At 45.0% G+C, this 107,374-nt stretch overlaps 35 non-coding genes and 4 pseudogenes across 35 annotated transcripts; all 39 read right to left on the bottom strand.

Moving 5' to 3' along the window:
* Window positions 1–1,487: 1,487 nt before the first annotated feature.
* On the bottom strand, window positions 1,488–1,678 carry LOC130304025 (U2 spliceosomal RNA). Its single transcript, XR_008853855.1, has one exon. It is a non-coding gene; the product is annotated as a U2 spliceosomal RNA (small nuclear RNA).
* A 2,084-nt stretch (window positions 1,679–3,762) lies between these two features.
* On the bottom strand, window positions 3,763–3,953 carry LOC130304024 (U2 spliceosomal RNA). The gene has a single exon (XR_008853854.1). It is a non-coding gene; the product is annotated as a U2 spliceosomal RNA (small nuclear RNA).
* Window positions 3,954–6,044: 2,091 nt separating this feature from the next.
* On the bottom strand, window positions 6,045–6,235 carry LOC130304023 (U2 spliceosomal RNA). The gene has a single exon (XR_008853853.1). It is a non-coding gene; the product is annotated as a U2 spliceosomal RNA (small nuclear RNA).
* Window positions 6,236–8,323: 2,088 nt separating this feature from the next.
* Window positions 8,324–8,514, bottom strand: LOC130304022 (U2 spliceosomal RNA). The gene has a single exon (XR_008853852.1). It is a non-coding gene; the product is annotated as a U2 spliceosomal RNA (small nuclear RNA).
* Window positions 8,515–10,600: 2,086 nt separating this feature from the next.
* On the bottom strand, window positions 10,601–10,791 carry LOC130304021 (U2 spliceosomal RNA). Its single transcript, XR_008853851.1, has one exon. It is a non-coding gene; the product is annotated as a U2 spliceosomal RNA (small nuclear RNA).
* A 2,090-nt stretch (window positions 10,792–12,881) lies between these two features.
* On the bottom strand, window positions 12,882–13,072 carry LOC130304019 (U2 spliceosomal RNA). The gene has a single exon (XR_008853850.1). It is a non-coding gene; the product is annotated as a U2 spliceosomal RNA (small nuclear RNA).
* A 2,089-nt stretch (window positions 13,073–15,161) lies between these two features.
* On the bottom strand, window positions 15,162–15,352 carry LOC130304017 (U2 spliceosomal RNA). The gene has a single exon (XR_008853848.1). It is a non-coding gene; the product is annotated as a U2 spliceosomal RNA (small nuclear RNA).
* A 2,081-nt stretch (window positions 15,353–17,433) lies between these two features.
* Window positions 17,434–17,624, bottom strand: LOC130304016 (U2 spliceosomal RNA). The gene has a single exon (XR_008853847.1). It is a non-coding gene; the product is annotated as a U2 spliceosomal RNA (small nuclear RNA).
* Window positions 17,625–19,714: 2,090 nt separating this feature from the next.
* LOC130304015 (U2 spliceosomal RNA) lies at window positions 19,715–19,905 on the bottom strand. The gene has a single exon (XR_008853846.1). It is a non-coding gene; the product is annotated as a U2 spliceosomal RNA (small nuclear RNA).
* Window positions 19,906–21,992: 2,087 nt separating this feature from the next.
* Window positions 21,993–22,183, bottom strand: LOC130304014 (U2 spliceosomal RNA). Its single transcript, XR_008853845.1, has one exon. It is a non-coding gene; the product is annotated as a U2 spliceosomal RNA (small nuclear RNA).
* A 2,090-nt stretch (window positions 22,184–24,273) lies between these two features.
* Window positions 24,274–24,464, bottom strand: LOC130304013 (U2 spliceosomal RNA). Its single transcript, XR_008853844.1, has one exon. It is a non-coding gene; the product is annotated as a U2 spliceosomal RNA (small nuclear RNA).
* Window positions 24,465–26,562: 2,098 nt separating this feature from the next.
* On the bottom strand, window positions 26,563–26,753 carry LOC130304026 (U2 spliceosomal RNA). The gene has a single exon (XR_008853856.1). It is a non-coding gene; the product is annotated as a U2 spliceosomal RNA (small nuclear RNA).
* Window positions 26,754–28,816: 2,063 nt separating this feature from the next.
* Window positions 28,817–29,007, bottom strand: LOC130304012 (U2 spliceosomal RNA). The gene has a single exon (XR_008853843.1). It is a non-coding gene; the product is annotated as a U2 spliceosomal RNA (small nuclear RNA).
* Window positions 29,008–31,098: 2,091 nt separating this feature from the next.
* LOC130304011 (U2 spliceosomal RNA) lies at window positions 31,099–31,289 on the bottom strand. Its single transcript, XR_008853842.1, has one exon. It is a non-coding gene; the product is annotated as a U2 spliceosomal RNA (small nuclear RNA).
* A 3,368-nt stretch (window positions 31,290–34,657) lies between these two features.
* Window positions 34,658–34,854, bottom strand: LOC130304029 (U2 spliceosomal RNA). The gene has a single exon (XR_008853857.1). It is a non-coding gene; the product is annotated as a U2 spliceosomal RNA (small nuclear RNA).
* Window positions 34,855–41,896: 7,042 nt separating this feature from the next.
* Window positions 41,897–42,091, bottom strand: LOC130304032 (U2 spliceosomal RNA). The gene has a single exon (XR_008853859.1). It is a non-coding gene; the product is annotated as a U2 spliceosomal RNA (small nuclear RNA).
* Window positions 42,092–48,966: 6,875 nt separating this feature from the next.
* On the bottom strand, window positions 48,967–49,157 carry LOC130304010 (U2 spliceosomal RNA). Its single transcript, XR_008853841.1, has one exon. It is a non-coding gene; the product is annotated as a U2 spliceosomal RNA (small nuclear RNA).
* A 2,094-nt stretch (window positions 49,158–51,251) lies between these two features.
* On the bottom strand, window positions 51,252–51,442 carry LOC130304009 (U2 spliceosomal RNA). The gene has a single exon (XR_008853840.1). It is a non-coding gene; the product is annotated as a U2 spliceosomal RNA (small nuclear RNA).
* A 2,095-nt stretch (window positions 51,443–53,537) lies between these two features.
* Window positions 53,538–53,728, bottom strand: LOC130304008 (U2 spliceosomal RNA). Its single transcript, XR_008853839.1, has one exon. It is a non-coding gene; the product is annotated as a U2 spliceosomal RNA (small nuclear RNA).
* A 2,094-nt stretch (window positions 53,729–55,822) lies between these two features.
* On the bottom strand, window positions 55,823–56,013 carry LOC130304006 (U2 spliceosomal RNA). The gene has a single exon (XR_008853837.1). It is a non-coding gene; the product is annotated as a U2 spliceosomal RNA (small nuclear RNA).
* Window positions 56,014–58,106: 2,093 nt separating this feature from the next.
* On the bottom strand, window positions 58,107–58,297 carry LOC130304005 (U2 spliceosomal RNA). Its single transcript, XR_008853836.1, has one exon. It is a non-coding gene; the product is annotated as a U2 spliceosomal RNA (small nuclear RNA).
* A 2,094-nt stretch (window positions 58,298–60,391) lies between these two features.
* On the bottom strand, window positions 60,392–60,601 carry LOC130304027 (U2 spliceosomal RNA; annotated as a pseudogene).
* A 655-nt stretch (window positions 60,602–61,256) lies between these two features.
* LOC130304033 (U2 spliceosomal RNA) lies at window positions 61,257–61,444 on the bottom strand. The gene has a single exon (XR_008853860.1). It is a non-coding gene; the product is annotated as a U2 spliceosomal RNA (small nuclear RNA).
* Window positions 61,445–63,534: 2,090 nt separating this feature from the next.
* On the bottom strand, window positions 63,535–63,725 carry LOC130304004 (U2 spliceosomal RNA). The gene has a single exon (XR_008853835.1). It is a non-coding gene; the product is annotated as a U2 spliceosomal RNA (small nuclear RNA).
* A 2,097-nt stretch (window positions 63,726–65,822) lies between these two features.
* On the bottom strand, window positions 65,823–66,013 carry LOC130304003 (U2 spliceosomal RNA). Its single transcript, XR_008853834.1, has one exon. It is a non-coding gene; the product is annotated as a U2 spliceosomal RNA (small nuclear RNA).
* A 2,076-nt stretch (window positions 66,014–68,089) lies between these two features.
* On the bottom strand, window positions 68,090–68,280 carry LOC130304002 (U2 spliceosomal RNA). The gene has a single exon (XR_008853833.1). It is a non-coding gene; the product is annotated as a U2 spliceosomal RNA (small nuclear RNA).
* A 2,090-nt stretch (window positions 68,281–70,370) lies between these two features.
* Window positions 70,371–70,561, bottom strand: LOC130304001 (U2 spliceosomal RNA). Its single transcript, XR_008853832.1, has one exon. It is a non-coding gene; the product is annotated as a U2 spliceosomal RNA (small nuclear RNA).
* Window positions 70,562–72,652: 2,091 nt separating this feature from the next.
* Window positions 72,653–72,843, bottom strand: LOC130304000 (U2 spliceosomal RNA). Its single transcript, XR_008853831.1, has one exon. It is a non-coding gene; the product is annotated as a U2 spliceosomal RNA (small nuclear RNA).
* A 2,086-nt stretch (window positions 72,844–74,929) lies between these two features.
* LOC130303999 (U2 spliceosomal RNA) lies at window positions 74,930–75,120 on the bottom strand. The gene has a single exon (XR_008853830.1). It is a non-coding gene; the product is annotated as a U2 spliceosomal RNA (small nuclear RNA).
* A 2,108-nt stretch (window positions 75,121–77,228) lies between these two features.
* On the bottom strand, window positions 77,229–77,419 carry LOC130303998 (U2 spliceosomal RNA). Its single transcript, XR_008853829.1, has one exon. It is a non-coding gene; the product is annotated as a U2 spliceosomal RNA (small nuclear RNA).
* Window positions 77,420–79,513: 2,094 nt separating this feature from the next.
* LOC130304031 (U2 spliceosomal RNA) lies at window positions 79,514–79,717 on the bottom strand (annotated as a pseudogene).
* A 5,026-nt stretch (window positions 79,718–84,743) lies between these two features.
* LOC130304034 (U2 spliceosomal RNA) lies at window positions 84,744–84,876 on the bottom strand (annotated as a pseudogene).
* Window positions 84,877–86,965: 2,089 nt separating this feature from the next.
* Window positions 86,966–87,156, bottom strand: LOC130303997 (U2 spliceosomal RNA). The gene has a single exon (XR_008853828.1). It is a non-coding gene; the product is annotated as a U2 spliceosomal RNA (small nuclear RNA).
* A 2,093-nt stretch (window positions 87,157–89,249) lies between these two features.
* LOC130303996 (U2 spliceosomal RNA) lies at window positions 89,250–89,440 on the bottom strand. The gene has a single exon (XR_008853827.1). It is a non-coding gene; the product is annotated as a U2 spliceosomal RNA (small nuclear RNA).
* A 2,099-nt stretch (window positions 89,441–91,539) lies between these two features.
* LOC130304035 (U2 spliceosomal RNA) lies at window positions 91,540–91,730 on the bottom strand. The gene has a single exon (XR_008853861.1). It is a non-coding gene; the product is annotated as a U2 spliceosomal RNA (small nuclear RNA).
* Window positions 91,731–93,822: 2,092 nt separating this feature from the next.
* LOC130304028 (U2 spliceosomal RNA) lies at window positions 93,823–93,998 on the bottom strand (annotated as a pseudogene).
* A 6,806-nt stretch (window positions 93,999–100,804) lies between these two features.
* Window positions 100,805–100,995, bottom strand: LOC130304030 (U2 spliceosomal RNA). Its single transcript, XR_008853858.1, has one exon. It is a non-coding gene; the product is annotated as a U2 spliceosomal RNA (small nuclear RNA).
* A 2,072-nt stretch (window positions 100,996–103,067) lies between these two features.
* Window positions 103,068–103,258, bottom strand: LOC130304018 (U2 spliceosomal RNA). Its single transcript, XR_008853849.1, has one exon. It is a non-coding gene; the product is annotated as a U2 spliceosomal RNA (small nuclear RNA).
* A 2,093-nt stretch (window positions 103,259–105,351) lies between these two features.
* Window positions 105,352–105,542, bottom strand: LOC130304007 (U2 spliceosomal RNA). The gene has a single exon (XR_008853838.1). It is a non-coding gene; the product is annotated as a U2 spliceosomal RNA (small nuclear RNA).
* Between the last annotated feature and the right edge of the window lie 1,832 nt (window positions 105,543–107,374).

The raw sequence follows: 107,374 nt of genomic DNA, 5'->3' as shown, positions 1-107,374 counted from the left end.
CGCCAACGGAAGAATTACCCTGGACCAGGTTCAGCAAGGCAGTCTCAGCAGAAGAGGCTCGGGCAGGTTCCTCAAAGACACTTCGGACTTCAGCAAAGAAGGACTGGACTGTGGCTGTGGCAGGATCATTGCGGTCCCAGAGCGGTGTGGCCCAAGACAAGGCCTTTCCTGAAAGAAGACTTACTACGAACGCCACCTTAGACCGTTCTGTAGGAAACAAGTCTGACAACATCTCCATATGCAGGGAACACTGAGACAAAAATCCACGGCAGAGTCTGGAGTCCCCATCAAATTTGTCCGGCAGGGACAAGCGGAGGTTAGGAGCGGCCACTCGCTGCGGAGGAGGTGCAGGAGCTGGCGGAGGAGATGGTTGTTGCTGTAGCAGAGGCAGAATTTGCTGTAACATGGCGGTCAACTGCGACAGCTGCTGTCCTTGTTGGGCAATCTGCTGCGATTGCTGAGCGACCACCGTGGGAAGATCAGCGAGACTTGGCAGCGGCACCTCAGCGGGATCCATGGCCGGATCTACTGTCACGATTCGGCTTCCAGGTAGTGGATCCTCTGTGCCAGAGAGGGATTGGCGTGGACCGTGCTAGTGGACCGGTTCTAAGCCACTACTGGTTTTCACCAGAGCCCGCCGCAAAGCGGGATGGTCTTGCTGCGGCGGTAGTGACCAGGTCGTATCCACTAGCAACGGCTCACCTCTCTGGCTGCTGAAGATAGGCGCGGTACAAGGGAGTAGGCAGAAGCAAGGTCAGACGTAGCAGAAGGTCGGGGGCAGGCGGCAAGGTTCGTAGTCAGGATGGGTAGCAGAAGTTCAGGTACACAGGCTTTGGACACACTAAACGCTTTCACTGGCACAAGGCAACAAGATCCGGCAAGGGAGTGCAAGGGAGGAGACTAGATAAAGGCAGGGAGCAGGTGGGAGCCAATTAAGCTAATTGGGCCAGGCACCAATCATTGGTGCACTGGCCCTTTAAGTCTCAGAGAGCTGGCGCGCGCGCGCCCTAGAGAGCGGAGCCGCGCGCGCCAGCACATGACAGCAGGGGACCGGGACGGGTAAGTGACCTGGGATGCGACTCGCGAGCGGGCGCGTCCCGCTGTGCGAATCGCATCCCCAACGGCCAACACAGTGCAGCGCTCCTGGTCAGCGGGACTGACCGGGGCGCTGCAGGGAGAAAGACGCCGTGAGCGCTCCGGGGAGGAGCGGGGACCCGGAGCGCTAGGCGTAACAATGCCCTACCTGCACAGGTGTGCTGGCTACTCAAATGATCCAATTAAGGAGGCCATTTAGTCAGCAGCAGCAGAAGTCCTGTGCCTGGACGCTCCAACAGCGGCCAGACACAAGCAGAAGCAGCAGAAGCAGCAGCAGCAGCACCACCTTTTGTTTTTTGGCTGCAGCAGCAAGGCCCACAGGGCTGGCTAGCTGGCTAGCCAGCAAGCAGGTAGCAATGAAAGTAGGAATCTTTCTTTTTAACCCTGTAAGGGGGTGGTGCACTGTACCCGAAGATACTGCCATATCGGGTCAATGCATAGGGCGACGGAAGCAAGCTTCGAAATCGGCCCCCGTTCTCAAAAATCCATTTAATATATGGTCCCCAGATAGGGGACGTATCAGATATTAAACTGATAAGAACAGATACTACACTTGATCTTAGCCAAAAGGCCGAGAAGCGATAACCGTGAAAGGGGCGGGCCCAACAAGGTCCCCTTCATGGGCACTATCACTGCTTGCTGTCAGGGAGGCTGCCAGACAATTTTCCATGCACACTCTGGGCTGGGGGGCAGTCAACCACCAGTACACACAGCAGAACCTAAACCCATACCATTATTGCTAAGCAGCAAGACAGGGGCCCATTGCACTCCCACGGGGCCTTTTTAAATGCAATCCATAACCCGGATTTGCCAGGAACCCTTCTTACTCCTCCTACTTGCATGTGACACTGGGCTTAGGATCTGCATAGGAAACACACACAAAAGCACACACCTACCTTTGTTGCCTGCAGATGCCTCCTTGGCTGTCCCCAAACGGTATCAAACCAACACCCACGGGAAGCTGTAAGCATAGAGGACATGCCTGCACCCCATTGGACTTACCTGTGTGGGTTAAATCCGGGTTATTTGACAACCTATGGCGGTGATGGTTCTGCTCAGGCAGAGCAGTGCTGATGCTCCTCATAAAGCTGTCGCTGCTGTGAAGGTTCTAGGTGACATCACAAATCCCTATGGTTACATACACAACAAAGCTGGGTTGTTGTTGTTTACACTCTGCAAGGCCTGTGGAAGTGAGTGACATCATAGCACTGTAGTTCTGAGGGTTCTAGATGGATGCAACAATCTCCTGTTGCTTCTATGAAGGCCATAATAGACGACATCACCAAACAGCTCCATAGTCACATACACAGCAAAGGAGAGATGTTGTTTACACCTAGTGATGTCAGTGGTATTGAGTGACATCACAGCACAGTGCTAAGGCTCCTGGGCCTGGACACAGCAGCGGCTGCAATATCTCAACGGAGAATACGTTTATATATATGTGTGTGTGTGCGCGTATATATATATATATATATATATATATATATATATATATATTCTCCGCCGAAATCACTTTTAAACCCATTTCCACCTTTTTTTCCCTTCTCTTCCTCTTACTTTTTTTTCACGTTTTTTTACGTTTTTCTCCTTTTCGCCTCTTTTCTGGGCGTATTATTCTTCTTTTTCTTCTTTTTTTTCGTCTAATGCATACCCCATCAGTGCAGCAATGCTTATTCAATACCGCCAGCAGATGGAGACACTGGGGGATAATTTTCTAAGGATTTATACTGATTTTTCCTGTCTGAATTTGTCGCACAGAAAGTTGCAGGCCAAATATGTGTGACATTTCTGCGACTTTAGCTTCTAGAGCATTTTTACAACATTATACATAGGTGCTGAATACATAAAAAGCGACTGTTCAGCGACAGACAAGTCGCATCGGCTGAAAGTAGGCCAGAATGTCAGTCCATGTTGGAGCAGGTTTAGATACAGTCTAAAGTATAGATCTCAAAGTCTGTGCACAGAATTTAGCAAGGGCCTCGCACCTTCTGATGCATCAGGTAGGTGCACAATAGCATAGCCTAACCCTCTGTACTTTGGTCTATATTGATGCGGGACATAGACAGCCAGCTGATGACCAATCCATTAGTGCAATGGATGGCTGGAAGCATTTGTCTTTGCCTTTGCAATACCACAGAAGCAATGCATGGTCAATGTACAGCAATGACACACCTGTGTGAACAGCCAGGAGACCCCCCCCCCCCCCCCCCATGTTATGTTACATAGTTACATAGTTAGTACGGTCGAAAAAAGACATATGTCCATCAAGTTCAACCAGGGAATTAAGGGGTAGGGGTGTGGCGCGATATTGGGGAAGGGATGAGATTTTATATTTCTTCATAAGCATTAATCTTATTTTGTCAATTAGGAACATTCAGCACCCACCCGCTATCAAGGCAGCTGCCTATCATGTCATGCCCTACCTGCACAGGTGTGCTGGCTACTCAAATGATCCAATTAAGGAGGCCATTTAGTCAGCAGCAGCAGAAGTCCTGTGCCTGGACGCTCCAACAGCGGCCAGACACAAGCAGAAGCAGCAGAAGCAGCAGCAGCAGCACCACCTTTTGTTTTTTGGCTGCAGCAGCAAGGCCCACAGGGCTGGCTAGCTGGCTAGCCAGCAAGCAGGTAGCAATGAAAGTAGGAATCTTTCTTTTTAACCCTGTAAGGGGGTGGTGCACTGTACCCGAAGATACTGCCATATCGGGTCAATGCATAGGGCGACGGAAGCAAGCTTCGAAATCGGCCCCCGTTCTCAAAAATCCATTTAATATATGGTCCCCAGATAGGGGACGTATCAGATATTAAACTGATAAGAACAGATACTACACTTGATCTTAGCCAAAAGGCCGAGAAGCGATAACCGTGAAAGGGGCGGGCCCAACAAGGTCCCCTTCATGGGCACTATCACTGCTTGCTGTCAGGGAGGCTGCCAGACAATTTTCCATGCACACTCTGGGCTGGGGGGCAGTCAACCACCAGTACACACAGCAGAACCTAAACCCATACCATTATTGCTAAGCAGCAAGACAGGGGCCCATTGCACTCCCACGGGGCCTTTTTAAATGCAATCCATAACCCGGATTTGCCAGGAACCCTTCTTACTCCTCCTACTTGCATGTGACACTGGGCTTAGGATCTGCATAGGAAACACACACACAAGCACACACCTACCTTTGTTGCCTGCAGATGCCTCCTTGGCTGTCCCCAAACGGTATCAAACCAACACCCACGGGAAGCTGTAAGCATAGAGGACATGCCTGCACCCCATTGGACTTACCTGTGTGGGTTAAATCCGGGTTATTTGACAACCTATGGCGGTGATGGTTCTGCTCAGGCAGAGCAGTGCTGATGCTCCTCATAAAGCTGTCGCTGCTGTGAAGGTTCTAGGTGACATCACAAATCCCTATGGTTACATACACAACAAAGCTGGGTTGTTGTTGTTTACACTCTGCAAGGCCTGTGGAAGTGAGTGACATCATAGCACTGTAGTTCTGAGGGTTCTAGATGGATGCAACAATCTCCTGTTGCTTCTATGAAGGCCATAATAGACGACATCACCAAACAGCTCCATAGTCACATACACAGCAAAGGAGAGATGTTGTTTACACCTAGTGATGTCAGTGGTATTGAGTGACATCACAGCACAGTGCTAAGGCTCCTGGGCCTGGACACAGCAGCGGCTGCAATATCTCAACGGAGAATACGTTTATATATATGTGTGTGTGTGCGCGTATATATATATATATATATATATATATATATATATATATATATATTTCTCCGCCGAAATCACTTTTAAACCCATTTCCACCTTTTTTTCCCTTCTCTTCCTCTTACTTTTTTTTCACGTTTTTTTACGTTTTTCTCCTTTTCGCCTCTTTTCTGGGCGTATTATTCTTCTTTTTCTTCTTTTTTTTCGTCTAATGCATACCCCATCAGTGCAGCAATGCTTATTCAATACCGCCAGCAGATGGAGACACTGGGGGATAATTTTCTAAGGATTTATACTGATTTTTCCTGTCTGAATTTGTCGCACAGAAAGTTGCAGGCCAAATATGTGTGACATTTCTGCGACTTTAGCTTCTAGAGCATTTTTACAACATTATACATAGGTGCTGAATACATAAAAAGCGACTGTTCAGCGACAGACAAGTCGCATCGGCTGAAAGTAGGCCAGAATGTCAGTCCATGTTGGAGCAGGTTTAGATACAGTCTAAAGTATAGATCTCAAAGTCTGTGCACAGAATTTAGCAAGGGCCTCGCACCTTCTGATGCATCAGGTAGGTGCACAATAGCATAGCCTAACCCTCTGTACTTTGGTCTATATTGATGCGGGACATAGACAGCCAGCTGATGACCAATCCATTAGTGCAATGGATGGCTGGAAGCATTTGTCTTTGCCTTTGCAATACCACAGAAGCAATGCATGGTCAATGTACAGCAATGACACACCTGTGTGAACAGCCAGGAGACCCCCCCCCCCCCCCCCCCCATGTTATGTTACATAGTTACATAGTTAGTACGGTCGAAAAAAGACATATGTCCATCAAGTTCAACCAGGGAATTAAGGGGTAGGGGTGTGGCGCGATATTGGGGAAGGGATGAGATTTTATATTTCTTCATAAGCATTAATCTTATTTTGTCAATTAGGAACATTCAGCACCCACCCGCTATCAAGGCAGCTGCCTATCATGTCATGCCCTACCTGCACAGGTGTGCTGGCTACTCAAATGATCCAATTAAGGAGGCCATTTAGTCAGCAGCAGCAGAAGTCCTGTGCCTGGACGCTCCAACAGCGGCCAGACACAAGCAGAAGCAGCAGAAGCAGCAGCAGCAGCACCACCTTTTGTTTTTTGGCTGCAGCAGCAAGGCCCACAGGGCTGGCTAGCTGGCTAGCCAGCAAGCAGGTAGCAATGAAAGTAGGAATCTTTCTTTTTAACCCTGTAAGGGGGTGGTGCACTGTACCCGAAGATACTGCCATATCGGGTCAATGCATAGGGCGACGGAAGCAAGCTTCGAAATCGGCCCCCGTTCTCAAAAATCCATTTAATATATGGTCCCCAGATAGGGGACGTATCAGATATTAAACTGATAAGAACAGATACTACACTTGATCTTAGCCAAAAGGCCGAGAAGCGATAACCGTGAAAGGGGCGGGCCCAACAAGGTCCCCTTCATGGGCACTATCACTGCTTGCTGTCAGGGAGGCTGCCAGACAATTTTCCATGCACACTCTGGGCTGGGGGGCAGTCAACCACCAGTACACACAGCAGAACCTAAACCCATACCATTATTGCTAAGCAGCAAGACAGGGGCCCATTGCACTCCCACGGGGCCTTTTTAAATGCAATCCATAACCCGGATTTGCCAGGAACCCTTCTTACTCCTCCTACTTGCATGTGACACTGGGCTTAGGATCTGCATAGGAAACACACACACAAGCACACACCTACCTTTGTTGCCTGCAGATGCCTCCTTGGCTGTCCCCAAACGGTATCAAACCAACACCCACGGGAAGCTGTAAGCATAGAGGACATGCCTGCACCCCATTGGACTTACCTGTGTGGGTTAAATCCGGGTTATTTGACAACCTATGGCGGTGATGGTTCTGCTCAGGCAGAGCAGTGCTGATGCTCCTCATAAAGCTGTCGCTGCTGTGAAGGTTCTAGGTGACATCACAAATCCCTATGGTTACATACACAACAAAGCTGGGTTGTTGTTGTTTACACTCTGCAAGGCCTGTGGAAGTGAGTGACATCATAGCACTGTAGTTCTGAGGGTTCTAGATGGATGCAACAATCTCCTGTTGCTTCTATGAAGGCCATAATAGACGACATCACCAAACAGCTCCATAGTCACATACACAGCAAAGGAGAGATGTTGTTTACACCTAGTGATGTCAGTGGTATTGAGTGACATCACAGCACAGTGCTAAGGCTCCTGGGCCTGGACACAGCAGCGGCTGCAATATCTCAACGGAGAATACGTTTATATATATGTGTGTGTGTGCGCGTATATATATATATATATATATATATATATATATATATATATATATTTCTCCGCCGAAATCACTTTTAAACCCATTTCCACCTTTTTTTCCCTTCTCTTCCTCTTACTTTTTTTTCACGTTTTTTTACGTTTTTCTCCTTTTCGCCTCTTTTCTGGGCGTATTATTCTTCTTTTTCTTCTTTTTTTTCGTCTAATGCATACCCCATCAGTGCAGCAATGCTTATTCAATACCGCCAGCAGATGGAGACACTGGGGGATAATTTTCTAAGGATTTATACTGATTTTTCCTGTCTGAATTTGTCGCACAGAAAGTTGCAGGCCAAATATGTGTGACATTTCTGCGACTTTAGCTTCTAGAGCATTTTTACAACATTATACATAGGTGCTGAATACATAAAAAGCGACTGTTCAGCGACAGACAAGTCGCATCGGCTGAAAGTAGGCCAGAATGTCAGTCCATGTTGGAGCAGGTTTAGATACAGTCTAAAGTATAGATCTCAAAGTCTGTGCACAGAATTTAGCAAGGGCCTCGCACCTTCTGATGCATCAGGTAGGTGCACAATAGCATAGCCTAACCCTCTGTACTTTGGTCTATATTGATGCGGGACATAGACAGCCAGCTGATGACCAATCCATTAGTGCAATGGATGGCTGGAAGCATTTGTCTTTGCCTTTGCAATACCACAGAAGCAATGCATGGTCAATGTACAGCAATGACACACCTGTGTGAACAGCCAGGAGACCCCCCCCCCCCCCCCCATGTTATGTTACATAGTTACATAGTTAGTACGGTCGAAAAAAGACATATGTCCATCAAGTTCAACCAGGGAATTAAGGGGTAGGGGTGTGGCGCGATATTGGGGAAGGGATGAGATTTTATATTTCTTCATAAGCATTAATCTTATTTTGTCAATTAGGAACATTCAGCACCCACCCGCTATCAAGGCAGCTGCCTATCATGTCATGCCCTACCTGCACAGGTGTGCTGGCTACTCAAATGATCCAATTAAGGAGGCCATTTAGTCAGCAGCAGCAGAAGTCCTGTGCCTGGACGCTCCAACAGCGGCCAGACACAAGCAGAAGCAGCAGAAGCAGCAGCAGCAGCACCACCTTTTGTTTTTTGGCTGCAGCAGCAAGGCCCACAGGGCTGGCTAGCTGGCTAGCCAGCAAGCAGGTAGCAATGAAAGTAGGAATCTTTCTTTTTAACCCTGTAAGGGGGTGGTGCACTGTACCCGAAGATACTGCCATATCGGGTCAATGCATAGGGCGACGGAAGCAAGCTTCGAAATCGGCCCCCGTTCTCAAAAATCCATTTAATATATGGTCCCCAGATAGGGGACGTATCAGATATTAAACTGATAAGAACAGATACTACACTTGATCTTAGCCAAAAGGCCGAGAAGCGATAACCGTGAAAGGGGCGGGCCCAACAAGGTCCCCTTCATGGGCACTATCACTGCTTGCTGTCAGGGAGGCTGCCAGACAATTTTCCATGCACACTCTGGGCTGGGGGGCAGTCAACCACCAGTACACACAGCAGAACCTAAACCCATACCATTATTGCTAAGCAGCAAGACAGGGGCCCATTGCACTCCCACGGGGCCTTTTTAAATGCAATCCATAACCCGGATTTGCCAGGAACCCTTCTTACTCCTCCTACTTGCATGTGACACTGGGCTTAGGATCTGCATAGGAAACACACACACAAGCACACACCTACCTTTGTTGCCTGCAGATGCCTCCTTGGCTGTCCCCAAACGGTATCAAACCAACACCCACGGGAAGCTGTAAGCATAGAGGACATGCCTGCACCCCATTGGACTTACCTGTGTGGGTTAAATCCGGGTTATTTGACAACCTATGGCGGTGATGGTTCTGCTCAGGCAGAGCAGTGCTGATGCTCCTCATAAAGCTGTCGCTGCTGTGAAGGTTCTAGGTGACATCACAAATCCCTATGGTTACATACACAACAAAGCTGGGTTGTTGTTGTTTACACTCTGCAAGGCCTGTGGAAGTGAGTGACATCATAGCACTGTAGTTCTGAGGGTTCTAGATGGATGCAACAATCTCCTGTTGCTTCTATGAAGGCCATAATAGACGACATCACCAAACAGCTCCATAGTCACATACACAGCAAAGGAGAGATGTTGTTTACACCTAGTGATGTCAGTGGTATTGAGTGACATCACAGCACAGTGCTAAGGCTCCTGGGCCTGGACACAGCAGCGGCTGCAATATCTCAACAGAGAATACGTTTATATATATGTGTGTGTGTGCGCGTATATATATATATATATATATATATATATATATATATATATATATTCTCCGCCGAAATCACTTTTAAACCCATTTCCACCTTTTTTTCCCTTCTCTTCCTCTTACTTTTTTTTCACGTTTTTTTACGTTTTTCTCCTTTTCGCCTCTTTTCTGGGCGTATTATTCTTCTTTTTCTTCTTTTTTTTCGTCTAATGCATACCCCATCAGTGCAGCAATGCTTATTCAATACCGCCAGCAGATGGAGACACTGGGGGATAATTTTCTAAGGATTTATACTGATTTTTCCTGTCTGAATTTGTCGCACAGAAAGTTGCAGGCCAAATATGTGTGACATTTCTGCGACTTTAGCTTCTAGAGCATTTTTACAACATTATACATAGGTGCTGAATACATAAAAAGCGACTGTTCAGCGACAGACAAGTCGCATCGGCTGAAAGTAGGCCAGAATGTCAGTCCATGTTGGAGCAGGTTTAGATACAGTCTAAAGTATAGATCTCAAAGTCTGTGCACAGAATTTAGCAAGGGCCTCACACCTTCTGATGCATCAGGTAGGTGCACAATAGCATAGCCTAACCCTCTGTACTTTGGTCTATATTGATGCGGGACATAGACAGCCAGCTGATGACCAATCCATTAGTGCAAGGGATGGCTGGAAGCATTTGTCTTTGCCTTTGCAATACCACAGAAGCAATGCATGGTCAATGTACAGCAATGACACACCTGTGTGAACAGCCAGGAGACCCCCCCCCCCCCCCCATGTTATGTTACATAGTTACATAGTTAGTACGGTCGAAAAAAGACATATGTCCATCAAGTTCAACCAGGGAATTAAGGGGTAGGGGTGTGGCGCGATATTGGGGAAGGGATGAGATTTTATATTTCTTCATAAGCATTAATCTTATTTTGTCAATTAGGAACATTCAGCACCCACCCGCTATCAAGGCAGCTGCCTATCATGTCATGCCCTACCTGCACAGGTGTGCTGGCTACTCAAATGATCCAATTAAGGAGGCCATTTAGTCAGCAGCAGCAGAAGTCCTGTGCCTGGACGCTCCAACAGCGGCCAGACACAAGCAGAAGCAGCAGAAGCAGCAGCAGCAGCACCACCTTTTGTTTTTTGGCTGCAGCAGCAAGGCCCACAGGGCTGGCTAGCTGGCTAGCCAGCAAGCAGGTAGCAATGAAAGTAGGAATCTTTCTTTTTAACCCTGTAAGGGGGTGGTGCACTGTACCCGAAGATACTGCCATATCGGGTCAATGCATAGGGCGACGGAAGCAAGCTTCGAAATCGGCCCCCGTTCTCAAAAATCCATTTAATATATGGTCCCCAGATAGGGGACGTATCAGATATTAAACTGATAAGAACAGATACTACACTTGATCTTAGCCAAAAGGCCGAGAAGCGATAACCGTGAAAGGGGCGGGCCCAACAAGGTCCCCTTCATGGGCACTATCACTGCTTGCTGTCAGGGAGGCTGCCAGACAATTTTCCATGCACACTCTGGGCTGGGGGGCAGTCAACCACCAGTACACACAGCAGAACCTAAACCCATACCATTATTGCTAAGCAGCAAGACAGGGGCCCATTGCACTCCCACGGGGCCTTTTTATAAATGCAATCCATAACCCGGATTTGCCAGGAACCCTTCTTACTCCTCCTACTTGCATGTGACACTGGGCTTAGGATCTGCATAGGAAACACACACACAAGCACACACCTACCTTTGTTGCCTGCAGATGCCTCCTTGGCTGTCCCCAAACGGTATCAAACCAACACCCACGGGAAGCTGTAAGCATAGAGGACATGCCTGCACCCCATTGGACTTACCTGTGTGGGTTAAATCCGGGTTATTTGACAACCTATGGCGGTGATGGTTCTGCTCAGGCAGAGCAGTGCTGATGCTCCTCATAAAGCTGTCGCTGCTGTGAAGGTTCTAGGTGACATCACAAATCCCTATGGTTACATACACAACAAAGCTGGGTTGTTGTTGTTTACACTCTGCAAGGCCTGTGGAAGTGAGTGACATCATAGCACTGTAGTTCTGAGGGTTCTAGATGGATGCAACAATCTCCTGTTGCTTCTATGAAGGCCATAATAGACGACATCACCAAACAGCTCCATAGTCACATACACAGCAAAGGAGAGATGTTGTTTACACCTAGTGATGTCAGTGGTATTGAGTGACATCACAGCACAGTGCTAAGGCTCCTGGGCCTGGACACAGCAGCGGCTGCAATATCTCAACGGAGAATACGTTTATATATATGTGTGTGTGTGCGCGTATATATATATATATATATATATATATATATATATATATATATATATATCTCAGCCGAAATCACTTTTAAACCCATTTCCACCTTTTTTTCCCTTCTCTTCCTCTTACTTTTTTTTCACGTTTTTTTACGTTTTTCTCCTTTTCGCCTCTTTTCTGGGCGTATTATTCTTCTTTTTCTTCTTTTTTTTCGTCTAATGCATACCCCATCAGTGCAGCAATGCTTATTCAATACCGCCAGCAGATGGAGACACTGGGGGATAATTTTCTAAGGATTTATACTGATTTTTCCTGTCTGAATTTGTCGCACAGAAAGTTGCAGGCCAAATATGTGTGACATTTCTGCGACTTTAGCTTCTAGAGCATTTTTACAACATTATACATAGGTGCTGAATACATAAAAAGCGACTGTTCAGCGACAGACAAGTCGCATCGGCTGAAAGTAGGCCAGAATGTCAGTCCATGTTGGAGCAGGTTTAGATACAGTCTAAAGTATAGATCTCAAAGTCTGTGCACAGAATTTAGCAAGGGCCTCGCACCTTCTGATGCATCAGGTAGGTGCACAATAGCATAGCCTAACCCTCTGTACTTTGGTCTATATTGATGCGGGACATAGACAGCCAGCTGATGACCAATCCATTAGTGCAATGGATGGCTGGAAGCATTTGTCTTTGCCTTTGCAATACCACAGAAGCAATGCATGGTCAATGTACAGCAATGACACACCTGTGTGAACAGCCAGGAGACCCCCCCCCCCCCCCATGTTATGTTACATAGTTACATAGTTAGTACGGTCGAAAAAAGACATATGTCCATCAAGTTCAACCAGGGAATTAAGGGGTAGGGGTGTGGCGCGATATTGGGGAAGGGATGAGATTTTATATTTCTTCATAAGCATTAATCTTATTTTGTCAATTAGGAACATTCAGCACCCACCCGCTATCAAGGCAGCTGCCTATCATGTCATGCCCTACCTGCACAGGTGTGCTGGCTACTCAAATGATCCAATTAAGGAGGCCATTTAGTCAGCAGCAGCAGAAGTCCTGTGCCTGGACGCTCCAACAGCGGCCAGACACAAGCAGAAGCAGCAGAAGCAGCAGCAGCAGCACCACCTTTTGTTTTTTGGCTGCAGCAGCAAGGCCCACAGGGCTGGCTAGCTGGCTAGCCAGCAAGCAGGTAGCAATGAAAGTAGGAATCTTTCTTTTTAACCCTGTAAGGGGGTGGTGCACTGTACCCGAAGATACTGCCATATCGGGTCAATGCATAGGGCGACGGAAGCAAGCTTCGAAATCGGCCCCCGTTCTCAAAAATCCATTTAATATATGGTCCCCAGATAGGGGACGTATCAGATATTAAACTGATAAGAACAGATACTACACTTGATCTTAGCCAAAAGGCCGAGAAGCGATAACCGTGAAAGGGGCGGGCCCAACAAGGTCCCCTTCATGGGCACTATCACTGCTTGCTGTCAGGGAGGCTGCCAGACAATTTTCCATGCACACTCTGGGCTGGGGGGCAGTCAACCACCAGTACACACAGCAGAACCTAAACCCATACCATTATTGCTAAGCAGCAAGACAGGGGCCCATTGCACTCCCACGGGGCCTTTTTAAATGCAATCCATAACCCGGATTTGCCAGGAACCCTTCTTACTCCTCCTACTTGCATGTGACACTGGGCTTAGGATCTGCATAGGAAACACACACACAAGCACACACCTACCTTTGTTGCCTGCAGATGCCTCCTTGGCTGTCCCCAAACGGTATCAAACCAACACCCACGGGAAGCTGTAAGCATAGAGGACATGCCTGCACCCCATTGGACTTACCTGTGTGGGTTAAATCCGGGTTATTTGACAACCTATGGCGGTGATGGTTCTGCTCAGGCAGAGCAGTGCTGATGCTCCTCATAAAGCTGTCGCTGCTGTGAAGGTTCTAGGTGACATCACAAATCCCTATGGTTACATACACAACAAAGCTGGGTTGTTGTTGTTTACACTCTGCAAGGCCTGTGGAAGTGAGTGACATCATAGCACTGTAGTTCTGAGGGTTCTAGATGGATGCAACAATCTCCTGTTGCTTCTATGAAGGCCGTAATAGACGACATCACCAAACAGCTCCATAGTCACATACACAGCAAAGGAGAGATGTTGTTTACACCTAGTGATGTCAGTGGTATTGAGTGACATCACAGCACAGTGCTAAGGCTCCTGGGCCTGGACACAGCAGCGGCTGCAATATCTCAACGGAGAATACGTTTATATATATGTGTGTGTGTGCGCGTATATATATATATATATATATATATATATATATATATATATATATATTTCTCCGCCGAAATCACTTTTAAACCCATTTCCACCTTTTTTTCCCTTCTCTTCCTCTTACTTTTTTTTCACGTTTTTTTACGTTTTTCTCCTTTTCGCCTCTTTTCTGGGCGTATTATTCTTCTTTTTCTTCTTTTTTTTCGTCTAATGCATACCCCATCAGTGCAGCAATGCTTATTCAATACCGCCAGCAGATGGAGACATTGGGGGATAATTTTCTAAGGATTTATACTGATTTTTCCTGTCTGAATTTGTCGCACAGAAAGTTGCAGGCCAAATATGTGTGACATTTCTGCGACTTTAGCTTCTAGAGCATTTTTACAACATTATACATAGGTGCTGAATACATAAAAAGCGACTGTTCAGCGACAGACAAGTCGCATCGGCTGAAAGTAGGCCAGAATGTCAGTCCATGTTGGAGCAGGTTTAGATACAGTCTAAAGTATAGATCTCAAAGTCTGTGCACAGAATTTAGCAAGGGCCTCGCACCTTCTGATGCATCAGGTAGGTGCACAATAGCATAGCCTAACCCTCTGTACTTTGGTCTATATTGATGCGGGACATAGACAGCCAGCTGATGACCAATCCATTAGTGCAATGGATGGCTGGAAGCATTTGTCTTTGCCTTTGCAATACCACAGAAGCAATGCATGGTCAATGTACAGCAATGACACACCTGTGTGAACAGCCAGGAGACCCCCCCCCCCCCCCCATGTTATGTTACATAGTTACATAGTTAGTACGGTCGAAAAAAGACATATGTCCATCAAGTTCAACCAGGGAATTAAGGGGTAGGGGTGTGGCGCGATATTGGGGAAGGGATGAGATTTTATATTTCTTCATAAGCATTAATCTTATTTTGTCAATTAGGAACATTCAGCACCCACCCGCTATCAAGGCAGCTGCCTATCATGTCATGCCCTACCTGCACAGGTGTGCTGGCTACTCAAATGATCCAATTAAGGAGGCCATTTAGTCAGCAGCAGCAGAAGTCCTGTGCCTGGACGCTCCAACAGCGGCCAGACACAAGCAGAAGCAGCAGAAGCAGCAGCAGCAGCACCACCTTTTGTTTTTTGGCTGCAGCAGCAAGGCCCACAGGGCTGGCTAGCTGGCTAGCCAGCAAGCAGGTAGCAATGAAAGTAGGAATCTTTCTTTTTAACCCTGTAAGGGGGTGGTGCACTGTACCCGAAGATACTGCCATATCGGGTCAATGCATAGGGCGACGGAAGCAAGCTTCGAAATCGGCCCCCGTTCTCAAAAATCCATTTAATATATGGTCCCCAGATAGGGGACGTATCAGATATTAAACTGATAAGAACAGATACTACACTTGATCTTAGCCAAAAGGCCGAGAAGCGATAACCGTGAAAGGGGCGGGCCCAACAAGGTCCCCTTCATGGGCACTATCACTGCTTGCTGTCAGGGAGGCTGCCAGACAATTTTCCATGCACACTCTGGGCTGGGGGGCAGTCAACCACCAGTACACACAGCAGAACCTAAACCCATACCATTATTGCTAAGCAGCAAGACAGGGGCCCATTGCACTCCCACGGGGCCTTTTTAAATGCAATCCATAACCCGGATTTGCCAGGAACCCTTCTTACTCCTCCTACTTGCATGTGACACTGGGCTTAGGATCTGCATAGGAAACACACACACAAGCACACACCTACCTTTGTTGCCTGCAGATGCCTCCTTGGCTGTCCCCAAACGGTATCAAACCAACACCCACGGGAAGCTGTAAGCATAGAGGACATGCCTGCACCCCATTGGACTTACCTGTGTGGGTTAAATCCGGGTTATTTGACAACCTATGGCGGTGATGGTTCTGCTCAGGCAGAGCAGTGCTGATGCTCCTCATAAAGCTGTCGCTGCTGTGAAGGTTCTAGGTGACATCACAAATCCCTATGGTTACATACACAACAAAGCTGGGTTGTTGTTGTTTACACTCTGCAAGGCCTGTGGAAGTGAGTGACATCATAGCACTGTAGTTCTGAGGGTTCTAGATGGATGCAACAATCTCCTGTTGCTTCTATGAAGGCCATAATAGACGACATCACCAAACAGCTCCATAGTCACATACACAGCAAAGGAGAGATGTTGTTTACACCTAGTGATGTCAGTGGTATTGAGTGACATCACAGCACAGTGCTAAGGCTCCTGGGCCTGGACACAGCAGCGGCTGCAATATCTCAACGGAGAATACGTTTATATATATGTGTGTGTGTGCGCGTATATATATATATATATATATATATATATATATATATATATATATTTCTCCGCCGAAATCACTTTTAAACCCATTTCCACCTTTTTTTCCCTTCTCTTCCTCTTACTTTTTTTTCACGTTTTTTTACGTTTTTCTCCTTTTCGCCTCTTTTCTGGGCGTATTATTCTTCTTTTTCTTCTTTTTTTTCGTCTAATGCATACCCCATCAGTGCAGCAATGCTTATTCAATACCGCCAGCAGATGGAGACACTGGGGGATAATTTTCTAAGGATTTATACTGATTTTTCCTGTCTGAATTTGTCGCACAGAAAGTTGCAGGCCAAATATGTGTGACATTTCTGCGACTTTAGCTTCTAGAGCATTTTTACAACATTATACATAGGTGCTGAATACATAAAAAGCGACTGTTCAGCGACAGACAAGTCGCATCGGCTGAAAGTAGGCCAGAATGTCAGTCCATGTTGGAGCAGGTTTAGATACAGTCTAAAGTATAGATCTCAAAGTCTGTGCACAGAATTTAGCAAGGGCCTCGCACCTTCTGATGCATCAGGTAGGTGCACAATAGCATAGCCTAACCCTCTGTACTTTGGTCTATATTGATGCGGGACATAGACAGCCAGCTGATGACCAATCCATTAGTGCAATGGATGGCTGGAAGCATTTGTCTTTGCCTTTGCAATACCACAGAAGCAATGCATGGTCAATGTACAGCAATGACACACCTGTGTGAACAGCCAGGAGACCCCCCCCCCATGTTATGTTACATAGTTACATAGTTAGTACGGTCGAAAAAAGACATATGTCCATCAAGTTCAACCAGGGAATTAAGGGGTAGGGGTGTGGCGCGATATTGGGGAAGGGATGAGATTTTATATTTCTTCATAAGCATTAATCTTATTTTGTCAATTAGGAACATTCAGCACCCACCCGCTATCAAGGCAGCTGCCTATCATGTCATGCCCTACCTGCACAGGTGTGCTGGCTACTCAAATGATCCAATTAAGGAGGCCATTTAGTCAGCAGCAGCAGAAGTCCTGTGCCTGGACGCTCCAACAGCGGCCAGACACAAGCAGAAGCAGCAGAAGCAGCAGCAGCAGCACCACCTTTTGTTTTTTGGCTGCAGCAGCAAGGCCCACAGGGCTGGCTAGCTGGCTAGCCAGCAAGCAGGTAGCAATGAAAGTAGGAATCTTTCTTTTTAACCCTGTAAGGGGGTGGTGCACTGTACCCGAAGATACTGCCATATCGGGTCAATGCATAGGGCGACGGAAGCAAGCTTCGAAATCGGCCCCCGTTCTCAAAAATCCATTTAATATATGGTCCCCAGATAGGGGACGTATCAGATATTAAACTGATAAGAACAGATACTACACTTGATCTTAGCCAAAAGGCCGAGAAGCGATAACCGTGAAAGGGGCGGGCCCAACAAGGTCCCCTTCATGGGCACTATCACTGCTTGCTGTCAGGGAGGCTGCCAGACAATTTTCCATGCACACTCTGGGCTGGGGGGCAGTCAACCACCAGTACACACAGCAGAACCTAAACCCATACCATTATTGCTAAGCAGCAAGACAGGGGCCCATTGCACTCCCACGGGGCCTTTTTAAATGCAATCCATAACCCGTATTTGCCAGGAACCCTTCTTACTCCTCCTACTTGCATGTGACACTGGGCTTAGGATCTGCATAGGAAACACACACACAAGCACACACCTACCTTTGTTGCCTGCAGATGCCTCCTTGGCTGTCCCCAAACGGTATCAAACCAACACCCACGGGAAGCTGTAAGCATAGAGGACATGCCTGCACCCCATTGGACTTACCTGTGTGGGTTAAATCCGGGTTATTTGACAACCTATGGCGGTGATGGTTCTGCTCAGGCAGAGCAGTGCTGATGCTCCTCATAAAGCTGTCGCTGCTGTGAAGGTTCTAGGTGACATCACAAATCCCTATGGTTACATACACAACAAAGCTGGGTTGTTGTTGTTTACACTCTGCAAGGCCTGTGGAAGTGAGTGACATCATAGCACTGTAGTTCTGAGGGTTCTAGATGGATGCAACAATCTCCTGTTGCTTCTATGAAGGCCATAATAGACGACATCACCAAACAGCTCCATAGTCACATACACAGCAAAGGAGAGATGTTGTTTACACCTAGTGATGTCAGTGGTATTGAGTGACATCACAGCACAGTGCTAAGGCTCCTGGGCCTGGACACAGCAGCGGCTGCAATATCTCAACGGAGAATACGTTTATATATATGTGTGTGTGTGCGCGTATATATATATATATATATATATATATATATATATATATATATATATTTCTCGGCCGAAATCACTTTTAAACCCATTTCCACCTTTTTTTCCCTTCTCTTCCTCTTACTTTTTTTTCACGTTTTTTTACGTTTTTCTCCTTTTCGCCTCTTTTCTGGGCGTATTATTCTTCTTTTTCTTCTTTTTTTTCGTCTAATGCATACCCCATCAGTGCAGCAATGCTTATTCAATACCGCCAGCAGATGGAGACACTGGGGGATAATTTTCTAAGGATTTATACTGATTTTTCCTGTCTGAATTTGTCGCACAGAAAGTTGCAGGCCAAATATGTGTGACATTTCTGCGACTTTAGCTTCTAGAGCATTTTTACAACATTATACATAGGTGCTGAATACATAAAAAGCGACTGTTCAGCGACAGACAAGTCGCATCGGCTGAAAGTAGGCCAGAATGTCAGTCCATGTTGGAGCAGGTTTAGATACAGTCTAAAGTATAGATCTCAAAGTCTGTGCACAGAATTTAGCAAGGGCCTCGCACCTTCTGATGCATCAGGTAGGTGCACAATAGCATAGCCTAACCCTCTGTACTTTGGTCTATATTGATGCGGGACATAGACAGCCAGCTGATGACCAATCCATTAGTGCAATGGATGGCTGGAAGCATTTGTCTTTGCCTTTGCAATACCACAGAAGCAATGCATGGTCAATGTACAGCAATGACACACCTGTGTGAACAGCCAGGAGACCCCCCCCCCCCCCCCCATGTTATGTTACATAGTTACATAGTTAGTACGGTCGAAAAAAGACATATGTCCATCAAGTTCAACCAGGGAATTAAGGGGTAGGGGTGTGGCGCGATATTGGGGAAGGGATGAGATTTTATATTTCTTCATAAGCATTAATCTTATTTTGTCAATTAGGAACATTCAGCACCCACCCGCTATCAAGGCAGCTGCCTATCATGTCATGCCCTACCTGCACAGGTGTGCTGGCTACTCAAATGATCCAATTAAGGAGGCCATTTAGTCAGCAGCAGCAGAAGTCCTGTGCCTGGACGCTCCAACAGCGGCCAGACACAAGCAGAAGCAGCAGAAGCAGCAGCAGCAGCACCACCTTTTGTTTTTTGGCTGCAGCAGCAAGGCCCACAGGGCTGGCTAGCTGGCTAGCCAGCAAGCAGGTAGCAATGAAAGTAGGAATCTTTCTTTTTAACCCTGTAAGGGGGTGGTGCACTGTACCCGAAGATACTGCCATATCGGGTCAATGCATAGGGCGACGGAAGCAAGCTTCGAAATCGGCCCCCGTTCTCAAAAATCCATTTAATATATGGTCCCCAGATAGGGGACGTATCAGATATTAAACTGATAAGAACAGATACTACACTTGATCTTAGCCAAAAGGCCGAGAAGCGATAACCGTGAAAGGGGCGGGCCCAACAAGGTCCCCTTCATGGGCACTATCACTGCTTGCTGTCAGGGAGGCTGCCAGACAATTTTCCATGCACACTCTGGGCTGGGGGGCAGTCAACCACCAGTACACACAGCAGAACCTAAACCCATACCATTATTGCTAAGCAGCAAGACAGGGGCCCATTGCACTCCCACGGGGCCTTTTTAAATGCAATCCATAACCCGGATTTGCCAGGAACCCTTCTTACTCCTCCTACTTGCATGTGACACTGGGCTTAGGATCTGCATAGGAAACACACACACAAGCACACACCTACCTTTGTTGCCTGCAGATGCCTCCTTGGCTGTCCCCAAACGGTATCAAACCAACACCCACGGGAAGCTGTAAGCATAGAGGACATGCCTGCACCCCATTGGACTTACCTGTGTGGGTTAAATCCGGGTTATTTGACAACCTATGGCGGTGATGGTTCTGCTCAGGCAGAGCAGTGCTGATGCTCCTCATAAAGCTGTCGCTGCTGTGAAGGTTCTAGGTGACATCACAAATCCCTATGGTTACATACACAACAAAGCTGGGTTGTTGTTGTTTACACTCTGCAAGGCCTGTGGAAGTGAGTGACATCATAGCACTGTAGTTCTGAGGGTTCTAGATGGATGCAACAATCTCCTGTTGCTTCTATGAAGGCCATAATAGACGACATCACCAAACAGCTCCATAGTCACATACACAGCAAAGGAGAGATGTTGTTTACACCTAGTGATGTCAGTGGTATTGAGTGACATCACAGCACAGTGCTAAGGCTCCTGGGCCTGGACACAGCAGCGGCTGCAATATCTCAACGGAGAATACGTTTATATATATGTGTGTGTGTGCGCGTATATATATATATATATATATATATATATATATATATATATATATTTCTCCGCCGAAATCACTTTTAAACCCATTTCCACCTTTTTTTCCCTTCTCTTCCTCTTACTTTTTTTTCACGTTTTTTTACGTTTTTCTCCTTTTCGCCTCTTTTCTGGGCGTATTATTCTTCTTTTTCTTCTTTTTTTTCGTCTAATGCATACCCCATCAGTGCAGCAATGCTTATTCAATACCGCCAGCAGATGGAGACACTGGGGGATAATTTTCTAAGGATTTATACTGATTTTTCCTGTCTGAATTTGTCGCACAGAAAGTTGCAGGCCAAATATGTGTGACATTTCTGCGACTTTAGCTTCTAGAGCATTTTTACAACATTATACATAGGTGCTGAATACATAAAAAGCGACTGTTCAGCGACAGACAAGTCGCATCGGCTGAAAGTAGGCCAGAATGTCAGTCCATGTTGGAGCAGGTTTAGATACAGTCTAAAGTATAGATCTCAAAGTCTGTGCACAGAATTTAGCAAGGGCCTCGCACCTTCTGATGCATCAGGTAGGTGCACAATAGCATAGCCTAACCCTCTGTACTTTGGTCTATATTGATGCGGGACATAGACAGCCAGCTGATGACCAATCCATTAGTGCAATGGATGGCTGGAAGCATTTGTCTTTGCCTTTGCAATACCACAGAAGCAATGCATGGTCAATGTACAGCAATGACACACCTGTGTGAACAGCCAGGAGACCCCCCCCCCCCCCCCATGTTATGTTACATAGTTACATAGTTAGTACGGTCGAAAAAAGACATATGTCCATCAAGTTCAACCAGGGAATTAAGGGGTAGGGGTGTGGCGCGATATTGGGGAAGGGATGAGATTTTATATTTCTTCATAAGCATTAATCTTATTTTGTCAATTAGGAACATTCAGCACCCACCCGCTATCAAGGCAGCTGCCTATCATGTCATGCCCTACCTGCACAGGTGTGCTGGCTACTCAAATGATCCAATTAAGGAGGCCATTTAGTCAGCAGCAGCAGAAGTCCTGTGCCTGGACGCTCCAACAGCGGCCAGACACAAGCAGAAGCAGCAGAAGCAGCAGCAGCAGCACCACCTTTTGTTTTTTGGCTGCAGCAGCAAGGCCCACAGGGCTGGCTAGCTGGCTAGCCAGCAAGCAGGTAGCAATGAAAGTAGGAATCTTTCTTTTTAACCCTGTAAGGGGGTGGTGCACTGTACCCGAAGATACTGCCATATCGGGTCAATGCATAGGGCGACGGAAGCAAGCTTCGAAATCGGCCCCCGTTCTCAAAAATCCATTTAATATATGGTCCCCAGATAGGGGACGTATCAGATATTAAACTGATAAGAACAGATACTACACTTGATCTTAGCCAAAAGGCCGAGAAGCGATAACCGTGAAAGGGGCGGGCCCAACAAGGTCCCCTTCATGGGCACTATCACTGCTTGCTGTCAGGGAGGCTGCCAGACAATTTTCCATGCACACTCTGGGCTGGGGGGCAGTCAACCACCAGTACACACAGCAGAACCTAAACCCATACCATTATTGCTAAGCAGCAAGACAGGGGCCCATTGCACTCCCACGGGGCCTTTTTAAATGCAATCCATAACCCGGATTTGCCAGGAACCCTTCTTACTCCTCCTACTTGCATGTGACACTGGGCTTAGGATCTGCATAGGAAACACACACACAAGCACACACCTACCTTTGTTGCCTGCAGATGCCTCCTTGGCTGTCCCCAAACGGTATCAAACCAACACCCACGGGAAGCTGTAAGCATAGAGGACATGCCTGCACCCCATTGGACTTACCTGTGTGGGTTAAATCCGGGTTATTTGACAACCTATGGCGGTGATGGTTCTGCTCAGGCAGAGCAGTGCTGATGCTCCTCATAAAGCTGTCGCTGCTGTGAAGGTTCTAGGTGACATCACAAATCCCTATGGTTACATACACAACAAAGCTGGGTTGTTGTTGTTTACACTCTGCAAGGCCTGTGGAAGTGAGTGACATCATAGCACTGTAGTTCTGAGGGTTCTAGATGGATGCAACAATCTCCTGTTGCTTCTATGAAGGCCATAATAGACGACATCACCAAACAGCTCCATAGTCACATACACAGCAAAGGAGAGATGTTGTTTACACCTAGTGATGTCAGTGGTATTGAGTGACATCACAGCACAGTGCTAAGGCTCCTGGGCCTGGACACAGCAGCGGCTGCAATATCTCAACGGAGAATACGTTTATATATATGTGTGTGTGTGCGCGTATATATATATATATATATATATATATATATATATATATATATATTTCTCCGCCGAAATCACTTTTAAACCCATTTCCACCTTTTTTTCCCTTCTCTTCCTCTTACTTTTTTTTCACGTTTTTTTACGTTTTTCTCCTTTTCGCCTCTTTTCTGGGCGTATTATTCTTCTTTTTCTTCTTTTTTTTCGTCTAATGCATACCCCATCAGTGCAGCAATGCTTATTCAATACCGCCAGCAGATGGAGACACTGGGGGATAATTTTCTAAGGATTTATACTGATTTTTCCTGTCTGAATTTGTCGCACAGAAAGTTGCAGGCCAAATATGTGTGACATTTCTGCGACTTTAGCTTCTAGAGCATTTTTACAACATTATACATAGGTGCTGAATACATAAAAAGCGACTGTTCAGCGACAGACAAGTCGCATCGGCTGAAAGTAGGCCAGAATGTCAGTCCATGTTGGAGCAGGTTTAGATACAGTCTAAAGTATAGATCTCAAAGTCTGTGCACAGAATTTAGCAAGGGCCTCGCACCTTCTGATGCATCAGGTAGGTGCACAATAGCATAGCCTAACCCTCTGTACTTTGGTCTATATTGATGCGGGACATAGACAGCCAGCTGATGACCAATCCATTAGTGCAATGGATGGCTGGAAGCATTTGTCTTTGCCTTTGCAATACCACAGAAGCAATGCATGGTCAATGTACAGCAATGACACACCTGTGTGAACAGCCAGGAGACCCCCCCCCCCCCCCCCCCATGTTATGTTACATAGTTACATAGTTAGTACGGTCGAAAAAAGACATATGTCCATCAAGTTCAACCAGGGAATTAAGGGGTAGGGGTGTGGCGCGATATTGGGGAAGGGATGAGATTTTATATTTCTTCATAAGCATTAATCTTATTTTGTCAATTAGGAACATTCAGCACCCACCCGCTATCAAGGCAGCTGCCTATCATGTCATGCCCTACCTGCACAGGTGTGCTGGCTACTCAAATGATCCAATTAAGGAGGCCATTTAGTCAGCAGCAGCAGAAGTCCTGTGCCTGGACGCTCCAACAGCGGCCAGACACAAGCAGAAGCAGCAGAAGCAGCAGCAGCAGCACCACCTTTTGTTTTTTGGCTGCAGCAGCAAGGCCCACAGGGCTGGCTAGCTGGCTAGCCAGCAAGCAGGTAGCAATGAAAGTAGGAATCTTTCTTTTTAACCCTGTAAGGGGGTGGTGCACTGTACCCGAAGATACTGCCATATCGGGTCAATGCATAGGGCGACGGAAGCAAGCTTCGAAATCGGCCCCCGTTCTCAAAAATCCATTTAATATATGGTCCCCAGATAGGGGACGTATCAGATATTAAACTGATAAGAACAGATACTACACTTGATCTTAGCCAAAAGGCCGAGAAGCGATAACCGTGAAAGGGGCGGGCCCAACAAGGTCCCCTTCATGGGCACTATCACTGCTTGCTGTCAGGGAGGCTGCCAGACAATTTTCCATGCACACTCTGGGCTGGGGGGCAGTCAACCACCAGTACACACAGCAGAACCTAAACCCATACCATTATTGCTAAGCAGCAAGACAGGGGCCCATTGCACTCCCACGGGGCCTTTTTAAATGCAATCCATAACCCGGATTTGCCAGGAACCCTTCTTACTCCTCCTACTTGCATGTGACACTGGGCTTAGGATCTGCATAGGAAACACACACACAAGCACACACCTACCTTTGTTGCCTGCAGATGCCTCCTTGGCTGTCCCCAAACGGTATCAAACCAACACCCACGGGAAGCTGTAAGCATAGAGGACATGCCTGCACCCCATTGGACTTACCTGTGTGGGTTAAATCCGGGTTATTTGACAACCTATGGCGGTGATGGTTCTGCTCAGGCAGAGCAGTGCTGATGCTCCTCATAAAGCTGTCGCTGCTGTGAAGGTTCTAGGTGACATCACAAATCCCTATGGTTACATACACAACAAAGCTGGGTTGTTGTTGTTTACACTCTGCAAGGCCTGTGGAAGTGAGTGACATCATAGCACTGTAGTTCTGAGGGTTCTAGATGGATGCAACAATCTCCTGTTGCTTCTATGAAGGCCATAATAGACGACATCACCAAACAGCTCCATAGTCACATACACAGCAAAGGAGAGATGTTGTTTACACCTAGTGATGTCAGTGGTATTGAGTGACATCACAGCACAGTGCTAAGGCTCCTGGGCCTGGACACAGCAGCGGCTGCAATATCTCAACGGAGAATACGTTTATATATATGTGTGTGTGTGCGCGTATATATATATATATATATATATATATATATATATATATATATATATATATATATCTCCGCCGAAATCACTTTTAAACCCATTTCCACCTTTTTTTCCCTTCTCTTCCTCTTACTTTTTTTTCACGTTTTTTTACGTTTTTCTCCTTTTCGCCTCTTTTCTGGGCGTATTATTCTTCTTTTTCTTCTTTTTTTTCGTCTAATGCATACCCCATCAGTGCAGCAATGCTTATTCAATACCGCCAGCAGATGGAGACACTGGGGGATAATTTTCTAAGGATTTATACTGATTTTTCCTGTCTGAATTTGTCGCACAGAAAGTTGCAGGCCAAATATGTGTGACATTTCTGCGACTTTAGCTTCTAGAGCATTTTTACAACATTATACATAGGTGCTGAATACATAAAAAGCGACTGTTCAGCGACAGACAAGTCGCATCGGCTGAAAGTAGGCCAGAATGTCAGTCCATGTTGGAGCAGGTTTAGATACAGTCTAAAGTATAGATCTCAAAGTCTGTGCACAGAATTTAGCAAGGGCCTCGCACCTTCTGATGCATCAGGTAGGTGCACAATAGCATAGCCTAACCCTCTGTACTTTGGTCTATATTGATGCGGGACATAGACAGCCAGCTGATGACCAATCCATTAGTGCAATGGATGGCTGGAAGCATTTGTCTTTGCCTTTGCAATACCACAGAAGCAATGCATGGTCAATGTACAGCAATGACACACCTGTGTGAACAGCCAGGAGACCCCCCCCCCCCCCCCCCCATGTTATGTTACATAGTTACATAGTTAGTACGGTCGAAAAAAGACATATGTCCATCAAGTTCAACCAGGGAATTAAGGGGTAGGGGTGTGGCGCGATATTGGGGAAGGGATGAGATTTTATATTTCTTCATAAGCATTAATCTTATTTTGTCAATTAGGAACATTCAGCACCCACCCGCTATCAAGGCAGCTGCCTATCATGTCATGCCCTACCTGCACAGGTGTGCTGGCTACTCAAATGATCCAATTAAGGAGGCCATTTAGTCAGCAGCAGCAGAAGTCCTGTGCCTGGACGCTCCAACAGCGGCCAGACACAAGCAGAAGCAGCAGAAGCAGCAGCAGCAGCACCACCTTTTGTTTTTTGGCTGCAGCAGCAAGGCCCACAGGGCTGGCTAGCTGGCTAGCCAGCAAGCAGGTAGCAATGAAAGTAGGAATCTTTCTTTTTAACCCTGTAAGGGGGTGGTGCACTGTACCCGAAGATACTGCCATATCGGGTCAATGCATAGGGCGACGGAAGCAAGCTTCGAAATCGGCCCCCGTTCTAAAAAATCCATTTAATATATGGTCCCCAGATAGGGGACGTATCAGATATTAAACTGATAAGAACAGATACTACACTTGATCTTAGCCAAAAGGCCGAGAAGCGATAACCGTGAAAGGGGCGGGCCCAACAAGGTCCCCTTCATGGGCACTATCACTGCTTGCTGTCAGGGAGGCTGCCAGACAATTTTCCATGCACACTCTGGGCTGGGGGGCAGTCAACCACCAGTACACACAGCAGAACCTAAACCCATACCATTATTGCTAAGCAGCAAGACAGGGGCCCATTGCACTCCCACGGGGCCTTTTTAAATGCAATCCATAACCCGGATTTGCCAGGAACCCTTCTTACTCCTCCTACTTGCATGTGACACTGGGCTTAGGATCTGCATAGGAAACACACACACAAGCACACACCTACCTTTGTTGCCTGCAGATGCCTCCTTGGCTGTCCCCAAACGGTATCAAACCAACACCCACGGGAAGCTGTAAGCATAGAGGACATGCCTGCACCCCATTGGACTTACCTGTGTGGGTTAAATCCGGGTTATTTGACAACCTATGGCGGTGATGGTTCTGCTCAGGCAGAGCAGTGCTGATGCTCCTCATAAAGCTGTCGCTGCTGTGAAGGTTCTAGGTGACATCACAAATCCCTATGGTTACATACACAACAAAGCTGGGTTGTTGTTGTTTACACTCTGCAAGGCCTGTGGAAGTGAGTGACATCATAGCACTGTAGTTCTGAGGGTTCTAGATGGATGCAACAATCTCCTGTTGCTTCTATGAAGGCCATAATAGACGACATCACCAAACAGCTCCATAGTCACATACACAGCAAAGGAGAGATGTTGTTTACACCTAGTGATGTCAGTGGTATTGAGTGACATCACAGCACAGTGCTAAGGCTCCTGGGCCTGGACACAGCAGCGGCTGCAATATCTCAACGGAGAATACGTTTATATATATGTGTGTGTGTGCGCATATATATATATATATATATATATATATATATATATATATATATTTCTCCGCCGAAATCACTTTTAAACCCATTTCCACCTTTTTTTCCCTTCTCTTCCTCTTACTTTTTTTTCACGTTTTTTTACGTTTTTCTCCTTTTCGCCTCTTTTCTGGGCGTATTATTCTTCTTTTTCTTCTTTTTTTTCGTCTAATGCATACCCCATCAGTGCAGCAATGCTTATTCAATACCGCCAGCAGATGGAGACACTGGGGGATAATTTTCTAAGGATTTATACTGATTTTTCCTGTCTGAATTTGTCGCACAGAAAGTTGCAGGCCAAATATGTGTGACATTTCTGCGACTTTAGCTTCTAGAGCATTTTTACAACATTATACATAGGTGCTGAATACATAAAAAGCGACTGTTCAGCGACAGACAAGTCGCATCGGCTGAAAGTAGGCCAGAATGTCAGTCCATGTTGGAGCAGGTTTAGATACAGTCTAAAGTATAGATCTCAAAGTCTGTGCACAGAATTTAGCAAGGGCCTCGCACCTTCTGATGCATCAGGTAGGTGCACAATAGCATAGCCTAACCCTCTGTACTTTGGTCTATATTGATGCGGGACATAGACAGCCAGCTGATGACCAATCCATTAGTGCAATGGATGGCTGGAAGCATTTGTCTTTGCCTTTGCAATACCACAGAAGCAATGCATGGTCAATGTACAGCAATGACACACCTGTGTGAACAGCCAGGAGACCCCCCCCCCCCCCCCCCCCCCATGTTATCGAAAAAAGACATATGTCCATCAAGTTCAACCAGGGAATTAAGGGGTAGGGGTGTGGCGCGATATTGGGGAAGGGATGAGATTTTATATTTCTTCATAAGCATTAATCTTATTTTGTCAATTAGGAACATTCAGCACCCACCGCTATCAAGGCAGCTGCCTATCATGTCATGCCCTACCTGCACAGGTGTGCTGGCTACTCAAATGATCCAATTAAGGAGGCCATTTAGTCAGCAGCAGCAGAAGTCCTGTGCCTGGACGCTCCAACAGCGGCCAGACACAAGCAGAAGCAGCAGAAGCAGCAGCAGCAGCACCACCTTTTGTTTTTTGGCTGCAGCAGCAAGGCCCACAGGGCTGGCTAGCTGGCTAGCCAGCAAGCAGGTAGCAATGAAAGTAGGAATCTTTCTTTTTAACCCTGTAAGGGGGTGGTGCACTGTACCCGAAGATACTGCCATATCGGGTCAATGCATAGGGCGACGGAAGCAAGCTTCGAAATCGGCCCCCGTTCTCAAAAATCCATTTAATATATGGTCCCCAGATAGGGGACGTATCAGATATTAAACTGATAAGAACAGATACTACACTTGATCTTAGCCAAAAGGCCGAGAAGCGATAACCGTGAAAGGGGCGGGCCCAACAAGGTCCCCTTCATGGGCACTATCACTGCTTGCTGTCAGGGAGGCTGCCAGACAATTTTCCATGCACACTCTGGGCTGGGGGGCAGTCAACCACCAGTACACACAGCAGAACCTAAACCCATACCATTATTGCTAAGCAGCAAGACAGGGGCCCATTGCACTCCCACGGGGCCTTTTTAAATGCAATCCATAACCCGGATTTGCCAGGAACCCTTCTTACTCCTCCTACTTGCATGTGACACTGGGCTTAGGATCTGCATAGGAAACACACACACAAGCACACACCTACCTTTGTTGCCTGCAGATGCCTCCTTGGCTGTCCCCAAACGGTATCAAACCAACACCCACGGGAAGCTGTAAGCATAGAGGACATGCCTGCACCCCATTGGACTTACCTGTGTGGGTTAAATCCGGGTTATTTGACAACCTATGGCGGTGATGGTTCTGCTCAGGCAGAGCAGTGCTGATGCTCCTCATAAAGCTGTCGCTGCTGTGAAGGTTCTAGGTGACATCACAAATCCCTATGGTTACATACACAACAAAGCTGGGTTGTTGTTGTTTACACTCTGCAAGGCCTGTGGAAGTGAGTGACATCATAGCACTGTAGTTCTGAGGGTTCTAGATGGATGCAACAATCTCCTGTTGCTTCTATGAAGGCCATAATAGACGACATCACCAAACAGCTCCATAGTCACATACACAGCAAAGGAGAGATGTTGTTTACACCTAGTGATGTCAGTGGTATTGAGTGACATCACAGCACAGTGCTAAGGCTCCTGGGCCTGGACACAGCAGCGGCTGCAATATCTCAACGGAGAATACGTTTATATATATGTGTGTGTGTGCGCGTATATATATATATATATATATATATATATATATATATATATATATTCTCCGCCGAAATCACTTTTAAACCCATTTCCACCTTTTTTTCCCTTCTCTTCCTCTTACTTTTTTTTCACGTTTTTTTACGTTTTCTCCTTTTCGCCTCTTTTCTGGGCGTATTATTCTTCTTTTTCTTCTTTTTTTTCGTCTAATGCATACCCCATCAGTGCAGCAATGCTTATTCAATACCGCCAGCAGATGGAGACACTGGGGGATAATTTTCTAAGGATTTATACTGATTTTTCCTGTCTGAATTTGTCGCACAGAAAGTTGCAGGCCAAATATGTGTGACATTTCTGCGACTTTAGCTTCTAGAGCATTTTTACAACATTATACATAGGTGCTGAATACATAAAAAGCGACTGTTCAGCGACAGACAAGTCGCATCGGCTGAAAGTAGGCCAGAATGTCAGTCCATGTTGGAGCAGGTTTAGATACAGTCTAAAGTATAGATCTCAAAGTCTGTGCACAGAATTTAGCAAGGGCCTCGCACCTTCTGATGCATCAGGTAGGTGCACAATAGCATAGCCTAACCCTCTGTACTTTGGTCTATATTGATGCGGGACATAGACAGCCAGCTGATGACCAATCCATTAGTGCAATGGATGGCTGGAAGCATTTGTCTTTGCCTTTGCAATACCACAGAAGCAATGCATGGTCAATGTACAGCAATGACACACCTGTGTGAACAGCCAGGAGACCCCCCCCCCCCCCCCCCCCCCATGTTATGTTACATAGTTACATAGTTAGTACGGTCGAAAAAAGACATATGTCCATCAAGTTCAACCAGGGAATTAAGGGGTAGGGGTGTGGCGCGATATTGGGGAAGGGATGAGATTTTATATTTCTTCATAAGCATTAATCTTATTTTGTCAATTAGGAACATTCAGCACCCACCCGCTATCAAGGCAGCTGCCTATCATGTCATGCCCTACCTGCACAGGTGTGCTGGCTACTCAAATGATCCAATTAAGGAGGCCATTTAGTCAGCAGCAGCAGAAGTCCTGTGCCTGGACGCTCCAACAGCGGCCAGACACAAGCAGAAGCAGCAGAAGCAGCAGCAGCAGCACCACCTTTTGTTTTTTGGCTGCAGCAGCAAGGCCCACAGGGCTGGCTAGCTGGCTAGCCAGCAAGCAGGTAGCAATGAAAGTAGGAATCTTTCTTTTTAACCCTGTAAGGGGGTGGTGCACTGTACCCGAAGATACTGCCATATCGGGTCAATGCATAGGGCGACGGAAGCAAGCTTCGAAATCGGCCCCCGTTCTCAAAAATCCATTTAATATATGGTCCCCAGATAGGGGACGTATCAGATATTAAACTGATAAGAACAGATACTACACTTGATCTTAGCCAAAAGGCCGAGAAGCGATAACCGTGAAAGGGGCGGGCCCAACAAGGTCCCCTTCATGGGCACTATCACTGCTTGCTGTCAGGGAGGCTGCCAGACAATTTTCCATGCACACTCTGGGCTGGGGGGCAGTCAACCACCAGTACACACAGCAGAACCTAAACCCATACCATTATTGCTAAGCAGCAAGACAGGGGCCCATTGCACTCCCACGGGGCCTTTTTAAATGCAATCCATAACCCGGATTTGCCAGGAACCCTTCTTACTCCTCCTACTTGCATGTGACACTGGGCTTAGGATCTGCATAGGAAACACACACACAAGCACACACCTACCTTTGTTGCCTGCAGATGCCTCCTTGGCTGTCCCCAAACGGTATCAAACCAACACCCACGGGAAGCTGTAAGCATAGAGGACATGCCTGCACCCCATTGGACTTACCTGTGTGGGTTAAATCCGGGTTATTTGACAACCTATGGCGGTGATGGTTCTGCTCAGGCAGAGCAGTGCTGATGCTCCTCATAAAGCTGTCGCTGCTGTGAAGGTTCTAGGTGACATCACAAATCCCTATGGTTACATACACAACAAAGCTGGGTTGTTGTTGTTTACACTCTGCAAGGCCTGTGGAAGTGAGTGACATCATAGCACTGTAGTTCTGAGGGTTCTAGATGGATGCAACAATCTCCTGTTGCTTCTATGAAGGCCATAATAGACGACATCACCAAACAGCTCCATAGTCACATACACAGCAAAGGAGAGATGTTGTTTACACCTAGTGATGTCAGTGGTATTGAGTGACATCACAGCACAGTGCTAAGGCTCCTGGGCCTGGACACAGCAGCGGCTGCAATATCTCAACGGAGAATACGTTTATATATATGTGTGTGTGTGCGCGTATATATATATATATATATATATATATATATATATATATATATATTTCTCCGCCGAAATCACTTTTAAACCCATTTCCACCTTTTTTTCCCTTCTCTTCCTCTTACTTTTTTTTCACGTTTTTTTACGTTTTTCTCCTTTTCGCCTCTTTTCTGGGCGTATTATTCTTCTTTTTCTTCTTTTTTTTCGTCTAATGCATACCCCATCAGTGCAGCAATGCTTATTCAATACCGCCAGCAGATGGAGACACTGGGGGATAATTTTCTAAGGATTTATACTGATTTTTCCTGTCTGAATTTGTCGCACAGAAAGTTGCAGGCCAAATATGTGTGACATTTCTGCGACTTTAGCTTCTAGAGCATTTTTACAACATTATACATAGGTGCTGAATACATAAAAAGCGACTGTTCAGCGACAGACAAGTCGCATCGGCTGAAAGTAGGCCAGAATGTCAGTCCATGTTGGAGCAGGTTTAGATACAGTCTAAAGCATAGATCTCAAAGTCTGTGCACAGAATTTAGCAAGGGCCTCGCACCTTCTGATGCATCAGGTAGGTGCACAATAGCATAGCCTAACCCTCTGTACTTTGGTCTATATTGATGCGGGACATAGACAGCCAGCTGATGACCAATCCATTAGTGCAATGGATGGCTGGAAGCATTTGTCTTTGCCTTTGCAATACCACAGAAGCAATGCATGGTCAATGTACAGCAATGACACACCTGTGTGAACAGCCAGGAGACCCCCCCCCCCCCCCATGTTATGTTACATAGTTACATAGTTAGTACGGTCGAAAAAAGACATATGTCCATCAAGTTCAACCAGGGAATTAAGGGGTAGGGGTGTGGCGCGATATTGGGGAAGGGATGAGATTTTATATTTCTTCATAAGCATTAATCTTATTTTGTCAATTAGGAACATTCAGCACCCACCCGCTATCAAGGCAGCTGCCTATCATGTCATGCCCTACCTGCACAGGTGTGCTGGCTACTCAAATGATCCAATTAACCCCTTAAGGACACATGACGTACTGGAACGTCATGTGTCCACTCCCGATCTATAACGCGGGGCCACGGCGTGGCCCCGCGTCATAGCGGGTCGGGCCCGGCCTCTAACAACGGCCGGGACCCGTGGCTAATAGCGCGCGGCATTGATCGCTGTGCCGCGCGCTATTAACCCTTTAGACGCGGCGTTCAAAGTTGAACGCCGCGTCTAAAGTGAAACCGAAAGCATCCCGGCTAGCTCAGTGGGCTGTTCGGGATAGCCGCGGTGAAATCGCGGCATCCCGAACAGCTGACAGGACAGCGGGAGGGCCCCTTCCTGCCTCCTCGCTGTCCGATCGCCGAATGACTGCTCAGTGCCTGAGATCCAGGCATGAGCAGTCATCCGGCAGAATCGTTGATCACTGGTTTCTTATGAGAAACCAGTGATCAACATAGAAGATCAGTGTGTGCAGTGTTATAGGTCCCTATGGGACCTATAACACTGCAAAAAAAAAGTGAAAAAAAAAAGTGAATAAAGATCATTTAACTCCTCCCCTATTAAAAGTTTGAATCACCCCCCTTTTCCAATAAAAAAAAAAACACAGTGTAAATAAAAATAAAAATAAACATATGTGGTATCACCGCGTGCGGAAATGTCCGAATTATAAAAATATATCATTAATTAAACCGCTCGGTCAATGGCGTGCGCGCAAAAAAATTCCAAAGTCCAAAATAGTGCATTTTTGGTCACTTTTTATATCATTTAAAAATGAATAAAAAGTGATCAATAAGTCCTATCAATGCAAAAATGGTACCGTTAAAAACTTCAGATCACGGCGCAAAAAATGAGCCCTCATACCGCCCCATACACGGAAAAATAAAAAAGTTATAGGGGTCAGAAGATGACAATTTTAAACGTATTAATTTTCCTGCATGTAGTTATGATTTTTTCCAGAAGTCCGACAAAATCAAACCTATATAAGTAGGGTATCATTTTAATCGTATGGACCTACAGAATACATATCAGGTGTCATTTTTACCGAAAAATGTACTACGTAGAAACGGAAGCCCCCAAAAGTTACAAAACAGCGTGTTTTTTTTCAATTTTGTCGCACAATGATTTTTTTTCCCGCTTCACCATAGATTTTTAGGCAAAATGACTGACGTCATTACAAAGTAGAATTGGTGGCGCAAAAAATAAGCCATCATATGGATTTTTAGGTGTAAATTTGAAAGAGTTATGATTTTTTAAAGGCAAGGAGCAAAAAACGAAAATGCAAAAACGGAAAAACCTCCGGTCCTTAAGGGGTTAAGGAGGCCATTTAGTCAGCAGCAGCAGAAGTCCTGTGCCTGGACGCTCCAACAGCGGCCAGACACAAGCAGAAGCAGCAGAAGCAGCAGCACCACCTTTTGTTTTTTGGCTGCAGCAGCAAGGCCCACAGGGCTGGCTAGCTGGCTAGCCAGCAAGCAGGTAGCAATGAAAGTAGGAATCTTTCTTTTTAACCCTGTAAGGGGGTGGTGCACTGTACCCGAAGATACTGCCATATCGGGTCAATGCATAGGGCGACGGAAGCAAGCTTCGAAATCGGCCCCCGTTCTCAAAAATCCATTTAATATATGGTCCCCAGATAGGGGACGTATCAGATATTAAACTGATAAGAACAGATTTTTTTTTTTTTTTTTTTTTTTTTAAACCCTCAGATAAGGGATGAAAGTACTCAAAACAATACTTTCAAAACTGGCATTACAAACTTTCTGTAACACACAACCCTCTCATCATCGGGAACTTTATTTATAATCAAAAACAGACAAAATTACAAGTACATGAAAAACATCAAGATAAATCAACAGAATGAATCCATTTTTTCGTTTTCCAAATACCCTCCGCATCAATCCCACCCCTCCTAGCATCCCACAAATAACACAAATAAAGCTTTCCTAACACCATCCTCACACTATTATTTACACTTATTTCCTTTCTCAAAAACAAATAAACATTCCGAACATCCCATAAGACTTCTTTAATACACGACAACAATAACCACAACACTCTTTCATTCTGACCACCACTCACACATAATCCAAACATCATCATTTCATAATACAAAAATTCCACACCTGTTAATTCCTTGCACAAAGGCCCAAGTTTTCTCACAACCTCACGAGCATACTTACAATTCCAAAAAAGATGAATAACACTTTCAAAACCATTACAATTCTCCCTAGGACACACATCACATCTCACCAAACCCCTTGCTTTCTGAAACTCTCTCACTGGCAACACCCCATGCAAACTTTGCCATACAATCTCCTTTTGCTTATTAGACATACCATCCATCCTCACTTTCTTCCAAACTTTTTCCACATCCGCTCCTCTCACAGAATTAATATTACATACAACCTCTTTACTCTCAATCATTTTCATCAACAAACGTTTATTCTTCAAAACACTCACCTCTTCTTCTATCAACTCAAATTTCTCCAAAAACCTCACAACCCACTCATACCATTTAGGAACCTCAAAAGCAATAGGCCTATTCAAATCCCTCTCACACCACTTCAACCTGACAAAAAATCTACCAGCCAGAAATCTTGTCATACAGGACACCTTTCTATCACTCCCAATAATAGCTAAAATAAAAACTAAAATATTCACTCCAAAGTACACCTCCAAATTTGGAAAACTCATACCACCCTTCTTCCAATTTTTCACCACTATTTCTCTCCTCAACCTCTCAACTTTAGAACCCCAAAAAAAGACAAACAGAACCCTGTTCAAGCTCCTCAAACCCATATAATGGGGAGGAAAAATCATAGCAACATACAGAAAAATTGGTAACACAACACTTTTAATAACTACAATCTTCCCAATGAAGGAAAGACTTCTCAAACTCCAATAATTTAGACGCAACTCCACCTTCTTTTTCGCCTCCTCCCAACTCTCTTTCCCATCCAAATCGTCACTAAACTTAATCCCCAACACTTTAATAGACCCCTCCACAACATTCACCCCAACATCTCTACTTAATCTACTCTCACCAAAACACTTACATTCACTCTTTAACCAATTAACCTTAAAAGCAGATGCACCACAAAAAATAGACACTAAAAGTTTCACCCTCCTCACAGCGGACTCAGAATCACACAGGACACATACATCATCCATATAAGCATTAACTTTAAACTCCCTTCCATCACTACCAGGAATGCGTACACCTCTCACTATCTTATCCCTCCTAATCATACATACCAGAGGCTCAATAGCACATATAAATGCCACTGGTGATAAAGGACACCCCTGCCTAACCCCTGAGAACACATTCACTCTTCTCCCCACACATCCATTAACAAGCATCCTACTATATATTTTGTCATACAAACTCCTAACTCTCCACACAAAGTCACTCGGAAAACCCATACGCAACAACACCCTGAACAAGAAACTATGAGACAGCCTATCATACGCTTTTTCAAAATCTAATGACAACAAACACACATCTTGCTTCCTACTCTTACAATCCCACAAACAATCTCTCAACAAACACAAACTCTCCTGTATACGACGTCCAGGCACAGCACAAAACTGATCATCACCCACCACGCTTTCAACAACATCTCTCATCCGATTGGCAATAATTTTCGCATAGATCTTATAATCACAATTAAGTAATGTAATTGGACGCCAATTCTTTAAACTTTTTAAATCCCCTTTTTTCGGAATCAGCACAACCACACCCCCACGCATACTCTCCGCAACCTCCATATTCTCCCACATAAACTGACACACTTCAACTACATCCTTCCCCACCACATTCCATAACAACCGATAAAATTCCACAGGCAAACCATCCTCACCTGGAGTCTTATTTGCTGACATTTTCTGCACTACATCCCAAACTTCCTCACTTGATATACCACGCATAACAAAAGCCTGCTCAGCCTCTCCAAGTTTCCTTTCCAACACACTCAATACCTCATTCTCCAAATTCTCATCCCTCCACTTCTCTCCATACAATTCTTCATAAAAAACTGCAACTTCCTCACTCACACCATCACCAGACACAACACTACCATCCTCTTTCACAATCACATCAATAACCGGCTTTTTTGAAAAAACTTTTTTGAAAAAATAACGTGAACATTTTTCATCATGTTCCCTCTTATCTAATTTAGCTCTATACATAATACTCCTCCCTTTCTCCAACACAAACTCATTAATGTCCCTTTTAACACTCACAATTTCATTCTGAACATCCACACCACAGTCTCTCAATCTATACAAAAAGGATAGACGGGCATTTAACTTAACATATTGTTCCCTCTTAATAGCAGCAATTTTATAACCAAAAGACCTAAAAAAGGATTTTGTTTTCTTTTTAACCCATTCCCACCACAAAATAATGTTATCAAACTCACTTTTCCTTTCACGCCATTTTTTATATATGCATTCATACTGGTCTCTCACATCCACACTATCTAAATGTTTAATATTCATCTTCCACAAACCTCTCCCATACACAGCATTCTGACCCACATCAATCTCACACAGCAAAGACTCATGGTCCGAATAACAAACAGACCTCTGTCTGTAACTTAATGCATTAACATTCTCAGACAAAAAACAATAATCTAACTTAGAGTGAACATTCCCCCTATCTGCATGATAAGTGCATAAATTAGGACTAACTTTGCATAAATCCTGAATATCTTTAAACCTAAAATCTGAAACTAACTCAAATAATTTTCTTCCTGATATATCAAATGCTTTCTTACATAAGTCCACATTCATATCTCCAACTAAAATAATAGGTATTTTACCTTGAACATAAAATTTTAATTTCTCAAACAAATTTTTTCTTTCATTTTTGCATGCAGAAGCATACACATTTATAACACGAAACATAATACCTTTATAACATAAATTAACAGAAATACACCTACCAGGCTCAATAACTAAATAACTTTCAACAGAAATTTCAGGTGATTTAATTAAAACACCCACACCATCATTCTTATTCACTGAACTCCCAGACCACACACACCGACTATACACCCATTCATCCTGACTTACTGCGAACTCAATACCACATTCCTGCAAACAGAAAATTGAAGCATTCTCTTGTGCTAAAAAACTTAAAATAGCAGCTCTCCTAGCCTTATTTTTAAATACTCTCACATTTTGAGAACAAATAATAATGCTCATAACTATATACAAACACAAAGCAGGTATAACATAACCATTAGAAAATAGGTGATTCACTACCTGATATCATTTGCATATCAAGTCCCGGCAAACCTATTGAGAACACATAGTAAAACACAAAGCAGGTATAACAAAGTCATTAGAAAACAGGTGCTTCACCACCTGATAACATTTCATATCAAGTCCCGGCATATCTATTCACCACTTTCAGCAGTCTCCATAATGTCCGTTTCCAGCACTTCAAATGTGTTCCTGGTTTCTGGCGCCAAATTCGTACTCTCCTCACCACGTCTTTTTTTGGCGGACTTCCCACCATGCACCAGCTTGAAGCCATCATTATTTTCATCCTGGACATTATGTTTCCCACCACCCTCCCTGTTACACAAACTAGTCTCTCCAGAGGACTGAAACTCCTCTATGTTAGCAGGATCAGAGGGATGAACAGATTCAGCTGTGTGAACAGGGCTCTGCACTCCCTCAATCACCTCCTCCAGCTTCCTAAAGGCATCAGCCACCGCAACTTGTACATCCACAGGTTTCTGAGGAATAACTTTCAGTTTTTGAGGGGCCAACTTCCTCACAATTTCCTCCCCTCTTGCAGCACTTGCATAGCTTGGTCTTTTTGTACCAGGACAGTCTTTATAAACATGCCCTTCCTCACGGCACAGGTCACATTTTTTTGTGTTGGGGCAACTCCCCGCATGGTGACCAGTACCATTACAGTTCCGGCACACCTGTCCCTTAAGGCAGCTCTCTTTCACGTGGCCAAAAGAAAAACAATTGCGGCAATAATAAGGCTGTCCAGCATAGGATAAATATCCCCTATGTCCAGCAACTGAAAAACTAGCTGGGGGATGTTTAAAGCCACCAACACAACTGGGATCCACTTTCAGTTTCACAACAAATTTATATTTGCAATTAAAGATTCCCAGTACATTGGTCTGTTTTTCACCTCCACGCACAGAGTCACAATATTGGCGCAGAAAACTTTCAATTATAGCCACATCCGTGAAAGGGTTATAAACATGCACAAGGACAGTTTTTTCTTGAAACCCAAACAAAGGAGTAATCTTCACTCCCTCCATCATGGGGTCCTTGCTGAAATTTCTCAAACGTTCATAAACATCAAGGCACCTACCTTCCTGCTCAAAGGTGACCTCATAAGAACCCTTGCGAGGAGCCTCATTAACGCTGAATATTTCTGACTTGTCCACTCCAAGCTTCAGCATGATGATGTCCCGAACCAGGTAAACAACATTGTTCTTCACAGCACTTCCGGGATCCACCTCCAAACGAATGGTATTCTTCAGACCAGCCATCTCTCCAGGCAGAACTGTCGGCACGAAACCACAGAAAGAGAATCCCTTCCAGCAAACTGGGTAAACCCAGAGATCGCACCCTCAGGCGAGACCAAGGCAACTGCACTTGATCTTAGCCAAAAGGCCGAGAAGCGATAACCGTGAAAGGGGCGGGCCCAACAAGGTCCCCTTCATGGGCACTATCACTGCTTGCTGTCAGGGAGGCTGCCAGACAATTTTCCATGCACACTCTGGGCTGGGGGGCAGTCAACCACCAGTACACACAGCAGAACCTAAACCCATACCATTATTGCTAAGCAGCAAGACAGGGGCCCATTGCACTCCCACGGGGCCTTTTTAAATGCAATCCATAACCCGGATTTGCCAGGAACCCTTCTTACTCCTCCTACTTGCATGTGACACTGGGCTTAGGATCTGCATAGGAAACACACACACAAGCACACACCTACCTTTGTTGCCTGCAGATGCCTCCTTGGCTGTCCCCAAACGGTATCAAACCAACACCCACGGGAAGCTGTAAGCATAGAGGACATGCCTGCACCCCATTGGACTTACCTGTGTGGGTTAAATCCGGGTTATTTGACAACCTATGGCGGTGATGGTTCTGCTCAGGCAGAGCAGTGCTGATGCTCCTCATAAAGCTGTCGCTGCTGTGAAGGTTCTAGGTGACATCACAAATCCCTATGGTTACATACACAACAAAGCTGGGTTGTTGTTGTTTACACTCTGCAAGGCCTGTGGAAGTGAGTGACATCATAGCACTGTAGTTCTGAGGGTTCTAGATGGATGCAACAATCTCCTGTTGCTTCTATGAAGGCCATAATAGACGACATCACCAAACAGCTCCATAGTCACATACACAGCAAAGGAGAGATGTTGTTTACACCTAGTGATGTCAGTGGTATTGAGTGACATCACAGCACAGTGCTAAGGCTCCTGGGCCTGGACACAGCAGCGGCTGCAATATCTCAACGGAGAATACGTTTATATATATGTGTGTGTGTGCGCGTATATATATATATATATATATATATATATATATATATATATATTTCTCCGCCGAAATCACTTTTAAACCCATTTCCACCTTTTTTTCCCTTCTCTTCCTCTTACTTTTTTTTCACGTTTTTTTACGTTTTTCTCCTTTTCGCCTCTTTTCTGGGCGTATTATTCTTCTTTTTCTTCTTTTTTTTCGTCTAATGCATACCCCATCAGTGCAGCAATGCTTATTCAATACCGCCAGCAGATGGAGACACTGGGGGATAATTTTCTAAGGATTTATACTGATTTTTCCTGTCTGAATTTGTCGCACAGAAAGTTGCAGGCCAAATATGTGTGACATTTCTGCGACTTTAGCTTCTAGAGCATTTTTACAACATTATACATAGGTGCTGAATACATAAAAAGCGACTGTTCAGCGACAGACAAGTCGCATCGGCTGAAAGTAGGCCAGAATGTCAGTCCATGTTGGAGCAGGTTTAGATACAGTCTAAAGTATAGATCTCAAAGTCTGTGCACAGAATTTAGCAAGGGCCTCGCACCTTCTGATGCATCAGGTAGGTGCACTATAGCATAGCCTAACCCTCTGTACTTTGGTCTATATTGATGCGGGACATAGACAGCCAGCTGATGACCAATCCATTAGTGCAATGGATGGCTGGAAGCATTTGTCTTTGCCTTTGCAATACCACAGAAGCAATGCATGGTCAATGTACAGCAATGACACACCTGTGTGAACAGCCAGGAGACCCCCCCCCCCCCCCCCCCATGTTATGTTACATAGTTACATAGTTAGTACGGTCGAAAAAAGACATATGTCCATCAAGTTCAACCAGGGAATTAAGGGGTAGGGGTGTGGCGCGATATTGGGGAAGGGATGAGATTTTATATTTCTTCATAAGCATTAATCTTATTTTGTCAATTAGGAACATTCAGCACCCACCCGCTATCAAGGCAGCTGCCTATCATGTCATGCCCTACCTGCACAGGTGTGCTGGCTACTCAAATGATCCAATTAAGGAGGCCATTTAGTCAGCAGCAGCAGAAGTCCTGTGCCTGGACGCTCCAACAGGGGCCAGACACAAGCAGAAGCAGAAGCAGCAGAAGCAGCAGCAGCACCACCTTTTGTTTTTTGGCTGCAGCAGCAGCAAGGCCCACAGGGCTGGCTAGCTGGCTAGCCAGCAAGCAGGTAGCAATGAAAGTAGGAATCTTTCTTTTTAACCCTGTAAGGGGGTGGTGCACTGTACCCGAAGATACTGCCATATCGGGTCAATGCATAGGGCGACGGAAGCAAGCTTCGAAATCGGCCCCCGTTCTCAAAAATCCATTTAATATATGGTCCCCAGATAGGGGACGTATCAGATATTAAACTGATAAGAACAGATTTTTTTTTTTTTTTTTTTTACATTTTTATTGAAAAAACTCAAAAACTTAAATACATCACAAGAAAATTTTTACAATACTTCAAATACTGTTTTCCATAAATGTAAATTCCACATAGCTAATGCTTTTTTCTGCCCAAATCTCTTTTTATCAATTAAATAGTACAAGTAAACTTCACTGTATATCATCTTCAAACATTCTTTTTCACAAATAAAATCTCTTTTGAAGACAAGGATATTACGAACTTTCCATAATACATTTTTTGTACAGTTGATAAAAATCCACAAAATTCTCTCTTTTTCTTTCGTAACTCCATCACTTTTGCCATATAAAACAACTTCATGATTTAAAACTTTTAGACCTGTTAGGAATTTCAATAAAGAACCAATTAGTCTAAAAACCTTTTGTGCAAAATAACAATTCCAGAAAAGGTGCAAAACAGTTTCATCTATATTGCAATTTTCCCGGGGACAGACACATACAGCATTTAGACCTCTTCTATATTGGAAAAATCTTACCGGAAGACACTCATGGATAATCATCCATGCTAAATCCTTGTGCTCATTAAAAAGATATGGCTCGTTTACCTTTTTCCATATTTGTACACACCTATTATAAGAAAAATTAGAGACCATACATATTTCTTCTTGCAAATTTAACTGTACTTCTATCTTGCGAGCATCCCTCAAGGTTAACAAGTCAAAGTCTTTAAGGTTATACATACGTATTATTTTTTCTAAGATGGCATAATGTTTAGGCGGAGTTAAAAGTACAGGAGAAGATAATGATAAAAACACCCATTTTCTTCTTCTAAAAATATGTCCCGCAGAGTACTTTAAAAAACAGGACCATACACTTTTCATAAAAAGTCCCCTAAAACACCAACTAAAAAACCTTAAGTATAAAAATTTTCTAATACAGGGAACCTGTTTTCCTCCATTTTTTTGTGACTTATACATAATATCTCTTTTTAATTTTTCTGCTTTAGAACTCCATAGAAACTCAAAGAGAATCCTCTGAAGTTGCCTAGACATAAGTTCATTAGGAGGATAAATCATATTTAAATAGAGCATAATGGGTATTAGCATAGCCTTAATCACCAAAATTTTACCTTCTAAAGATAATTTCCTAAGGGACCAAAAGTCTACTTTCTTCTTTACCTTTTCTTTTACCATTAGCCAACTTTCCTCACCATTGTTATTTTTATCAAAGATGACTCCAAGGATTTTTATTTTTTCTGACTGTAATTTTAGGTTTGGTATTTGCACGTTTTCCCATTTACCTATATAAAAACAGTCACATTTAGATAAATTAAGTTTGAAAGCAGAAGCTTTACAAAAGAAATCAGTAACATCAACAACTCTTTGTAAAGAGAAGGAACTTTCACAAAAAACATTAATATCATCCATATAGCCACACACTTTAAGGGTGGCATTATTACCTCCAGGAACTGGCACTCCTTTTATTATTTTATCATTCCTTATTAAGTTTAACAGAGGTTCTATTGCACATATAAACAGTATAGGAGACAGAGGGCAGCCTTGCTTTACCCCTGATGATAAATTAATAAAATCTGTAAGGAAACCATTTATTAAAATCCTGCTAAAAGAACCTTTATATAAGAGAGCAATTTGCTTAATAAGTATGTTAGGAAAACCCATGCGTTGTAAAACCATCCATAAAAAACAATGTGATACTCTATCGAACGCTTTATGAAAATCTAGAGATAGAATGGCTATATTTTGATTCCGCTCTTGCTGATACCATATGACGTCTCTAATAGCATTTAAAGGTTCAGCTACACTCCTTCCTGGGACACCACATACCTGATCCACATGGATGACCTTGTGCAAAAATGGCTTCATTCTGTTAACAAAAATTTTTGACATAATCTTATAATCAACATTAAGAAGCGTAATTGGTCTCCAATTTTCTAAGCTGTTCCTATCCCCCTTTTTGGGGATCAGAGACACTATACCACTCCTCCAAGATAAAGGTAGAACATCAGAATTAAAAGCCTCCTTAAAAATATTAAGCAAATCATCTTTAAAAATTTCCCAAAAGGTTTTATAAAACTCTACAGGAAGTCCATCAGAACCTGGTGTTTTACCTGTGGATAAACTTTTAGCAGCAATTTCTAATTCTTGGCATCTTACTTCTGTGCAAAGTGCATCTTGGTCCTCCTTACTTAAACCACAATCTAAAGTGCTTAGGAGAAAATTAGCAGCAGATATATCAATGGGTTTCTCATTAAACAGATCTTGATAAAAGGATTTAGCTTTGGATAACATTCCTACATTAGTAGTTTCATCCTCAATGTTAATCATTAACTTTTTTGTTTCCATTACCTTTTTAAAAAAGAATCTTGTACACTTTTCATCCTTCTCTTTACATTCAACTTTGGAGTTAAAAATTATTTCTTTCCCTTTGTTAGTTATAGCCTTCTGAATATCACTTTTAACACTTAAAATCAGATCGTCTACATATACACCCAGCTCTTTGAGTTGATAATAGGTTTGTAGTTTTGTGTTAAGATCTCTATACCATTTCAATTTGTCTTTTGTTTTTTTAACACCCATCTTAATAAAATACTCTTTAAATTTTACCTTGCAGAATTCCCACCATGCTAAAAGAGAATTAAAATTAGTCCTTGAGTTCTGCAATTTTTTAAAAAGATAGATAAAATTACATTTAATTTCTTCATCTTCAAGCAAAGAGACATTCAGACGCCAGACTCCTTTGGCTCTGCAAACCCCATCAAACTTACATGTAGCAGATAAAATCTTATGATCTGAAAAAAAGGTAGAAGTCAATTGCATGTTCCCATAAAATGCAAATCCAGAAGCAAAAATATAATCAATCCTTGACATATAAAGGCTATTCCCCCAGGTATACCCAGGGTCATTAGGGAAAGAGGTTCTCCACAAATCTTTTAAATTAAAATCAACTATAAAATCCTTTAGTTGTTTTTCAGTCTTATCTTTCCTTTGTTCAGATCCTCCAGCCCGCTCCTCTCCTGCCATTATACAATTAAAATCACCAGCGATGATAAGCGGGGATGAACCCGGTAAATAAAACTGAATTTTCTCTAATAAATCAGATCTTTCATCCTTATCTGGAGAGGCATATACATTTAAAAGTCTCATATTCATGTCATTATAAATAATATGAACGAGCAGGGCTCTACCGGGTACAATGTCTGTGAAGGAGGTAACTTTATACTCACTGCTCTTGAACAGTATGCCAACACCAGTCACTTTCCTCTCATTATCCCCTGACCACACAGACGGGCCAAGAGTCCATTCAGATCTCAAAGATGAATAATTGATATCATAATCAATGGCACATTCCTGTAAAAATAAAATGTCTGTAGGCAAAGAAGACAAGAAAGAAAATAAAGCAGCCCTCCTCTCTGGGCTCTTCAAACTCCTCACATTGAAGGAGGAGATATTAACACTTGGTAGCTCCTGGGTCATTCATTATCCTCAGACAAAGAACCCCAATCTGTAGGTGGTGACACAAATTCCTCAATATTAACAGGGTCGGATGCTGTTATAACCTTTTGGCAGACAATCTCCACGTTCCCCTCGTCCGCACTAACTCGACCACTCCTTTTGATGTTAAGGCCCTTTTCCTCTTTCCGGTCTCTGCTTTTCCTCTTTCGCCGTTCTTCTACATCCATCTCCTCTGTATCCCTTCTGGGCGGTCCAGGACCCTCAACTTCCATGAGAGGAGAACCCCTCACTTCTGTCTCAGGTCCCACGACCTTCCCCGGGGACACAATGCTTTTGGAGACATGAGCCACAGCAGGTATCACAGGAATTCCGGTAGCAGAAGACTCAGGCATCACTTTCAGGGTGTGGGTCTTAGGCACAGGCACAGCATCCATGGAGCTCTTCCTCATCGAGGGACCAGCCGACGTAGCCACAATATTGGCCCAGGAGCGTTGAGGACAATCCTTAAAAGCGTGTCCTTTCTGCTTACACACATTACACAGAATCTCATTTTGACAGTCCAAAGTGGTGTGGCCTTTTTGGCCACATCTTTTGCAAATAACCACTTCCTCTTTGCAAGATTCTTGTGTATGACCATATTCATGGCATTTCCTGCAATAATACGGCATCCCAGGGTAGAATAAATAGCCACGTTTACGCCCAATTAAAAAATTTGCAGGTGGGCGACACAGACCTCCAATTCCTCTCACATCTTCTCTGAACTTAACAGCAAACTTATGCTTTCCAGTCCAAAAGTCCATTGCATTCATTATTTTATGAGAGTATTTGACTTCCGCACAATATTGGTTTAAAAATAAGACAATGTCTCTTATATCCACGTATGGATCGTGCATAGTAACCACCAGTGGAACATCGCCATTAGAATATAGAGCAATGAAAACAAGTCCTTTCATATCCTCCTCATTGGCAAGCTCCCGAACTTTCTCAAACATATGGTCACATGCAGATGCGGAAGTCAAGGTAAGAATGAAAAGTCCTTTACCTGGGTCTTTTAGGCAAAACACATCTTCTCTCTGAATGTGCAATAAATCCAGCATAATTCTCTTGACAAAAAATTCCAAAGTCATCTTCTCCTTTTTCTCCTCATCCACTTCAATACGGAAGGTGTTCTTAATCCGAGTTTCAGTATGCGCAGCAAACCTAAGGGTCGCCATGGGGGATCGCCTTCCCGTTCTTTGTAAGTCCTCCTCCTATAGCAGCATGAGGCTTAAGACGGCTAAAAAACCGCCGATGCCTCAAGGCCGAAGGTTCGACGAACTCAGAGCCCCTTGACAAGATACAAGATCTTAGCCAAAAGGCCGAGAAGCGATAACCGTGAAAGGGGCGGGCCCAACAAGGTCCCCTTCATGGGCACTATCACTGCTTGCTGTCAGGGAGGCTGCCAGACAATTTTCCATGCACACTCTGGGCTGGGGGGCAGTCAACCACCAGTACACACAGCAGAACCTAAACCCATACCATTATTGCTAAGCAGCAAGACAGGGGCCCATTGCACTCCCACGGGGCCTTTTTAAATGCAATCCATAACCCGGATTTGCCAGGAACCCTTCTTACTCCTCCTACTTGCATGTGACACTGGGCTTAGGATCTGCATAGGAAACACACACACAAGCACACACCTACCTTTGTTGCCTGCAGATGCCTCCTTGGCTGTCCCCAAACGGTATCAAACCAACACCCACGGGAAGCTGTAAGCATAGAGGACATGCCTGCACCCCATTGGACTTACCTGTGTGGGTTAAATCCGGGTTATTTGACAACCTATGGCGGTGATGGTTCTGCTCAGGCAGAGCAGTGCTGATGCTCCTCATAAAGCTGTCGCTGCTGTGAAGGTTCTAGGTGACATCACAAATCCCTTTGGTTACATACACAACAAAGCTGGGTTGTTGTTGTTTACACTCTGCAAGGCCTGTGGAAGTGAGTGACATCATAGCACTGTAGTTCTGAGGGTTCAAGATGGATGCAACAATCTCCTGTTGCTTCTATGAAGGCCGTAATAGACGACATCACCAAACAGCTCCATAGTCACATACACAGCAAAGGAGAGATGTTGTTTACACCTAGTGATGTCAGTGGTATTGAGTGACATCACAGCACAGTGCTAAGGCTCCTGGGCCTGGACACAGCAGCGGCTGCAATATCTCAACGGAGAATACGTTTATATATATGTGTGTGTGTGCGCATATATATATATATATATATATATATATATATATATATATATTTCTCCGCCGAAATCACTTTTAAACCCATTTCCACCTTTTTTTCCCTTCTCTTCCTCTTACTTTTTTTTCACGTTTTTTTACGTTTTTCTCCTTTTCGCCTCTTTTCTGGGCGTATTATTCTTCTTTTTCTTCTTTTTTTTCGTCTAATGCATACCCCATCAGTGCAGCAATGCTTATTCAATACCGCCAGCAGATGGAGACACTGGGGGATAATTTTCTAAGGATTTATACTGATTTTTCCTGTCTGAATTTGTCGCACAGAAAGTTGCAGGCCAAATATGTGTGACATTTCTGCGACTTTAGCTTCTAGAGCATTTTTACAACATTATACATAGGTGCTGAATACATAAAAAGCGACTGTTCAGCGACAGACAAGTCGCATCGGCTGAAAGTAGGCCAGAATGTCAGTCCATGTTGGAGCAGGTTTAGATACAGTCTAAAGCATAGATCTCAAAGTCTGTGCACAGAATTTAGCAAGGGCCTCGCACCTTCTGATGCATCAGGTAGGTGCACAATAGCATAGCCTAACCCTCTGTACTTTGGTCTATATTGATGCGGGACATAGACAGCCAGCTGATGACCAATCCATTAGTGCAATGGATGGCTGGAAGCATTTGTCTTTGCCTTTGCAATACCACAGAAGCAATGCATGGTCAATGTACAGCAATGACACACCTGTGTGAACAGCCAGGAGACCCCCCCCCCCCCCCCCCCCATGTTATGTTACATAGTTACATAGTTAGTACGGTCGAAAAAAGACATATGTCCATCACGTTCAACCAGGGAATTAAGGGGTAGGGGTGTGGCGCGATATTGGGGAAGGGATGAGATTTTATATTTCTTCATAAGCATTAATCTTATTTTGTCAATTAGGAACATTCAGCACCCACCCGCTATCAAGGCAGCTGCCTATCATGTCATGCCCTACCTGCACAGGTGTGCTGGCTACTCAAATGATCCAATTAAGGAGGCCATTTAGTCAGCAGCAGCAGAAGTCCTGTGCCTGGACGCTCCAACAGGGGCCAGACACAAGCAGAAGCAGAAGCAGCAGAAGCAGCAGCAGCACCACCTTTTGTTTTTTGGCTGCAGCAGCAGCAAGGCCCACAGGGCTGGCTAGCTGGCTAGCCAGCAAGCAGGTAGCAATGAAAGTAGGAATCTTTCTTTTTAACCCTGTAAGGGGGTGGTGCACTGTACCCGAAGATACTGCCATATCGGGTCAATGCATAGGGCGACGGAAGCAAGCTTCGAAATCGGCCCCCGTTCTCAAAAATCCATTTAATATATGGTCCCCAGATAGGGGACGTATCAGATATTAAACTGATAAGAACAGATACTACACTTGATCTTAGCCAAAAGGCCGAGAAGCGATAACCGTGAAAGGGGCGGGCCCAACAAGGTCCCCTTCATGGGCACTATCACTGCTTGCTGTCAGGGAGGCTGCCAGACAATTTTCCATGCACACTCTGGGCTGGGGGGCAGTCAACCACCAGTACACACAGCAGAACCTAAACCCATACCATTATTGCTAAGCAGCAAGACAGGGGCCCATTGCACTCCCACGGGGCCTTTTTAAATGCAATCCATAACCCGGATTTGCCAGGAACCCTTCTTACTCCTCCTACTTGCATGTGACACTGGGCTTAGGATCTGCATAGGAAACACACACACAAGCACACACCTACCTTTGTTGCCTGCAGATGCCTCCTTGGCTGTCCCCAAACGGTATCAAACCAACACCCACGGGAAGCTGTAAGCATAGAGGACATGCCTGCACCCCATTGGACTTACCTGTGTGGGTTAAATCCGGGTTATTTGACAACCTATGGCGGTGATGGTTCTGCTCAGGCAGAGCAGTGCTGATGCTCCTCATAAAGCTGTCGCTGCTGTGAAGGTTCTAGGTGACATCACAAATCCCTTTGGTTACATACACAACAAAGCTGGGTTGTTGTTGTTTACACTCTGCAAGGCCTGTGGAAGTGAGTGACATCATAGCACTGTAGTTCTGAGGGTTCAAGATGGATGCAACAATCTCCTGTTGCTTCTATGAAGGCCGTAATAGACGACATCACCAAACAGCTCCATAGTCACATACACAGCAAAGGAGAGATGTTGTTTACACCTAGTGATGTCAGTGGTATTGAGTGACATCACAGCACAGTGCTAAGGCTCCTGGGCCTGGACACAGCAGCGGCTGCAATATCTCAACGGAGAATACGTTTATATCTATGTGTGTGTGTGCGCATATATATATATATATATATATATATATATATATATATATATATATTCTCCGCCGAAATCACTTTTAAACCCATTTCCACCTTTTTTTCCCTTCTCTTCCTCTTACTTTTTTTTCACGTTTTTTTACGTTTTTCTCCTTTTCGCCTCTTTTCTGGGCGTATTATTCTTCTTTTTCTTCTTTTTTTTCGTCTAATGCATACCCCATCAGTGCAGCAATGCTTATTCAATACCGCCAGCAGATGGAGACACTGGGGGATAATTTTCTAAGGATTTATACTGATTTTTCCTGTCTGAATTTGTCGCACAGAAAGTTGCAGGCCAAATATGTGTGACATTTCTGCGACTTTAGCTTCTAGAGCATTTTTACAACATTATACATAGGTGCTGAATACATAAAAAGCGACTGTTCAGCGACAGACAAGTCGCATCGGCTGAAAGTAGGCCAGAATGTCAGTCCATGTTGGAGCAGGTTTAGATACAGTCTAAAGCATAGATCTCAAAGTCTGTGCACAGAATTTAGCAAGGGCCTCGCACCTTCTGATGCATCAGGTAGGTGCACAATAGCATAGCCTAACCCTCTGTACTTTGGTCTATATTGATGCGGGACATAGACAGCCAGCTGATGACCAATCCATTAGTGCAATGGATGGCTGGAAGCATTTGTCTTTGCCTTTGCAATACCACAGAAGCAATGCATGGTCAATGTACAGCAATGACACACCTGTGTGAACAGCCAGGAGACCCCCCCCCCCCCCCCCCATGTTATGTTACATAGTTACATAGTTAGTACGGTCGAAAAAAGACATATGTCCATCACGTTCAACCAGGGAATTAAGGGGTAGGGGTGTGGCGCGATATTGGGGAAGGGATGAGATTTTATATTTCTTCATAAGCATTAATCTTATTTTGTCAATTAGGAACATTCAGCACCCACCCGCTATCAAGGCAGCTGCCTATCATGTCATGCCCTACCTGCACAGGTGTGCTGGCTACTCAAATGATCCAATTAAGGAGGCCATTTAGTCAGCAGCAGCAGAAGTCCTGTGCCTGGACGCTCCAACAGGGGCCAGACACAAGCAGAAGCAGAAGCAGCAGAAGCAGCAGCAGCACCACCTTTTGTTTTTTGGCTGCAGCAGCAGCAAGGCCCACAGGGCTGGCTAGCTGGCTAGCCAGCAAGCAGGTAGCAATGAAAGTAGGAATCTTTCTTTTTAACCCTGTAAGGGGGTGGTGCACTGTACCCGAAGATACTGCCATATCGGGTCAATGCATAGGGCGACGGAAGCAAGCTTCGAAATCGGCCCCCGTTCTCAAAAATCCATTTAATATATGGTCCCCAGATAGGGGACGTATCAGATATTAAACTGATAAGAACAGATACTACACTTGATCTTAGCCAAAAGGCCGAGAAGCGATAACCGTGAAAGGGGCGGGCCCAACAAGGTCCCCTTCATGGGCACTATCACTGCTTGCTGTCAGGGAGGCTGCCAGACAATTTTCCATGCACACTCTGGGCTGGGGGGCAGTCAACCACCAGTACACACAGCAGAACCTAAACCCATACCATTATTGCTAAGCAGCAAGACAGGGGCCCATTGCACTCCCACGGGGCCTTTTTAAATGCAATCCATAACCCGGATTTGCCAGGAACCCTTCTTACTCCTCCTACTTGCATGTGACACTGGGCTTTTAGGATCTGCATAGGAAACACACACACAAGCACACACCTACCTTTGTTGCCTGCAGATGCCTCCTTGGCTGTCCCCAAACGGTATCAAACCAACACCCACGGGAAGCTGTAAGCATAGAGGACATGCCTGCACCCCATTGGACTTACCTGTGTGGGTTAAATCCGGGTTATTTGACAACCTATGGCGGTGATGGTTCTGCTCAGGCAGAGCAGTGCTGATGCTCCTCATAAAGCTGTCGCTGCTGTGAAGGTTCTAGGTGACATCACAAATCCCTTTGGTTACATACACAACAAAGCTGGGTTGTTGTTGTTTACACTCTGCAAGGCCTGTGGAAGTGAGTGACATCATAGCACTGTAGTTCTGAGGGTTCAAGATGGATGCAACAATCTCCTGTTGCTTCTATGAAGGCCGTAATAGACGACATCACCAAACAGCTCCATAGTCACATACACAGCAAAGGAGAGATGTTGTTTACACCTAGTGATGTCAGTGGTATTGAGTGACATCACAGCACAGTGCTAAGGCTCCTGGGCCTGGACACAGCAGCGGCTGCAATATCTCAACGGAGAATACGTTTATATCTATGTGTGTGTGTGCGCATATATATATATATATATATATATATATATATATATATATATATATTTCTCCGCCGAAATCACTTTTAAACCCATTTCCACCTTTTTTTCCCTTCTCTTCCTCTTACTTTTTTTTCACGTTTTTTTACGTTTTTCTCCTTTTCGCCTCTTTTCTGGGCGTATTATTCTTCTTTTTCTTCTTTTTTTTCGTCTAATGCATACCCCATCAGTGCAGCAATGCTTATTCAATACCGCCAGCAGATGGAGACACTGGGGGATAATTTTCTAAGGATTTATACTGATTTTTCCTGTCTGAATTTGTCGCACAGAAAGTTGCAGGCCAAATATGTGTGACATTTCTGCGACTTTAGCTTCTAGAGCATTTTTACAACATTATACATAGGTGCTGAATACATAAAAAGCGACTGTTCAGCGACAGACAAGTCGCATCGGCTGAAAGTAGGCCAGAATGTCAGTCCATGTTGGAGCAGGTTTAGATACAGTCTAAAGCATAGATCTCAAAGTCTGTGCACAGAATTTAGCAAGGGCCTCGCACCTTCTGATGCATCAGGTAGGTGCACAATAGCATAGCCTAACCCTCTGTACTTTGGTCTATATTGATGCGGGACATAGACAGCCAGCTGATGACCAATCCATTAGTGCAATGGATGGCTGGAAGCATTTGTCTTTGCCTTTGCAATACCACAGAAGCAATGCATGGTCAATGTACAGCAATGACACACCTGTGTGAACAGCCAGGAGACCCCCCCCCCCCCCCCATGTTATGTTACATAGTTACATAGTTAGTACGGTCGAAAAAAGACATATGTCCATCACGTTCAACCAGGGAATTAAGGGGTAGGGGTGTGGCGCGATATTGGGGAAGGGATGAGATTTTATATTTCTTCATAAGCATTAATCTTATTTTGTCAATTAGGAACATTCAGCACCCACCCGCTATCAAGGCAGCTGCCTATCATGTCATGCCCTACCTGCACAGGTGTGCTGGCTACTCAAATGATCCAATTAAGGAGGCCATTTAGTCAGCAGCAGCAGAAGTCCTGTGCCTGGACGCTCCAACAGGGGCCAGACACAAGCAGAAGCAGAAGCAGCAGAAGCAGCAGCAGCACCACCTTTTGTTTTTTGGCTGCAGCAGCAGCAAGGCCCACAGGGCTGGCTAGCTGGCTAGCCAGCAAGCAGGTAGCAATGAAAGTAGGAATCTTTCTTTTTAACCCTGTAAGGGGGTGGTGCACTGTACCCGAAGATACTGCCATATCGGGTCAATGCATAGGGCGACGGAAGCAAGCTTCGAAATCGGCCCCCGTTCTCAAAAATCCATTTAATATATGGTCCCCAGATAGGGGACGTATCAGATATTAAACTGATAAGAACAGATACTACACTTGATCTTAGCCAAAAGGCCGAGAAGCGATAACCGTGAAAGGGGCGGGCCCAACAAGGTCCCCTTCATGGGCACTATCACTGCTTGCTGTCAGGGAGGCTGCCAGACAATTTTCCATGCACACTCTGGGCTGGGGGGCAGTCAACCACCAGTACACACAGCAGAACCTAAACCCATACCATTATTGCTAAGCAGCAAGACAGGGGCCCATTGCACTCCCACGGGGCCTTTTTAAATGCAATCCATAACCCGGATTTGCCAGGAACCCTTCTTACTCCTCCTACTTGCATGTGACACTGGGCTTAGGATCTGCATAGGAAACACACACACAAGCACACACCTACCTTTGTTGCCTGCAGATGCCTCCTTGGCTGTCCCCAAACGGTATCAAACCAACACCCACGGGAAGCTGTAAGCATAGAGGACATGCCTGCACCCCATTGGACTTACCTGTGTGGGTTAAATCCGGGTTATTTGACAACCTATGGCGGTGATGGTTCTGCTCAGGCAGAGCAGTGCTGATGCTCCTCATAAAGCTGTCGCTGCTGTGAAGGTTCTAGGTGACATCACAAATCCCTTTGGTTACATACACAACAAAGCTGGGTTGTTGTTGTTTACACTCTGCAAGGCCTGTGGAAGTGAGTGACATCATAGCACTGTAGTTCTGAGGGTTCAAGATGGATGCAACAATCTCCTGTTGCTTCTATGAAGGCCGTAATAGACGACATCACCAAACAGCTCCATAGTCACATACACAGCAAAGGAGAGATGTTGTTTACACCTAGTGATGTCAGTGGTATTGAGTGACATCACAGCACAGTGCTAAGGCTCCTGGGCCTGGACACAGCAGCGGCTGCAATATCTCAACGGAGAATACGTTTATATCTATGTGTGTGTGTGCGCATATATATATATATATATATATATATATATATATATATATATATTTCTCCGCCGAAATCACTTTTAAACCCATTTCCACCTTTTTTTCCCTTCTCTTCCTCTTACTTTTTTTTCACGTTTTTTTACGTTTTTCTCCTTTTCGCCTCTTTTCTGGGCGTATTATTCTTCTTTTTCTTCTTTTTTTTCGTCTAATGCATACCCCATCAGTGCAGCAATGCTTATTCAATACCGCCAGCAGATGGAGACACTGGGGGATAATTTTCTAAGGATTTATACTGATTTTTCCTGTCTGAATTTGTCACACAGAAAGTTGCAGGCCAAATATGTGTGACATTTCTGCGACTTTAGCTTCTAGAGCATTTTTACAACATTATACATAGGTGCTGAATACATAAAAAGCGACTGTTCAGCGACAGACAAGTCGCATCGGCTGAAAGTAGGCCAGAATGTCAGTCCATGTTGGAGCAGGTTTAGATACAGTCTAAAGCATAGATCTCAAAGTCTGTGCACAGAATTTAGCAAGGGCCTCGCACCTTCTGATGCATCAGGTAGGTGCACAATAGCATAGCCTAACCCTCTGTACTTTGGTCTATATTGATGCGGGACATAGACAGCCAGCTGATGACCAATCCATTAGTGCAATGGATGGCTGGAAGCATTTGTCTTTGCCTTTGCAATACCACAGAAGCAATGCATGGTCAATGTACAGCAATGACACACCTGTGTGAACAGCCAGGAGACCCCCCCCCCCCCCCCCCCATGTTATGTTACATAGTTACATAGTTAGTACGGTCGAAAAAAGACATATGTCCATCACGTTCAACCAGGGAATTAAGGGGTAGGGGTGTGGCGCGATATTGGGGAAGGGATGAGATTTTATATTTCTTCATAAGCATTAATCTTATTTTGTCAATTAGGAACATTCAGCACCCACCCGCTATCAAGGCAGCTGCCTATCATGTCATGCCCTACCTGCACAGGTGTGCTGGCTACTCAAATGATCCAATTAAGGAGGCCATTTAGTCAGCAGCAGCAGAAGTCCTGTGCCTGGACGCTCCAACAGGGGCCAGACACAAGCAGAAGCAGAAGCAGCAGAAGCAGCAGCAGCACCACCTTTTGTTTTTTGGCTGCAGCAGCAGCAAGGCCCACAGGGCTGGCTAGCTGGCTAGCCAGCAAGCAGGTAGCAATGAAAGTAGGAATCTTTCTTTTTAACCCTGTAAGGGGGTGGTGCACTGTACCCGAAGATACTGCCATATCGGGTCAATGCATAGGGCGACGGAAGCAAGCTTCGAAATCGGCCCCCGTTCTCAAAAATCCATTTAATATATGGTCCCCAGATAGGGGACGTATCAGATATTAAACTGATAAGAACAGATACTACACTTGATCTTAGCCAAAAGGCCGAGAAGCGATAACCGTGAAAGGGGCGGGCCCAACAAGGTCCCCTTCATGGGCACTATCACTGCTTGCTGTCAGGGAGGCTGCCAGACAATTTTCCATGCACACTCTGGGCTGGGGGGCAGTCAACCACCAGTACACACAGCAGAACCTAAACCCATACCATTATTGCTAAGCAGCAAGACAGGGGCCCATTGCACTCCCACGGGGCCTTTTTAAATGCAATCCATAACCCGGATTTGCCAGGAACCCTTCTTACTCCTCCTACTTGCATGTGACACTGGGCTTAGGATCTGCATAGGAAACACACACACAAGCACACACCTACCTTTGTTGCCTGCAGATGCCTCCTTGGCTGTCCCCAAACGGTATCAAACCAACACCCACGGGAAGCTGTAAGCATAGAGGACATGCCTGCACCCCATTGGACTTACCTGTGTGGGTTAAATCCGGGTTATTTGACAACCTATGGCGGTGATGGTTCTGCTCAGGCAGAGCAGTGCTGATGCTCCTCATAAAGCTGTCGCTGCTGTGAAGGTTCTAGGTGACATCACAAATCCCTTTGGTTACATACACAACAAAGCTGGGTTGTTGTTGTTTACACTCTGCAAGGCCTGTGGAAGTGAGTGACATCATAGCACTGTAGTTCTGAGGGTTCAAGATGGATGCAACAATCTCCTGTTGCTTCTATGAAGGCCGTAATAGACGACATCACCAAACAGCTCCATAGTCACATACACAGCAAAGGAGAGATGTTGTTTACACCTAGTGATGTCAGTGGTATTGAGTGACATCACAGCACAGTGCTAAGGCTCCTGGGCCTGGACACAGCAGCGGCTGCAATATCTCAACGGAGAATACGTTTATATCTATGTGTGTGTGTGCGCATATATATATATATATATATATATATATATATATATATATATATATCTCCGCCGAAATCACTTTTAAACCCATTTCCACCTTTTTTTCCCTTCTCTTCCTCTTACTTTTTTTTCACGTTTTTTTACGTTTTTCTCCTTTTCGCCTCTTTTCTGGGCGTATTATTCTTCTTTTTCTTCTTTTTTTTCGTCTAATGCATACCCCATCAGTGCAGCAATGCTTATTCAATACCGCCAGCAGATGGAGACACTGGGGGATAATTTTCTAAGGATTTATACTGATTTTTCCTGTCTGAATTTGTCGCACAGAAAGTTGCAGGCCAAATATGTGTGACATTTCTGCGACTTTAGCTTCTAGAGCATTTTTACAACATTATACATAGGTGCTGAATACATAAAAAGCGACTGTTCAGCGACAGACAAGTCGCATCGGCTGAAAGTAGGCCAGAATGTCAGTCCATGTTGGAGCAGGTTTAGATACAGTCTAAAGCATAGATCTCAAAGTCTGTGCACAGAATTTAGCAAGGGCCTCGCACCTTCTGATGCATCAGGTAGGTGCACAATAGCATAGCCTAACCCTCTGTACTTTGGTCTATATTGATGCGGGACATAGACAGCCAGCTGATGACCAATCCATTAGTGCAATGGATGGCTGGAAGCATTTGTCTTTGCCTTTGCAATACCACAGAAGCAATGCATGGTCAATGTACAGCAATGACACACCTGTGTGAACAGCCAGGAGACCCCCCCCCCCCCCCCCCATGTTATGTTACATAGTTACATAGTTAGTACGGTCGAAAAAAGACATATGTCCATCACGTTCAACCAGGGAATTAAGGGGTAGGGGTGTGGCGCGATATTGGGGAAGGGATGAGATTTTATATTTCTTCATAAGCATTAATCTTATTTTGTCAATTAGGAACATTCAGCACCCACCCGCTATCAAGGCAGCTGCCTATCATGTCATGCCCTACCTGCACAGGTGTGCTGGCTACTCAAATGATCCAATTAAGGAGGCCATTTAGTCAGCAGCAGCAGAAGTCCTGTGCCTGGACGCTCCAACAGGGGCCAGACACAAGCAGAAGCAGAAGCAGCAGAAGCAGCAGCAGCACCACCTTTTGTTTTTTGGCTGCAGCAGCAGCAAGGCCCACAGGGCTGGCTAGCTGGCTAGCCAGCAAGCAGGTAGCAATGAAAGTAGGAATCTTTCTTTTTAACCCTGTAAGGGGGTGGTGCACTGTACCCGAAGATACTGCCATATCGGGTCAATGCATAGGGCGACGGAAGCAAGCTTCGAAATCGGCCCCCGTTCTCAAAAATCCATTTAATATATGGTCCCCAGATAGGGGACGTATCAGATATTAAACTGATAAGAACAGATACTACACTTGATCTTAGCCAAAAGGCCGAGAAGCGATAACCGTGAAAGGGGCGGGCCCAACAAGGTCCCCTTCATGGGCACTATCACTGCTTGCTGTCAGGGAGGCTGCCAGACAATTTTCCATGCACACTCTGGGCTGGGGGGCAGTCAACCACCAGTACACACAGCAGAACCTAAACCCATACCATTATTGCTAAGCAGCAAGACAGGGGCCCATTGCACTCCCACGGGGCCTTTTTAAATGCAATCCATAACCCGGATTTGCCAGGAACCCTTCTTACTCCTCCTACTTGCATGTGACACTGGGCTTAGGATCTGCATAGGAAACACACACACAAGCACACACCTACCTTTGTTGCCTGCAGATGCCTCCTTGGCTGTCCCCAAACGGTATCAAACCAACACCCACGGGAAGCTGTAAGCATAGAGGACATGCCTGCACCCCATTGGACTTACCTGTGTGGGTTAAATCCGGGTTATTTGACAACCTATGGCGGTGATGGTTCTGCTCAGGCAGAGCAGTGCTGATGCTCCTCATAAAGCTGTCGCTGCTGTGAAGGTTCTAGGTGACATCACAAATCCCTTTGGTTACATACACAACAAAGCTGGGTTGTTGTTGTTTACACTCTGCAAGGCCTGTGGAAGTGAGTGACATCATAGCACTGTAGTTCTGAGGGTTCAAGATGGATGCAACAATCTCCTGTTGCTTCTATGAAGGCCGTAATAGACGACATCACCAAACAGCTCCATAGTCACATACACAGCAAAGGAGAGATGTTGTTTACACCTAGTGATGTCAGTGGTATTGAGTGACATCACAGCACAGTGCTAAGGCTCCTGGGCCTGGACACAGCAGCGGCTGCAATATCTCAACGGAGAATACGTTTATATCTATGTGTGTGTGTGCGCATATATATATATATATATATATATATATATATATATATATATATTTCTCCGCCGAAATCACTTTTAAACCCATTTCCACCTTTTTTTCCCTTCTCTTCCTCTTACTTTTTTTTCACGTTTTTTTACGTTTTTCTCCTTTTCGCCTCTTTTCTGGGCGTATTATTCTTCTTTTTCTTCTTTTTTTTCGTCTAATGCATACCCCATCAGTGCAGCAATGCTTATTCAATACCGCCAGCAGATGGAGACACTGGGGGATAATTTTCTAAGGATTTATACTGATTTTTCCTGTCTGAATTTGTCGCACAGAAAGTTGCAGGCCAAATATGTGTGACATTTCTGCGACTTTAGCTTCTAGAGCATTTTTACAACATTATACATAGGTGCTGAATACATAAAAAGCGACTGTTCAGCGACAGACAAGTCGCATCGGCTGAAAGTAGGCCAGAATGTCAGTCCATGTTGGAGCAGGTTTAGATACAGTCTAAAGCATAGATCTCAAAGTCTGTGCACAGAATTTAGCAAGGGCCTCGCACCTTCTGATGCATCAGGTAGGTGCACAATAGCATAGCCTAACCCTCTGTACTTTGGTCTATATTGATGCGGGACATAGACAGCCAGCTGATGACCAATCCATTAGTGCAATGGATGGCTGGAAGCATTTGTCTTTGCCTTTGCAATACCACAGAAGCAATGCATGGTCAATGTACAGCAATGACACACCTGTGTGAACAGCCAGGAGACCCCCCCCCCCCCCCCCCCATGTTATGTTACATAGTTACATAGTTAGTACGGTCGAAAAAAGACATATGTCCATCACGTTCAACCAGGGAATTAAGGGGTAGGGGTGTGGCGCGATATTGGGGAAGGGATGAGATTTTATATTTCTTCATAAGCATTAATCTTATTTTGTCAATTAGGAACATTCAGCACCCACCCGCTATCAAGGCAGCTGCCTATCATGTCATGCCCTACCTGCACAGGTGTGCTGGCTACTCAAATGATCCAATTAAGGAGGCCATTTAGTCAGCAGCAGCAGAAGTCCTGTGCCTGGACGCTCCAACAGGGGCCAGACACAAGCAGAAGCAGAAGCAGCAGAAGCAGCAGCAGCACCACCTTTTGTTTTTTGGCTGCAGCAGCAGCAAGGCCCACAGGGCTGGCTAGCTGGCTAGCCAGCAAGCAGGTAGCAATGAAAGTAGGAATCTTTCTTTTTAACCCTGTAAGGGGGTGGTGCACTGTACCCGAAGATACTGCCATATCGGGTCAATGCATAGGGCGACGGAAGCAAGCTTCGAAATCGGCCCCCGTTCTCAAAAATCCATTTAATATATGGTCCCCAGATAGGGGACGTATCAGATATTAAACTGATAAGAACAGATTTTTTATCTAAAGCCGAGGAACGTGCTTTCGATTCACCCAAAGTGCAAGAAAAAGTGCAAACGTGTTACACTAAAAAAACGTGCACAAAGGATGCGGTCTATCGCAAGCCCTTCTCCGATAGGAGAGAGGCCCCCCAACAAACCTTACCCTTCGCCTCCGGACCAAAAGGTACCTGCGAGGTTCCAGGTTCGATGTCCCTTTTCGCCGAAGCTACTAGGGGACCACAAATGCTCCCGGCATCCCCCTTGGCGTTAGCCAAGGTATCTGCCCGCAGAGCCGATTACGGTAGGTACCCTGCAAAAGCAGGAGTACCCGGGGTGTTTGCAGGGAGGTGCGGAACCTAATGGCCACACACACCTCCCCTAGACCGCCAGGAGGGACACCCAGAAGGGCTACCGCATCCTGACCAATCCTGTGAACACACAACACGCAAAAAGTGACACAGTGAGACAAAAAAGAAATAAATAAGTGAATGTGTGCAGATATACTGCCCGGACATCCGGCCGGATCTATAAAAATTTCTCTGATCCTAGCCAGAAGGCCGGGAATCAAGAGGTGAGTGCCACAAGGTGAAGAGATTATGGTGCCCGTGCTTCAACTCAGTGAGTCTATCCTCCCAGTGAGTTTCGGCACCTCGGGGTCACCACTCCCCGAGGCACAAAAGTACCTCGGCTCTAGACCCTCTCAGCCTCATGGCGAGACCCGGAGGGAACAGGTCACATCGGGGCAGCCGTCGAGCTGATTCCTCAGAACCAGCCCCGGAAAGCCCTGGTACACCTGCATCCTCCATGCAGCACCCATCCCCACCAGCCCCATACCGGCGTTACTGTCCACCGGCATGAAAAACTGATAAGAACAGATACTACACTTGATCTTAGCCAAAAGGCCGAGAAGCGATAACCGTGAAAGGGGCGGGCCCAACAAGGTCCCCTTCATGGGCACTATCACTGCTTGCTGTCAGGGAGGCTGCCAGACAATTTTCCATGCACACTCTGGGCTGGGGGGCAGTCAACCACCAGTACACACAGCAGAACCTAAACCCATACCATTATTGCTAAGCAGCAAGACAGGGGCCCATTGCACTCCCACGGGGCCTTTTTAAATGCAATCCATAACCCGGATTTGCCAGGAACCCTTCTTACTCCTCCTACTTGCATGTGACACTGGGCTTAGGATCTGCATAGGAAACACACACACAAGCACACACCTACCTTTGTTGCCTGCAGATGCCTCCTTGGCTGTCCCCAAACGGTATCAAACCAACACCCACGGGAAGCTGTAAGCATAGAGGACATGCCTGCACCCCATTGGACTTACCTGTGTGGGTTAAATCCGGGTTATTTGACAACCTATGGCGGTGATGGTTCTGCTCAGGCAGAGCAGTGCTGATGCTCCTCATAAAGCTGTCGCTGCTGTGAAGGTTCTAGGTGACATCACAAATCCCTTTGGTTACATACACAACAAAGCTGGGTTGTTGTTGTTTACACTCTGCAAGGCCTGTGGAAGTGAGTGACATCATAGCACTGTAGTTCTGAGGGTTCAAGATGGATGCAACAATCTCCTGTTGCTTCTATGAAGGCCGTAATAGACGACATCACCAAACAGCTCCATAGTCACATACACAGCAAAGGAGAGATGTTGTTTACACCTAGTGATGTCAGTGGTATTGAGTGACATCACAGCACAGTGCTAAGGCTCCTGGGCCTGGACACAGCAGCGGCTGCAATATCTCAACGGAGAATACGTTTATATATATGTGTGTGTGTGCGCGTATATATATATATATATATATATATATATATATATATTTCTCCGCCGAAATCACTTTTAAACCCATTTCCACCTTTTTTTCCCTTCTCTTCCTCTTACTTTTTTTTCACGTTTTTTTACGTTTTTCTCCTTTTCGCCTCTTTTCTGGGCGTATTATTCTTCTTTTTCTTCTTTTTTTTCGTCTAATGCATACCCCATCAGTGCAGCAATGCTTATTCAATACCGCCAGCAGATGGAGACACTGGGGGATAATTTTCTAAGGATTTATACTGATTTTTCCTGTCTGAATTTGTCGCACAGAAAGTTGCAGGCCAAATATGTGTGACATTTCTGCGACTTTAGCTTCTAGAGCATTTTTACAACATTATACATAGGTGCTGAATACATAAAAAGCGACTGTTCAGCGACAGACAAGTCGCATCGGCTGAAAGTAGGCCAGAATGTCAGTCCATGTTGGAGCAGGTTTAGATACAGTCTAAAGCATAGATCTCAAAGTCTGTGCACAGAATTTAGCAAGGGCCTCGCACCTTCTGATGCATCAGGTAGGTGCACAATAGCATAGCCTAACCCTCTGTACTTTGGTCTATATTGATGCGGGACATAGACAGCCAGCTGATGACCAATCCATTAGTGCAATGGATGGCTGGAAGCATTTGTCTTTGCCTTTGCAATACCACAGAAGCAATGCATGGTCAATGTACAGCAATGACACACCTGTGTGAACAGCCAGGAGACCCCCCCCCCCCCCCCCCCCCATGTTATGTTACATAGTTACATAGTTAGTACGGTCGAAAAAAGACATATGTCCATCACGTTCAACCAGGGAATTAAGGGGTAGGGGTGTGGCGCGATATTGGGGAAGGGATGAGATTTTATATTTCTTCATAAGCATTAATCTTATTTTGTCAATTAGGAACATTCAGCACCCACCCGCTATCAAGGCAGCTGCCTATCATGTCATGCCCTACCTGCACAGGTGTGCTGGCTACTCAAATGATCCAATTAAGGAGGCCATTTAGTCAGCAGCAGCAGAAGTCCTGTGCCTGGACGCTCCAACAGGGGCCAGACACAAGCAGAAGCAGAAGCAGCAGAAGCAGCAGCAGCACCACCTTTTGTTTTTTGGCTGCAGCAGCAGCAAGGCCCACAGGGCTGGCTAGCTGGCTAGCCAGCAAGCAGGTAGCAATGAAAGTAGGAATCTTTCTTTTTAACCCTGTAAGGGGGTGGTGCACTGTACCCGAAGATACTGCCATATCGGGTCAATGCATAGGGCGACGGAAGCAAGCTTCGAAATCGGCCCCCGTTCTCAAAAATCCATTTAATATATGGTCCCCAGATAGGGGACGTATCAGATATTAAACTGATAAGAACAGATACTACACTTGATCTTAGCCAAAAGGCCGAGAAGCGATAACCGTGAAAGGGGCGGGCCCAACAAGGTCCCCTTCATGGGCACTATCACTGCTTGCTGTCAGGGAGGCTGCCAGACAATTTTCCATGCACACTCTGGGCTGGGGGGCAGTCAACCACCAGTACACACAGCAGAACCTAAACCCATACCATTATTGCTAAGCAGCAAGACAGGGGCCCATTGCACTCCCACGGGGCCTTTTTAAATGCAATCCATAACCCGGATTTGCCAGGAACCCTTCTTACTCCTCCTACTTGCATGTGACACTGGGCTTAGGATCTGCATAGGAAACACACACACAAGCACACACCTACCTTTGTTGCCTGCAGATGCCTCCTTGGCTGTCCCCAAACGGTATCAAACCAACACCCACGGGAAGCTGTAAGCATAGAGGACATGCCTGCACCCCATTGGACTTACCTGTGTGGGTTAAATCCGGGTTATTTGACAACCTATGGCGGTGATGGTTCTGCTCAGGCAGAGCAGTGCTGATGCTCCTCATAAAGCTGTCGCTGCTGTGAAGGTTCTAGGTGACATCACAAATCCCTTTGGTTACATACACAACAAAGCTGGGTTGTTGTTGTTTACACTCTGCAAGGCCTGTGGAAGTGAGTGACATCATAGCACTGTAGTTCTGAGGGTTCAAGATGGATGCAACAATCTCCTGTTGCTTCTATGAAGGCCGTAATAGACGACATCACCAAACAGCTCCATAGTCACATACACAGCAAAGGAGAGATGTTGTTTACACCTAGTGATGTCAGTGGTATTGAGTGACATCACAGCACAGTGCTAAGGCTCCTGGGCCTGGACACAGCAGCGGCTGCAATATCTCAACGGAGAATACGTTTATATCTATGTGTGTGTGTGCGCATATATATATATATATATATATATATATATATATATATATATATATATTTCTCCGCCGAAATCACTTTTAAACCCATTTCCACCTTTTTTTCCCTTCTCTTCCTCTTACTTTTTTTTCACGTTTTTTTACGTTTTTCTCCTTTTCGCCTCTTTTCTGGGCGTATTATTCTTCTTTTTCTTCTTTTTTTTCGTCTAATGCATACCCCATCAGTGCAGCAATGCTTATTCAATACCGCCAGCAGATGGAGACACTGGGGGATAATTTTCTAAGGATTTATACTGATTTTTCCTGTCTGAATTTGTCGCACAGAAAGTTGCAGGCCAAATATGTGTGACATTTCTGCGACTTTAGCTTCTAGAGCATTTTTACAACATTATACATAGGTGCTGAATACATAAAAAGCGACTGTTCAGCGACAGACAAGTCGCATCGGCTGAAAGTAGGCCAGAATGTCAGTCCATGGTTGGAGCAGGTTTAGATACAGTCTAAAGCATAGATCTCAAAGTCTGTGCACAGAATTTAGCAAGGGCCTCGCACCTTCTGATGCATCAGGTAGGTGCACAATAGCATAGCCTAACCCTCTGTACTTTGGTCTATATTGATGCGGGACATAGACAGCCAGCTGATGACCAATCCATTAGTGCAATGGATGGCTGGAAGCATTTGTCTTTGCCTTTGCAATACCACAGAAGCAATGCATGGTCAATGTACAGCAATGACACACCTGTGTGAACAGCAAGGAGACCCCCCCCCCCCCCCCCATGTTATGTTACATAGTTACATAGTTAGTACGGTCGAAAAAAGACATATGTCCATCACGTTCAACCAGGGAATTAAGGGGTAGGGGTGTGGCGCGATATTGGGGAAGGGATGAGATTTTATATTTCTTCATAAGCATTAATCTTATTTTGTCAATTAGGAACATTCAGCACCCACCCGCTATCAAGGCAGCTGCCTATCATGTCATGCCCTACCTGCACAGGTGTGCTGGCTACTCAAATGATCCAATTAAGGAGGCCATTTAGTCAGCAGCAGCAGAAGTCCTGTGCCTGGACGCTCCAACAGGGGCCAGACACAAGCAGAAGCAGAAGCAGCAGAAGCAGCAGCAGCACCACCTTTTGTTTTTTGGCTGCAGCAGCAGCAAGGCCCACAGGGCTGGCTAGCTGGCTAGCCAGCAAGCAGGTAGCAATGAAAGTAGGAATCTTTCTTTTTAACCCTGTAAGGGGGTGGTGCACTGTACCCGAAGATACTGCCATATCGGGTCAATGCATAGGGCGACGGAAGCAAGCTTCGAAATCGGCCCCCGTTCTCAAAAATCCATTTAATATATGGTCCCCAGATAGGGGACGTATCAGATATTAAACTGATAAGAACAGATACTACACTTGATCTTAGCCAAAAGGCCGAGAAGCGATAACCGTGAAAGGGGCGGGCCCAACAAGGTCCCCTTCATGGGCACTATCACTGCTTGCTGTCAGGGAGGCTGCCAGACAATTTTCCATGCACACTCTGGGCTGGGGGGCAGTCAACCACCAGTACACACAGCAGAACCTAAACCCATACCATTATTGCTAAGCAGCAAGACAGGGGCCCATTGCACTCCCACGGGGCCTTTTTAAATGCAATCCATAACCCGGATTTGCCAGGAACCCTTCTTACTCCTCCTACTTGCATGTGACACTGGGCTTAGGATCTGCATAGGAAACACACACACAAGCACACACCTACCTTTGTTGCCTGCAGATGCCTCCTTGGCTGTCCCCAAACGGTATCAAACCAACACCCACGGGAAGCTGTAAGCATAGAGGACATGCCTGCACCCCATTGGACTTACCTGTGTGGGTTAAATCCGGGTTATTTGACAACCTATGGCGGTGATGGTTCTGCTCAGGCAGAGCAGTGCTGATGCTCCTCATAAAGCTGTCGCTGCTGTGAAGGTTCTAGGTGACATCACAAATCCCTTTGGTTACATACACAACAAAGCTGGGTTGTTGTTGTTTACACTCTGCAAGGCCTGTGGAAGTGAGTGACATCATAGCACTGTAGTTCTGAGGGTTCAAGATGGATGCAACAATCTCCTGTTGCTTCTATGAAGGCCGTAATAGACGACATCACCAAACAGCTCCATAGTCACATACACAGCAAAGGAGAGATGTTGTTTACACCTAGTGATGTCAGTGGTATTGAGTGACATCACAGCACAGTGCTAAGGCTCCTGGGCCTGGACACAGCAGCGGCTGCAATATCTCAACGGAGAATACGTTTATATCTATGTGTGTGTGTGCGCATATATATATATATATATATATATATATATATATATATATATTCTCCGCCGAAATCACTTTTAAACCCATTTCCACCTTTTTTTCCCTTCTCTTCCTCTTACTTTTTTTTCACGTTTTTTTACGTTTTTCTCCTTTTCGCCTCTTTTCTGGGCGTATTATTCTTCTTTTTCTTCTTTTTTTTCGTCTAATGCATACCCCATCAGTGCAGCAATGCTTATTCAATACCGCCAGCAGATGGAGACACTGGGGGATAATTTTCTAAGGATTTATACTGATTTTTCCTGTCTGAATTTGTCGCACAGAAAGTTGCAGGCCAAATATGTGTGACATTTCTGCGACTTTAGCTTCTAGAGCATTTTTACAACATTATACATAGGTGCTGAATACATAAAAAGCGACTGTTCAGCGACAGACAAGTCGCATCGGCTGAAAGTAGGCCAGAATGTCAGTCCATGTTGGAGCAGGTTTAGATACAGTCTAAAGCATAGATCTCAAAGTCTGTGCACAGAATTTAGCAAGGGCCTCGCACCTTCTGATGCATCAGGTAGGTGCACAATAGCATAGCCTAACCCTCTGTACTTTGGTCTATATTGATGCGGGACATAGACAGCCAGCTGATGACCAATCCATTAGTGCAATGGATGGCTGGAAGCATTTGTCTTTGCCTTTGCAATACCACAGAAGCAATGCATGGTCAATGTACAGCAATGACACACCTGTGTGAACAGCCAGGAGACCCCCCCCCCCCCCCCCCCATGTTATGTTACATAGTTACATAGTTAGTACGGTCGAAAAAAGACATATGTCCATCACGTTCAACCAGGGAATTAAGGGGTAGGGGTGTGGCGCGATATTGGGGAAGGGATGAGATTTTATATTTCTTCATAAGCATTAATCTTATTTTGTCAATTAGGAACATTCAGCACCCACCCGCTATCAAGGCAGCTGCCTATCATGTCATGCCCTACCTGCACAGGTGTGCTGGCTACTCAAATGATCCAATTAAGGAGGCCATTTAGTCAGCAGCAGCAGAAGTCCTGTGCCTGGACGCTCCAACAGGGGCCAGACACAAGCAGAAGCAGAAGCAGCACCACCTTTTGTTTTTTGGCTGCAGCAGCAGCAAGGCCCACAGGGCTGGCTAGCTGGCTAGCCAGCAAGCAGGTAGCAATGAAAGTAGGAATCTTTCTTTTTAACCCTGTAAGGGGGTGGTGCACTGTACCCGAAGATACTGCCATATCGGGTCAATGCATAGGGCGACGGAAGCAAGCTTCGAAATCGGCCCCCGTTCTCAAAAATCCATTTAATATATGGTCCCCAGATAGGGGACGTATCAGATATTAAACTGATAAGAACAGATACTACACTTGATCTTAGCCAAAAGGCCGAGAAGCGATAACCGTGAAAGGGGCGGGCCCAACAAGGTCCCCTTCATGGGCACTATCACTGCTTGCTGTCAGGGAGGCTGCCAGACAATTTTCCATGCACACTCTGGGCTGGGGGGCAGTCAACCACCAGTACACACAGCAGAACCTAAACCCATACCATTATTGCTAAGCAGCAAGACAGGGGCCCATTGCACTCCCACGGGGCCTTTTTAAATGCAATCCATAACCCGGATTTGCCAGGAACCCTTCTTACTCCTCCTACTTGCATGTGACACTGGGCTTAGGATCTGCATAGGAAACACACACACAAGCACACACCTACCTTTGTTGCCTGCAGATGCCTCCTTGGCTGTCCCCAAACGGTATCAAACCAACACCCACGGGAAGCTGTAAGCATAGAGGACATGCCTGCACCCCATTGGACTTACCTGTGTGGGTTAAATCCGGGTTATTTGACAACCTATGGCGGTGATGGTTCTGCTCAGGCAGAGCAGTGCTGATGCTCCTCATAAAGCTGTCGCTGCTGTGAAGGTTCTAGGTGACATCACAAATCCCTTTGGTTACATACACAACAAAGCTGGGTTGTTGTTGTTTACACTCTGCAAGGCCTGTGGAAGTGAGTGACATCATAGCACTGTAGTTCTGAGGGTTCAAGATGGATGCAACAATCTCCTGTTGCTTCTATGAAGGCCGTAATAGACGACATCACCAAACAGCTCCATAGTCACATACACAGCAAAGGAGAGATGTTGTTTACACCTAGTGATGTCAGTGGTATTGAGTGACATCACAGCACAGTGCTAAGGCTCCTGGGCCTGGACACAGCAGCGGCTGCAATATCTCAACGGAGAATACGTTTATATCTATGTGTGTGTGTGCGCATATATATATATATATATATATATATATATATATATATATATTTCTCCGCCGAAATCACTTTTAAACCCATTTCCACCTTTTTTTCCCTTCTCTTCCTCTTACTTTTTTTTCACGTTTTTTTACGTTTTTCTCCTTTTCGCCTCTTTTCTGGGCGTATTATTCTTCTTTTTCTTCTTTTTTTTCGTCTAATGCATACCCCATCAGTGCAGCAATGCTTATTCAATACCGCCAGCAGATGGAGACACTGGGGGATAATTTTCTAAGGATTTATACTGATTTTTCCTGTCTGAATTTGTCGCACAGAAAGTTGCAGGCCAAATATGTGTGACATTTCTGCGACTTTAGCTTCTAGAGCATTTTTACAACATTATACATAGGTGCTGAATACATAAAAAGCGACTGTTCAGCGACAGACAAGTCGCATCGGCTGAAAGTAGGCCAGAATGTCAGTCCATGTTGGAGCAGGTTTAGATACAGTCTAAAGCATAGATCTCAAAGTCTGTGCACAGAATTTAGCAAGGGCCTCGCACCTTCTGATGCATCAGGTAGGTGCACAATAGCATAGCCTAACCCTCTGTACTTTGGTCTATATTGATGCGGGACATAGACAGCCAGCTGATGACCAATCCATTAGTGCAATGGATGGCTGGAAGCATTTGTCTTTGCCTTTGCAATACCACAGAAGCAATGCATGGTCAATGTACAGCAATGACACACCTGTGTGAACAGCCAGGAGACCCCCCCCCCCCCCCCCATGTTATGTTACATAGTTACATAGTTAGTACGGTCGAAAAAAGACATATGTCCATCACGTTCAACCAGGGAATTAAGGGGTAGGGGTGTGGCGCGATATTGGGGAAGGGATGAGATTTTATATTTCTTCATAAGCATTAATCTTATTTTGTCAATTAGGAACATTCAGCACCCACCCGCTATCAAGGCAGCTGCCTATCATGTCATGCCCTACCTGCACAGGTGTGCTGGCTACTCAAATGATCCAATTAAGGAGGCCATTTAGTCAGCAGCAGCAGAAGTCCTGTGCCTGGACGCTCCAACAGGGGCCAGACACAAGCAGAAGCAGAAGCAGCAGAAGCAGCAGCAGCACCACCTTTTGTTTTTTGGCTGCAGCAGCAGCAAGGCCCACAGGGCTGGCTAGCTGGCTAGCCAGCAAGCAGGTAGCAATGAAAGTAGGAATCTTTCTTTTTAACCCTGTAAGGGGGTGGTGCACTGTACCCGAAGATACTGCCATATCGGGTCAATGCATAGGGCGACGGAAGCAAGCTTCGAAATCGGCCCCCGTTCTCAAAAATCCATTTAATATATGGTCCCCAGATAGGGGACGTATCAGATATTAAACTGATAAGAACAGATACTACACTTGATCTTAGCCAAAAGGCCGAGAAGCGATAACCGTGAAAGGGGCGGGCCCAACAAGGTCCCCTTCATGGGCACTATCACTGCTTGCTGTCAGGGAGGCTGCCAGACAATTTTCCATGCACACTCTGGGCTGGGGGGCAGTCAACCACCAGTACACACAGCAGAACCTAAACCCATACCATTATTGCTAAGCAGCAAGACAGGGGCCCATTGCACTCCCACGGGGCCTTTTTAAATGCAATCCATAACCCGGATTTGCCAGGAACCCTTCTTACTCCTCCTACTTGCATGTGACACTGGGCTTAGGATCTGCATAGGAAACACACACACAAGCACACACCTACCTTTGTTGCCTGCAGATGCCTCCTTGGCTGTCCCCAAACGGTATCAAACCAACACCCACGGGAAGCTGTAAGCATAGAGGACATGCCTGCACCCCATTGGACTTACCTGTGTGGGTTAAATCCGGGTTATTTGACAACCTATGGCGGTGATGGTTCTGCTCAGGCAGAGCAGTGCTGATGCTCCTCATAAAGCTGTCGCTGCTGTGAAGGTTCTAGGTGACATCACAAATCCCTTTGGTTACATACACAACAAAGCTGGGTTGTTGTTGTTTACACTCTGCAAGGCCTGTGGAAGTGAGTGACATCATAGCACTGTAGTTCTGAGGGTTCAAGATGGATGCAACAATCTCCTGTTGCTTCTATGAAGGCCGTAATAGACGACATCACCAAACAGCTCCATAGTCACATACACAGCAAAGGAGAGATGTTGTTTACACCTAGTGATGTCAGTGGTATTGAGTGACATCACAGCACAGTGCTAAGGCTCCTGGGCCTGGACACAGCAGCGGCTGCAATATCTCAACGGAGAATACGTTTATATCTATGTGTGTGTGTGCGCATATATATATATATATATATATATATATATATATATATATATATATATATTTCTCCGCCGAAATCACTTTTAAACCCATTTCCACCTTTTTTTCCCTTCTCTTCCTCTTACTTTTTTTTCACGTTTTTTTACGTTTTTCTCCTTTTCGCCTCTTTTCTGGGCGTATTATTCTTCTTTTTCTTCTTTTTTTTCGTCTAATGCATACCCCATCAGTGCAGCAATGCTTATTCAATACCGCCAGCAGATGGAGACACTGGGGGATAATTTTCTAAGGATTTATACTGATTTTTCCTGTCTGAATTTGTCGCACAGAAAGTTGCAGGCCAAATATGTGTGACATTTCTGCGACTTTAGCTTCTAGAGCATTTTTACAACATTATACATAGGTGCTGAATACATAAAAAGCGACTGTTCAGCGACAGACAAGTCGCATCGGCTGAAAGTAGGCCAGAATGTCAGTCCATGTTGGAGCAGGTTTAGATACAGTCTAAAGCATAGATCTCAAAGTCTGTGCACAGAATTTAGCAAGGGCCTCGCACCTTCTGATGCATCAGGTAGGTGCACAATAGCATAGCCTAACCCTCTGTACTTTGGTCTATATTGATGCGGGACATAGACAGCCAGCTGATGACCAATCCATTAGTGCAATGGATGGCTGGAAGCATTTGTCTTTGCCTTTGCAATACCACAGAAGCAATGCATGGTCAATGTACAGCAATGACACACCTGTGTGAACAGCCAGGAGACCCCCCCATGTTATGTTACATAGTTACATAGTTAGTACGGTCGAAAAAAGACATATGTCCATCACGTTCAACCAGGGAATTAAGGGGTAGGGGTGTGGCGCGATATTGGGGAAGGGATGAGATTTTATATTTCTTCATAAGCATTAATCTTATTTTGTCAATTAGGAACATTCAGCACCCACCCGCTATCAAGGCAGCTGCCTATCATGTCATGCCCTACCTGCACAGGTGTGCTGGCTACTCAAATGATCCAATTAAGGAGGCCATTTAGTCAGCAGCAGCAGAAGTCCTGTGCCTGGACGCTCCAACAGGGGCCAGACACAAGCAGAAGCAGAAGCAGCAGAAGCAGCAGCAGCAGCACCACCTTTTGTTTTTTGGCTGCAGCAGCAGCAAGGCCCACAGGGCTGGCTAGCTGGCTAGCCAGCAAGCAGGTAGCAATGAAAGTAGGAATCTTTCTTTTTAACCCTGTAAGGGGGTGGTGCACTGTACCCGAAGATACTGCCATATCGGGTCAATGCATAGGGCGACGGAAGCAAGCTTCGAAATCGGCCCCCGTTCTCAAAAATCCATTTAATATATGGTCCCCAGATAGGGGACGTATCAGATATTAAACTGATAAGAACAGATACTACACTTGATCTTAGCCAAAAGGCCGAGAAGCGATAACCGTGAAAGGGGCGGGCCCAACAAGGTCCCCTTCATGGGCACTATCACTGCTTGCTGTCAGGGAGGCTGCCAGACAATTTTCCATGCACACTCTGGGCTGGGGGGCAGTCAACCACCAGTACACACAGCAGAACCTAAACCCATACCATTATTGCTAAGCAGCAAGACAGGGGCCCATTGCACTCCCACGGGGCCTTTTTAAATGCAATCCATAACCCGGATTTGCCAGGAACCCTTCTTACTCCTCCTACTTGCATGTGACACTGGGCTTAGGATCTGCATAGGAAACACACACACAAGCACACACCTACCTTTGTTGCCTGCAGATGCCTCCTTGGCTGTCCCCAAACGGTATCAAACCAACACCCACGGGAAGCTGTAAGCATAGAGGACATGCCTGCACCCCATTGGACTTACCTGTGTGGGTTAAATCCGGGTTATTTGACAACCTATGGCGGTGATGGTTCTGCTCAGGCAGAGCAGTGCTGATGCTCCTCATAAAGCTGTCGCTGCTGTGAAGGTTCTAGGTGACATCACAAATCCCTTTGGTTACATACACAACAAAGCTGGGTTGTTGTTGTTTACACTCTGCAAGGCCTGTGGAAGTGAGTGACATCATAGCACTGTAGTTCTGAGGGTTCAAGATGGATGCAACAATCTCCTGTTGCTTCTATGAAGGCCGTAATAGACGACATCACCAAACAGCTCCATAGTCACATACACAGCAAAGGAGAGATGTTGTTTACACCTAGTGATGTCAGTGGTATTGAGTGACATCACAGCACAGTGCTAAGGCTCCTGGGCCTGGACACAGCAGCGGCTGCAATATCTCAACGGAGAATACGTTTATATCTATGTGTGTGTGTGCGCATATATATATATATATATATATATATATATATATATATATATATATATTTCTCCGCCGAAATCACTTTTAAACCCATTTCCACCTTTTTTTCCCTTCTCTTCCTCTTACTTTTTTTTCACGTTTTTTTACGTTTTTCTCCTTTTCGCCTCTTTTCTGGGCGTATTATTCTTCTTTTTCTTCTTTTTTTTCGTCTAATGCATACCCCATCAGTGCAGCAATGCTTATTCAATACCGCCAGCAGATGGAGACACTGGGGGATAATTTTCTAAGGATTTATACTGATTTTTCCTGTCTGAATTTGTCGCACAGAAAGTTGCAGGCCAAATATGTGTGACATTTCTGCGACTTTAGCTTCTAGAGCATTTTTACAACATTATACATAGGTGCTGAATACATAAAAAGCGACTGTTCAGCGACAGACAAGTCGCATCGGCTGAAAGTAGGCCAGAATGTCAGTCCATGTTGGAGCAGGTTTAGATACAGTCTAAAGCATAGATCTCAAAGTCTGTGCACAGAATTTAGCAAGGGCCTCGCACCTTCTGATGCATCAGGTAGGTGCACAATAGCATAGCCTAACCCTCTGTACTTTGGTCTATATTGATGCGGGACATAGACAGCCAGCTGATGACCAATCCATTAGTGCAATGGATGGCTGGAAGCATTTGTCTTTGCCTTTGCAATACCACAGAAGCAATGCATGGTCAATGTACAGCAATGACACACCTGTGTGAACAGCCAGGAGACCCCCCCATGTTATGTTATATAGTTACATAGTTAGTACGGTCGAAAAAAGACATATGTCCATCACGTTCAACCAGGGAATTAAGGGGTAGGGGTGTGGCGCGATATTGGGGAAGGGATGAGATTTTATATTTCTTCATAAGCATTAATCTTATTTTGTCAATTAGGAACATTCAGCACCCACCCGCTATCAAGGCAGCTGCCTATCATGTCATGCCCTACCTGCACAGGTGTGCTGGCTACTCAAATGATCCAATTAAGGAGGCCATTTAGTCAGCAGCAGCAGAAGTCCTGTGCCTGGACGCTCCAACAGGGGCCAGACACAAGCAGAAGCAGAAGCAGCAGAAGCAGCAGCAGCACCACCTTTTGTTTTTTGGCTGCAGCAGCAGCAAGGCCCACAGGGCTGGCTAGCTGGCTAGCCAGCAAGCAGGTAGCAATGAAAGTAGGAATCTTTCTTTTTAACCCTGTAAGGGGGTGGTGCACTGTACCCGAAGATACTGCCATATCGGGTCAATGCATAGGGCGACGGAAGCAAGCTTCGAAATCGGCCCCCGTTCTCAAAAATCCATTTAATATATGGTCCCCAGATAGGGGACGTATCAGATATTAAACTGATAAGAACAGATACTACACTTGATCTTAGCCAAAAGGCCGAGAAGCGATAACCGTGAAAGGGGCGGGCCCAACAAGGTCCCCTTCATGGGCACTATCACTGCTTGCTGTCAGGGAGGCTGCCAGACAATTTTCCATGCACACTCTGGGCTGGGGGGCAGTCAACCACCAGTACACACAGCAGAACCTAAACCCATACCATTATTGCTAAGCAGCAAGACAGGGGCCCATTGCACTCCCACGGGGCCTTTTTAAATGCAATCCATAACCCGGATTTGCCAGGAACCCTTCTTACTCCTCCTACTTGCATGTGACACTGGGCTTAGGATCTGCATAGGAAACACACACACCACAAGCACACACCTACCTTTGTTGCCTGCAGATGCCTCCTTGGCTGTCCCCAAACGGTATCAAACCAACACCCACGGGAAGCTGTAAGCATAGAGGACATGCCTGCACCCCATTGGACTTACCTGTGTGGGTTAAATCCGGGTTATTTGACAACCTATGGCGGTGATGGTTCTGCTCAGGCAGAGCAATGCTGATGCTCCTCATAAAGCTGTCGCTGCTGTGAAGGTTCTAGGTGACATCACAAATCCCTTTGGTTACATACACAACAAAGCTGGGTTGTTGTTGTTTACACTCTGCAAGGCCTGTGGAAGTGAGTGACATCATAGCACTGTAGTTCTGAGGGTTCAAGATGGATGCAACAATCTCCTGTTGCTTCTATGAAGGCCGTAATAGACGACATCACCAAACAGCTCCATAGTCACATACACAGCAAAGGAGAGATGTTGTTTACACCTAGTGATGTCAGTGGTATTGAGTGACATCACAGCACAGTGCTAAGGCTCCTGGGCCTGGACACAGCAGCGGCTGCAATATCTCAACGGAGAATACGTTTATATCTATGTGTGTGTGTGCGCATATATATATATATATATATATATATATATATATATATATATATATATATTTCTCCGCCGAAATCACTTTTAAACCCATTTCCACCTTTTTTTCCCTTCTCTTCCTCTTACTTTTTTTTCACGTTTTTTTACGTTTTTCTCCTTTTCGCCTCTTTTCTGGGCGTATTATTCTTCTTTTTCTTCTTTTTTTTCGTCTAATGCATACCCCATCAGTGCAGCAATGCTTATTCAATACCGCCAGCAGATGGAGACACTGGGGGATAATTTTCTAAGGATTTATACTGATTTTTCCTGTCTGAATTTGTCGCACAGAAAGTTGCAGGCCAAATATGTGTGACATTTCTGCGACTTTAGCTTCTAGAGCATTTTTACAACATTATACATAGGTGCTGAATACATAAAAAGCGACTGTTCAGCGACAGACAAGTCGCATCGGCTGAAAGTAGGCCAGAATGTCAGTCCATGTTGGAGCAGGTTTAGATACAGTCTAAAGCATAGATCTCAAAGTCTGTGCACAGAATTTAGCAAGGGCCTCGCACCTTCTGATGCATCAGGTAGGTGCACAATAGCATAGCCTAACCCTCTGTACTTTGGTCTATATTGATGCGGGACATAGACAGCCAGCTGATGACCAATCCATTAGTGCAATGGATGGCTGGAAGCATTTGTCTTTGCCTTTGCAATACCACAGAAGCAATGCATGGTCAATGTACAGCAATGACACACCTGTGTGAACAGCCAGGAGACCCCCCCCCCCCCCCCCCCATGTTATGTTACATAGTTACATAGTTAGTACGGTCGAAAAAAGACATATGTCCATCACGTTCAACCAGGGAATTAAGGGGTAGGGGTGTGGCGCGATATTGGGGAAGGGATGAGATTTTATATTTCTTCATAAGCATTAATCTTATTTTGTCAATTAGGAACATTCAGCACCCACCCGCTATCAAGGCAGCTGCCTATCATGTCATGCCCTACCTGCACAGGTGTGCTGGCTACTCAAATGATCCAATTAAGGAGGCCATTTAGTCAGCAGCAGCAGAAGTCCTGTGCCTGGACGCTCCAACAGGGGCCAGACACAAGCAGAAGCAGAAGCAGCAGAAGCAGCAGCAGCACCACCTTTTGTTTTTTGGCTGCAGCAGCAGCAAGGCCCACACTGGCTGGCTGGCTAGCTGGCTAGCCAGCAAGCAGGTAGCAATGAAAGTAGGAATCTTTCTTTTTAACCCTGTAAGGGGGTGGTGCACTGTACCCGAAGATACTGCCATATCGGGTCAATGCATAGGGCGACGGAAGCAAGCTTCGAAATCGGCCCCCGTTCTCAAAAATCCATTTAATATATGGTCCCCAGATAGGGGACGTATCAGATATTAAACTGATAAGAACAGATACTACACTTGATCTTAGCCAAAAGGCCGAGAAGCGATAACCGTGAAAGGGGCGGGCCCAACAAGGTCCCCTTCATGGGCACTATCACTGCTTGCTGTCAGGGAGGCTGCCAGACAATTTTCCATGCACACTCTGGGCTGGGGGGCAGTCAACCACCAGTACACACAGCAGAACCTAAACCCATACCATTATTGCTAAGCAGCAAGACAGGGGCCCATTGCACTCCCACGGGGCCTTTTTAAATGCAATCCATAACCCGGATTTGCCAGGAACCCTTCTTACTCCTCCTACTTGCATGTGACACTGGGCTTAGGATCTGCATAGGAAACACACACACAAGCACACACCTACCTTTGTTGCCTGCAGATGCCTCCTTGGCTGTCCCCAAACGGTATCAAACCAACACCCACGGGAAGCTGTAAGCATAGAGGACATGCCTGCACCCCATTGGACTTACCTGTGTGGGTTAAATCCGGGTTATTTGACAACCTATGGCGGTGATGGTTCTGCTCAGGCAGAGCAGTGCTGATGCTCCTCATAAAGCTGTCGCTGCTGTGAAGGTTCTAGGTGACATCACAAATCCCTTTGGTTACATACACAACAAAGCTGGGTTGTTGTTGTTTACACTCTGCAAGGCCTGTGGAAGTGAGTGACATCATAGCACTGTAGTTCTGAGGGTTCAAGATGGATGCAACAATCTCCTGTTGCTTCTATGAAGGCCGTAATAGACGACATCACCAAACAGCTCCATAGTCACATACACAGCAAAGGAGAGATGTTGTTTACACCTAGTGATGTCAGTGGTATTGAGTGACATCACAGCACAGTGCTAAGGCTCCTGGGCCTGGACACAGCAGCGGCTGCAATATCTCAACGGAGAATACGTTTATATCTATGTGTGTGTGTGCGCATATATATATATATATATATATATATATATATATATATATATATATTTCTCCGCCGAAATCACTTTTAAACCCATTTCCACCTTTTTTTCCCTTCTCTTCCTCTTACTTTTTTTTCACGTTTTTTTACGTTTTTCTCCTTTTCGCCTCTTTTCTGGGCGTATTATTCTTCTTTTTCTTCTTTTTTTTCGTCTAATGCATACCCCATCAGTGCAGCAATGCTTATTCAATACCGCCAGCAGATGGAGACACTGGGGGATAATTTTCTAAGGATTTATACTGATTTTTCCTGTCTGAATTTGTCGCACAGAAAGTTGCAGGCCAAATATGTGTGACATTTCTGCGACTTTAGCTTCTAGAGCATTTTTACAACATTATACATAGGTGCTGAATACATAAAAAGCGACTGTTCAGCGACAGACAAGTCGCATCGGCTGAAAGTAGGCCAGAATGTCAGTCCATGTTGGAGCAGGTTTAGATACAGTCTAAAGCATAGATCTCAAAGTCTGTGCACAGAATTTAGCAAGGGCCTCGCACCTTCTGATGCATCAGGTAGGTGCACAATAGCATAGCCTAACCCTCTGTACTTTGGTCTATATTGATGCGGGACATAGACAGCCAGCTGATGACCAATCCATTAGTGCAATGGATGGCTGGAAGCATTTGTCTTTGCCTTTGCAATACCACAGAAGCAATGCATGGTCAATGTACAGCAATGACACACCTGTGTGAACAGCCAGGAGACCCCCCCCCCCCCCCCCATGTTATGTTACATAGTTACATAGTTAGTACGGTCGAAAAAAGACATATGTCCATCACGTTCAACCAGGGAATTAAGGGGTAGGGGTGTGGCGCGATATTGGGGAAGGGATGAGATTTTATATTTCTTCATAAGCATTAATCTTATTTTGTCAATTAGGAACATTCAGCACCCACCCGCTATCAAGGCAGCTGCCTATCATGTCATGCCCTACCTGCACAGGTGTGCTGGCTACTCAAATGATCCAATTAAGGAGGCCATTTAGTCAGCAGCAGCAGAAGTCCTGTGCCTGGACGCTCCAACAGGGGCCAGACACAAGCAGAAGCAGAAGCAGCAGAAGCAGCAGCAGCACCACCTTTTGTTTTTTGGCTGCAGCAGCAGCAAGGCCCACAGGGCTGGCTAGCTGGCTAGCCAGCAAGCAGGTAGCAATGAAAGTAGGAATCTTTCTTTTTAACCCTGTAAGGGGGTGGTGCACTGTACCCGAAGATACTGCCATATCGGGTCAATGCATAGGGCGACGGAAGCAAGCTTCGAAATCGGCCCCCGTTCTCAAAAATCCATTTAATATATGGTCCCCAGATAGGGGACGTATCAGATATTAAACTGATAAGAACAGATTTTTTTTTTAACTTGACTACCCTTACGGGGGCAACTTTATTAAAAATTAAATAATATTAACAAAGTTGTGCAAATATGTCAATAAATACAGTTACATATAAATAACATATTTACAACATATTAAAACATAAAATGGGCACTTGGTGGCTTTACAAGATAGAATTCCATTCTTTTAAAAACCATTTTCTAGATAAAAGCGGAAATCTCTTCTTGTCTAAAAGATAGTACTGGTACATTTCATAAAAACAGATAGATAAAATGTCCTTCACAGATAAAACCTCATGCTTGAACAATAAAATATTCCTGGCCTTCCACAGAGCTGCCTTCACACAGTTTATGATCTTCCATGCAATAGTCTCTTGAGTCCGTGTTGGGCATTCCAGGCAACCATAAAAAACCACTGCAATATTTAAGTCTTTTAGTCCAGTTATCCTTTTTACCAGAGGGAGTATCTTTGTCCATATTTTCTGCGAGTAAAAACAAGTCCATATTAGATGGTGCACGGTCTCCTCTTGTCGGCATCCCTCCCTCGGGCAGGTTGCAGAGTTGGATAATCCTCTTCGGTGCTGGAATGCCCGGCATGGAAGACACTCGTGTGCGCAGCTCCAGGCCAGGTCCTTCTGTGAATTAAAAAGATAATTAATACTCAACATCTTCCAAATCTGTATACACTTCTGTTCGTTAAAATTTTTGATGGGAGTCACGGTACTGGTTTCTTTTATTTCCTTTAGTAGTTTTTTGCTATTGCACAGATCCTGAACACTTTTACCTTTAAAATTATATAAGTTTAAAATTTTTCCTAAAATCATGTATTGAGGGGGTAAATTCAAAGAATAAGGGCAACTTAAAACTGTAGAAAACCAGCCGTTCCTCCGCATAAAATAACCAGTATTAAAACGAACAAAATAAGACCAGTAGCTATCTTTAAAAACAGTAGTAAAACACATGCTAAAAAACTTTATTAAAAGGAAAGCTTTAAAATCTGGAAAATCCTTACCGCCCCTGGAGTTCGGTTTTATCACAATTTGTCTCTTTAATTTTTCGCTCTTAGAACTCCAAAAGAAAGTAAAACAAGCTTTTGTTATTTTCTTTAGAACCATTTCGGGGGGTGGGAAAACCAGACTTAAATACAATAAAATAGGTAAAAGCACCATTTTTGTAATTAAAACCTTCCCTTCCATTGTAAGTTCTCGCATGTTCCACATACATATTTTCTTATTTATTTTTTGAGCCACCAAGTCCCAGCTATTAAAACCATTATTAGACTCGTCAAAGGAGACACCTAAAATCTGCACCGACTCAGACACAGGGACGGGCACATCATACAAAGGCATTCCGCCTATGTTTAAAATGTTACTTTTGTTAAAATTGACTTTAAAACCGGAGGCACAATTAAAATATTGAATCTGTTTTAGCGTCTTCTGAAGCGATGGGGTGTCCCTGCAAAACACCGCAACATCGTCCATGTACCCCACTACCTTCGCCTCTAGTCCCCCTCCTCCTGGCAGGGGGACTCCATGGATCTGCTTATCCTTTCGTATTGTACATAAAAGAGGCTCTATTGCGCAAATGAAGAGTAGTGGGGACAAGGGACACCCCTGCTTCACTCCGGAATTTAAAATCACGCCCTGTGTCTTAAAACCATTTACTAAAATTTTACTAGTACAGTTATCATAAAAAGCTCTAAGAGACAATAAAAAGCCATCAGGTATACCCATTTTCTCTAAAACCTTAAAAAGATAAAAATGTGACACCCTGTCGAAAGCTTTTTCAAAATCTATGGATAAAACCGCCAGCTTTCCTTTTCTTAATTTGGTGTCGCTAATTACATCCTTTAAAAGGTTTAGGTTCTCCCATAAACTCCTCCCAGGCACCCCACAGACTTGGTTTGTATGAATTATTTTATGGATTACGTTCTTTAAGCGGTTAGCACACAGTTTCGCCATTATTTTATAGTCGCAGTTCAGAAGGGTGATTGGTCTCCAGTTTTTGAGTTCCGACCGGTCTCCCTTTTTGAATAGCAGGGAGACATCACCCTTCTTCCATGAGCCTGGGAGGATTTTAGACTTAAAGACTTCCGTAAAAAGGGAGAACAAATCTTCTTTTAAAATACCATAAAAAGTAACATAAAATTCAATGGGTATACCATCCGGCCCAGGCACTTTACCTGTTTTAAAACTCTTGACGGTCTCTAAAATCTCCTGCTCTGAAATATTCTGCAATAAAAAAGACTGTGAGACAGGATCTAAAAAATTGGTGATCTCCTTTAACGAGTCATTCATAAAACATTCATCAATGTGTTTTACATTAAAAAGATCCGCATAAAACTCTTGCACCTTTTTTAAAATACCCTGTACATCATTCACTCCTTCAATGTTTTCTATTAACCTTCTATTTTCATGTATTTTCTTAAAAAAATACCTGGAGCAGGTCTCGTTTTCCTCAAGATGCTGTATTCGAGACCTAAAGATAATTTCTTTTCCTTTCTGCTCCAGGCACTTAGTTATTTCTTTTTTAAGATCATGTACCTCCTTCTCCACCTCCATCCCATGTGCTCTGAATTTGTACAGGGTTTGCAGACGAGTATTTAGGATATTATAAAATTCACGTTTTTCTTTAGCTTTCCTAACCCCAACACGGATAAAAAATTCTTTTATTTTTAGTTTCATTTTTTCCCACCAGATACTGGTGGGAGTGTTGGGGTCTTTAACTCGTCTGCATTCCTTGTAAAAGGTGATAAAATCTGATAAAACCTGCGGATCTTCTAAAAGGGACACGTTTAACTTCCAGGCATTCCTACCAGTTCTCCTTTTAAAATCACTTTTAACTTTAAAATACAATAATTTATGGTCAGAAAAAACATTGGTAAAAAGATCACAGTTAAAAGGCAGTACTTGATAAGAACAAAAAATAAAATCTATCCTGGAGCTACAGCTTGCATTGCTCCAGGTAACACCGTCTTCCTCTGGTACGTTAAAATTACATTTTTTAAAAACATCAGTGAGATTAAAATCTAAAATCAAGTTTTTTAACATAAAAGACGTCTTATCATAGTTCCTACTCACTGCGTTCGAAAAACGGCGTTCTCCCCTTAAAATACAATTAAAATCACCTGATAAAACAAGAGGACTAGAATTGTTAATAAAAAGGGGTAAAATCTCCAACATTTTTATTCTTTCATTCTTATCAGGAGAACCATAAAAATTTAAAAACTGCCATTTAATACCATTAATAAAAGCGCTGACCAATAAAATTCTGCCTGGTAAAATTTCGTTAAAACTCTCAATTAAAACGTTCCCTTTAAAAAGTATGGCGACCCCTGCTGATCTGGACTCATTTGATCCAGACCAGACTGATGGACCGTGCACCCAATCATCTTCATATTCTTTATAATTTAATCTGTGCGGGATGCCACATTCCTGCAGGAAAAGGACGGAAGCAGCAAAAACCGACAAGTAATTAAATAGGGCAACCCTTCTTACTCTGGCGCTCACACTTCTCACGTTCAAGGACAGACCGGACAACTCAGCCATGGGAATGTACAAGAAAACGTCTTACACCTCTGATTCCCCCTCCGAAGCCTCATACCCCCCAAAATCTGACTCAACTGTACGCATAGAGGAAGCAGGAGAGGAGGCACCATCACTCAGCCGACCCCCCTCCTCCATCATGATTGAGGCATAGTTGTTCTCGGGCATCCTGGCAATCAGGGCTCCAGACTCATTGGGTTCTTCCACCTCTTGCCCCTCCATAGGGGTCGGGTGTTCACTTAGTTCCGTCTCTGGTACCTCAGAGACGGTCACCCCTGAAACCTCCTCCTGGCAGGGAGGAGGGGGGGTATCCCCTATGGGGACCTGTGGAGGAACGTCACTTGGGTTCCCTGCATCCGCAGGTACTTCCATCGGCTCCCCCTGGACCGCCTCCGAATAGAGTCTTCTGGAGCCCCTCCGCCTTTTAACCTTCACCTCTCCACCCGGATCATCGCTCTCAGGGGGACCCTGAGCCAGAGGTTGCTGAGGAGCGGATTCGGCCGCCGTCCGCTCCTCTCTTAACCCAGCATGCTCCTGGGGGCCAGTTTTTTCACCACTTGCACGTTTTTTGGCCATCCTCTGCTCTTTAGGGTCCCCTCCTTTTGACTGAGGGGGGTCTTTCTCCTTCTCCATCTCACCGCTTACCTCTTGTGGGGGGGTAATCACTGGCTCTGCTTGCCTCGGCTGGTGTCCCGGTTGCTGTCCTTGCTGCCTCCAGGGTTGCCACTGCTGCTCCGTCCTATGTCTGTGGGGACAAGAGGAGAAAAGGTGACCGAATTGTTGACAGAAATTGCACCTCCCTCCTCTTGTGCATTTCTCTGTCTCGTGCTGTGTGCTACCACATTTTTTGCATGTACTTTCACAGTTTTCTTTTGTGTGTCCATATCTGTGACACTTCCTGCAGTAGCTTGGCATCCCCGCATAAAAGAGGTCGCCACACATATTATTTATTTTAAAACGAGCTGGTGGTAGTTGAATTCCCCCTGGCAATCTGTCATCTTTTTTGCATGTAACCTGAAATCTCCACTTAGATGTCCAGATGCCACAGCTGTTCATGATTTTTCCTCTGCACTCAACCTTACTAAAATAGACTTGTAAAAACAACTCAACATCGTGTAGGTTGGCGAAAGGGGAATACATCTTTACTACCACCAGCTTAATATCGTCTAGAACGTGCTCAATAATCCGGACACCCTGAAGCTTTTTGTCTTTACTCGCAGCAGCTCTGGTAACAAAATCTCTGTGGATGCCATTTTGTGTGAACGTCACATCAAAAATTTTACGCTTCGGGTAGTCCTGGATTGCCAATATCTCGCCCTTCTGTATTCCGAAAACTCCTCCGAGCACGTCCTCTACTACGAATTTCAAATCGTCCGCCCTTTTGGTATCATCCGTGAGAATGACTCTCACGGTGTTTTTGATCCTTGCGTATGCCGGCACAGAACCTGGATCCGGATCATCATCCATGGTTCTAACCTCTCTCCACCCGAAGGTCTTGAGAGGCGATCGCTACTCGTTACCCTGGGACTAGGCCCTCTCCCCAATAGCAACAAGTGGGTGAAGCCCAGGCAATAAACCTGGGCGATCCCACAAGGCCGAGGAGAGGGGTACCCGAGTACCTTCTGACCAGATCTCCTGTATTACTACACTTGATCTTAGCCAAAAGGCCGAGAAGCGATAACCGTGAAAGGGGCGGGCCCAACAAGGTCCCCTTCATGGGCACTATCACTGCTTGCTGTCAGGGAGGCTGCCAGACAATTTTCCATGCACACTCTGGGCTGGGGGGCAGTCAACCACCAGTACACACAGCAGAACCTAAACCCATACCATTATTGCTAAGCAGCAAGACAGGGGCCCATTGCACTCCCACGGGGCCTTTTTAAATGCAATCCATAACCCGGATTTGCCAGGAACCCTTCTTACTCCTCCTACTTGCATGTGACACTGGGCTTAGGATCTGCATAGGAAACACACACACAAGCACACACCTACCTTTGTTGCCTGCAGATGCCTCCTTGGCTGTCCCCAAACGGTATCAAACCAACACCCACGGGAAGCTGTAAGCATAGAGGACATGCCTGCACCCCATTGGACTTACCTGTGTGGGTTAAATCCGGGTTATTTGACAACCTATGGCGGTGATGGTTCTGCTCAGGCAGAGCAGTGCTGATGCTCCTCATAAAGCTGTCGCTGCTGTGAAGGTTCTAGGTGACATCACAAATCCCTTTGGTTACATACACAACAAAGCTGGGTTGTTGTTGTTTACACTCTGCAAGGCCTGTGGAAGTGAGTGACATCATAGCACTGTAGTTCTGAGGGTTCAAGATGGATGCAACAATCTCCTGTTGCTTCTATGAAGGCCATAATAGACGACATCACCAAACAGCTCCATAGTCACATACACAGCAAAGGAGAGATGTTGTTTACACCTAGTGATGTCAGTGGTATTGAGTGACATCACAGCACAGTGCTAAGGCTCCTGGGCCTGGACACAGCAGCGGCTGCAATATCTCAACGGAGAATACGTTTATATCTATGTGTGTGTGTGCGCATATATATATATATATATATATATATATATATATATATATATATATTTCTCCGCCGAAATCACTTTTAAACCCATTTCCACCTTTTTTTCCCTTCTCTTCCTCTTACTTTTTTTTCACGTTTTTTTACGTTTTTCTCCTTTTCGCCTCTTTTCTGGGCGTATTATTCTTCTTTTTCTTCTTTTTTTTCGTCTAATGCATACCCCATCAGTGCAGCAATGCTTATTCAATACCGCCAGCAGATGGAGACACTGGGGGATAATTTTCTAAGGATTTATACTGATTTTTCCTGTCTGAATTTGTCGCACAGAAAGTTGCAGGCCAAATATGTGTGACATTTCTGCGACTTTAGCTTCTAGAGCATTTTTACAACATTATACATAGGTGCTGAATACATAAAAAGCGACTGTTCAGCGACAGACAAGTCGCATCGGCTGAAAGTAGGCCAGAATGTCAGTCCATGTTGGAGCAGGTTTAGATACAGTCTAAAGCATAGATCTCAAAGTCTGTGCACAGAATTTAGCAAGGGCCTCGCACCTTCTGATGCATCAGGTAGGTGCACAATAGCATAGCCTAACCCTCTGTACTTTGGTCTATATTGATGCGGGACATAGACAGCCAGCTGATGACCAATCCATTAGTGCAATGGATGGCTGGAAGCATTTGTCTTTGCCTTTGCAATACCACAGAAGCAATGCATGGTCAATGTACAGCAATGACACACCTGTGTGAACAGCCAGGAGACCCCCCCCCCCCATGTTATGTTACATAGTTACATAGTTAGTACGGTCGAAAAAAGACATATGTCCATCACGTTCAACCAGGGAATTAAGGGGTAGGGGTGTGGCGCGATATTGGGGAAGGGATGAGATTTTATATTTCTTCATAAGCATTAATCTTATTTTGTCAATTAGGAACATTCAGCACCCACCCGCTATCAAGGCAGCTGCCTATCATGTCATGCCCTACCTGCACAGGTGTGCTGGCTACTCAAATGATCCAATTAAGGAGGCCATTTAGTCAGCAGCAGCAGAAGTCCTGTGCCTGGACGCTCCAACAGGGGCCAGACACAAGCAGAAGCAGAAGCAGCAGAAGCAGCAGCAGCACCACCTTTTGTTTTTTGGCTGCAGCAGCAGCAAGGCCCACAGGGCTGGCTAGCTGGCTAGCCAGCAAGCAGGTAGCAATGAAAGTAGGAATCTTTCTTTTTAACCCTGTAAGGGGGTGGTGCACTGTACCCGAAGATACTGCCATATCGGGTCAATGCATAGGGCGACGGAAGCAAGCTTCGAAATCGGCCCCCGTTCTCAAAAATCCATTTAATATATGGTCCCCAGATAGGGGACGTATCAGATATTAAACTGATAAGAACAGATACTACACTTGATCTTAGCCAAAAGGCCGAGAAGCGATAACCGTGAAAGGGGCGGGCCCAACAAGGTCCCCTTCATGGGCACTATCACTGCTTGCTGTCAGGGAGGCTGCCAGACAATTTTCCATGCACACTCTGGGCTGGGGGGCAGTCAACCACCAGTACACACAGCAGAACCTAAACCCATACCATTATTGCTAAGCAGCAAGACAGGGGCCCATTGCACTCCCACGGGGCCTTTTTAAATGCAATCCATAACCCGGATTTGCCAGGAACCCTTCTTACTCCTCCTACTTGCATGTGACACTGGGCTTAGGATCTGCATAGGAAACACACACACAAGCACACACCTACCTTTGTTGCCTGCAGATGCCTCCTTGGCTGTCCCCAAACGGTATCAAACCAACACCCACGGGAAGCTGTAAGCATAGAGGACATGCCTGCACCCCATTGGACTTACCTGTGTGGGTTAAATCCGGGTTATTTGACAACCTATGGCGGTGATGGTTCTGCTCAGGCAGAGCAATGCTGATGCTCCTCATAAAGCTGTCGCTGCTGTGAAGGTTCTAGGTGACATCACAAATCCCTTTGGTTACATACACAACAAAGCTGGGTTGTTGTTGTTTACACTCTGCAAGGCCTGTGGAAGTGAGTGACATCATAGCACTGTAGTTCTGAGGGTTCAAGATGGATGCAACAATCTCCTGTTGCTTCTATGAAGGCCGTAATAGACGACATCACCAAACAGCTCCATAGTCACATACACAGCAAAGGAGAGATGTTGTTTACACCTAGTGATGTCAGTGGTATTGAGTGACATCACAGCACAGTGCTAAGGCTCCTGGGCCTGGACACAGCAGCGGCTGCAATATCTCAACGGAGAATACGTTTATATCTATGTGTGTGTGTGCGCATATATATATATATATATATATATATATATATATATATATATATTTCTCCGCCGAAATCACTTTTAAACCCATTTCCACCTTTTTTTCCCTTCTCTTCCTCTTACTTTTTTTTCACGTTTTTTTACGTTTTTCTCCTTTTCGCCTCTTTTCTGGGCGTATTATTCTTCTTTTTCTTCTTTTTTTTCGTCTAATGCATACCCCATCAGTGCAGCAATGCTTATTCAATACCGCCAGCAGATGGAGACACTGGGGGATAATTTTCTAAGGATTTATACTGATTTTTCCTGTCTGAATTTGTCGCACAGAAAGTTGCAGGCCAAATATGTGTGACATTTCTGCGACTTTAGCTTCTAGAGCATTTTTACAACATTATACATAGGTGCTGAATACATAAAAAGCGACTGTTCAGCGACAGACAAGTCGCATCGGCTGAAAGTAGGCCAGAATGTCAGTCCATGTTGGAGCAGGTTTAGATACAGTCTAAAGCATAGATCTCAAAGTCTGTGCACAGAATTTAGCAAGGGCCTCGCACCTTCTGATGCATCAGGTAGGTGCACAATAGCATAGCCTAACCCTCTGTACTTTGGTCTATATTGATGCGGGACATAGACAGCCAGCTGATGACCAATCCATTAGTGCAATGGATGGCTGGAAGCATTTGTCTTTGCCTTTGCAATACCACAGAAGCAATGCATGGTCAATGTACAGCAATGACACACCTGTGTGAACAGCCAGGAGACCCCCCCCCCCCCCCCCCATGTTATGTTACATAGTTACATAGTTAGTACGGTCGAAAAAAGACATATGTCCATCACGTTCAACCAGGGAATTAAGGGGTAGGGGTGTGGCGCGATATTGGGGAAGGGATGAGATTTTATATTTCTTCATAAGCATTAATCTTATTTTGTCAATTAGGAACATTCAGCACCCACCCGCTATCAAGGCAGCTGCCTATCATGTCATGCCCTACCTGCACAGGTGTGCTGGCTACTCAAATGATCCAATTAAGGAGGCCATTTAGTCAGCAGCAGCAGAAGTCCTGTGCCTGGACGCTCCAACAGGGGCCAGACACAAGCAGAAGCAGAAGCAGCAGAAGCAGCAGCAGCACCACCTTTTGTTTTTTGGCTGCAGCAGCAGCAAGGCCCACAGGGCTGGCTAGCTGGCTAGCCAGCAAGCAGGTAGCAATGAAAGTAGGAATCTTTCTTTTTAACCCTGTAAGGGGGTGGTGCACTGTACCCGAAGATACTGCCATATCGGGTCAATGCATAGGGCGACGGAAGCAAGCTTCGAAATTGGCCCCCGTTCTCAAAAATCCATTTAATATATGGTCCCCAGATAGGGGACGTATCAGATATTAAACTGATAAGAACAGATACTACACTTGATCTTAGCCAAAAGGCCGAGAAGCGATAACCGTGAAAGGGGCGGGCCCAACAAGGTCCCCTTCATGGGCACTATCACTGCTTGCTGTCAGGGAGGCTGCCAGACAATTTTCCATGCACACTCTGGGCTGGGGGGCAGTCAACCACCAGTACACACAGCAGAACCTAAACCCATACCATTATTGCTAAGCAGCAAGACAGGGGCCCATTGCACTCCCACGGGGCCTTTTTAAATGCAATCCATAACCCGGATTTGCCAGGAACCCTTCTTACTCCTCCTACTTGCATGTGACACTGGGCTTAGGATCTGCATAGGAAACACACACACAAGCACACACCTACCTTTGTTGCCTGCAGATGCCTCCTTGGCTGTCCCCAAACGGTATCAAACCAACACCCACGGGAAGCTGTAAGCATAGAGGACATGCCTGCACCCCATTGGACTTACCTGTGTGGGTTAAATCCGGGTTATTTGACAACCTATGGCGGTGATGGTTCTGCTCAGGCAGAGCAGTGCTGATGCTCCTCATAAAGCTGTCGCTGCTGTGAAGGTTCTAGGTGACATCACAAATCCCTTTGGTTACATACACAACAAAGCTGGGTTGTTGTTGTTTACACTCTGCAAGGCCTGTGGAAGTGAGTGACATCATAGCACTGTAGTTCTGAGGGTTCAAGATGGATGCAACAATCTCCTGTTGCTTCTATGAAGGCCGTAATAGACGACATCACCAAACAGCTCCATAGTCACATACACAGCAAAGGAGAGATGTTGTTTACACCTAGTGATGTCAGTGGTATTGAGTGACATCACAGCACAGTGCTAAGGCTCCTGGGCCTGGACACAGCAGCGGCTGCAATATCTCAACGGAGAATACGTTTATATCTATGTGTGTGTGTGCGCATATATATATATATATATATATATATATATATATATATATATATATTTCTCCGCCGAAATCACTTTTAAACCCATTTCCACCTTTTTTTCCCTTCTCTTCCTCTTACTTTTTTTTCACGTTTTTTTACGTTTTTCTCCTTTTCGCCTCTTTTCTGGGCGTATTATTCTTCTTTTTCTTCTTTTTTTTTCGTCTAATGCATACCCCATCAGTGCAGCAATGCTTATTCAATACCGCCAGCAGATGGAGACACTGGGGGATAATTTTCTAAGGATTTATACTGATTTTTCCTGTCTGAATTTGTCGCACAGAAAGTTGCAGGCCAAATATGTGTGACATTTCTGCGACTTTAGCTTCTAGAGCATTTTTACAACATTATACATAGGTGCTGAATACATAAAAAGCGACTGTTCAGCGACAGACAAGTCGCATCGGCTGAAAGTAGGCCAGAATGTCAGTCCATGTTGGAGCAGGTTTAGATACAGTCTAAAGCATAGATCTCAAAGTCTGTGCACAGAATTTAGCAAGGGCCTCGCACCTTCTGATGCATCAGGTAGGTGCACAATAGCATAGCCTAACCCTCTGTACTTTGGTCTATATTGATGCGGGACATAGACAGCCAGCTGATGACCAATCCATTAGTGCAATGGATGGCTGGAAGCATTTGTCTTTGCCTTTGCAATACCACAGAAGCAATGCATGGTCAATGTACAGCAATGACACACCTGTGTGAACAGCCAGGAGACCCCCCCCCCCCCCCCCCCCCATGTTATGTTACATAGTTACATAGTTAGTACGGTCGAAAAAAGACATATGTCCATCACGTTCAACCAGGGAATTAAGGGGTAGGGGTGTGGCGCGATATTGGGGAAGGGATGAGATTTTATATTTCTTCATAAGCATTAATCTTATTTTGTCAATTAGGAACATTCAGCACCCACCCGCTATCAAGGCAGCTGCCTATCATGTCATGCCCTACCTGCACAGGTGTGCTGGCTACTCAAATGATCCAATTAAGAAGGCCATTTAGTCAGCAGCAGCAGAAGTCCTGTGCCTGGACGCTCCAACAGGGGCCAGACACAAGCAGAAGCAGAAGCAGCAGAAGCAGCAGCAGCACCACCTTTTGTTTTTTGGCTGCAGCAGCAGCAAGGCCCACAGGGCTGGCTAGCTGGCTAGCCAGCAAGCAGGTAGCAATGAAAGTAGGAATCTTTCTTTTTAACCCTGTAAGGGGGTGGTGCACTGTACCCGAAGATACTGCCATATCGGGTCAATGCATAGGGCGACGGAAGCAAGCTTCGAAATCGGCCCCCGTTCTCAAAAATCCATTTAATATATGGTCCCCAGATAGGGGACGTATCAGATATTAAACTGATAAGAACAGATACTACACTTGATCTTAGCCAAAAGGCCGAGAAGCGATAACCGTGAAAGGGGCGGGCCCAACAAGGTCCCCTTCATGGGCACTATCACTGCTTGCTGTCAGGGAGGCTGCCAGACAATTTTCCATGCACACTCTGGGCTGGGGGGCAGTCAACCACCAGTACACACAGCAGAACCTAAACCCATACCATTATTGCTAAGCAGCAAGACAGGGGCCCATTGCACTCCCACGGGGCCTTTTTAAATGCAATCCATAACCCGGATTTGCCAGGAACCCTTCTTACTCCTCCTACTTGCATGTGACACTGGGCTTAGGATCTGCATAGGAAACACACACACAAGCACACACCTACCTTTGTTGCCTGCAGATGCCTCCTTGGCTGTCCCCAAACGGTATCAAACCAACACCCACGGGAAGCTGTAAGCATAGAGGACATGCCTGCACCCCATTGGACTTACCTGTGTGGGTTAAATCCGGGTTATTTGACAACCTATGGCGGTGATGGTTCTGCTCAGGCAGAGCAGTGCTGATGCTCCTCATAAAGCTGTCGCTGCTGTGAAGGTTCTAGGTGACATCACAAATCCCTTTGGTTACATACACAACAAAGCTGGGTTGTTGTTGTTTACACTCTGCAAGGCCTGTGGAAGTGAGTGACATCATAGCACTGTAGTTCTGAGGGTTCAAGATGGATGCAACAATCTCCTGTTGCTTCTATGAAGGCCATAATAGACGACATCACCAAACAGCTCCATAGTCACATACACAGCAAAGGAGAGATGTTGTTTACACCTAGTGATGTCAGTGGTATTGAGTGACATCACAGCACAGTGCTAAGGCTCCTGGGCCTGGACACAGCAGCGGCTGCAATATCTCAACGGAGAATACGTTTATATCTATGTGTGTGTGTGCGCATATATATATATATATATATATATATATATATATATATATATATATATATTTCTCCGCCGAAATCACTTTTAAACCCATTTCCACCTTTTTTTCCCTTCTCTTCCTCTTACTTTTTTTTCACGTTTTTTTACGTTTTTCTCCTTTTCGCCTCTTTTCTGGGCGTATTATTCTTCTTTTTCTTCTTTTTTTTCGTCTAATGCATACCCCATCAGTGCAGCAATGCTTATTCAATACCGCCAGCAGATGGAGACACTGGGGGATAATTTTCTAAGGATTTATACTGATTTTTCCTGTCTGAATTTGTCGCACAGAAAGTTGCAGGCCAAATATGTGTGACATTTCTGCGACTTTAGCTTCTAGAGCATTTTTACAACATTATACATAGGTGCTGAATACATAAAAAGCGACTGTTCAGCGACAGACAAGTCGCATCGGCTGAAAGTAGGCCAGAATGTCAGTCCATGTTGGAGCAGGTTTAGATACAGTCTAAAGCATAGATCTCAAAGTCTGTGCACAGAATTTAGCAAGGGCCTCGCACCTTCTGATGCATCAGGTAGGTGCACAATAGCATAGCCTAACCCTCTGTACTTTGGTCTATATTGATGCGGGACATAGACAGCCAGCTGATGACCAATCCATTAGTGCAATGGATGGCTGGAAGCATTTGTCTTTGCCTTTGCAATACCACAGAAGCAATGCATGGTCAATGTACAGCAATGACACACCTGTGTGAACAGCCAGGAGACCCCCCCCCCCATGTTATGTTACATAGTTACATAGTTAGTACGGTCGAAAAAAGACATATGTCCATCACGTTCAACCAGGGAATTAAGGGGTAGGGGTGTGGCGCGATATTGGGGAAGGGATGAGATTTTATATTTCTTCATAAGCATTAATCTTATTTTGTCAATTAGGAACATTCAGCACCCACCCGCTATCAAGGCAGCTGCCTATCATGTCATGCCCTACCTGCACAGGTGTGCTGGCTACTCAAATGATCCAATTAAGGAGGCCATTTAGTCAGCAGCAGCAGAAGTCCTGTGCCTGGACGCTCCAACAGGGGCCAGACACAAGCAGAAGCAGAAGCAGCAGAAGCAGCAGCAGCACCACCTTTTGTTTTTTGGCTGCAGCAGCAGCAAGGCCCACAGGGCTGGCTAGCTGGCTAGCCAGCAAGCAGGTAGCAATGAAAGTAGGAATCTTTCTTTTTAACCCTGTAAGGGGGTGGTGCACTGTACCCGAAGATACTGCCATATCGGGTCAATGCATAGGGCGACGGAAGCAAGCTTCGAAATCGGCCCCCGTTCTCAAAAATCCATTTAATATATGGTCCCCAGATAGGGGACGTATCAGATATTAAACTGATAAGAACAGATTTTTTACTTTTAGATATAATATTCTTAGACTAAAAGACCTTACGCAGTCCAGATTACACTTAGTCTGCTAAAAGCATATTCCACAGATGTAGATTCCAAAGACTTTTAGCCACTTTGTGACCTAATCTTTTTTTATCCAATAAATAGAAAACATACATCTCACTAAGAGCTAGGCGAACACAATCTTTAGAGGTAATAGTGTCTCTTTTAAAAAGAAGAATATTCCTCGTCTTCCATAGTGCAATTTTAATACAATTTATACTAATCCACAAAACCCGAGACTTCTCCACAGATAAAACATTATAAAATCCATATAAAATAACTTCATGATTTAAAAAATTAAGATCAGAAATGAATTTTAGTAAGGGTCCTATCAAATGCCATATCTCTTGGGCGTAAAAACAGTTCCAAAAAAGGTGTAAAACTGTTTCCTCACTAGGACACCCCATTCTCGGGCACTTTGCACTACGACACAATCCTCTTCTGTGTTGGAATTCTCTGGTAGGCAAACATTGATGTGCTATCTGCCAGGCCAGATCTTTTAAGTCATTAGATAAGAATCCCATATTCACCATCCTCCAAACTCTTAGAGATTTCTCAGTGGAATAATTAGATATTAAGCAAATCTGTTCTATCTTCCTGATTTCAGGAACTAATTTTCGTGCATTACTACAAATTTCTTGACTAAAATTAGCAATGCCATAAATACAAATAATCTTTTCTAAAACCACATAGTGCGCTGGGGGAATAAATAAGATTGGGGACGTTAAAGGTAAGGTTATCCACTTTCTTTTTCTAAAAATGTGACCTGCAGCATATTTTAAAAAATAAGACCAATAACAGTTTCTTTGCAAGCCATTAAAACACATAGAAAAAAAGTGAATATATAAAAACCTTTTTAAATCAGGCACATCCTTACCCCCCAATTTCTTTGTCTTCATCATTACATCTCTCCTGAGTTTATCCATTTTAGACCCCCATAAAAAATGAAAGCAAATCTTGTTTAAAAACTTTAAGGTGCGTTCACTCGGTGGGAAAACCAAGCTTAAATATAGCATGATAGGTAGCAACAAAGCTTTCATTATCAGTACTTTTCCTTCTATTGTTAATTTCCTCATTTTCCAAAAACTTATTTTCCTTTGCACTTTCTCTTTGACGATGGACCAGCTTTCCTCTCCATTATTTTCATTGTCAAAGATGACACCCAAGATTTTGATTTTATCATATTGCACATTCACCTCCGTATTGCCCCAATTCCCTATTGCAAAGCAATCACATTTATTTTTATTTAATTTGAAGCCAGAGCCCTCACAAAAAAATTCTGTCTGTCTGATAGCACGTTTCAGGGATGGTTCATCTGAACATAGAATATTAACATCATCCATATATGCTATCGTCTTTACGCTCTGTCCTCCACTTCCAGGGATTGGCACTCCTCTAATGAGCTTATCTTTTCTCAAAACATTCAACAGAGGTTCTATTGCACATATGAAAAGAATGGGTGATAGGGGGCACCCCTGTTTCACCCCAGACTGTAAACATACCTCTTGGGATAAAAAACCGTTAATTAAAATACGACTAAAACAGTTTTTATATAAAAGTGCAATTTTTCCAACAATAAAATCAGGAAAATTCATTTTCTTTAAAACCAACCATAAAAAATCATGAGAAACACGGTCATAAGCCTTTTGAAAATCCAAGGATAAAATTGCCAATTTCTGATCACATTGTTTCTGATACCATAAAACATCTTTTACAAGGTTTAGATGATCACTTATTTTCCTTCCAGGTACTCCGCATACTTGGTCACTGTGTATAACCTTAGCAATTACCTGCTTGAGCCTATTTGCTAAAATTTTTGCTAAAACCTTATAGTCTGTATTTAGCAGGGTAATAGGCCTCCAATTTTCTAATTTAGAGATGTCTCCTTTTTTAAAAATCAGAGTAACAACACCATCTCTCCAGGACGCAGGTAAAATCTCAGATTTAAAAGCACAGTTAAAAATACCTAAAAGATCATCTTTTAAAATGGACCAAAAACACAGATAAAATTCAACTGGCAACCCATCCGAACCAGGTGTTTTACCATTTAAAAAACTCTTAAAAGTGCTTAAAAGTTCAGGTAAAAAGATTTCATCACAAAGGCTCTCTTGGTCAGTTTTGTCAAGTTTTGAATCCAAGGTATCTAAAACATCATTAGTAAAGGAAATATCAATATCTTTTTTATTAAAAAGCTCCTGATAAAATACTTGTGCTTCTCGCAACATCTCTTCATTAGTTATCTTCCCTTCTATTACAGATATCATTTCTTTCTTTCCCACCACCTTCTTAAAAAAGAATCTCGAACACTTTTCATCATTCTCCAGACATTGCACCTTGCTGTTAAAAATCATTTCTTTTCCTTTTTGACTAATGGCATTTTTTATTTCATTTTTTGTCTGAGCAATAACATCATCCATCTCAAGCCCGGCTTGCTTTAGTTTATAATATGTTTGGATTTTAGTGTTTAACATTTTAAACCATAACTTTTTCTCCTTAGCCTTTTGGATGCCCACACGGATAAAAAACAGTTTAGTCCACTTTTTAACATCCTCCCACCAATCCAAAATATTTTTATATTGGGATTGACGCAATCTCCATTTGTTATAATCAGCAATAAAATCATTTTTTGTTTTCATGTCCTCTAATAAAGTAGTGTTGAGCTTCCAAACGCCTCTGCCTTTCTCTAGGCCAGGTAAAGTGACATGTGCATATAATAACTTATGATCAGAGAAAATATTCGATAAAAGAGAAACATCAACTAGATTAAAACTTTCCGATAAAAAAATAAAATCAATCCTGGATTTGCAGACATTATTTTCCCATGTGTAACCAGGGTCGTCTGGGTATTTTCTCCTCCAGACATCGGTAAAGTTAAAATCCTCAGTCATACTCTTAATCTGTTTCTCTGTTTTATCCACTCTGACATGCACACTTCCACTCTCACGATGATCACCACTCATACAACAATTAAAATCTCCAGCCATTAAAATAGGTGTTGAACCTGGGATAAAAGCCTGAATATCATTAATCAAGTCGGCTCTCTCATTTTTTTCAGGAGAAGCATAGATGTTAAAAAGCTTAATCTCCGAGCCATTGTACTTAATATTAACTAATAGCGCTCTACCAGGTATAATTTCTAAGAAGGACAAAACTTGTACATCTGAACCTCTAAACAAGATCCCAACACCTGAAGATCTGTTCAGATTGTCACCTGACCAGACCGATGGTCCCAAAGTCCAGCCACGACAAAGGTCCTCATAATTTGGACTATGTTCAATTCCACATTCTTGTAAAAAGAACAGAGAACAGTCCAAGGTCTCTAAAAAACTAAACAAAGCAGCCCTTCTCGTAGGGCTCTTTAGACCTCTCACATTAAGAGAGGAGCACTTTAAGGAAGCTATTCGCTACTGGAGTTTGAGTCCGATATGAAACCCACAGGTGACTCCGGGCTTTCGAACTCTTTGATATTTTTTGGATCGGACGCTGATCTTATAGAAGGCCTCCATGCATGTTGACTGTCCTCACATTCGTCTGAGCTTTTTTTGACAGGCCGTTTAATGCCAAGTTGTGGCTCATCTCCGAGTTCCTTCTTCCGCTTGATCTCCTTCACGCCAACCTCCATGGCTTCACTGCTCACTAGTGACCCTCCACCACCAGAACCCTCCACAGAAGGTCTCCCCTCTGTCTCAGGCACAGCAGCAGAAAGGTCCATAAGCTCCGCCACGACATCAGAAGTTACAGCCGGCTTTTCTGAAGGCGCCTCAGACCGCTGGGGTGCTTTCGCAGGTGGTACTTCAGCTTGCACTACACCCACTCTCCCCGCTACACGGTCAGCCCACGATCTAGCTACACTGGAACGGAGACTGCAATCTTTAAAGGCATGGCCTTCTTCACCACAAATGTTGCAGACAATTTTAGCACAGTCCTTAGAAACATGGCCTTCTTGATTGCACCGACCACAGCGAACTGTAGTGTCCGTGCAAACTTCCATAGTATGTCCGAATTTCTTACATTTCCTACAAAAAGTAGGCATCTCGGGATAAAACAAATAGCCCTTATCCCGACCGATAGAAAAGTTGGAGGGTGGATGACACAACCCTCCAATGCCAGTAGCATCCTCCTTCATTTTCACAAAAAACTTATGTTTCCCCGTCCATAGGTCTTCTGAATTCATCACCTTATGGGAATACTTAACAGAACTGCAGTATTTCCCCAAAAAGAGCTCAATATGGGACACAGTCACAAAGGGATTGTGCATACACACAACTAGAGGAATATCACCTCCAGTATACAACACTGTGACCGTGATCCCATCAAGCTCAGCAAGGTCTTGATTGCTTTTCAGCTTCTCAAAAAGATTCTGGCATGCATAAGCAGAGTCCAGAGTTAAGATGAAGCTGCCCTTCCGAGGATCTCTGAGACAGACGATGTTCTCTTTCTTCACCCCAAGAAGCTTGTAGAGAGTTTCTTTCACAAAATAAGAAAGTTGGACGAGTTCTTGCTTGTCTTCATCAACATCAAAGCGAAAGGAAAAACGAATCCGCGTTTCACCGGATGTAAGGTAACGGATGCGAACACCCATCTTGTCGATCGCCTTTTCGGTTCCTCGTAGCAGCCCCCCTTGAAAAAGGTAGGACAAACTCCCAGGATCCTCCTGACCAGACACTTGATCTAGCCAAAAGGCCGAGAAGCGATAACCGTGAAAGGGGCGGGCCCAACAAGGTCCCCTTCATGGGCACTATCACTGCTTGCTGTCAGGGAGGCTGCCAGACAATTTTCCATGCACACTCTGGGCTGGGGGGCAGTCAACCACCAGTACACACAGCAGAACCTAAACCCATACCATTATTGCTAAGCAGCAAGACAGGGGCCCATTGCACTCCCACGGGGCCTTTTTAAATGCAATCCATAACCCGGATTTGCCAGGAACCCTTCTTACTCCTCCTACTTGCATGTGACACTGGGCTTAGGATCTGCATAGGAAACACACACACAAGCACACACCTACCTTTGTTGCCTGCAGATGCCTCCTTGGCTGTCCCCAAACGGTATCAAACCAACACCCACGGGAAGCTGTAAGCATAGAGGACATGCCTGCACCCCATTGGACTTACCTGTGTGGGTTAAATCCGGGTTATTTGACAACCTATGGCGGTGATGGTTCTGCTCAGGCAGAGCAGTGCTGATGCTCCTCATAAAGCTGTCGCTGCTGTGAAGGTTCTAGGTGACATCACAAATCCCTTTGGTTACATACACAACAAAGCTGGGTTGTTGTTGTTTACACTCTGCAAGGCCTGTGGAAGTGAGTGACATCATAGCACTGTAGTTCTGAGGGTTCAAGATGGATGCAACAATCTCCTGTTGCTTCTATGAAGGCCGTAATAGACGACATCACCAAACAGCTCCATAGTCACATACACAGCAAAGGAGAGATGTTGTTTACACCTAGTGATGTCAGTGGTATTGAGTGACATCACAGCACAGTGCTAAGGCTCCTGGGCCTGGACACAGCAGCGGCTGCAATATCTCAACGGAGAATACGTTTATATCTATGTGTGTGTGTGCGCATATATATATATATATATATATATATATATATATATATATATTTCTCCGCCGAAATCACTTTTAAACCCATTTCCACCTTTTTTTCCCTTCTCTTCCTCTTACTTTTTTTTCACGTTTTTTTACGTTTTTCTCCTTTTCGCCTCTTTTCTGGGCGTATTATTCTTCTTTTTCTTCTTTTTTTTCGTCTAATGCATACCCCATCAGTGCAGCAATGCTTATTCAATACCGCCAGCAGATGGAGACACTGGGGGATAATTTTCTAAGGATTTATACTGATTTTTCCTGTCTGAATTTGTCGCACAGAAAGTTGCAGGCCAAATATGTGTGACATTTCTGCGACTTTAGCTTCTAGAGCATTTTTACAACATTATACATAGGTGCTGAATACATAAAAAGCGACTGTTCAGCGACAGACAAGTCGCATCGGCTGAAAGTAGGCCAGAATGTCAGTCCATGTTGGAGCAGGTTTAGATACAGTCTAAAGCATAGATCTCAAAGTCTGTGCACAGAATTTAGCAAGGGCCTCGCACCTTCTGATGCATCAGGTAGGTGCACAATAGCATAGCCTAACCCTCTGTACTTTGGTCTATATTGATGCGGGACATAGACAGCCAGCTGATGACCAATCCATTAGTGCAATGGATGGCTGGAAGCATTTGTCTTTGCCTTTGCAATACCACAGAAGCAATGCATGGTCAATGTACAGCAATGACACACCTGTGTGAACAGCCAGGAGACCCCCCCCCCCCCCCCCCATGTTATGTTACATAGTTACATAGTTAGTACGGTCGAAAAAAGACATATGTCCATCACGTTCAACCAGGGAATTAAGGGGTAGGGGTGTGGCGCGATATTGGGGAAGGGATGAGATTTTATATTTCTTCATAAGCATTAATCTTATTTTGTCAATTAGGAACATTCAGCACCCACCCGCTATCAAGGCAGCTGCCTATCATGTCATGCCCTACCTGCACAGGTGTGCTGGCTACTCAAATGATCCAATTAAGGAGGCCATTTAGTCAGCAGCAGCAGAAGTCCTGTGCCTGGACGCTCCAACAGGGGCCAGACACAAGCAGAAGCAGAAGCAGCAGAAGCAGCAGCAGCACCACCTTTTGTTTTTTGGCTGCAGCAGCAGCAAGGCCCACAGGGCTGGCTAGCTGGCTAGCCAGCAAGCAGGTAGCAATGAAAGTAGGAATCTTTCTTTTTAACCCTGTAAGGGGGTGGTGCACTGTACCCGAAGATACTGCCATATCGGGTCAATGCATAGGGCGACGGAAGCAAGCTTCGAAATCGGCCCCCGTTCTCAAAAATCCATTTAATATATGGTCCCCAGATAGGGGACGTATCAGATATTAAACTGATAAGAACAGATACTACACTTGATCTTAGCCAAAAGGCCGAGAAGCGATAACCGTGAAAGGGGCGGTCCCAACAAGGTCCCCTTCATGGGCACTATCACTGCTTGCTGTCAGGGAGGCTGCCAGACAATTTTCCATGCACACTCTGGGCTGGGGGGCAGTCAACCACCAGTACACACAGCAGAACCTAAACCCATACCATTATTGCTAAGCAGCAAGACAGGGGCCCATTGCACTCCCACGGGGCCTTTTTAAATGCAATCCATAACCCGGATTTGCCAGGAACCCTTCTTACTCCTCCTACTTGCATGTGACACTGGGCTTAGGATCTGCATAGGAAACACACACACAAGCACACACCTACCTTTGTTGCCTGCAGATGCCTCCTTGGCTGTCCCCAAACGGTATCAAACCAACACCCACGGGAAGCTGTAAGCATAGAGGACATGCCTGCACCCCATTGGACTTACCTGTGTGGGTTAAATCCGGGTTATTTGACAACCTATGGCGGTGATGGTTCTGCTCAGGCAGAGCAGTGCTGATGCTCCTCATAAAGCTGTCGCTGCTGTGAAGGTTCTAGGTGACATCACAAATCCCTTTGGTTACATACACAACAAAGCTGGGTTGTTGTTGTTTACACTCTGCAAGGCCTGTGGAAGTGAGTGACATCATAGCACTGTAGTTCTGAGGGTTCAAGATGGATGCAACAATCTCCTGTTGCTTCTATGAAGGCCGTAATAGACGACATCACCAAACAGCTCCATAGTCACATACACAGCAAAGGAGAGATGTTGTTTACACCTAGTGATGTCAGTGGTATTGAGTGACATCACAGCACAGTGCTAAGGCTCCTGGGCCTGGACACAGCAGCGGCTGCAACATCTCAACGGAGAATACGTTTATATCTATGTGTGTGTGTGCGCATATATATATATATATATATATATATATATATATATATATATATATTTCTCCGCCGAAATCACTTTTAAACCCATTTCCACCTTTTTTTCCCTTCTCTTCCTCTTACTTTTTTTTCACGTTTTTTTACGTTTTTCTCCTTTTCGCCTCTTTTCTGGGCGTATTATTCTTCTTTTTCTTCTTTTTTTTCGTCTAATGCATACCCCATCAGTGCAGCAATGCTTATTCAATACCGCCAGCAGATGGAGACACTGGGGGATAATTTTCTAAGGATTTATACTGATTTTTCCTGTCTGAATTTGTCGCACAGAAAGTTGCAGGCCAAATATGTGTGACATTTCTGCGACTTTAGCTTCTAGAGCATTTTTACAACATTATACATAGGTGCTGAATACATAAAAAGCGACTGTTCAGCGACAGACAAGTCGCATCGGCTGAAAGTAGGCCAGAATGTCAGTCCATGTTGGAGCAGGTTTAGATACAGTCTAAAGCATAGATCTCAAAGTCTGTGCACAGAATTTAGCAAGGGCCTCGCACCTTCTGATGCATCAGGTAGGTGCACAATAGCATAGCCTAACCCTCTGTACTTTGGTCTATATTGATGCGGGACATAGACAGCCAGCTGATGACCAATCCATTAGTGCAATGGATGGCTGGAAGCATTTGTCTTTGCCTTTGCAATACCACAGAAGCAATGCATGGTCAATGTACAGCAATGACACACCTGTGTGAACAGCCAGGAGACCCCCCCCCCCCCCCCCCCCCCCCATGTTATGTTACATAGTTACATAGTTAGTACGGTCGAAAAAAGACATATGTCCATCACGTTCAACCAGGGAATTAAGGGGTAGGGGTGTGGCGCGATATTGGGGAAGGGATGAGATTTTATATTTCTTCATAAGCATTAATCTTATTTTGTCAATTAGGAACATTCAGCACCCACCCGCTATCAAGGCAGCTGCCTATCATGTCATGCCCTACCTGCACAGGTGTGCTGGCTACTCAAATGATCCAATTAAGGAGGCCATTTAGTCAGCAGCAGCAGAAGTCCTGTGCCTGGACGCTCCAACAGGGGCCAGACACAAGCAGAAGCAGAAGCAGCAGAAGCAGCAGCAGCAGCAAGGCCCACAGGGCTGGCTAGCTGGCTAGCCAGCAAGCAGGTAGCAATGAAAGTAGGAATCTTTCTTTTTAACCCTGTAAGGGGGTGGTGCACTGTACCCGAAGATACTGCCATATCGGGTCAATGCATAGGGCGACGGAAGCAAGCTTCGAAATCGGCCCCCGTTCTCAAAAATCCATTTAATATATGGTCCCCAGATAGGGGACGTATCAGATATTAAACTGATAAGAACAGATACTACACTTGATCTTAGCCAAAAGGCCGAGAAGCGATAACCGTGAAAGGGGCGGGCCCAACAAGGTCCCCTTCATGGGCACTATCACTGCTTGCTGTCAGGGAGGCTGCCAGACAATTTTCCATGCACACTCTGGGCTGGGGGGCAGTCAACCACCAGTACACACAGCAGAACCTAAACCCATACCATTATTGCTAAGCAGCAAGACAGGGGCCCATTGCACTCCCACGGGGCCTTTTTAAATGCAATCCATAACCCGGATTTGCCAGGAACCCTTCTTACTCCTCCTACTTGCATGTGACACTGGGCTTAGGATCTGCATAGGAAACACACACACAAGCACACACCTACCTTTGTTGCCTGCAGATGCCTCCTTGGCTGTCCCCAAACGGTATCAAACCAACACCCACGGGAAGCTGTAAGCATAGAGGACATGCCTGCACCCCATTGGACTTACCTGTGTGGGTTAAATCCGGGTTATTTGACAACCTATGGCGGTGATGGTTCTGCTCAGGCAGAGCAGTGCTGATGCTCCTCATAAAGCTGTCGCTGCTGTGAAGGTTCTAGGTGACATCACAAATCCCTTTGGTTACATACACAACAAAGCTGGGTTGTTGTTGTTTACACTCTGCAAGGCCTGTGGAAGTGAGTGACATCATAGCACTGTAGTTCTGAGGGTTCAAGATGGATGCAACAATCTCCTGTTGCTTCTATGAAGGCCGTAATAGACGACATCACCAAACAGCTCCATAGTCACATACACAGCAAAGGAGAGATGTTGTTTACACCTAGTGATGTCAGTGGTATTGAGTGACATCACAGCACAGTGCTAAGGCTCCTGGGCCTGGACACAGCAGCGGCTGCAATATCTCAACGGAGAATACGTTTATATCTATGTGTGTGTGTGCGCATATATATATATATATATATATATATATATATATATATATATATATTTCTCCGCCGAAATCACTTTTAAACCCATTTCCACCTTTTTTTCCCTTCTCTTCCTCTTACTTTTTTTTCACGTTTTTTTACGTTTTTCTCCTTTTCGCCTCTTTTCTGGGCGTATTATTCTTCTTTTTCTTCTTTTTTTTCGTCTAATGCATACCCCATCAGTGCAGCAATGCTTATTCAATACCGCCAGCAGATGGAGACACTGGGGGATAATTTTCTAAGGATTTATACTGATTTTTCCTGTCTGAATTTGTCGCACAGAAAGTTGCAGGCCAAATATGTGTGACATTTCTGCGACTTTAGCTTCTAGAGCATTTTTACAACATTATACATAGGTGCTGAATACATAAAAAGCGACTGTTCAGCGACAGACAAGTCGCATCGGCTGAAAGTAGGCCAGAATGTCAGTCCATGTTGGAGCAGGTTTAGATACAGTCTAAAGCATAGATCTCAAAGTCTGTGCACAGAATTTAGCAAGGGCCTCGCACCTTCTGATGCATCAGGTAGGTGCACAATAGCATAGCCTAACCCTCTGTACTTTGGTCTATATTGATGCGGGACATAGACAGCCAGCTGATGACCAATCCATTAGTGCAATGGATGGCTGGAAGCATTTGTCTTTGCCTTTGCAATACCACAGAAGCAATGCATGGTCAATGTACAGCAATGACACACCTGTGTGAACAGCCAGGAGACCCCCCCCCCCCCCCCATGTTATGTTACATAGTTACATAGTTAGTACGGTCGAAAAAAGACATATGTCCATCACGTTCAACCAGGGAATTAAGGGGTAGGGGTGTGGCGCGATATTGGGGAAGGGATGAGATTTTATATTTCTTCATAAGCATTAATCTTATTTTGTCAATTAGGAACATTCAGCACCCACCCGCTATCAAGGCAGCTGCCTATCATGTCATGCCCTACCTGCACAGGTGTGCTGGCTACTCAAATGATCCAATTAAGGAGGCCATTTAGTCAGCAGCAGCAGAAGTCCTGTGCCTGGACGCTCCAACAGGGGCCAGACACAAGCAGAAGCAGAAGCAGCAGAAGCAGCAGCAGCACCACCTTTTGTTTTTTGGCTGCAGCAGCAGCAAGGCCCACAGGGCTGGCTAGCTGGCTAGCCAGCAAGCAGGTAGCAATGAAAGTAGGAATCTTTCTTTTTAACCCTGTAAGGGGGTGGTGCACTGTACCCGAAGATACTGCCATATCGGGTCAATGCATAGGGCGACGGAAGCAAGCTTCGAAATCGGCCCCCGTTCTCAAAAATCCATTTAATATATGGTCCCCAGATAGGGGACGTATCAGATATTAAACTGATAAGAACAGATACTACACTTGATCTTAGCCAAAAGGCCGAGAAGCGATAACCGTGAAAGGGGCGGGCCCAACAAGGTCCCCTTCATGGGCACTATCACTGCTTGCTGTCAGGGAGGCTGCCAGACAATTTTCCATGCACACTCTGGGCTGGGGGGCAGTCAACCACCAGTACACACAGCAGAACCTAAACCCATACCATTATTGCTAAGCAGCAAGACAGGGGCCCATTGCACTCCCACGGGGCCTTTTTAAATGCAATCCATAACCCGGATTTGCCAGGAACCCTTCTTACTCCTCCTACTTGCATGTGACACTGGGCTTAGGATCTGCATAGGAAACACACACACAAGCACACACCTACCTTTGTTGCCTGCAGATGCCTCCTTGGCTGTCCCCAAACGGTATCAAACCAACACCCACGGGAAGCTGTAAGCATAGAGGACATGCCTGCACCCCATTGGACTTACCTGTGTGGGTTAAATCCGGGTTATTTGACAACCTATGGCGGTGATGGTTCTGCTCAGGCAGAGCAGTGCTGATGCTCCTCATAAAGCTGTCGCTGCTGTGAAGGTTCTAGGTGACATCACAAATCCCTTTGGTTACATACACAACAAAGCTGGGTTGTTGTTGTTTACACTCTGCAAGGCCTGTGGAAGTGAGTGACATCATAGCACTGTAGTTCTGAGGGTTCAAGATGGATGCAACAATCTCCTGTTGCTTCTATGAAGGCCGTAATAGACGACATCACCAAACAGCTCCATAGTCACATACACAGCAAAGGAGAGATGTTGTTTACACCTAGTGATGTCAGTGGTATTGAGTGACATCACAGCACAGTGCTAAGGCTCCTGGGCCTGGACACAGCAGCGGCTGCAATATCTCAACGGAGAATACGTTTATATCTATGTGTGTGTGTGCGCATATATATATATATATATATATATATATATATATATATATATATATATATATTCTCCGCCGAAATCACTTTTAAACCCATTTCCACCTTTTTTTCCCTTCTCTTCCTCTTACTTTTTTTTCACGTTTTTTTACGTTTTTCTCCTTTTCGCCTCTTTTCTGGGCGTATTATTCTTCTTTTTCTTCTTTTTTTTCGTCTAATGCATACCCCATCAGTGCAGCAATGCTTATTCAATACCGCCAGCAGATGGAGACACTGGGGGATAATTTTCTAAGGATTTATACTGATTTTTCCTGTCTGAATTTGTCGCACAGAAAGTTGCAGGCCAAATATGTGTGACATTTCTGCGACTTTAGCTTCTAGAGCATTTTTACAACATTATACATAGGTGCTGAATACATAAAAAGCGACTGTTCAGCGACAGACAAGTCGCATCGGCTGAAAGTAGGCCAGAATGTCAGTCCATGTTGGAGCAGGTTTAGATACAGTCTAAAGCATAGATCTCAAAGTCTGTGCACAGAATTTAGCAAGGGCCTCGCACCTTCTGATGCATCAGGTAGGTGCACAATAGCATAGCCTAACCCTCTGTACTTTGGTCTATATTGATGCGGGACATAGACAGCCAGCTGATGACCAATCCATTAGTGCAATGGATGGCTGGAAGCATTTGTCTTTGCCTTTGCAATACCACAGAAGCAATGCATGGTCAATGTACAGCAATGACACACCTGTGTGAACAGCCAGGAGACCCCCCCCCCCCCCCATGTTATGTTACATAGTTACATAGTTAGTACGGTCGAAAAAAGACATATGTCCATCACGTTCAACCAGGGAATTAAGGGGTAGGGGTGTGGCGCGATATTGGGGAAGGGATGAGATTTTATATTTCTTCATAAGCATTAATCTTATTTTGTCAATTAGGAACATTCAGCACCCACCCGCTATCAAGGCAGCTGCCTAT

This window comes from Hyla sarda, unplaced genomic scaffold (genome assembly GCF_029499605.1).
Source record: "Hyla sarda isolate aHylSar1 unplaced genomic scaffold, aHylSar1.hap1 scaffold_1255, whole genome shotgun sequence".
In the NCBI taxonomy this organism is placed as follows: Eukaryota; Metazoa; Chordata; class Amphibia; order Anura; family Hylidae; genus Hyla; species Hyla sarda.
Note: the sequence above shows the minus strand (reverse complement) of the source record. Positions and strands in the feature narration are given on the sequence as shown.